At 46.3% G+C, this 144,179-nt stretch overlaps 2 protein-coding genes across 5 annotated transcripts; both read left to right on the top strand.

The window, feature by feature from the left end:
• Positions 1-23,291: 23,291 nt before the first annotated feature.
• Positions 23,292-134,160, top strand: LOC135913954 (uncharacterized). 4 transcript variants are annotated; one of them, XM_065446661.2, is made up of 6 exons: positions 23,345-23,432; positions 45,062-45,110; positions 123,829-123,920; positions 128,649-129,027; positions 132,685-132,729; positions 134,021-134,160. In XM_065446661.2, the coding sequence occupies exons 3-4, from the start codon at positions 123,842-123,844 to the stop codon at positions 129,020-129,022; spliced, it is 453 nt and encodes a 150-aa protein (XP_065302733.1). In that variant the 5' UTR covers positions 23,345-23,432; positions 45,062-45,110; positions 123,829-123,841; the 3' UTR covers positions 129,023-129,027; positions 132,685-132,729; positions 134,021-134,160. The 4 variants fall into 4 exon arrangements, with proteins under 4 accessions (XP_065302731.1, XP_065302733.1, XP_065302732.1 ...); XM_065446659.2 differs by lacking the exon at positions 45,062-45,110 and having other exon boundaries at positions 23,292-23,432; XM_065446660.1 differs by lacking the exons at positions 23,345-23,432; positions 45,062-45,110 and adding an exon at positions 51,860-52,017.
• On the top strand, positions 130,204-136,223 carry LOC135913971 (helicostatins-like). The gene is made up of 2 exons (XM_065446678.1): positions 130,204-130,207; positions 134,021-136,223. Exons 1-2 carry the CDS (start codon positions 130,204-130,206, stop codon positions 134,422-134,424), a joined length of 408 nt encoding a protein of 135 aa, XP_065302750.1. The 3' UTR covers positions 134,425-136,223.
• Positions 136,224-144,179: the final 7,956 nt, after the last annotated feature.

The following is a 144,179-nucleotide window of genomic DNA, read 5'->3' as shown; positions in this document are numbered from 1 at the left end:
TTTCTATATGCAATATTCAATGAACTGAGGCCCATTGCGGGCATAATAATTGCATTTCTTTGTATTCTTGCCGTAACTTGTTGTCTTGGTGCGACATAATTTGAAAGTGACCTTTAACGCAATACGTGTGTCTTCGTGTAACTTGTGCGTGTCCTTGCGTTCCTACTGCTTCAGAAGTAAGTAATGGCGCTGTCTTTCAAATTCCTGCGCTTCGCTTCTTTGTTTGCTTGTTTGTTTTTAGCCATGCAGCTTCGTTTTCGCGGATAACCATTGTCAGGGAAGGCATACAAGCGTGCGTTCTCTGCTATAACTGAAGAACACGACGTTGAAGCTAACCTGGACAGCTTCTGTCGAGCCGTACCACAGCGGCCATGTATGTCTTTTTTTTGCATATGATGAGAACAGACAATGGCGCCATCGAGAATTTGGCTGTCTTGACGCCATGAGGTGGCATGCGAGGGTTTATTGGCGAGTAGTCCGCTGCAAAGTTCACGTGTGCGTATGTGATACCTGCGGTTAAAATGAGGTTCCACATCCGCCGCCACGGCCGCCAGTGGCGCTGGTTAACACTCCCAGTGTTAACCTTGCACGCATACACAAATGCCCCAGAAAACTGGATGGGCGGTAGACCGCAGCAGCATCTCGTAAAGCATCGCGCACGAGTATTGCGCAAAGTATGGGTTCGGCTTCCCCAGGCAGCAGGCCGTCGTTTCGTCCACTTTCATTAACGTTATCCCTGCTACATTCTGCGTTTCAGCTAAACACGACAAATAATTTCCCCTATGCTTTCACCGGCTTCGTTGCTCGTTTTCTTCATTTGATTGTAACTAACGAAAAATGAGCCCGTCGGATCTCCTCAGTGTTCTCAATCTTTGTTGGCAGTATGCTATACGTCCAGTGAATGCGCTCTGCACGACTCAGGGCGTGAGTTGACAAAACACCCAGCCCGACACGGTGAACAACTCTCGCAAAGTTATAGGTTTACTACGGTCGCACTGGGCGAGCGAAATTACGTGCGCGACACTACCCTGTGATCGCACAGTCTGTGCATCGTCATGTGGGTGGGCGTGTTTCCCGCTGCCGTCCCCCACGTACTTTCGGCGCTCGTGTTTCATTAGCGTCGATGCTGGCGGCGGAGCCCGCCTCTCACACGGTATATACACTCGAGTGGCGGCCCAATCGGACAACAAACCGAATAAGTAAAGCAGCACCACCGGACCGGAGACGAGCTTACTATACGCTTCATGGCGCATCGTGGAGAATACAACCGCATCGCCGGGAGTGTACCCCCGTTCCCTAATACCGCGCCCTCTCACAACCTCTTCCGCTATCCGCGCAACGGCCAAGGTTCGGGCATGGCTCTAACGGGGGTCGCAGCGATATACCCGGGCCGGGCGGACATCCGCCGAGGACGCGTGGTGAGCCCCACCGACACGGAGAGGGCGTATCGAGGACGAAGCCGTTATGGAGCCGCCACGGACTTCGTGGTGAGCGTCGTAAGAGAAGTGCGCTTTGCCGGCGAGCGTCTCGCCCACGTAACGTAGCCGTCGTTACTTGATGAACGTGCGCGGTGCCCGTGAAGGGCGAATGAGAATAACCAACGAAAACACATTCGCGACATTAATTACGCCGTGTTGCGAATTCATAACGTTGTTCTTACGTTGTTCATTACATAGCGATCCCCTCCATCTGTGGTATCAAACCTTTAAAGGCCAAACCTCACGTTACGCTTACCGGCGCACCTACGCATGCGCAAGTGGTTCGAGACAGATCGTACGCATCCAAGCGCGACGCGAGTACGGATATAAGTTCCATACAGATATGGACGTTCTGGTTGCCTCGCGTTTCCACGCGCCTGTCTACGCAGCTAAGGCGTGGTGAAATCAACACCCAGTGAGGCAGACCAATGCCACGCGAGAATGTAAACTTGTTTTTTGCTTTTTACGCTGATCTAACGACTCTAGAAATGAAGCGATTGCGTTTATCAATATTTCAGCATTTTGAAGCACTATAAACAACACAGTGCGAAACGGTGTCTGTAACAATGTCCGAGTTCGAAGTGGGCGCGCGCTGGTGCGCGTCTAGCCACCGTAGCGCGTGTTACCCTGATATAAGTTCGTTATCTGTCTTACGGGAAGACTGTACAGTGACCGCAAGTTGGATGACTCCCATTCGTATAACTTTCGCGCTTTGACGTTCCCTATACTTCCATACTTGCATGGGATGCCTTACACTTGCAACAAATGATTGAGGACTTTAACAAATAAAGTGCAAGAGTACGGTTGAACATTAGTGTGCAGAAGACAAAAGTAGCGTTCAATAACCTGTGTTGTGCCGCACTGCGTGCGTATCATCGAGGGGCGTTGCCCCTCCCCCCTCGTTCTTCTGAAGTCGTTGCCCTTGTGCTGGGCTTCAAACATCTACACCTTCAAAGTTCCAAGAAACTGACGACCCTTTTCCGTGGGTCGAACTGAGGAGCCCGGGGGCACAGAGCACTACTACGAATCCACTGACAGCCTTCAAAATTCCACAGAACTGCTGTCCCCTTGTCGTGGAGACCGGTGGTATGCAGCTTGTACTTCTCCCGCGACAGAAGATGAGGGCGACGCGGTTGACGTCAGCATCCACCTCGCCCGGTGCCTGCCAAAGGGATTTAAGGCAGAACCGGCCCGTTGTGAGAGAGAGAGAGAGAGAGAAAGAGAGAGAGAGAGTCAACACTAGCCGCTCCGTCGGTCTAATGCGCTCTTCTTCACCGCTAGCTGTATGCTATTACCTGCTATACGTACATATTGTATAAAGCTTTTCGTCTCCTCTTAGTCTTCTCCAAGAGTCCGTCTCTCGTCTTCGACCTCGAACCACAATACCTGGCAAGGAAACAAGAATTCATTATCGCCAGTCAGCCTCTAGAGTCTGCACAGGAGTACGTTAATCTAGGTCAATTATTCACAGGGGACCCTGACCATGAGAAAAAAGTTCACAGAAGAATAAGAAATTGGTGAGAGTGCGTACGGCAGGCATTACCAAATCTTGACCACTGTCGTTGAAAAAAAAAAGGTGTACAGTCATTACATTCTACCGGTGTTAACGTACAGGGCAGAAACTTGGATGTTAACAAAGAAGCTCGAGAACAAGTTAAGGACCGTGTAAAGAGCGGTGGAACGAAAAATTTTAGGCGTGATTTTAAGGGATAGGAAAAGAGCGATGTGGACCAGAGAACAAACAGGCATAACTGATATTCCAGTTGACAATAAGAGAAAAAAATATATTTCTCCATATTTTTTTTTAACATATTACATGCATCTAGAGGTATTGCGAGGAACATGGCGCGCCACTCTGAGGCCCCCAAGACCCTCGGGTGCCGGCGCGTGCAAATGGCGGACGCCGTGGTTGGTCTTAGTGAAACGCTGGAAAATCGGTTTCTTTGAGCTTTTGCGTAACAGAGTTATGTTTTCTCGTGTAGTCAAATTACAATCCGACGCTATCATATCCGTAAGTTGTGTGTAAGTCATACTTTAAGATTTTTCTGCGTATTGTAGTTTGAGAAATTCAATTAGTTCAGTAGCTTCCTTGCGCCACATGGAGAGTCTCGGTATGGCTGGTTCGAAAATCTTTTTTCCGAATCGACGTTCGACGCCGGATTTTCTGGGACACGGGGCCCTTAACGCTGTCGCGTTAATATTTTGGGCGACATGGAATGCAGGCGCTCGCTTCTATTTCTGTTTATTTGAATGGCGTGTAACGCAAACAACGGAGCGCCAATTAATAATGAGCGAGCATTGCCTGATCAGATAACATATTGGGTACGCAGGTGTATGCTATATGTTGCAAGAAATAGAGTGCATAAATTGTGTGCTTGGACTGCCGTGCGTAGCCAATTAGTTTCGTATACTGTCATGCAGTGGATAAATCTGCATGATTCGAGAAAAAATGGAAGGAAGAAACGCCACTTGCTGCAGCACGTGCACTTTCGTTCGCATCCGTGATGTCGACACTCCCCGCCATCCAGCTTAACTTTGGGGAGAATTTGGTACTGATTGGAGCCATTCATTCGTGGATGCAGTACCGAACCCAAACCCCAGCCACCAACCTGCTCGATCATAAAGGACGTTAGTGGGTCGTGGATTCAATTGCGCGTTTAATTTTTAAGGCTTCGTAGTATCGCTCTCCGCTGGGCAGTATAAACGCCCACTGAAGGGGACAGCGCGGCTTCGGTCCTTAGGCAATAAAACGAGAGATGAATCGATGCTATAAGCTGCACGATGAGCGATCTGCGAGCAGGATCGTAGGCTCAGAGATACAGGGAGACGGCGACGACGGGATTCACCTGCGATGGGAGTGTTTGAACGCGTCCTTTGATGTAATGGAATACGCCGTTCACTGAGAGCGTCGTGATTTCAGACAAACAATTCATTTATCGAGTACAGTACACTTCGTAGCGCATCACTGTGTGATCAGAGGTAAGCGCTCGGGCAGAGGCTACGCGCTGTGCCAAATTAATTGCCCGCTTCCGTTTTTAAGCGCGCACATTTCGTTGTTGTTCGAAATGCTTTTATTCGTGAGTAGAAGCGAGATCTAGGCACGTTAGGCAACGTGCAGAAAATTCGAGTGAGGCTTCGTTGCCACTTGGTGGTGCTTCAAAGAGACTAACGTCGAGCTACTGTATGCGCTTTCGAAAATGGTATGTAGTATGAAGGCTTTATGTACAGTGAGCTCATGCTTTCAAAGCGGGGAAAACGGCAGCATCTATATGTCTTTTGGTGTTCCAGGAAGGGTGGCTTACACATTTCTTTTAGGAGCATAATAGGAACTTGCATGTTGTACCTAATTAGGCATCGCGCTTTATCCTGTTTGTTAATGCCACTTAACATAAGCATCAATAATTTCTTTTATACGTACGTGAGCTACAAGGCTGCGCACATCAGTTGAAAAAGAAAACGGTTTAATGTCGACCATCTTTTTGGAGCACCTTTTATAAATATTGCTTTTGTCTGGTTAACACTTGTACGTTTTGCTGCATAAGGCACTTCGAAACAAATATTTCCCTTTATAACCGATACCTTTCGAAGTTTTCCTAATATGCAGAAAAGTCATTACATGATACAAAGCCATGTGAGACGTGTATATCGATCAGAATGCGTTCTCGAAGCGGCTCTTCCTCTTGAGGGGGGGGGGGGGGATATACGAGGAAGCATTTATGTTTCTCGCTGGGAGAGCATGTGCTGGGAAACTTGAAACTCGCATTCCCTGTTCAAACGTGGGTGCTGGCACCTAGGCCTCGGCAGTGTCGAACATACATACGTCTTAGATACTATCTAAGGATACTCCTTGGGTATCTTATTATCTGTATCGTTATACATTTTGCAAGACTTGTATCAGTATCTGTTCTTCCGATACGTCAGGCCAAGTATCGTGCATCTCAAGATACAAAATGTAGGTAGGGTAAGATTCACGAAAACACCCAGGAATAATAAGGCAGGCACTTAACGTCAGTTACGGTTTAAAGAGACGTCACTTTTCGAAGAGACATCAGTCCTGAAAGACGTCAGTTGTAAAAATCGCTGATTGCGTAGTCTACCTCCTCCGTTAATGTAAGAAATGCTAATGTATCAATTTTCCATGTTGCGTGCATATTCCTTTCATTATACTGATGTTTCTTTTTTCCCGATTCCATACTTATATGTTACCGTATTTTCCCCCTTACACAATGCCTTCTCGAAGGCCTGTAAGGTACGTGTAAATAAATAAATAAATAAATAAATAAATAAATAAATAAATAAATAAATATTCCGATGCAACCACGGTAAACCATATAGACTGTTGCGGAATGGCAATATACTGATTGACTAGAATGTAAAAAAAATTCACTGACAATTACGATGCTCCTTAATGCTAAATTTGAGCGCAATTCTATACATGGCTTCACCTCGCGATACATTGGTTGATGGGGAGAATCTGTCTCGTGCGGCACGTTGCAAAGGGTACGAAGTGTGGCGCGGCTGCCTGGCTCATCGGGAGATCGTGAGAGAGCGCGTGGGTGACGTGGTGGGCGCGACTCACAGCAACCGCCGCGAACAGACCTCCGCTAATGCAGCGCTTTGCTTTCATATATGGTATCGTTGGACGCACTCGCCGCATGCCATCGGTGAACAGACGACGCACGCTACTCTTGCGCCATCTCGCAGCCATATTCGTCGTAGAGCGGCACTACGCCTTTCTGCTCGCGCTTTCGCCATACCTTCCTCCCCCACTTTCCGCCTCAGGCTTTCACTGTAGCCTCCTCCTCCGTTTTCCTTCTCGCGCTCTCTTCGCTTTTCATCCCCCGCTGCGCTCCGCGTTCGCTCTTTCATCCTTCGCTGTGCTCGTTCGCTCGGTTACGCCGACAACGCCGGCACCGAGGCACGCCGACGCTCAATGCAGAAATGAGCGCTCAAGAGCTGCGCTCTAAAGAAAGGAAATGTTACGCTTAGTACACAAAATTTGACATGAACGAGGCCTACTGGCGGGAGAGAAAATACTTACGGGCAAACAACTGTACATTTGCAGCGGAATTATTGCGAAGCTATGATAAGGAATTAGCTGATGTGTCGAAGTATCTTAAGGTACAAGTGACAAGTATCGTATCTGATACAACTGATCAGCCGCCTGTATCTGCATCTGTATCTGTAACCCCTATCTGTATCTGAAACATTTAGATACAAAAGTTACGGGCATATACCTTTATCATATATCTTGGCAGATGCCTTGTATCTATACCATGATACATGTAAGAAGTATTTTTGCCCAGCCCTGCTGCCACTGCAACAACAGCACACCGATCGTCCCTAAATAAACATGATTGATTGATTGATTGATTGATTGATTGATTGATTGATTGATTGATTCTGGGAGATGTTGTATAGGGATGCTCTGTAATGATTTCTATCACATTGGGTTCTTTAATGTGCTCTTCTATCTGAGTAAAGAAACGTCATTGGATTCTGCCTTGTCGGGATTTGGTCACTGCAAAGGGGAGTCGAACCGGCAACCTCGTGCCTATCAGCAGAACGTTATAGCCGCTGGTCTGCCGTGGTGGTTGAAGAGTGACCGTGGCAGTACGCCCACTCCAGGCACGTTGTCACTCTCAAAGCGGGTCCCGATCGGATCATAAGCGAGGCAAGTGGTGTAAATGCAACCGCCTCGAAAAGGAGAGGAACAGAGGGAATTACTGGAGAGACAGAGAGAGAGAGAGGGGTGACGACGATGATGTCCGGAGTAACCCTCGGCACTATCCTTGCGGGCGACACCAGAGGGCAGACAAGGCGCGTGTGCGGGCGTCTTCTGGGACCTCTGGGGACAGACGTGCTCCGCTCAGATCCCGAACCCCTCGGAATGCCAAGTGAGCGCGCACCGGAAATGAGTCGCGAGAGCACCCCGCAGCGGGGCGGCGCCGTCGCATCCTGCGCTGCGCATTCTCCAGCCGCGCTTCTGGGTGTTGCGGGAAAGCCGCATAGCGGTTGACGGCGGGCTCACTCGACGTGTCCTCTTTCTGTTCGCGAAGACGGATGCACGCCGTTAGAGCAAAACTGTGCAGCATTGCGGAATTAACGCACAAATTCGTACTAGTTTCATAAATCGAAAGGGTGTAAGTTTGGTCTTGTTATTATTTCATATTAACCTGCTAGCTGACAAAAAAGAAAGGACAGCAATGTACAAATGACACGGACAAAGAGTTCTCAATGTGTGAGTCACCACTCACTCGTAACTGAATTGAGTGATGTGCAAAAGCGTAGTCCTTTAATCTTGCCACTTTCCAAACCAGGTTTTAATGCACAATCATGTCTCGACGATCGACGTTTGAAAGCAAATGGACGCATCTGCTCCTTGTCGACACGAAACAGTCGGCCATCAACAGCTGATTTGTCAACAGTTTGCTTCCATTAGCTCACTAGTATTTTCTCTTGTAGTGCGACCATTTCTAACTCTCCATTTGCTTTTTTTTCTCTCTTTCTCTCGATATTTTAGCCAATTTGCATGCACCACCCTGAAAAGAGAAACTAAACAGGAGTTTCACGTCTGGTACTACTAAGTTGTTGCGATTGAGGCGGAGCTACATAATATTGCACGAAGCAGCGCACAACGCTGCACGACTGCTTAGTAACGGTTCACTGAGTGATATTATTCGACACGTGCACCTATTTCTTGTGATATAACGGGCATTAAATGAATCTGTGATGCAAACACAGAATAAACAGGGAAATACTTCCCGCTACGCCGAAGAAAAGACATCCACCTTTGCACGTCCACGACGCACATCTTCAGCCGCAGTGCATTGTATTAAAGGACGCAGTGTATATAGAACGGCCTATCCGGGAGAAGGCCGTGTGGGTGGCCGCTCGATCGTATACTGATTCTTAACGACCGAGTGGCTTGAAGGAGCTTAGCAGCGGGAGTTTTAGGGGGCTTGCGTCACGTGTCTGCTATAGCAACACAAACTGTAAATATCTATACGTACGCAAGCGATTAGATTTTTAGAGCAAGGATGACCAAATGAGAAGCTACTGAAATTGTTGAGAAGAGGCGGCCCGTGCGTAGCTTTAACCTTGAGCCATTTCGTTTTTCGCGCCCTGGATGCACGCTTGAGCTTTGTCACATGACCTTCAGCAGCAGACTAAAGGGTGCAAGAAATTTAATAGTGCAACGCCTCCAAAAGAAAACAAAAACATTGGCGTGAGGGGAATAGAAATGAAAACAGATATCCCTAAGAAACCAGATAAGTTCTGGTAAGGTCTCGGTCAACCGTTACATTAAGTTGCCTAACTTGGACGCGGTTGTGCACTGCTGATTTAAGTAGTGGTGCAAGCGGTCAAGCAAGGCAACAAAGAGTGAAGTGTTGTTGTAAGAGGAAATGAGCTCGTCGAAAGAGAAGGTGACACGACAGCCTCGAGGAAGATCTTAAGGGGATAGTACGTGGCAGTGCTAAACGTGGCAGTGCTAGTCTTCAGTAAATTGTAAATAGACTTCACGGGCTTTAATTAAAGGGCATGTTTCTCTATCTCTCTGTAAACTATAACCTTGACTGGTAGACTCTCAGCCTTTGTTTGGGTCAATAAGATGGCTTGTTTTGGGACGAGGTGAAGATAAAGCTTTCCTTTCTAGTTTTCCCAGCTGCGCCAATGGCACCATTCTTTCATCATGGAGTTCGGGCAAGTTTCGAAATTTCTAGTATTCTTTTGCCAAATATATTCACCAGAAAGAAAGAAAATAATGTGGCGAAAGTTGCCGCATGAAGTTTGCCGTATGCTTTTGTCTTGTGTGTGTTACCTTGATTAGTCGAAAAAAAAAACAACACCTAGCTTGGCTAGAGCTTGCAGAAATTTGTGATGTCACGCGCAGTCGCTGCAAGAGTTTCAGAGTTGCGTTGGCACTTGTAAGCCCCTGTTACACGTGTTACACGTACGCACACAACATCCGTCTTCGAAAGAAGTTAGCTGATTGATATACCTCGGGTGTAATAAGTCAATATAACTTAATCTAGTAGGTCTCTCTATGTACCGTCGCTGATTATTACATGAGGATTGAGAGAGTACACAACTTGCCGACTTGTTCTGTAATGAAGGTGCAGGTTTGTGTTACAACGCCGGAGCAGAAATCGTTTTATCGTGTACATTAAATACCGGACAGGTGATCACTGTCTCGTTCGAGAGCGAGAAGAAGAAAGCAAGGATATCGAAAAGACAGAGAAGCTTACCATACGGAAGTCCGGTTGGCTACTCTACCGGTTTAAAGAAGAATGGTGCAAGGTACAAAAGTGGAAACGAAGTGGGAGTGCGAACACAGCGCACACACAAGAAGACGCGCAACCTAATGTTGCTTCCAACCGCTCGAGTTGCACCCCATGCTGAAACACTTGTTTGAAGGCAGTGTCGTCTACTGTATTCGATGCCAAGAAGCAAAGAGGAGGAGCATCTTGGAGGAGTTGAGCATGCGCGTGACGACTAGGTGGATAATGGAACTACCGATAGGTTGGTTGACGTGCTTGTTCTTCACTCGGTGGACGTCTTTTTCACCCATACGGCGTCACCTGCTCCGTTCAAAAAAGGCTCGTACCATTTCACCACAGTTAATTATACCTATCTGCTACAGACGGTTACTCAGTGTCGTTACACTTTAATACAGCAGCAAGTTGCTTTCTTTTTTTCTGCCAGCGACGAACAATCGTCAGAATATCAGAATCTTTGCATCTGAATAAGTTCTGGAATTCTGTCTGGGAGTATAGAGAGAGAGAGGTGCTGGGCGCCATATTGTGTACGGATGCACAACCGGTGCTCGATGGTCACCTGGCACCCACAGCGGTCGCATGTTGGCCTATCGGTCATTTCGATACGTAAATAAAAGCCGCTCGTAAACGCTACTCCCCAACCGTTGGTAGGCCACTGATACATTACAGTGGAAGAGTGACACTTGAAAACGTGATATAGAGCACGGTTACCGGTTAGCTAGACACCAACTATAAGCCATCGAAGAACTCTATATATTTTGATGCGCTAGCAGACAAAAGTGTCCTTGCACCCTTAATAATAATAATAAACAAACAGCGGTAAACATGGTACGCAAAGAAAACAAGACTACGGTTCAAAGCTGGAACTCGCAACTACGAATTCTAACGAAAAAGAAAGATGCTACCTTCCGGCAGAGCTCGTAGCACATGCGCAAGGAAAGTATCGTAACAAGAAAAAGAAAAATATGTCAGTTGCATAACTATCTACTTTGACCTTTTGCACCTCCCGTTCTCTACAATAGGATTGAAATTATATGGTGCCGTTATGGCCACGAGCTATGTGTTACGCGCTATGCCATGTCGAAAGGCTTGCAGTAGGCAATCGCTTCTTGAACGCTAAGCTTTCTTTGGACGCGGTTATTGTAGTTTTGGGTGCCAATGACGGCGTGCCAGTTACAGCTTGCGCTTCCCTCTCCTCTTTAGTTGTTTTTGTCGCAATGTTGACGGTTCTCTAGTTTTTTCTCAAAGGCCAAAAACCACGTATTTTGTAAGACTTACTCGATGAGTGATTCGTGCGGTTTTTCGTCCCAAAGCAATCGGGGAACTACGAGACACGCCGTGGTCGAACGTCAACGTACACAATGGCGTCGTGCTCAGGCAAGGCAGGGCGCAGCGGTTCCTGCCCAAAACAAGTCACACACAGTTAGGACTCTCGAAGAGCAGCACGGATACGATGAGCGATGAAATGAACAGCAAGGTCACTATGCACGACGGCCTCGTGTTCAGGCTCGGCAGGACCCAGTTCAAGGTTATACGTCACACCGGACTGTCGGATCAGCAGGTCATACCGTAGCTTCGCTGGCAGTGGCGTAGCAACGGGGGTGCCGTGGGGCTGTGGGCCCCGGGTGCAAAGGGCCAGGGGGGGGGGGGGTCATATATGTCTGAAGACACCCGGAAATTGTCGATATTCTCGCCTTCCTCGACTACACCCGGGGGGGGGGGGGAGGGAGGTGGTGGTGACAGAAGACCTATGGGCCCCGGGTGCCAGACGACCTATAGCTACGCCACTGTTCGCTGGGCAACCACCCCCACAGCGTGGATTAGAGACAATCGTTTTTTCTTGCATTCTAACTCAATTGTTGTGCGACTGCAGGGGCCGGGTATCGAACGCCCGACCTCGTGCTCAGCAACAAAACGCCGTAGCCTCCGAGCTACCGCGGTGGGTAACGCGGCTTGCAAGAATGCGGCATGGACCGCGGCTCCTGGAGGCTGTCCGCAGTCGCACCAGAAACGGCGTTCTTATTATTTTTTTGCCGACATTCACGATTATTGTCTGAAAGTGCTGCTCTCTGTTCGAATGCATCTTTTTTGTTTTATTCTTCTTCTTTCTTTAGCCTGTTCTCAATACCTCGGTTCTTACCGCGACGCATTCATCATTTGCTACGAGAACTGCTCGCTGTTTGTGCGAACAGCTCCTTGGGGGCGCGCGGAGCGCGTTCTGTGCATGCGATCACGCTGTTAATTATCCCTGCTCCGGACGCACGTATGGTCGAACGCATATGCACGGCGTCATGCTGCGGCGACCGCTCGTCACTACGTACGTAGCAGCAAAATGAAGAAGAGAAAAAAAAAACGAATTAAGAAAGCGTTGTATGCCTGCAGGCCCCGGAGGGACTGCGGCATCGTTTGCGCAGGCAACAAACAATTCTTGGCCGGTCATCAAGAGTGCCACTGTTTGCCGTGCACCCCGTTTCCCGCTCCAGACCGCGAAAAAAAAAATGTGACGAACGCGAAAAAAAAAAATGTCGCGGCACTTGGTGAAACGACAGCGAATGCCCGCGTCAAACGCGTATGAAGGTAATATGCGCATTTGGCAGTCAAGACTTGTTTCCTTTCATTCGTTTTTCTTTGTTTGTTTGTTTGCTTCATGGTTTTTAATTTTGTTCGTTCGGGAACCGAGTCAAGTCCAGACGACCTTGTGCTGCACTGGGTTTCTTTGTGGCTCTTATGCTCCGGAGAATTAATTTCTTGCGCACCATTTCCACGTCGTGATTAAGAAGTACGTCAAGGAAAGCGCCGAAGTCCCACAAGGGCAACTTGCCGGGCTGTTCGCTGCCCCAAAAGCTAAAGAGGCTTCCCAAACGAGCTTTATAAGGCACAAGTTTTGCTTGCTTGATGGGAACGATAGCTTTCTAGCAGCCAAGGTAATTACAATTCAAGGATATTAGAGCAGAAAGCAGTCGAGGTCAAAATATAAAGACGCAATTATATTTCGATTTCATTTGAATAAAAAGAAAAACGCTGTTTTCGTATTTCGTGACTTGGAGGGTCGGCGCCGTGGACGGAGAAAGCAATATGAATATAACTGAACAAAAATTAATTTTGTGTTGCGCCCGCCGGCATGAAGCCATTTCTCGAGAAAAAAACACTTTGTATCTTAAGCTTCGCATTTGAGATATCTTTTTACACAAAATTCTAGCGTCAAGTTAGGCACCCGTGATCAAAAAAAGAAAGGTCGTATGAGGAAACTGACTTTCTGAATAAGCAAATTACTATACAAAGTCCCTTGTAAGGGCACATAGATAACTTTCAAGCGACGCACTATAGATATCGTCAGTTTTGTTGTTCAGAATACGAAACGGTAGAAAGCTGGTTACATGTTCACGCGCCGAGGTGGGTCAGAGGCTACGGCGTTGCACTGTGCTGAACACGAGGTCACGGATTCGATTGCCGACCGCGGGTCCGATGGAGATAAAAATGCCAAAAAACGCTCGTGTATCGTGGTTTGTATGCACGTTAAATTTACACAGCCCCAGGTGGTAAGATATTAGTGCGGAGTGCTCCCCCCACGACGTCCCCGATTTAATTTGAATTTGGGAACCTGTTTCACAAAACTAAAAACCAGTTAGCCCATCTAAGATTGTTGCTGACGTTGACTGGGCATAACCAGAGTAAAACACACACATACACGCACGCACTCACCGTGGTAAACACTCCCCACGCAAGTTTCCACGGTGAAATTTTATCTCAGTGCGCAATACGATCCAGAAAGGTGCGAGCTTGCCGTAAGCGGGTGAGTATGCGAGGCGTTACGCGTTTTATCGATACTACGTGCCTTTCAGTAAGCCTTTTCGATGTTTCGTATGTGCTGCTTTTGTGGAGGTGCATGAAAAGAAACGGTACACTGACCCTTGGCATCAACTGTTGGGCGGTTCAACTTGTCCAATGTGTTACGCTGCTGCGAGCACGAGGTCGCGGGCTCGATTCCGTCGGCGCCGGCCTCATTCCGATGGGGGTGGACTGCAAGAACACTCGTGTACCGTTCATAGGGTGCACGTGAATGAACTCGAAGCGGTCAAATGGATCGCGATTCCTCCTCTACAGAGTGCCTCCTAAATACGTTGCAGTTGTGGCGCCTAAAAATCTGAAGTTGTTTTTCCCACCACGCATAACACAAACAAAAGGCGCAGCCTTGGACATAATAAAACCGCGAATATTTTATAAAACGATCCGCATCTTTCTGTCAGTGTAAGTAAGGAAAATCATCGGCGTTTCATATGCTATGTTTTTGTTTCTGATCGGTAAGCAGGCCGTAAGATGGCCGCATGCTGAATACTCAATGACCTTTCTCGCGGCGACTGTGGACCGCGGGTAATTAGTAGCGTGCGTTAATTGAGGCAGAATTTGCTGATACAGGCACGGGAGCCATTTGTTACTCTTTCCTGCTATTATTCAATCGTTGTTGGATGACCGTCTATTACTCTTCGTTCGTCTGTTAACTCTATCTCCGCAGCTGCACCGTCATCATCTCTGGCGAAAGAAATAAAAAAGTTTACGATTCGCATTGGTCGGCATTTCTCCTCTCCGCCTAGTTCACGAGGTTTGCATTGATTGTCGTTGATCGTGCTCCCGGTCTCGGGTCCGTGTTTCACGAATCAACAAATCCTCCCGCCCACATTGTTGTTGCCTCAAAACATGGCTCGTACCCACAGAGGGGATTGGCCACACTGGTTGATTGATTGAAGAATGCCCTATGTGATGTGCTGCACGGGGCAGAGCTCGTTTACTTCTTTTCTCTTTGCTTTTTCTGTGGTTGTAACAATGTGGGGCCGTTCGTAGAACGCTTTCTTGTTTATGAAATCTGCGGAAGTACGTGAGATGGAAAACTCCGGAACATGTTGACAGCCTGCGTGTATTGTATGCAGATTTTAATGCGAAGCGTTCTTTGTCTCGTACCAGACACTTCGAGGCGGGTTCGTTCCCGCATCGTGTCGTTGGGACCTTTTCCAGGGTCTGCGATGTAAATTCTCGATGCTCCGCCCACTATAGGTGACAGACGCATGCGCACTTATCTCGTACCAATGTCAACGAGTGTTTTGAGACGCTTGGCTCGTGGGTCACGCCGCATGGCATCAGTTTCCTTACAAAAAAAAAGGGGGGGGGGCGAAGAAAAAAGAAAAAGAAAAGAAATAGTGATCACGCGCTCTCCGTCACAGACGCGGAAACGGTATGCGCGAATAAATGCCAACCAGTGCCGCCAGCCTTGTCAGTGCCATTCGCGTGCGTCGTAGAGTTCCCTACAAAAACGTTACTGGAGGTAACTATGGCGCTATAGTGCCTAGGGGAGCTGCAAGGCAATTAATTAACCAGCATGGCAATTAATGGTTAGGGTACGTGGATTTGCCTTAACTTTGTGCTCCCTGCTTGAAGAGACGGCTCTACGGCTTTGCAAACTGATCGTTTCCAACGAAATAGCGCGTTATGAATGACACGATTTGCAGCGATTCTGCATGTTCACATAGTACTAGTTTCTGGTTGCCTTGCGCGTGTAAAAAAAAACAAAAACAAAAAGATTCCTTCAAAAAATGTAAAGCAATTAACTCAGGTAAACCGTAACAGATACAGCCTCGAGGACGTCTGAATCCAGAAGCGCGAATATCAGACCTCTCCATGTCATCATCTTCATTCCCATGGTGGCTGCAGGAGCGCAGCGCCACAGTTTCCCCTGGTGAGTTTAGTGGGAAACTCTGTGGCGTACGTCAGGCAGCACAGCAGCACGTTGCTTTTGACAATGAGAGCGCGCCAGTTTCCACCGTATATTGTAACGCCTTTGGTATCGACCCAGGTTGTAACGGTGCAGGTTTTAGCGTTTCTATGGCAGACTACAATAAATCAGTGGTCATACAATAACCGTCGTCATCACACTGTCGTCGTCGAGATACTCTCGTCACACATGCGCAATTTCGCGTTTTACACAAACGCGCTTATCAATTTCGTAAAGCTTCGCAAGACCCCAAACGCTGCTGAATACCCAGTCACCTGCGAAATGTTTCGCCCGACGTCGATACCCACAATGCGTGGAACCTGCATAATTTTTTAAAGACAATGTCCTACTTGGCGAGTTAGCGACACTTTTTCGTATCGTGTATGTCTGTTTCTAACCTCTGTTTCTAACTTCCTTCGGGTGTCGATCCCGGAGATAGCGCACTATAAAGATGTGACAATACTGACGATGATAACCACTTAATTTATTGTTAGAGCCACGCTGATGAGGACGACAACGATGATGAAAGTGATGGTGTTTGTAGTGGGGATTATTATGATGATGAGAATGATAACTGCTTAGCCCAAACTCGCCCAGGAAGACATCTTATTTCATCGACTTCAACTATAGGTTGAACCTTTTGGTTTATGGAGCTATTTAATTTCTCATAGTCATTTACTTTTCAGTCTATAAAGCCTACAATCTCTGCGACAGGTGTTGCTAGTAAGTTTGTTTCTTTTGTTCTATAAAAGTGCACTCACTTGAAGAAGATGACCTGCTCAATGTATACGGACATCAGTTAACAAAAAGTGTGAGGTCATAAGCCCACGAACCGCCAATCCACAACCCATATGTTCTAGAGAAAGAAAACAAACTAACAACAACAACATCAACAAAAACACAGGTCTATGCAGGTTGCACAGACTGTCCAAAATAAATTCTAGTGAGGCACTGTGTGCATAAAGCTCTGTTGGACGCTTTTCATTTATCAGCTGAATCCAAGCGCAACAAGAAACATGGCGTACGATTATTTGCATTGATGCACGGTTTTAGGTGACACGAAAATGCAGCATGGGCAGTGCAGTTCTGGTCTGACGTGTAAGTGTCTCCTGGGTTCAGCCAGCGCTTGACGAAATCGAGTTGAACCGCTAATGTTCTCCTGGCTTCTCGCGCCTTGTAAAGTGGTGCACAATGTGATTAATGGACACCGCCTCACACTTCCCACACGTAAGCGGCATGGGTACGCGCCAGCGTTGTCGGTGGCCGTCGACGAACGCCGTTTATCTTTATTCCCCTTGCGAGCGCGTGCGGGGCAACGAAAATACTTGAGAAAGTTTTAAAACGCACTTATAATTTTCTTTTCCTCACCTCGCGGAGCATGCAGAGCCAGATATACTCTTCGTAATAAAGACGGAAACGTTTCCATTCCTTGGGGCATGGCACAAGCAAGTTTCTTTAGACCCCTCCTTATTGCACCCAAGCGAGGAAAAGCAGAAAACAAACAAACAAACAAACAAACAAACAAACAAACAAACAAACAAACAAACAAACAAGCAAAAAGTGTTGACGTCACCCACGCGGCGTGCGCTGCTTCACCGCTGCAGCATTTCGTTGTTTGGTATAACTGCGAGGACGTAATTAAATTGTACTGAACATTATGTCTTAGATAAGTTATAATGTGTGGATATAACAGTCGAAGTTACAAGTGAAGTGTTAATCTAGAATAGATGAGAATTATCCACGATTTGCATAGATCAAACGCGCTGCAATTTTCGCTTTTTCTACTTACGTCATTGCTAGGTGTCACGTTGCTTTGCATTTTAACGTTATTTGGGTATATCTGCCGAGGCAATTTTGACACTGCTCTGCGTAATTAACTGTTTGTTTCTCAACAAAGGCACAGTCGTAACCGCCACGGTATTGGAGTTGTGACTTTATTACAGGACTGCTAGGCCAGGTCGCAAATTAATATTTACGCGGCAGCACCCATGACTCATTTTACGTCATTAAAACACGTCACCTTTTAATATTTTATTATATAAAGGAATCAAGCGAAAAAAAAAACAACTGTATTTTCATACTTCTGCTTGGGAAATAAATTATGGTAGAACATGATATACTATAAGCATGACATATCAGGTTGTAAGAAAGATCCGTGCTACGCAACTGTCCGAAATTATAACTAAAAATTGCATTCGGGGTGCCATCTGCTAGGTCGGAAAGTGAACGTTGTACCTGGGCCTCACGCTAATTGCAACAACTATAACAATAACAACAACGATAGCCAATGACATAACAATTCTCCTTCCTCGAATGTTAATTTTACAGCGCAGCTCTCAGGCGCCCGTTCCTGCTGTGAGTGTCGGCGGTTCGTAACCGAGCGAACGAGCACAACGAAGGATGAAAGAGCAAACGCGGAGCCTATCCGCTTATCTATATATTCACCTATCTAGTATAGATAGGTGGATGAAAGACGGTGATAGCGAAGAGAGCGCGAGGAGGGAAACGGGGAAGGAGGGTGCAGCGGCACCATGGGGCGGAAAGCGGAGGAGGAGGGTATGGCGAAAGCGTGACAAGAAAAGCGTGTTGCCGCGCAAGACGGGCTTCGCGGCGACCACGGCTACCAGATGGCGCCAGAGTAGCGCGCGCCGTCTCTATTAAAACAAAGCGCTGCATGAGCGGATGTCTGTCTGCGGCGGCTGCTGCGAATCGCACCCACGCGTCACCCACGCGCTGCCTCTCGCGATCTCCCAATTAGCGAGGCAGTCGCGCTACACTTCGCTCCGTTTGCAGCGTGCCGCACGAGACAGATTGTCCGCGCCAGCCATTATATAGCAAAATGGAAACACGTATAAGCTCCGCTCTAATTTCGCTTTAGAGAGTATCGTAATCATCAGTGACCTTTTTAATCCACATTTGCTAAACAGACGGAGAACTGCGAAAACGTTTTTTTTTTAATTTTCATTAAAAAATGATTGCAGTATCAAGCACACAGCTGCGTTCATTCCTTGTGCCAGGGGAGTTGTCTACAAGTTGCCATTCTCCTGTGACGCATTGTACATCGGTCAAATCAGACGATGCGTTAATGAAAGATTAGGAGAACATGGAAGATTATTTGGAGGAGATTCCCTTGATAACTTCCCTAAACATTACGGCACGTGTGGCAAGAACGGTTAGAAAAAAATCCAAATGCAAACCGCTCTTCCACAAAACAACAATCCTATTAAGGCATAGGGATGAACTTGTGTGAGAGCTCATGGACGCCTTCCATATGCGTATCAGCGGAGATAAGTGCGTCAGCCAGCCTTCCGTCCGCTTCTCTGATAGGGAGTTTCGGTTCTTGGCCATCTCGATCAGGTACACGGTGTAACACGCCGTGTTCAAAATGGTAGCTTTGTTTTGTTCTGTTTCGATTTTCCTATTTATTCGTGTATGCGTTTGGAATAAACTTCAGTTGTGAGTTAGTGCTCGTCCTTGTCTTTTCACGGCTGTCCCCATGTCTCCGCGCAAAGTTTCTCAGTTTTTTTTTAAATTTTCAACCATAATCACGACGAGGTGTTCTGGGACATTACTATGTATTGGTGATTGCCGTGACTGGCCCAGAATGTTGTGCAACATAAGCACGTCTAGCGAAAAAGCTGTTTCTTACTGATATTGGCCATCACCTCCGACAAGGACGATGCTACATGAGCGCTGCTCTCTTCGGTCCCTAAGCCTTTTCTGTCACCACTTTGTACTGTGGGAGGTGACAAGATCGTCCGCTGCAGATGTGCCTCTTCATCCATAGTATCTTGAAGTCATTCTCGTTGTCTCATTGTATAACTAAAGGTCAGTGCCTGTTGGGTGCGCGGTTCTAGTAGCCTATTTTATAGGGAGCCGATCGTATCATCGCGTTACTGTTATGGCTGCCGATGCTACGGATTGCTCGCTAAAAATACGAGATTAAGATGCTTGCTAACACAACGCTTGTCTTTCAGGATATTATTTCATAAATCCTCACCGTGGAACAGCCGTTACGTACCTCAAAAGGGAATGAAAGGAACGTCGGAAACAGCGTTCCGTGGAAGTCAAAACTGTGTCGCGTGGACAGTTACTGCCGGCACGTCGATCGTAGGCCAGCGTGATAAGATGGCGTAATGCGATAACGAGGCTCGCAGAGTAATTCGAGAAGGGAAACAGTGTTTCCGATATCCTTACGTCGCCTTGAGCGGATATCTCCTGTGATCAAGTACGTACGCTTATATCTCGGAATTAATAGGCAGCGAACGCGCATGGTGCTCTTCTACGTGATAAAGAACATGTTCTCGCGGTGAGCACTAAATGAAGATAGTATCTTGCGAATAATGGTGCAATGCAATACAACGCAACAATATTTTGCTCCTACCAGGGAGAGAGGTGCTGTGTGCTTTTAAGAGCTCCACTTGAGAGAATACCTTCCCCTCCCCACTTTACTTTCTGCCTGTTCCTCTGCATGAAGCAAACGACGACGATGCACGAAGGTTCCACAATTTAAAAAATACGGACTGGCAGTACAATATATTTGCAACTGTCCACGGCTCAAATGAAGAAAACAAATTAGAGAGGTATGCAGTTGAAAAATATAACGATAACAGCAGGAGTTCAATAAAAAAAAAACGAGGTTTTCTCGACAAAATTTCGTCGAATGTTTCACAGTATACATGTATTGCATCTTGTCTCCTTCATAGTTAAAACGTTATTTCGTCATTGCATGCTGGCATAAGCAGTGACTGTGCACCGCGTCCTCGTATTATGTGTGTTTGTTTTATGGGTTGCAGATGTCCTCAAGCTACTTTTTCTTAGATATTTGTCTAGAGTCTATTCCCTAACTGACTAGGAGGTTATACAAGCGTCCATTCGTAACTTAAGTTGCACTTCGGTTGCGTTTGTTCGAAAGATGTCATTACGCTTTACAGCGTAAGCTGTTATGGGCTCATTGCAATAGCCGTTTCGGTTGGCGATGTTATCCGCTGCCACCGCCGGTGTACGTCGCAGTTATAGCCTGGAATGAGAAGAAAAAGGAGCGTATTCTTGGGCATGTTGGTAGTCCATAGTAACAACTTATTTAGCGCACAAAAAAGTACACCTGACTGGAAGCAACGACGCAGAAACAGCGCTAACTTCCAACGTTTGTTTTATTTTTCGAAGCAGTACGTGTATACATAGAAAACAGAGAGCAGCACATGCAGACGCATTTGTTCAAGTTTCGTACTTAAAAAAAAAAGCAAAGATGCATGTTTGTCGGGAGTCAAGATGAAACGAGGATAGTGATGTATTGTCTGCAAGATTAAGAGACCAGTCTGTCTTGCCATTCCCGTCGAACCACTATCGGCGTCTTGTTTTGAAAGTCACACTCTTTCTTTTTTTTTCGAGTTCGATTGAAGGTACGCTAACAAACGTGTCCCCTAAACTAGCAATCTTCGCTGCTTCAATTATTTCACGAGTTCATTGCGTCGGACTTGTTCCCATCACGCTGCATTTGCGTGAATATGGGATGACACCCACAGTGCCTTAAGTGAAAGGCCAGATGCCCCGTGCCTCCAATTCGCACGAGATTTGCGAGCTCACGTAGCCTATCATTTGCGTCAAGTCCCGTCTGGCCAATCTATTCCTTTGACACAGGATAACGGTGAACGCAGTCACGTGGTATTTTTCATATTTCGCGGTGTTTATGTATTAGTCAGAAAAATTAGTACTCAATTAGTATATCGCTGTAAATACCGTAGTTAGATGTCCTTTGGCTGTGCCTACAAATGCTTCGCTGACACTTTGATAATTAGGAGAGTACGTCTCGAGTTAGGTAATTAATTACAATTACCTAATTAAATCTCCGTAACGAAAAAATTATTGGCGGCAACTCCACTCTACTGGAAAGAATATACACTAGGCTTTCCTGGAGTAACGCAATTGCTCTTTTTTAAATCTTAGTGCATGATAGTTGGGACACCCTGTGTATATTTATGATCTGAATAAAGGGAAAATCAAACGCGCTCAAATGAGCTCAATCAAATGAGCTCTGTGTGCAAGTAGCGATTTTCCCATCCTTAATAAATGTTAGCATTCCTTACTGGAAAGAGAAGCAATCTGAGACACCTGTCATTCACGTGCATTTCACACGCCGTTGATAAAAGACCCTGCCGAAGGGGTCACTGACGTTTGCAGGTTTTTTTCAGGGTCGAAAAAGCACGCCAAGCAATTTGGAGCGAGATGAGCATACAGCGACATATTCATTCTCTAGGCATAAGCTATCCATACATTTAGAAGTAATTGTTAATTGGCTACCTCCATCTCTTTCAAAAACATAATAAACATTGTCCCGTATATATATCTCAATATATATGTTGTGTGTACATGGTGTTTACAGTGGAAATTTTAAACAATGTTGAAATAAGAAGCATTAGGCAGGCCAAGTAACGTGTAGGATGTATAATCGATGGATCATTGGAGTTACAGAATGGGTGCCAAGAAAAGGGAAGCGCAATCGAGGACGGCAGAACACTACGTTGGGGGATGAAATTAGGAAATTTGCAAGCGCAAGCTAGAATCAGTTGACGCAGGACAGGGATAATTGGAGATCGCAGGTAGAGGCCATCGTCCTGCAGCGGACATCAAAATAGGCTGAGGATGATGATGGACGATGATGATGATGATGGATGATGATGTTGAGGATGATGAAGTAATGCAATGCGGATGAAGCAGCCGCCGCTGGTGCTTCTAATGTGCTTGTCCTCCTATTGTCACGACTTGCAGAAATAAAGCGAAAATGTGAAGTAAAAGCCGCGCATGTCCGCGCCGACAATGATGCAGCAAGCAATTGACACAATAATATTTTAAGTGAAAAGGTAGAGGCACCTCAAAAGAAACCTCAAATGATGTGGAGGACTTCCAAGAGGCTATTGATGTCTACGATGGACTGAAGCTGTAAATTTCGTCAGCATATCTGCACAAGGGTTTCTTGAACTGTTCTCTATTTATCTGCGTGCCACAATTTCCAAGTGGGATGATATATTCTTCTTCCAAATAAAGGAATATGCATTGTTTCCTGCATCGCGCCAATTTTAGGTGACCTTTATTTAGCTCGTGTAAACAAGAAACTTAAAGCCGAGAGAAGATAATATACATGTAAAGAATGGATTCAGGTATGTTGAGGAGTGCCTAGTGTTTTTTTTAATCAACTTCAGCCAGGCTTCGTCATTACGCTTCAAACATGCTAGATATTTTCACTATATAAGGGCTTACAACCACTCACAGTCATACGTGTACTGCCAAATGACAGGACTTCGCGATTCCTTGACTTAAGAATATTTTTCGAGACCATGCATGCTAGTTGTATGCTGGTTGCAAGGGCAAGAAGCCACTACTGCAATTTAAGTCGGGCCACTCCAAGTTGATAAAGAGGTGCTTCACATGCAAGTTAGCCTTAATGAACGCGCTTCGCCTTCGTGTTTTCACAATTGTTGCAACAGTTTCTTGGCACAAGCAGGTTGCTTGAAAAGCGTCGGAGTTCCCCAGGATGTTGTCACACCTGCGACCGAAAGTTTGCTTAATACCGCAAACTACGCTCGAAAGGGTGCCCAATATACTACGCCGGAAATGGATCGAGTGAAGCAGAAGTGCGCAGTAGTACCATAAAAAAAAAAAAAACAAACCATACCTACGTAAAGAGCGGACAGTCGGGCCATTTCGAGGCCGAGGAAATGAGGGTCTGACCACAGGCCAGGTGGCGCAGCGATGTGCACTTCCACATTACCTCAAAGGTAGACAGCTTATCATACGTCTACGGGGTCACGTTCACGCATCCCGTTTCCATAGAGACGTTGATGCTGCGCCGGTCATGAGGCGCTGGCTACGCCCACCTCACCACACTTTTCCACTCGTCGCCTCGCTCCTGCGGTAAGGTGTTTGCTTTTCTCTGCACAGATGATTTTGCATATTCTCGCGTTAAGAACATTGTTAGCAATACGTTTGCTATGCAGGGTGAGCGTATTTTGGGCGTGTAGCATAGAATCTGAGCCGTGGCACTCGTTAACCGTGCAGCCACCCGTTTGTTATTGCGCCCATCTTTTCCGGATGAGCATTTGCATTACTTCCAACGCGTAATTTTCCAAAAGTCACTCGCAAGACCTTCGGTTTAGAGCACAGAACTTGTTATATGTGGCTCACCCGTACCATCACACAAACGTTTCATTAAGCGCGGCTTGAGCAGTGTAATGCGCGTCTGGGATCGCGTTGTGAAGGGTGTTTACCTCACTGCAAATACACGCTGCATGCGCCTGGCCCGGTTCACACGGCCACTTTTACTTGACGCGTTGCTTGTCACGGCCAAAACGTTCTTCTTGTAGTCTGTGGCTTTATCAAGTGTGTGATCCAGTATTTTTTCTCTCCAATTCTCCTTGTAAACATAAAAAAAAAGAACTTTTTGCTATGAAACCACTGCTTCCTATTCTGTGCAACTGAGAAAAGCGGCTAAGAAACGGCAAAGGAATTGCAGAAAAAGAGAGCTCTGATCGCAATATTTTTCCAATCTGCATGAGCTGATTCAGCCTTGCTGGTTCTTCGAGAATCTCGGCGGCTTTTTCAGTAAAAAGCTTGCGATCCAAGGGTTTATTACGTCCATTTGTACGGTATGCTTAAAAATGATATATTAAAGCTCTTGCGCTCCACTAAAGACGACGTACTGGACATTTTTGCGGGCAAAGGTAAACCACAATCGAAAGCATTGTTATCGAAGCCGAAACCAAAACATAGCTGACCCACGCGTCCAAATTATCGGATGACAAAATTAGCGGTGTAACCATCCGCCCGGGCCACTGGCGACACTGCAGCATAGTCCGACCGCAGGGCCCTACGGGAGTGTCCGCTCTTTACCAATATGTTTGTCTATGGTAGTACCGTACATACACGACGTCTCACACAGGTCGAAGATCGCAAATAACGCGAATGTAAGAGTCGTCTTTTCAGCTCCAAGCAAGCTTTCTAGTCTGTGGAAGGCCAGTTACTACACTTCCAAGAAGTCCGATTGCCAGAAAAAGCACAAAGAAAGCTTTGTTAAATGTGAAACTTTGCATGAATTATCGTTGTCCTGTGGCAAAAACACGTCGGCCAGACGGGACCTTGCGCAATTGATAGGCTACGTGAGCTCGCAAATCTCGTGCGAATTGCAGGCACGGGCCGTCTGGCCTTTCACTTCGGGAACTGCGGGTGTGGTCTCATATTCACGCAATGCAGCATGATAGGAAGAAGTCCGACGCAAACAACTAGTGAAATAATTGAAGCGGCGAAGGCTGCTAGTTTGTCGGACATCGTGTGTTAATGCACCTTCAATCGTGTGCTCTAAAAAATTGATTTTCTAAACAAGACGCAGAGAGTGGTTCGACGCGGATGACAAAACAGACTGGTCTCTTTATCTTGCGGCCAATAGATCACTTCTTCATTTTGTCTTAACTCTCAGCACACATGCATCTTTGCTCTTTTTAAAATACCAAACTAGTACTAATGCGCCTGCGTGTGGTGCTATCTATTTTTCTATATATACATGTACTGCTCCGAAAAATACATCAAAGGTTGGAAGTTCGCGCCGTGTTTGCGTCGTTACTTTCAGTCATGTGTTCTTTTTTTGTGCGCTAGAAAATGTACTATGAGTAAAAAGAAAAACCAGTTGTTGCCGGGATTGAACCCGGGCTTGCTGCTCCTGTGTCAGCTACTCTACGACTGAGCCACCTTTTTCTTATTGCATGGAATTATGGGTAGTTTCACGCCAGCACTTGCTAGCTTGCAGCGGAAAAAAGCCACATAAACGCGGCCTAGCGCGTGAGGAGAGACACGCGATGTGACATGCGCGTTGCGTCGATACGTGCACACTTTGCATTGCAGTTGCATAATATTACACCAGGTGGCACGCCACGTAGCTTTTGCATAGGTAGCAGTACAAGGTGGATAGAGAAGGTTTCAGGAAGAAAAAATAGATTAAGGAGATGCATGCAGAAATACTAGAATGAAAAAATATAGATATGTATTGTATACATGATTAAATCAAGCAGGGTAGGGGACCATTTTTCACCTGTCGTTTCAGAAGCAATGCCAATAAATCATCAGCATTAGCATCGTATCGCGCCATTTGTGACGCATCTGACATGCGTGCGGCGTAACGTCGATACGTGCACACTTTGTATTGTAGTTGCGTTGTATTTCACCAGGTGTCTCGACATGTAGCAGTTGCATGTATTAGCTACACGCTGTATGTAGATGGGCCTGGTCAACTCAAGCAGGCTAGGTGACTGTATACCACCACCCTCTTTTAAAGGGGATGCCAATAAGTCATGATCATCGTCATCAACAACAGCATCGTATCGTTTCGCGGGTCAAGGGATGTGACATATCCGCCCCGTAGTCTAGGTACCTGTGTTTACTCTTCCGTGCACGTTATGGCGCCTCTTCACAAGGTACGAACCGCTGCTGAAGAAGCGAATCGTGCGCTGAAACGCACGCGGTTGCAGCTAGGCAACGTCGGGCTCAGCAGAACGCTGTGCTGAGAGCAGGATAAGCCGCAGCACCAGCCACAGTCTCGCAGTCACGAGGTCGCGGGATCGTATCCCGGCCACCGCGGCCGCATTTCGATGGAGGCGAAATGCGAAAACACCCGTGTACTTAGATTTAGGTGCATGTTAAAGAACCCCAGGTGGTCGAAATTTCCGGAGTCCTCCACTACGGCGTGCCTCATAATCAGAAAGTGATTTTGGCACGTAAAAACCCATATTTTTTAAATGTCTCGCAGCCGACGCCGGGCGGACAGTTCAGATCGTTATCGTGAAAACGACGCGAAGAGACTTCGTCGCGAAAAGACTTCGCCGCGAAGACCCCCTCTACTGCCGAAAATAAAGCTCCTTTGGAGCCGCTGCTCGAGCTTACGCTGTGACTGTGACACGTATGTTGCGCAGGCTTGTGACGTTTTTCTTAGAATGAAATGTTCTGGGGTAGCGAATGACTCTGTTGATATGCAGTTGCAGTAAAAAAAAAAACAACAACAAAGTTGTTCACACACGTGATCAAGCAGAGTTGCTACACGATCACGGTGTTTAGCTTGGGGGGGGGGGGCGTTCCATTGCTCCTGAGCGGTAGAGTGTGAAGGCGGGAGCTCTCCTCACCTTGCACTGATTTTGGTTGCTAGGAGTGCTGCACAAATAACAGGAATTGGTATGGTAGGTTAATGACGAGTCAGGGGAATAAACGCCCGGAGGGTAAGATTTATCATAAAATGAAAACTGAGAAATCGGCTTGAATTACAGTTTTCTAGCCTGCTACACAGCGTTAGGGCAAGGAGGAAGGGTAACAATGGAAGAATGTTATGATGGTGTATACGCGAAATGAAGATGTACGAAGAAAGAAAAAAAGAACAGGAAACATTTGATACAGTCGCATATCCAGTGCACTGTCTCTAAAAAATCCACAATGGCCTGGCACGCAGAATATTTTGGCCATAGGCTTAAAAGAACATACCTTTTTCTTGCGGTATGTAGTACGAAAAGACAGACAGAAAAAAAAAACGGACACACGAATTATGGCGTGCAACACCAACCAGCTCCTGTCTTCGCCATTTTGAACCTAAATGAAGGCTTGAAGCTACACGCTGGCTTTGAGAGATGTCGCGTAAGATTGCTTCGAATTATTTTTAACCGCACGAGGTTCCTTAGACGCGCGTCAAAAAAAGTTTCATATCGGCGCCGCCATGACAGCTGAGTGTCGAACCTTCGAGCCAGTCTTCAGTGGTGGCGTGCTAGAAGTGCTGAATCACTTTAGCGAGTGCCCTCTACGAAGTAGGAGCTCCATAAAACTGTCTGGAGTTAGTTGATATCGCCCGCCCACACTGGCCTAGCAAGACTGAAAAAAATGGAGGCCTCACTCCTACGCATATTTATTTCAGGCGCGCTTCTTGTAGTGTTGCCCGCGGGGAATGTGACCCCATGCACCATTGCGGGGTCAGAAGTAAGCTTTTCTCATCACTCATTAATTTTCATGAGCAAAGTGAAAGTGGCGGTGATCTAACAAAAGCAACGAAGAAGAAAAAGAAAAAGAAAGAGCCCGAGGACACAAAGGCAGACCCACACAGGGCAAAGATGGCGCGAACCTCATTTGCTTAGACTTCCGCCTGAACTACGTATTCACTGTATAACGCGCGCGATATGCGGGAAGCACACGAGAACAGCTGTTTAAATACGAGAGCTGTGCAAAAGACTAAAAAAAAATGAGGTTGAGAAGGCCGGTGGGCGATGAGGGGGGCATGTTGGAGGGAGACGAGGTTTTGCTTTGAATGATCTTTAATTCACCGAGGTGACGAGAACGCTCAAGCGTCAAGTTCGTTGACGAAGGAAGAAAGCGTAATGCATGGCTAAGAAATCAAGATACAAAGAAGGAATGCACTGCGATGGAAAGGTTCAGAAAACACAAGGAACATGAAAGGCAGGGAAAAAGAAAGAACAGAGAAGAAACAAATGAGGCTCTAATCTCGCGCCTTACCTAGCCCCCCCCCCCCCCCCCCCCCCCCATCCTTTACACCACAGGTCTGCTCACTCAGGGTGCGCGGTCAAAATTCTGGGCCGTCAGCCTCGACAATAAGGAAAGAGGAACGAGATAAAGCGTCGTCTTCCTAATTTCCCCAAGTCTTTCCCAAAGCACCCCTTTTCTATATAAACGTATTGTCGCCTCGGGTTAGTCTGCACATTTCCATAGATGCCTTGCGGCTGCCGGGAGGGCGTCTTCTTGCGCCCAATTATACTTATTAACCCCCATCTTGCAGTCATTTGGCTCTTTGTTCGTGTTTCTTGTGGCTTTTTAGTCGCTCTCGTGATCTTTACGCATTGTTTGTTTGTTTTCTTCACCCTGGTTTTTCTTGTCACACATTGCAGCGCGTATAAGCGGAATGAATATCATCTTGGACTTGTGCTCCTATTTCGTCAAGGAACGTTGATAAATACCTTGTGCTTTATATATATATCGCGGTGAACTTGCGTCTCGTCAACGCATTTGGCCAAAGGCCCACGCTTTCAGCGACGTATTGAAAACAGTTTGAGTGACTTTTCTGCGTGCGTTCATAGGCAATGAAACAAGTGGAAAAACACTTATAACAACACTAGTCTTTTAGCTATGATCAACAAATACTGGCTATGATATAAAAAAAAATTGAAGATTAAGTGCCGGTAACCCGTTTTTGTCTTTTCTTTTTTTGTGTGTGGCGTGGGAGGCCAGAGTACCATGGTGCATCCATACAATTTTACAATTTCTTCGACGCTTGGCACGTTGCTACGTTATGTAAGCCTTGAAAGGACGGCAGAAATCAACGGGAGATGCAGTGCTCACTGGGCTCAAAAAAAGAAAATAAATATGGGCAGTACTTATTAAGAACAAACGGTATTGCGGGTCTAAAGCCGTGATTGCATTATGAAGCACATCGTAGGCACATCGCAGTGACCTCCTCCTCTCCCCCACTCCGTGTCCTCTCCCCAATTCGCTATCGAAGCTTCTGTCGTTCACATCCGAGGTTACCTTTAAGTTGTCTTAATACTTTTTTAACTTTTCACTTGTTAAAAAGTTCAGTTGGCTAAGGCTTGTTATATATAGGGTGTTTTAGTTTTAGCTTCACCAAAATTTTTTTAATGCGTGTTGGAGATAGCACAATTCTAGACCTGGTCTAAATTACTCGATGAGGCGGCTATTACTTTTGCGATAAATCAGAATGCTTCATTGAATAATTATCACCATTGCGCTAATCAAAATTTTAATTAATTACCTTACAGCACATATCTAAATTTACGAATTGTAGCTAATGTGTTCGCAAGGCTTATCCGCTTGGAAAGGATTCTTAGGACGGCACCAGTTTCAGTTATTTTTGTTAAAGAATCGCTGTTTTGTGCATCGAGCACCCCCCCCCCCCTCCCTCTTCCCCTCTCGGGGTGGCACGTGGGAATGAAAAATCTCCGCCTACGGTGCAATGTGTGACAAATTTAACTTGTTGATACATTGCCGCAGAGAAGTGTTAACAAAGGTTGCAGCGTAATGCGAGACAAAGTTTGCGGTAAAGTAATACGATAAAGCTTTGTCACGAGCATTTTTCTTTGATTGCTCATCGCGTAGCAGCGAACGTGCGCTATCACATTGTATTGTGTACCAGTGTTATTGGAACAGTACCCTCCCCGTATTTACCCAGAGAATGCGGTTGCCAGTACCAAGATAAAAATAAATTAATAAAAGATTTGTGTGGTGTCTAGGCAACTCGCGTATACACGTGGTCAACAACTCCCAGCGCTTGTATCACTGTGAGACAAGCGTTCCAAGGACAAATTTTAGGACGTCACACAAATTGAGCAGAGCGATGGCTCAGCCGATGGCACTCAAGGTGCTTCAGTTTCCCACAACACACGTCAGTAACGCTCGCCTACATAAGAGCGATTTCTTTCGAAGCCACTCCCACACCACGGCTTGAAAGAAAGACGTTCGGCGTTTTCACTACACTCGCTGAAGGATACTGTTTACACTACGCGCGTATATTTAGTTACCTCCTTTTTATGTCGCGCGTGGGTCGCCCAGGAAGTGTCTTTCATTGTAGTCCGGGTTGGAATGTTTTGCGAGCTCTCTAACGAGCTTGTACACGAGTAAGTGATTCTCGTTTCCTTTAGCTTTATTTCTCTTTTCTTTTTTCGCCAAGATCATTCAGTACGGAGTGCGGAGAGTTTTCTTCTTGGGCTCTTGTTGAAACGGCTCGTTTAACGAGTACCAGATGCGGAGTGTTTGTCTTTCCCCTCTCCGAGGAACTGTCGAAAGCGCCCGGCGGCGCTTCCGACTCTGTTGTCGCGCCTAGTGCCCATGAGTTTGTCTGCTCCGGCGCGAGAGGGCTTTCTTGTATCAAGAGCGTTTATCGGGAGCACTCCTCCGAGGCGACATCTCAACAACGAACTCTTTTTCGATGTACTTCGTTCCGGCATATACTGTTGTTGTATAAGAAACTAGAAATCCGTATAAGAAAGCGGAGTGCAATAACGTTGCTATCCATTGCCCTTCGTAAACTTCCTGTCGATTTGTGCCCCGTGAGCAGGGGCTTGAGCAGACGTAGCTTCGGAACTCAACTCGGCGTACTTGTAGCCTAGGTTTACGAGAGCTGAAGATATCTATACTCCACTTTTTTTTTTGGGGGGGGGGGGGGGAGAGGGGGTTGCTCCAGTTTTTGAAGAACAAAAGAAAACGATGTACTTGGTCAGGCTGTATGAAGTTGATGCTTTGAGCATTGTTAATTTCGCTGCCTGACGTTGGTTGTTATCTGTCGAGCAACGCCTCTTAAAATAGATCTGCCTGTGTGATAATTTTTGAACACGTGGCGCTCTCCTCAAGCGCACTCGGGTCCAAGTAACCTTCCTTTTATCCCTTCCATATTTCTGTGCTACATTTCCCATTTTTCCTGCGTAGGGTAGCCAGTCGGATACTTTCATGGATATCTTCCATGCCCTCCCCCTTTTTCTTTCATGCCCTCTCTCCTGTTTTTCTAACGCCAACAATTTTTTTTCTCATCTCTTAGTTTAATACGGTTGTAATTGTTTTTAAACGATCACGTGTTAAAACAGCTTGGCGAGACCAAGATTCATTCAGGCGCAACCTACCTTAATCTTCGGGCATTAGGAATAGATCCTGAGCATTTTGGTTGTAATAAATATGTGGCACTCATTTCCAATCAATTACATTGTGACGTAACAGAAAGAGGGCGTCAGCAATCGAGTGTATCTTCCGTAACATAGCCAAGAAAACACCTGACGCTCACAATGAAGACAATGAGGAGGTACAATGATGGTTGATGGTACATAGATTAGAAAGTGTAAGAATAAGTACTTTTGATTACTAGCAACACTTCGAACCTTTTAAGCTTAATCCAAATATAATGAGATTTTCTGCCTTCTTTTTCTTTCTTGTCGAGCCAGCGAACTGCTTCTTACCACCAATCGACGTACTTATAAGAAAAAGAAGCTACGTGATACTTCAGCCTGCCCCTATTTCGAGGGTGTTGTGCTGATATGCATTTATTTCGGATTTCGCCAATGCCAGCTTTCTAGCCATTTCGTATCTCTCTAGGATGGTTACACCACACGCACGCAAGTGCGCGAACACAGACACACACACGCACACGCACACACACATTAACATTAACAAATAATAACGATATCAGCTTGCCTACTTACAGACCTTCAAACCCTTCGATCTCAACGTGAAGGTGGGTTTGCCTCAATAAGAGTGCTAACGCGGCAAAGCACCCTTTAAATAAGTAAACTTGCAACATTGATAAGAAATGCGATTCGGCTGGCGTGACTGGCTATCCGACAACAAAAGTTAAAGAAACTACTAATGCTGTAACAAGGCTAATAATAACAGGAGTTCTCCCAGGCTTCATTCTTTTATGTAATTGTTAGGGGGTTTTATGTGTTGCATAGGAAGCAATAACTGTAATATACATGCGGTATATTTTAAGACCTCTTTGTCTTCCACTGTGAAAAGAAGGCAAATGCTTTTGTCGTTAGTCATTATTTTTGTTTCAATAAAAGCCGGGGAGCTTTAGCTTTGTCATGACGGATCAAATTATTATATTATCGCAGATCCAATTGAACATATTATGCCCTAGGATAAGGGAAGCAGAGAGAAAAGGGTAATTACAAAATGTCACGATCAGAACACAAGGAAGGAGGTTCAACGTAAAACGAAGGAATGGGCGGATTCTTGTGCCTTGATGTTTGCGATGGACAAGTCGTGAATGATCACATACTAGCCGCGTTGATAGCCTTGCCAGCACAGACTAGCACTCAAGCCAACAGCCAGTGACAGGAGAAATGGTAGTGCTGGAAGTATAAGAGAAATAAATAGTGTGGACATCTTGTCCCACCGCCGAAGTTTCACAAGCTCCTCGTGATGAGCTCGCAAATATTAGCTACCCGACGTAAGACCCGGTTCAAAAGCACGGTATCACGTGTTCAAAACTCAAGTACAGAGATAAACGCGAAATCTCAGCGGCGCAGAATACTTCCTCGTGTGCTGCACCTCCGCGCCGCGTCTCACACACAAGAGCAGACTTGCCGGGTCTCACACAGACAAAGAAAAAAGCACTTCAGGCAGACGCTGAGTCGCCTTTATAAGCATTACCTTGATGCACAAAAGGTGACTGGACCGGCAAATTGCTCATCAACCCGGAAGAACCGCTTCGCCAGCCTTAATTTTCTCGTCAAAAGATGTCGATACTGTATCTTTTACCATCTAATCACAGTTGCAGAGGTTATTAGCCCTGAGAACGACCTACAGGGATGCTGCGGGCTCTGGTCGTGTGACGTCAGGGCATGGACTAGCGACTGTCGTCTGCTACAGTTCGAGTGGTGTCCGGGTGCCCCCTGCAGCGTTTCCGTTTGTACGCCCTTTTGGGTTGTTCGCCCCATTCCCGATGATAGCACGCTTATGGCGGTCCTCTCAGATATGTTTCTCGATCTTTTCGTTCGTCAAAACTTATTCTAAGAGCTTATTATACAGTAATGCACTTCTCAAAGGCAATGCTACAGTACCAGCCAACGGAGCTCACTCCTGCGCAGTACGGGCTTTTCATGCGCGGTTCTGCACTTGCAGCGGTAGCTCACGGGAATAACAAAGCCACAAATGCAACAACTCAGCATAGAACAATTTCGTTAAGCGACGATACTTGCCGTGGTTCAACGTACATGTAACAAACGCTGACCATACGTGTCTTCTACAACATTTACCTTGATTTTAACTCGGTAGAGCTCGTTTGCTGATGACGAGTGGCCCACGTTAAAACGTCAAATTTTCACTTCACAGAAACGTTCGGCGGTAGCACGAGGACTGAACTAACACCGCAGTCTACATTTTTAAACTGCGTCTCAAAATTAAGCCGTTCTTTGCCGGTTAATTTTAAGCGGTGGTACCATACAGTAGAGCTGCTTGAGGCTTTCAGCTTCTTGCAGCCCACGATAACGCATAGAGCAATATTTATTTCCTTCTCAGTGCTACGCACTCGTCTCAGTTCAGCGATTTTCGGGTGATTGTTGCTTAAGGGACAGTCAAGTATGACAGATCTGTTTGTGCAAACTGACACAGCTGTTCGGTCCAGATGTTGGGACGAAATTTACCTGCTAGACCGTGTGGCGGCGGGCGGAAAAGGCCAAATCATTCATTAGTAGTATGGGACGCATTGAAGATATCATCGTTAGCCAGAGGAGGTAAATAATAGAGTGAGCTCATACGAGACTTGTTGGTGTCTTCTTTATGTGGCACGTATACGGCAACAACCAAGCCTCAAATTTTCGCGATTCACGTGGTTTCGACTTAAAACTGCAGTTAAGCCGTGACAGCAGAAAGCAGCCGAAATATCATCCAGGAAGCTGGAGGATACGGCTGGTGCGTCCGAAATTCGAAGATGCACGAAACGAATGAGCACGCGCGTCGGCTGAGCGAGCCGGAGCGAGCGGCGTCCTAGCCGTGACGTCACTTGAGGGCGGGCACCACTCCAGCTTCTCGCCACTAACAGCTTGGAGTGTCGGGTTCACCGAAAGGACATTAAAAAGGAAAAAAAGAAAACTTACGAGCTCCGTTAGTAAATTACACTTCCAAAATACAAAAAAAACAATGCCGCTCTTACCGCGAGGAGGCGTTCGGTACGCCACAGAGAAGACGCAAAATGGAAAGACGGGTGGCGGTGACGCCTTGAAGCTCCTGCACCAACTTCGCCGTGACGACGTGGATTTTGACGCCGCCTGCTCGGGCCTAGGTATACTTTTATCGGTACAAATGAACTCCACCGAATTCAAAAAAGAACTAAAAACTGAAGCTTTATGAAACGAGACCGGCCGAAATGAGAGAAGAAATAAAAATGAAGAAAATGCTTTGCAATTCGTGACGTCACACTGACGTACTACGAAGGGGGTTTCGATGCAAGATTCGAAAATGGTACTTGGGCCGTCACTTCCTTTTATAGTAATCAACCTATTACCGCAAAATCAATGAAAGTAAAATCAATGAAAGTAAATTTCTTCAAGAATACTTAATCAATCTAAACTGATTCACATTTTCTTTTAAGTGTCCCTCTAAGTAATTGGGTCTGTTTGTAATAAGTTGATAGCTTACTGTTTACTTGCCTATTGAGTCAGCTCGTCGATTGAGGCCCGTTATTGTCGGTTTTCAAGTTTACTCTTCCTGAATTAAATAATCGCCCACTTGTCTTTAGTAATCACGCATATTATTAATTTATTCAATCGCGCGTTTAATTTGCTGGTGTGTTGCGTTCGTTGAACGGTGCAACCTTTATATGCTTCCAAAAAAGCGTTTCTAATGTCACTGACATTTCTTGCATTGTCTACCGATCGGCCAATTCACTGCGCAATAAACGTGAGAGCACGACATTTTGCAAAGAGCAAAATCGGCAAGCTGTCGCTTACCAAGCACCATGTTCAACTGTAATCTCAAAACTGCAAGGAAGCGGACGGGTGCAGCTCTTCCGCAAATTTGCCACCCATGCTACTCACAACAATTATGACGTATAACCATGATACCACCTTGCCTCCCTCGAGTCTACTCCCGCCACGGCTCCAAATTATTATTTAAGTTCAGCGTGTGAGTGGTAACAGCAGTGATACTGGAATATCAATTCAAATTTGTAGACATATACGTTATACCCATAAATAAACAGCACCTCTAACGGCCGCAATCTGGTGACAGGCGCTTAGACCCTGCTTTGAAGCATTAACATCATATGAGAATAGTTATTGCGTGCATACTACAGAGAGACCGCTGATTTGATAGTAACGACGTGAGCTAGGACGCCATGCAGGAAGCTATTTCTTGAAATTTTCTACCCAGAAAATTGATTCGAAGAGCCATTGTCATTGACAAAGAGCACTACTGCGCGTCGTACGCCTACAAAATATCGCTACATTTATTGGCACTATAAGCTCATTTTACTCACCGTGATAGAGTGCTTTTGGAAACTTAGAGTTAATGAAGTATGCTTTTGCAAGGGTGGACGGGATATTCATTGAGCAATCGCCCGAGTTTGAGGGGCTTTGCTTAGTGCATGACGTGAGGCGTGCGGGAGATTAACTAATAAGTACTGCCCGCATCGCTAAGGCGCAAGCATTTAATTCGCGTGAGCTGGTAGTCGACGTTAGAAACGGATTTTCGGCCACAAATTGAAAGCGCCTGATGAGGAAACGGTATTGTAGAGAGACATTCCATTCTCTGCAGAATGCGAAAAAATTAAAGGAGAACCGTGTCTTGACAAAAAATACAGTTGGGCAATTATTCTTCAGTCATTTCTTCGCTGGTTATCTACTATCTAGTTATATTTCCACCGTGTCATTTCTGAAACGAAATTGACTCTATTGACCACTGTATTTCAGTTTGTTGCGGATATATACTTCAATGAGAAGGGTTCCCAAAAGGTCTGCTTCGTCATCCTGCACTGGATCTAAGCGTTTCACTTGTACTCTCACACTGACCATCGGTTCTAGGTTATAGCTTAATGGTTATGTATGACAGGGTACTGTAAGCTACAAAATTTTTCATGCTATTTCCAGTTTCTCATGTCGTAGTTATATGTCGTCTAAACTTGTTGGCCAAAATGTTCACTGGAGCATGGCGCTCTTCTTTAGCCTCTTTTATATGTGTATTCATGCGGTCGGGTCACTCAGTTTCGCAATATTCCTTGTCCGCAAATTTCCATGTCCAAATTTTGTTTTCATTTTATTGTACCGGTTTATTATTTATTAATTTTCCCCACCACCTGGTTTTTGGCAGGTTGCTTATAGCGGGTAGGTACCATGTCTGACGCTCATCAGCAAATGTAGCCTGTCTTCAACGTCTATCTGGTATACAAGTGTACCTAAATAACTACCCTGGGTAAACTAAACGTGGACAGGAGATTGTAATGCAGATCACCCCTTACGAACAATAACGCGAGAGCTACGTTTTGTACCGCTACGATCCTATCTCCAATAGTGGTCCACGCTTCAAATTATCCGTACGAGCCGAAATCATGCTGTCATCACGCGAAGTCGTTAAAGGCGAAACAAAGTAATGCTAGAGTCTAGCTAGCCCTACCTTGTCCCCATTTATCCCCGATAGTACACTGATGTTGGAGAAGAAATAACCGGCTTGGAGCAAATGAGGAAGGGAGCTGCGTAGCTCGTCAGTGAAGCTTTATAATATCGCAGTGTAACGCGGAAGGCCCCTGCTGATGCTTTACTTCTCAGGCACGGTACTGTAAATTGAGAGAGAAAGAGAGATGGGAGAGAACAGCAGGCAGAAACCACACGGACGTCCGGTTGTCTACCCTGCACAGGAGAAAAGGGATGAGGCATTGAAAGAAAGAAAAAAAATTGCAAAAGCAGCGAGAGAGAGAGAGAGAGAGAGAGAGAGAGAGAGAGAGAGCCCACCAGCACAGTAGTACAGAAAGGGCGTCTGAAAACGTCTTCGTAGGTCCGTTGATTTCAATAACGACATCGTAGCGTGTAGCTTTCTGGGTTGGTCAGGAGTGAAGCCATGTACTCAAGACCTTTGAATCTGCATAAGGATCGACCATCCTGTTGGCCGAGCGCGCCTGGGAGACAGACAGTATAGTGCATATGATTTCTGAATGGTCTTCGCGAACATCTGTCCAAGGGAAAAAATTACTAGAATGAATAGTCAAGGTGATTGATCCGAGACGCCTAACCTCGCATCCCGCGTCGAGTGGTGTTGTTGAATGGGGCCGAAGCTTTCTTCTTCTTGCCTCAAGGCATGCAAAATTTTAACTTCAAGCTGTGCATTGAAATCTCAAACTTTTGAGTAGAATATAATGACTTGCGAAAAATGTAATGCATAAAGTGGAACGTGGAAGTGTCTGTGTAGTTTATGACCCCGGCATTACTTTACTTCGTTTCGATGTATATGAGAAATTTTCCTCCGATGGGGGCGAAATGCAAAAACGCCCGTGTCCCGTGCATTGGGGGCACGTTAACGGCCCCCTGGTGGTCGAAATTAATCCGGAGTCCCCCACTACGGCGTGCCTCATAATGAAATCGTAGTTTTGGCACGTAAAACCCAAGAAAAAAAATTCTAGCGTCGTATTTTTGAGAAAATAGCGACAACATTTGTCGGAAATGCAGATGTAGACCTGATACGTTTGAAGAATAACAAATGTCCAGTCACGAGGTTGCGGAGCGATTTTACATTCGTATATATATTCTTTAGCCAAAACATTCGTGAGTTTTCTGATTTTATAGAGGTCTCGATCTGCGGCCAAGTTTACAAGGCAGTTTGTTCGTAAGTACTCATTACTATTGGGCGGCCGCCTTCGCCTATGGCATGTCCAACATCGCGATTGGCTTGTAACTGCTCTTGCGAGCGGCTTTAGCATAACAACTTTTTCTTAATACGGGTCCATAGAGTCTCTCCGAGCGTACTTATTCGTAGTGAGCGAAACGAGCTAGTCCTAGCGCGTTCACAGTGACACAGTGGCAGTGAATATCATGTCGAAGTGCACGCTTTCGGGCTAGTTGGTTGGATACGTGTTCTGGAACCACAGCGCTTAAGAGAACGCGTATAAGAATGTGAGAAGCGCGCTGTCCTTGTCATTCTTTCTCGTTCGCGACGCTAAGGCGCTGCGGTCCCAGTATACGTGCATAGAAAAGTTCGCCAATATACAGAGTAGAGCGCTAACCGCACACCGTGTGACTCCACCCGTGGAGACTTCATCTTCAAACCTCGCAGACGGGTGAAAATGTCCACGTGACAATGATTCACGCGCACGCACACCAACTTCGATTAATCTTCCATAGGAGAGCAGCAAGGTGTTACCCGACTCGAACTTATATACTAACGTATCGCCGTCGCGGTGCGTGGTTTCTTCGTGAGCCGAGAATGATATATGCGTACTTATTCGACGGAGAAAAGAAAATTGTCCTTGATAAACCGAAGGTTGTGGATGAAGATGAAGCGGCTGAGAATGATTCCTACATGGTCTTCGTAGCTCCCACGGCTGAATATTGCGTAGACGTTGAAATGGCTCTCCCAGTTGTGCCTGTCAGAGACGACACTGCTCTAGCTACGAAATTATCGGCGAATTTGATAAATTTTCTTCGAGGCTCTCGAAATTGCGGAAACGAGACACAGCTGCACGCCCGATCACGTAATCGTCGAATCAGCTGTAGGTACTAGGACGGGGTATTACCCAATGCGAACTTTACTGCAAAGGGCGCCAGCATTGCTGCGCTCGGCTAACTACGAAGTTATTGGAAAAGTTGATAAAACGCTTATAATTCTTTTAAGCAAACTAGGTTTCTTTTGTGGAATTCGTGGGCTTTAAATCGCCTAACGTGCAATAAAAAATACACGATTATGGTTTGTCGGGATGAAACATTCGGACTTTGCGCTGTGTGCGTTTCGATTTCGTCGTCGTAAGAAAAGTGAGATTCCTGAAAAAAAAGAAACAAAAGCGCTTTCTGCTGAAATTAAACCGAAGTAGTGCGTTATCGGTTTTATTGCGCTATGCTGTTATGACCTATAAGCATCGGGATATCCCTGTTACGTCATGGTTCCTTGTAGCACGAAATCACATTATGGGGTTTTACGTGGCAAAACCACGAGCTGATTATGAGGCATCCCGTAGAAGGGGGACTCCGGAATAATTTAGACCACCTGGGGCTCTTTAACGTGCACTAAACTCAAAGGACACGGGTGATTTCGAATTTCGCCACAATCTAAATGCGGCTGCCGTGGCCATCATTCGATCTCGAAACCCCGTGTTTAGCAGCCTAACAGCCACTAAGCTACCACGGTGGGTCCTTGTAGTAACACGGCCACTTGTAACATCACGGCTCCTTCTAACACCGTTGTTCGCTGTAAGTTTGCAACGTCATGGGTGCTTGCAGCATCAGGGCTCCGTGTGAGAAGAAGACGAAGTGCCTTTCAGGCAGAACGCCGAGTCTTCCAGCTCTACTTATTTTGTGGATTTTTTTAGACTTTGCCAGTGAACTGCTATTTCCTCCTTACCTGCGATGGAGACGGAGTCTCACGCGCGTCCGCCGGAGTCGGCAGTGCCCGCGGCGGCTGCCTCCAGGAAGCGCAACGGCACCGAGAGCGACACTGACAGCGACGACACCATGCAATACTATGTCAGCGGTGAAGATTCTAGTGACGAAGCCTTCGAGCTGGTGCGGAGCCGTAAAGCAAAACGAAGGTTTCTCAGCGCATCCTCGAATTCGAGTGAGTCCACCGTGAGATCTTCGCGGAATACCGAGGAGCTCACCATCCTGTTCACGCCAGTTCTCGCTACAGACAACCTGAGACGCCTCAACAGGCAAGCCGTGTCTTCACATCTAGAGGCACTGGTTCCGAATGAAATCAAAGATATCAGAGTGAATACCCGTAAGAACGTCCTAGCGATTGACGTAGAGCACGCGGCTGGGTTGGATTCTTTGCGCAATGTCACGGAACTTGACGGGATGAAAGTCCGCCCTCATATTCCGCTGGGCAAACAAACCAGCAGTGGCGTAATTTACGATGTTGATGAGACCATTCGTCGACTCCGATCTGTCAATCTTAATCAAGCCAGCTACGGAAAACACCATCATCACAAACGCGTTTCGTCTCGGCACGTCGCGGTGTGTCAAAATCATATTTAAAGGCGAATCCCTACCTTCGCATGTAAAAGTGGGTCATTTCCGACACGCAGTTCGCCCCTTCGTACCAAAACCACTGCAGTGCTGGAAGTGCATGAAGTTTGGGCATGTGAGTAGTGTGTGCAAGAACACTACCGTCTGTTCTCGCTGCACTGGGCCCCACACCACCAACACGTGCGAAGCCAGTGTGCTGAAGTGCACAAACTGCAGCGGCCCTCACGATGCCTCCTCGAAGGAATGCCCTTTTATTCGCAAGGAAATGGCAATATTGAAGAAAATGGTTAGAGACCACTCGTCTCACCGAGAAGCAGCTATATCTATTAGGCGGCGACGATCGCGTCGCCGACGTCGATCACGAACCTCCAAAGCCTCTGCAGAGCGCCAGCCACGTGCACTGCCACCCACTCTTCCGCCCAGGCCCAACGCAGTCGAATCAAAGGACAAAGATGCAACCACCAGCCCTGCTACTGACGCGTGGCCTGCACTCCCGAGGCTACATGCTGCTACTGAGCGAAATCAAACTTCTACGGCAAGGGACACTTCGACTGTTCCTGATAAACTGACGGACCAAGATCAACAAATTGTTGGCATGATCAGCTCTCTGGTGAGTGCCATTCGTGTTCTTCTGGACAAGATACAGACACCAACAGCTCGAAGTGCGTTGCAAGTGCTGGATGCCATCAATCCGGTGCTAGCGAGCCTTCAGAAGTCCAGTGCTTGAGAACTTCTACAGCAGAACCATGGCTCATCGACAGCAACAGCGATCGTTCCGGGATGATGTCAGAAGTGCCTCCATATTCCAATGGAATGCGAGAGGCCTAAGGTCACGTATTTCGGATTTTCGACAGTTCGTGTTTGACTACCACTTTCCTATACTGGTGATCTGTGAACCGAACTTATCAGCTTCCATAAGACTATCAGGGTATGAACCTTTTGTTTCAACAACGTGTGTCCGTAGTAGTAAGGTTCTGGTTTACATTCGCAAGGACCTAACGTATTTTTCGCAACCTGTAGCGCCACACGACGGTAACCAATACGTCTGTGTTAGTGTGAAAAAGAAGAGACTGTCTTTTACTATTATTGGCGTCTACCTATCCCCAACAAGTCAGTTTGACAGCAAAAGACTAGAAGATATTATGGCTACTACTCCCGGTCCTTGGATAATAACTGGGGACTTCAACGCTCACCACCATATATGGGGAAGCTCCAGGATAAATTCGAGGGGCAGGTCACTAATATCCTTTGCATCAGGCCACAACCTGTGTCTTCTAAATGACGGAAGTCCGACATTTCTGCGAGGAACAACGTACAGTAGCTGCCTTGACTTGACTTTGGTGTCACGTTGCCTGACTTCGAGCGTGCAGTGGTTCACTGATATTGAAACCCATGGAAGTGATCACAATCCGACCTATGTGAGAATCAATGGTCTAGACGCCGCATTACCGGATGTATCTCGCCAAATCGATTGGTCAATCTTTCAAGATCGAGTAGAAGACATCTGCAAGAAACATATCGCACGCAGATTAGAAGATATAATTGCAGACGCAATGCAAGATTGCACGCGTTGCTTCACACATTCGAAAAAGCGTACAGAGAATGACATTGAATTGGAAAGGCTTCGTACAATACGTCGCCGTGCTGAAAGGAGGTACAGGCGCACAAAGTCAATTCTTGACCTCAGAGAAGCTCGGCGAATGCAAAAGAAGATAAGACGCCGAATGGATACGCTAGCAGATCAAAGATGGAAATGCTTTTGCGAGTCACTAGACCCCCGCAAGCCATTGTCCCGTGTGTGGCGTACCTTACGGGGTCTTTGCTCAAGACCCCAGCAACGACACCCTTTTAACGCCCTTGCTCTCTATCAAAACCGCCGTGAGATAGACGTCGCAGAGGAATTTTGCGCGCAAATCACCGGCGGCACAGTTTTAGTCCCTGCGATGGCTTTAAGCGACATCCCCGGTCCACGAGATACCAGTATGGAGGCTCCCTTCTCTATGGAAGAGTTAGAAGCTGCTATGGCGCTCTGTAGGTGTTCGTCTTCACCAGGGCCCGATGGCATAACATATACTGCTTTGCGCCACCTAGGCCGAGAAGCACGAAGAGAACTCCTCAGCCTTTTTAATAGTTCATGGCAAGATGGTGTCGTCCCACAGGAGTGGAAACGCAGCCGCCTGGTACCGCTACTAAAAGCAGGAAAGTCGCCGCTCGAACTGGCATCGTATCGGCCTATAGCACTTGCTAGCTGCGTCGGGAAACTCATGGAACGCATGATCCTCATGCGTCTCGAATGGTACCTAGAACACCACAAGATTTACCCTGATTCTATGGCGGGATTTCGACGAGGCCGTTCATCGATTGACAGTGTCATCGATTTAGTGTCATCTGTAGAACAGCAAAAATCATGGAAACGATTATCAGTAGCGCTCTTTCTGGACGTGAAAGGCGCTTACGACAACGTTTCCCATCAACCCATTCTAGACGCACTTTTGACAATTGAACTAGGAGGGCGAGTATATCGATGGATCAGAAACTACTTGACACAAAGGTCCTTGTTCGTACGTACGGAAGATGGTCCAACTACCGACCACTACATATGCCGAGGAGTTCCCCAAGGTGGGGTTCTAAGCCCTATTCTTTTCAACCTTGCGCTTCTTGGGCTGGCCGAATCCCTACCGGAAACAGTCAGTGTCTCAATCTACGCCGACGACATCTGCATCTGGTCATCAGCGGTCACTCGTCTGCAGGTTCGCGCAAGGCTGCAGAAAGCAGCAACACAGGCATCTCACTATCTTCACACACAAGGCCTTACCATCTCAACAGAAAAATGTGCGTTAGTCGCTTTTACACGAAAACCAATGTCTCGTTATCCAGTATGCATTAATGGCCAGCCTATCTCCTACAAGAGAAATCATCGGTTTTTGGGTGTCATTGTGGACCGGGACCTCTCTTGGAGCCCTCACGTTGCACATTTGAAGAAGAAGCTCACATCTATTGTTCATGTCTTCAAGTTTATCGCCGGGAAAACATGGGGATCGTCAATGGGCTCCATGCTACAGTTATATCGAGCACTTTTTATCGGATTGCTACGTTACAGTTCTCCCGTGCTTGCTAAAACATGCAAGTCAAATCTTCGGGAACTACAGAGCGTGCAAGCCCAGGCACTACGTGTTTGCCTTGGACTTCCGCGGAGCGCCTCAACAGCAGGAACCATTATATTGGCTCGAGACCATCCGATCACGACTTACATTAGCATCGACACGCTTAGGGCCCATGTTCGTCATGTTTCACGCATACAATCAAGCTCTCTTGCCTGCCTGCCAGAACGACGACCGCAGGCGTCCTTCTCCAACGAGGTCAGCATCCATCGTGCCTGTCTACCATCGGGCTTCACACCGTCAGCACGTTCAACCTCAGCTTTGTGGTGTTTAGAACAACCTCAAGTGCGTCTCATGGTACCAGGAATAAGAAAGAAGACCGACCTGCCTACCTTGGCCCTGAAGCAAGCAGCTCTGGATTGTTTGAACACTTTCTATTTTGACCGAGTCCACATATATACGGATGGCTCTTCCACTCAGACCAGCTCCACCGGCGCAGTGGTTATACCATCACGATCAATTAGCATCCAATACAAGATTTCTCACATGACAACATCGACCGGATCGGAGCTTGTTGCCCTCCGAGGTGCCGTTGATTACATTAACAACCAACCCGCTGATCGGTGGGCAATATTCTGCGATTCGAAGGCGGCCTTACAATGTCTTCTGTCATCTCTTCGTCGCGGGTCGTGTGAACAACTAGTGTCGGAGATACGAGAAATGCACCATTGTATGATAGCGCAAGGACACGACGTCGTGTTTCAGTGGCTGCCCGGCCATTGCGGTATCTCCGGCAACGACCTCGCTGACGAAGCTGCTAGGAAAGCCCACGAAAGAGCAACCCTTGTTTCTGTACCTTTATCGCGGACCGACGCAGCCCAACACCTAAGCAAGGTAGCACACCGTATGACATTAGAGAAGTGGCATACACCTGAATTCACCCAAGAACGATTGCGTTCCCTCGACCCCTCTATGCAACTGCGGCTGTTACCAGGACTTCAGCGCAATGAGGCAACAATGCTGTGCCGCTTACGCTTGGGCGTCGCATTCACCAATGCGTATACGTTTTTGATTGGAATGACTGATAGCGCCGACTGTAATGCCTGCGGTGCCGAGGAAACTATAGAACATCTACTGTGCTACTGCCCATCTTTTCAAAACGAAAGACATGACCACTGCACAGCTCTCAATCAGCTAGACAGCACACCGTTCACCTTGAAGAAGATCTTGGGACCATGGCCTCGCATATCGCAGCTACGAAAGGCCACAAAAGCTCTGCTGCGATATTTGAAGGCTACTGGACTGAGTCAGCGTCTGTGACCCGGACTGAGTGACCGAACGATATCCCCAGTGGACTTTCTCTTCTTCTTTTAATCTTTCAGTCCCCTTTTCCCTTTCCCCAGTGTAGGGTAGCCAACCGGGCTCAGTCCTGGTTAACCTCCCTACCTTTCCTTTATCATTTGCTCTCAGGGCTCCGTGTGACGTCATGCTCAAAGCCTCGGAAACCAAGACTTTTGTATTTGAATTAATTCAATTTTTTTGTTGCATCTTGTACTACTGTTCTTTCAGGTTTTCTGTTTTGTTTTCTCTTTTCTGTTCTTTGCCTAACACAAGTGCACCAATACTAAAGCGTAAAGCTGTTCTTGGGCAATTTCATGAATAAATAAAATAAATAAATAAATAAAAATAAAAAATGAAATGAAATGAAGATAAAGGTTAGCATGAATTTGGCCCCTTACAGGAACAGAAACTGACAACAGTAAACAGCGGCAATCAAGTGACGACCAATCGTGAGTATTGCTTGTGTAAGCGTTCGTTTTGTTGTGTGATCAAATGCGAATGGGTACATTGCTATGGAGTTGCTTAGCGCTGGCACATGCTTGGGGACACTGAGTCTGTGACACTTAGTAAATGTAGTAACTATAGTTACTAAGTTAAGTTGCTAACTGTAGGAGGTTTCGTTATTGTTGACGGCGATGACTACATATCCTTGCTTAAATATAAAACAAAGTATATACGTATAAATTTTTTAAAATGAACACCTATTTTCTCGGCATAAGAAGTAACAGTAGAATGTACGATGGATTGTCCGACAGGTGCGAAGTACTGCTCCCCGCAAAATATGTTGAAGCTTGGAAACCGGAAAAAGAAAAGAAACAAAAAATTTCTGCTTCAGTGCTTGCACCTTAAATATAATAATAAAAATCTGCAGTTTATGGTTCTCTTTTGCGAACACAGCACTGTAAGCTTAAATTTTAGACTGAGTGGCAGATACCGAAAAGATGGATTTCTTTCTTTCTTTCTTTCTTTCTTTCTTTCTTTCTTTCTTTCTTTCTTTCTTTCTTTCTTTCTTTCTTTCTTTCTTTCTTTCTTCTTTCTTTCTTTCTTTCTTTGTTTGTTTCTTTCTTTCTTTCTTTCTTTCTTTCTTTCTTTCTTTCTTTCTTTCTTTCTTTCTTTCTTTCTTTCTTTCTTTCTTTCTTTCTTTCTTTCTTTCTTTCTTTCTTTCTTTCTTCTCCGTCCTCCGATAATTTTAGCAGTCTGCTGTACGTCCCGCAATAGTACAATGTATAACAGCCTGCGTAGTACAGCACGGGTAAATGCAGGTTGTAATTACCGACGAAAAAACATAATTCAGGGTTGTTTCGATGTAGCCAAGGCCAGGAATGCAACATCCGCTCACGATTCATTCCCGATTTACCATGATAACTGGCGTTCGAGCCCTGGAACAGCGGAGGCATGTTTGTTCCAGCGAGGTGAATAGACTCAAGCACAATCAGGAGGAGGATATGCGGTGACCGCTGGATGAACCCGGGACGAAAGAATTCGTCCCGTGTCACCTTGCTAGAACCGTCGCACCTTCACTATGCACCGATTCGCCCAGCGAACCCCCATACTTACTACTTAGAGCATATTCTCTGCTGCTCACATAAACATGAAAGATCACGTGGAAAACCGCATGACATTTATCTTTAGTTCTTTATTATTTTTTTTTCGATGCCGCTGCCCACATTTATCTATCGCCTTTCTTCCTCTCCGTTCCATTCCCTGCAGAGTAGCATATCCGTGAAAGTACGACAGCTAAACGCTGCTTTACAATAAAGAGCAGTTTCTTCTTTGTTTCGCGAATAAATAAATGGCATTACTTACATCAGAACGCCTCCTTATTCTTTCTTTTTTTCATAATCTGAAAAGCAGGAAGGAAAATAAAGCGTTTCACAGGTAGAACACAAAGCGAAAGTGTTACGTGGAAAACACAAGAAAAGAAAAGGCACCGAAAAAGGAAACTTCTGTGTCGTCTGCTACAACTTGCTGGCTTTTCGCCGTGTAAAGCAATACCGAATATACGTGTTTAATAGGCACAGTAGTGGGCTTGAAGCACTCTAAATTTAAATATATATATAAGGAAGGCAATAAGCATCCTTAGAAAAAAAAACGAAGTAAAGGTTTTACCCATCCTTAACGTAACCTCGAATGGCTGTAAATTTTTCTTTACAACGATTTTTCTTCGAAGGGAGCAACAAACGGAACCAAGCCTAGCCGAGCTACAGGCTACGGTGGCTACGCAGGCTATGGTATGCAGCCTGTGTGGCCTTTCGTTCTGCTTTAGCTGCACTTATGAATATCGTCTGCCTATGTGCCCCCTTCTATTCTTGTTCAAGTAGGGGAGAACGAATGCTGAAGCCATAATCCAACAACTTTGTCTTCTGTCTTCTTTACATTGCACTGTATACTATTGGAATGAAACTCGACAGGGTGATTTTATAGCTGAACACCGTATAAGCGCAAATACTCCGCAGTACGACGTCTCTGATGAGGAGAACTTGCAAAAAAAATAGAAGAGGTATGTGTGAGTTGTCTTTTTGTTCCCCTCATTTTTCTCATCAGCAGTGCAAGACACATTAGCCCGACCGTCAATTCATCTAGTTCGACGTCACGTCGCTACGCTGGTGGCTAAAAGACAGGAACTCAGATCTAAGCGTAAAAACCAAAATCATGCTGGTGTAATTTACACTGGAGACGGCAGAAGCAAAGGTGCACATATTAGGTAGCCTTAACCTGATGCGTTTCATTCCGTGAGTATGGTATCCTAATGAGAAAATAATATACATGGATGAACATAATCTTGGCCGTAAAAGCCCGGGTACTATACCAGGGTCTATGCGGTATGCACTTCTTTCTTGTTCTCCTTCTAAACACCCAACTTTAACTGCGTTTCACGCCTTGCGGCAACGCCTGTTTGTGTGCTCCACGGCTCGACGTTAGTGGCGGGGGAGCCCGGAAATGTTCTCGGAATTAGGAAGCGGTCCGAATTATACCGCATTTCGATCAAATTATCGAAATCCTATTGCGCTTTTATAATGGGGTTTCTTGCAGGGAGGCTTTTGTAAGCGAGCTACGGCAGTACGCCCACTTATTGTGCGGCCGCGAAACTAAATAAATCAGCGAGAGATCGTGAAGAAAGGAAGAAGAAAGTAAAATCTGCGCAATAAAGTTCGAATTATGGCATCACGATCGAATTATCGCGCGTTCGTTGGCGTTCTATGCCTAATATGGGCACCGTGGCCAGTCCTTCGTGGCTATAGTCGCCGAAAGTGCGCAGCGGAGCAGGTCTGGCCATAACGATTGTTACGGTTTCTTTATCTCTTTGTAGTAGTAATCGACGTCGGTGTATTTTCGTAGTTCCCTTCTTTTATTTATTTTTATTTTTTGTTGAATACACGGAAAGCTCGATGAATACTTGCGGAGAAGTAAAACCGAAGGGATGGAGATACATTTATCAATTAGACGAAAGACGGCTGCTGACTGCTATGGATTCGGCTGTGCGCCTACTGTTTGAAGAGGCATATAATGACCACTCGTTTCACTTAACTGTCTTGCCCTGTGCGCTAACGCACACGTAGAATGTATTTTCAGTGTGGAAAGAAGGGTAGGATGAATTCGTTCCTGTAATGCTCAAGCACAGTTCCACATCAAGAAAATTGAAACTAATTGTAGGCATTTCTTTCTGGTCGTGGAGAGCACACTAGTAGAAAAAAAGAACAATGTTTTTTAGGAATACCTTAACTACTGTCCTAATTATTTAATTAGTAATTGATTTCTTAAGCCATCGACAACTGAACCTTCAATCTATCGTCTCAAAAACGCAGCTATGGTCTTTTTGTTATCTTTCCTGCGCTTCAATCAGCCATTTGAGGCAATATGCTCAGCGTAGCCTAGATGATATATTGGGTATTACAGGGTTATGCCATTCCCTATGTTAGCAAGTTTTATCGCGAAAAATAAAACGACAGACAAAAGCAGATAACCGTAGAAAGGCACGGTAAGCGCTGTCATACCACTTTCTATTCTGCACGAATGCACTGTGCCAACATTACGTGGTGCGTGATTATTCGACAATTCGGGTACGCATGAAATAGCCCTTGCTGTTCGTTTTGAATTCTGTCCGCGAATTCCCTCGTTGAAAGTGCCGTATATTCGTATGTGTGTTAAAATATACAGATTTGCTTACAGGGCAAAGACAACGTTTTTAGAGTCTTCAGGACCCGCCCTGGTTGCTCAGTTGCTATGGGGTTCGGCTGCTGAGCACGAAGTCGCGGGATCGAATCCCGGCCACGGCGACCGTATTTCGATGGGGGCGAAATGCGAAAACACCCGTATACTTAGATTTAGGTGCACGTTAAAAAACCTCAGGTGGTCGAAATTTCCGCAGTCCTCCACTACGGCGTGCCTCATAATCAGAACGTAGTTTTGGTACGTAAAACCCCATAATTTAATTAATTAGAGTCTTCAGACAGAAAGACCAAACATGTGTTAACTCTTCCGCGTGGTTCTGCTGCAAGAGAGCCGAAGTTGTTACGCAGAGAGACCAGGGCCCGTATTCACACGCACAAAAAAAAGGCCTTTACGCTGGAATTGTTCGTAAGAGAAAATTTCAGCCGATCCTTATGCTGGACTTGCCAATAGCGAAGACTACCGGCCAACGGGCAAAGAGTACTTACGAGCGAGCTTATTTGAGAATTCGGCACCAGTTCCTGAGCAGACACATGTAGCAGATAACTTTAACTCATTAATTTACAGTTGTTCAACGAGGATGCCTCGCCTTTAGGCTACCTAGAATTTTTCTCAATTAGGGCGAATCAATCTTTAAAATATGGTCAATCTTACCGTGTCTGCATCCATTCAAGCCATGTGCGTTGGTACAGTATTACACTTAGCTTCTTCAGCGAGGACGAAACTCGAGAGGTTTATTGCAACAATCATGTTGGAGTTACATGGTAACAGTACTACAGCAGGAGGTCCCAGAGTTTTGAAAAAGAAAAACTACCAGTTGGACCTCCTACAAATAGGGTTACTATACAAAAGCAGCAAAGTACGGTCATGTGGTCCATGACTTCATGTAGATCTGGTAACTAGCTCGTCTTTTGTTTCAAAATGGCCAGTATAATACAAGCTGCTCTGTTGATCGGACGTCCAGACGTGAACGGCATTACAGGAGGAGCAGGAAAGAAAGAACTGAAAAAAAAACTAGAGGAAAGAAAAACTAGAAATCCTTCTTGTTGGCTACCCTACTCTGGGGGATGAGAAAGACCACTACAAGTTTCTAGCATAAATAAGCATATCTAGTACACGGACTCCCCGCAAGCTTTTTTGTCGTTTTGTTTAGAAATTAGAAATTATTCAGCATTCGATTCGACGTTCAACTTTCACTTTTCTCCGCTATTCGTGTTCTATTAGATTCTGAAATTTTGATATTCGAATATCTCTAGCCAACGCGAATGCGTAACAACTTGCCAAACTTTCTATCTGAATATGTCAGCATGCCATCTGAGGTAGAAAAAGAAATATCAGTGATGAGTTAGCAGTAAATTCGAGAGAAGTGCCTAGGCATCACGTGGCACCTCTTTGAGGTTCGCATACATGCTTTAAACCGTGTTCGTCGTATTGCAAAGTGTTCAGGAGCTCACTCGACACACGTGCTACTTCTTTGAGAAGCGAATAGAATGTCTGGCTCGGCTGCGGGATATGCACGGTTCGATTCCTACCGCTGGACACCCGTCGGTTTATAAGACGGTTACATTCAGACACCTCCCCCCCCTCCCCCCCCCCTCCCCAGCGAGGCTTCCACCTTTCACTGTTTAGGAGCGGTTCATTCAGACCGCAATGCTTTCTGGGCAAGAACTAAGACCAACAAAACACCAAGACAGACCGCTATACTTGTGCGTCACAAGATCACGTGGTCCCTCTAGTCGATCTTTCTTTTTTTCTAATTTTCCTGCAGTGGTAACGGGCAAGACCACGATTATCGAATACATGCGTCTTACGGTGAGGTTTCTTTTTTATTTGGCTGATTGATTGGTCCACTTAGAAAGGTTCCTAGCACTAATATATATGTTCCGAGGTAAAAGTAAGCACTCAAGAAAAAGGCCATCATGTAAATCAGGTCATAGTGCGCAAAATTTTAGGTCCACGTAACCATAATGATTGAAAAACATACAAAAAGGAAAGAAAGCGTACTTGCAGAACAGGACTTTACCTGTGGGTAATTATAGAAAGAAATTTCACTTGTAGGAGACGAAGCAAGCTTATGCTATGGTCCCGCTCACCTTATTTCCCGAGAGGTCAGTCAGTCAAGAACTTTATTGATTTCCCGAGAGGTTAGATAAAAAAAAAGCAAGAAGATAAAGATGAATACTTAGAGCAATGCGGAAAGTAGTATCCGGACAAGTCTGATCAAGAATATAAACAAGGCAGTCTGAAACGGAATGCGACGCTACTGAACCTGAAAAGAAAAATTCGAAGCCAGAATAAACTATTTTAACGCTCAGTGAACAGATCTCACGGGTTTAGCGGCACGCTTGGAATGCATTAGGAAGAGAAAGTCATTGTCACGGCCACCATTCTAATTATTTCTCTACCATAGGTATTTCATGAACGATTAGGTAAGAATGAAGGTTAACGAAGTTGTAGTCTTCCTCACGAACTTCGAGCATACTTCGTGCAGTAGTGTATTTCTTTATCACGAAACCTCTTAAGGCATTCTCCTCCCTGCCTTTCCCCTTTCATCTCTCTCTCTCTTAAGGCATTCAGGGTGTCTCTCACTTTTGAGGGCAAGTTTCATTTTAGAAACAATTTCGGCTCGGCCCGAGATGGTTGTCATTCTTTCTTCTCATGTGTATGTGTCACTTTTACATAAACGTCCGCCCTGACCTCCAAGGCATGTGTGTATACGCTCGCGTACCGAACACAGCAATGAACCGCGCTCTGTTTCACCTCCCCCCCGTCCCCTTCTTCCTACGCGTGACGTTTCTTTTCTCTTGTTTCGGCCGCAAGCCCCCGCACCTCTCTCATTGGTCCGCGGTAGTCACGTGGCAAGTCGACGTCAGTGGCAGCGATTGGTTTGCGTCGATCCGCGGCAGAGGAGGCCGAGTGCGCTGCCCACCTCTCTCCTCCTTTCTCCTCCTCCTCTTCCTCCCATCTGCGCCCGGGACGAGTTGCAGCTGCGCTGCGCGGCCGCTTGTGGCGCCCGCTCACGTTATAAATACTCACCACGCGGGAAAGTTTGCCGCGTGTTGAGCAGCGACTTCGACCGAAGAGAGGAGGGAACCGCGCAATTGGCCCGGGAGTCCGCCGCGCAAGGAAGAGCCCGCGACACAGCGTGCCCCAAGGCCTCCGTCAACGCATCCGTGTGGACCCAACGTGAGTTGGAGCTACGGACGAGTGACCCTTTTGACATTGCACGTTTGAGAAACCGAGTTCCTTAAACCTTCCTTCCTTAATAAAAAAAGTTGGTAAAAGAAAGGATGACGCTTGAGAAACCGAGTTCCTTAAACCTTCCTTCCTTAAAAAAAAAGTTGGTAAAAGAAAGGATGACGCGACGCCGAAGTAAAAGCTTAATCGCGACTCTCATTGCAATGCGTAGAGGTGTAGAAGTAAATCAGCACCTTTTATTCAATGCTTCCTTTCGCATTAACGCTTATGTTTAGGGTGCCGATGAGGCGGAAATATATTGCCATAGACACCGTAACTGTCCTGGTCAAGGGAACTTGCAGCGATGACCTCCTGGTTGAGCATCCGCTTCGGCCGTGAGAGGTCGTGGGTTCAAAACCTGGCTGCTGCTGGCTACCTATTGGTTAAAACTGGATGCAGGTGTCCCTCGGCCTCGCACTCCGTTTCCTCCAGGAGCGACAGGTCCTGGGAAAAGATCCTGTCGCACGCACATCACGTCAAATCCCTCTGGCCGCAAAACAGTGTAAAAGGGGGATACTGGCCCCTTTCATAGCAGCAATTTCTCTGACGGTACCTCGAGGCACCTAAGGGGCGGCGACGCCCTCGGGTTACGAGGATGCAGCTTCAGCAGCATACGAGCCGCCGCCACTCCACCCTCTCCTGTAGTCCCCATGTCATGGACTGCCGGAACCAAATCCTGGTTATCTGCTGTGACCTGAACAGCGTATTCTTCTTGACACGGCCGAGTCTGAGTCAACTGTTTCGACCAGCTTAATCAAACTCAAATGTTCCCGGGGTTTTCAATATGGATATGCTCGAATGACAATTTCAGTTTCGCTGATTGGAATAAATTATTTTGCTCGACGAGTGAATCAATAGACTCCATATTAAACGCCCTAAAAATTCAGTCGTTATAATAGTATAATTAAAAAGGCATTGATGCGCGTTCCGACTACTGTAGAAGTTTATTCAAAAGATGAACCAGTGTGATAAAGAAAAAACACAATTTCTTGTTTGTTATCTGCAAATTATGAATGAAAGTGGAGCATAAATACGTGGAGAAACGTAGGGCAAACGACTGAAACATATCTATACTCCTATTACTCGTTCCCGCCGCAAATCCAGCAAGAACCCCGTGCGAACTCCTCATAAAAACTCACACGGAAAGCAATCTGCGTGCTACTCGCGCTCTGGTAGAGCTTTGCTGAAACCACACCGTTTGCTTTTTGGTTTTATGCTCGCATATAGTAATTAAGCTGCTGGTAATCGCCTTTCGAATGTGTTGGAAATCCATGTTTTCTTGCTACAAAAAAGGGAACTGTCAGCAACTAAAACGGCTCGCAATAATGGCTGTATTCTATAGTTCGATAAAATGCGTCTCGTTTTCAAGATGGCGACATATCCGAGTTCTGGCCAATACGGAACAGCGACTACCAAGCTCGTGTATAAGTAGTCTAAGTGTATAAGTATGTAAGTGTTAAGTATATAAGTACGTGTATAAGTATAAGTAGTCTAGTATACGTGTATAAATAGCAAGTACTGACTACTATAATTGCAATAACGTGGACTACGTTTCTCACATTTTCCTGGTGTCTTTGCAAGATATGACCAACTGCCTCGACATTTACCGTCCGTGCTTGTTTAACTGCTGCGTTAAGCACCCGTGGCCTTAGCACGAAGGCTGTAGCAATATTTTGAGCGAGTGCAAACTCAGACGTTGTCGTACGTTAGGCTGAGCAGGCATACGTACTTGAATACAAAGCAAAACTTGACAGCAGCCGACAAAAATTCCTAATTTGAAACATGTGACTGCGGAAGCCCCCTCCCCTGCCTTTTTCTGCTCTTCCCTTAAACGTTATCGACAAATGAGTTCAAAGCGGTTTGATTATTATTCCTAGCTGTGAATTATGCGCGTCTATAGTGTTATCATCAAAATCACAATATTGCATGTCGAGATCATTGCGTTTCGTGCCATTCAATGAGCGTTACTGTCACGGACATTATCATCTGTATTCTTGAATATAGCCTTGTAGTATACGAAGCAAACACATGTTATTGCTTTGCGAAGATGCGAGTTGCTTCGAAAACTATCGGTTTGGAAAGCCGGTAGTCAAGGCAAGTCCTTGCTCTTCCGTGGAATCAAGCCCAGAACCACTGCCTTAGTGTGGCAGCCTCCCTCTAGTATCAACTTCACTAACCAGAAAACTAGAAGCTGGCACCACAAAAGCAGAATATTCGTCAGCTAAAGGAGCTCGAAGATAGAATCGATGATCGAATGGATGGAATTTCGTGCCCCCAAAACTGCCCTGAGTGTGTCAGGGGCACCGTAGCGGAGGATTCCGTCTCGTTAGTTTGCTCAAACAGAATTATTTAATGCATGCCTAAGTATAAGCAGACGTATTTTTCTTTTCTTTTTTTATTTGTTTTTATTTCTCAACATCGTAACCTGGTAGCCCCTACCTGGAGCTAGACGTAGGATTTGGTGCTCAGCAGCTGGTCGTCATAAACATTAACCCACCATCTATGGTTAAAAGGTGTGGCAAGTGATTGACCACTTTTTCTTACGTTCAGTATGCCTCCAACTTGGTAATTCCCACGGGGCGTACTTCAATACCACGGTACAGAAAGAACAACGTAACGTGATTCACTTCGCATGGGCTACACTTATACTCATTGCCTTCCCCCTTCCCTTGCCCCCTTCCCCAGTTCAGGGTAGCAAACCAGACGTACGTCTGGTTAACATCCCTGCTTTTCCTGTCTTCTATTTCTCTCTCTATCGTTCTCTCTCTCTCACTCAGCGAAGTGACGCACGCTTCCACTTTCAATTCGCGCACCTCCTTGTCATACCAATCGAATGCAGGTCGTGAGGATCATGTGGCAAAGGCACGGTGGGACAGCTACTTCTTTACTGAACGCGTGCAGCTTCAAAATGTGTCGTTCACTGTGGTAAACACTTAGTCATTTGCATGTGACTCGTGCAGTCACACTACCCGGGAAATGAAAGTGCAAGAAATCTCTGGAATATATGTTTGGGACATTGTCTCGATCGTGTAAACAGCGCTAATAGTTAGCATTTGCCTATACAAGGAAAAGAACACCTTAGGAACAGAGAAGAACAAATTATACGCGTTGTTTTGTTTTTGTTTAAACAATAACATACATATCATTTCCGCAAGACGCAGAATGGTTCGTACACTTGTTTAAACTGCAATCATGTAGTAACTTTATTAGTCGTAACCTGTCTTCTTTAATTACGTATATATTGACATAACTGTTCAGCTACTTCCACCATCAATGAAGTTTTCATTCCTAAAATCTCATTAAAAGCATGAAGTTGTTGATACAGAATAACGTTATTACCGGCAGCACTTAGTGTTTATCTTATGAACTCTTCAAGCAAAACTTTGATGAGCATACGTTATGAAAATCAGTTATACGAACAGCAATGCTATAAAAATAACACCTACTATATGTTTCTCTCGATTTCCATATTGAAAGAGGCACCCCTTCGCACGTGAAAACGGATGCGTCAATTATCCTGCCCTTACGAAATGCAACTAGAACGCCACCTACTTGCCATTTCGCCAGAACTATGAAAAATATCGTTTGTATCGCTCATTACTTCGATGTCCGATGCTGTAGGCCCATTCCTCTCGCTGCTGCCGCGATTGTTACGAATGGGTCCCGCGCGACCACCTCGAAAAGACGTGCTCCGCGTGCGGGAAAGAAATGCTTCCTTCTCCGCTGTTCCCCCGCGTTCACTTTAGCCTGCTATGTTGTCATCGTATAGCAGCGTTCTGTTTTTACTTTTCCTCGCCATCCTTTACCGGCACCGGGCAGACTCGCAATCGTAGCACGCTTCGATCGCCGACTCAGCCCCGGGTCTTGAGTGAGACATCTTCGTATTTACCCAATGCTTGGCCCCATACACTTTGCCCGGCTGCCCTCGCTTCTCCATTACCCCCTTGGATAAACACTTGCGCGCGCGCAACCGCATATCTTCGCCCCTCTGGGCATTCCGGCGTAGCCCTGGTGCCCTATTAAACTGTAATTAAACTGCGAGCGGTACGTTCATCCCAAGCGCGGACGTGTACGCGAGAGAACGATTGCCTAACTCTGCGCGACGTTAGGCGGTAAGCTAGTTGGCGTGTCTTCGTCTTGGATCTTTCACGCGCGCAAGTTTGTTTCAAGTTTCTGCTCTGTTCACAAACGATGGCACCTTCACGCAGAATTACTGCACGGAAACGAAATACTATCGACAAATGTGGCAAGAGAGACCAAGCAGGCACTGTAGAACTTGAAGAAAAGCATATATTGTGACCGCAACACATGCCTGACTTTTATCTTCATCATCTCTACATATCATCATCCATTGTACATCTTCCTCGTCTGTATAAATCGTCAGCTGCACAGCTTGATCTTCGTTGTAGCAGCGGATATATGATAGGAAGAGGATATCCGAGGTTCTCGACATATGTAACCGCCATGGTTGCATGGTCCCCTGAAATTTCCGTGAAACTCTGCGAAACGTGTTTCTTTATTTTCATAAACAGAGAGAAACATAGTTAATTTTGCACGCCCGTGCTGCCCTCTTTATAATTTATTTTATTCGGCGTTTTCAGGACCATCTTCACAATTACAGGCAGGACAGGCTCCCCTGGCTGTTGTACAGCTACCAAAAAAAACTTTTTTATTTTTGCCCTAAGCGTCGAAACAAAAAAAGCTATAGAACTTCCGCTGCCTGGAATTAGAAGAGTAAGACGAAATAAAGAAGCGCAAGCTCACGGAAAGGAGTGAACCATATATATCGTGTGGTAGAGAGGGAAAGTTAGGAAATGGTGTTTATCTGTGTTCACCACGATGCTTCCAAGACTTATTCAGTGAAACTGAGAAAACAGCAAAAGAGCTGGAGTGTTGAGTTGACTCGGAACCCGAGTGAACGTATTGTGTTATGTTTCTCGTGAACACATCTGACTACCACGAATTGGAGAGTGAACGCTGCGTCTCTAACGCTCTCCATAAGGTTAAGAGCAAGATCAAACCCTTAGGTAGAGAGAAAGGAACGCAAAGAAAGAAAACCGTGTTGACTCCGACGATCTGCTACATTGTAGTGAGGAAAAGTAAGGCGAAAGGAAAGAAAGAAATGAGAGAGATAAGTGGTGACGCACGCGCGCGCTCACCAGCGTTCACTGTGCATTCAAACGTGGTCGTACAGTACAGTCATCTTTCGAACGCGCAGCAGTGTTTCTACTTGCTTTCCCTCACTATGGCGCTCGAGTCGGGAATACCGTATGGTGTTCCCTTAAAAAAAATGGGAAGTGGCAGAGAACATATTGCCTGGTCTGGCCGCAGCGGCGAAAGTTACGCGAGGCACTGTCCATCCTCTTGATAAGGAAACGCTAATCTTTTGAGCATATCGCGCCCCAGCCATGAGCGACATTGTAATGTTGCCTCGCAATGAGACAGACCATGTGGTACCGGACGACACAACGAAGGCTCTATGGAGCGTCGACGGCAGTTGAAAAATTCCGTTCCATTCCAGTGTTCCAATGCTGTATGTCGAGCAAGTAACCGAAGTGGTGACGTTGCATTAGCCCTCGACAACAGCACGCTGCTGTGTCGGCACTGACTGCCTTGACAGCCCTGACAGCGTACACTGCCAAGTGCCTGACGCGTAGTTAACACATGTAATGTGGTTGTCCGGCATGTGCGCCTTGTAAGAGAAGGACACTGGGTGATTTCCCAGTCAGCAGCGGTAAGTGACCGCTAAGAGTTGACGCTCTTCTTTGGCGATAGCCCGACATTGCAACTGCAAGGCTAACAACCAAGTGTTATTGGAATTTTCGCATGCCGCATTACGGGGCGTTGTGTAACAGGCCGCTGTTAAATGCACAATGTTGGCTCTGGTTATCTAACTCTTACTTGTTTTGAACCGAAGCTCTTTCTTCGTTCCGCATGAAAATGTCCTTTTCTTTTTCTAAAAAAAATATTCATTATGCTTTTTAAGGAACACTTCCGCTCTAGACTTTTCGTCCTCCAAGGTAAGGGGATGGGAAACGTGCTTTCAGGTTGTGGCATATATACGTGCATGGACCCTCATTGATGGTGGTGGAGTGAGACTGCTCTTCAGTTGCCCTGATGGGGATGTGGTTATAGGTTCGTTGCTCGAAATCATAGGACAGCCACCCTAGATCCATGTGAGGAAGGGTGGCCATGTTGTAATGGGTTTTAGGGTTTTCTCCCTATATATACGCAATCTACTGATCTGGGTGATGCTTGGCACCATATGTTTGCTCCCACGTATACAGTTGCGTCCACTATAAGCAGCCACACGTTGCCCGTGGTCGAAGGAGCTCCCAAGAACGCACAGGGGCGCTGACATACGAGAAAGTGGTTCAATAAATAACTCTGGTTGGGATGTTTTTAAGTTCCCCAATTTTTCGCATGCTGTGCGACGCCGGCGTCTTTGACGACGGGCACCGTGTTGCACCTCGTATTTAACGCGACTGTAGGTATGTCACTAATGAAGGTGATTATTTAGAAACTTGCACAGAAGAGTCACGAATAGCGTGAAAGGCTGTGAAAATAATGACATGTGAAAGGTTGAAATAATGAAGGGTTATGAAATATCCGTTAAAGGCCTGTTTATCGCATTCTCGCGTGTCTCTGCGTGTTTCGTTCGGAAAACAGGCGCTGAAGTTGACTAATTGCAGGCACGGACGTGTCAAGCCTGTAAATTAATGTCTACTTTAGACGTTGCATCTCCCTCTTGAAAACCGCCCGAGGAAGCACCGGAACTACCACCGCTACACGTCTTCGTCTTTATTCACTCACCACAGTAAACGACGCATATTAGACACGCAAGATACGCCTTGATAACGGCACTCTTCTTAAATGACAGTAAAAGAGCGCAACTTCTATCTAACCATTCCCCCCCCCCCCCCACCCGTCTCCTTTTTTCGAATTGGCAACGACCGCACGCTCCAGACAGTGGTGACGGAGGCTGTACCTTGCGGCGTTTATCAGTGCTGCACTGAAGAATGCCGCAAGCGAGGCTCTGGATCTGAGGGCCTTTCCACCACACCACCCAAAATGAAAATAACGTTTTTTTTCTCTCTCTCTGAAAAGACAAGAAGAATGCAAGTGCGTAGCCGCGGTTGCCAATGTTTTCAGATCACGTAGTCCCGAAAAAGGAGAAGAAGAGAAATGAGTAAGGAAAGAAAGCCAGATGCAGTAGCAGCTTAAAAACGCAGCCACGCGTACGAGGATCGAATAGGGCACGTGTTCGCATGCATTGCGTACAGTTGTGGTTTAAATTCCAGACAACGGGGACGCCTACGTGGCGAGGGAACTGAGTCTGTCTTCGCGACTTCCGAATTACACATGTACTTGCAGTGAGCCACCTGTCACGGGTTCGAACCTAAGTGGCAGCGGCGGCTACATTTCGAAGCAGGCAGAAGGAAAAAAAAAGCAAAAGAAAAAAATGGCTGTGGCTTAGCTAAGGTTAAGCCCAGGATGCGAAGCATACTAGCCTTTATTTTAGTTGTTGAACCACTGTTTAGCCTGGTGAACTGCTGTTGCTGGGCTATATTTGGTTCGGCTAGACGAAGAAACAACTCATGCAGGCGAGCGCACGAGCTGAGACCCGGCTATGTAGCTACGCGGCCGCAAGCGAGCGCACGAGTTGAGCCTCCGCTTTTGCAGCTGTTATGACGTCATATGGTAGCTACGCGGCCGCGCGCGGCGCAGCAAGGAAGAGCGTGGTTGTGCGGCTAGTATGCTTCGCATAAAAGAAGGCATTTCGAAGCAGGGCAGGAGGCCAAAAGAAAAAGACAAAGAAAAACGCTCGCGTAGTTAGATTGAAATGTACGTTGAAGAACGTAAAGAACCTGAGATGCAGCCCCAATGCTGAGACCTGAGATGGTGAAAATTACACCGGAGTCAACCACCACGGCGTCGCTCATAAGGCACTGTGCAGTTTCGGGACATTACACCCCACAACAGTCTATATATAAAAAAAGAAAGTGAGCGCTTTTAAGGCATAATGTTGCAGCAAGTGAAACTATTCGCCTTCTTGTGCACGCAATGCAAAAGTGCCGGTGCAATACTTAAAAATTAAGGAATGCCTGTTTTGGCAGGGTTATTTCTTGAAGTTAACGTAAAGGTGAACGCACACGTGAACTTAACGTGAGCAGACTTGGCGTGTTGATACACCTCGAAAAGTTGTTTGTTTGAAAACGTCTTTATTCCGTTATTTTTTCTTGTTTTTCTTTTTTTTTTGAAATTACCAGCGCGAAACCAAGACGGGGACAATGAAGACGAGATACACAAGGCTTAACTTTCAACGTATGTTTATTGGAAACAATATAGGGGCAGGGAAATGTCATGATTATACTATATTGCCTATATTGATTCCAATAAACGTTTTTGTAAAAATTTTGCGATGGTGTCTGGTATTCTCTGCTCTCGTCTTGATTTTGCACTGCTAAACTTTCATCTTGAGCAGGTGAAAATGTAGCCGCTCCCTCCTGCACCGTACACCGTCGACGCTTCAACTGTGACTTGCAGTTTCTGCGCTGAAACGATTCGTGAAGAAAGCGTTTCACCGATTGATGTTGCTCTCCGTGTTGTTTCTGCGCAAACTTTACTCTGTAAGCACGCGATTCGATGTTACGCGTGGAACGGTAAGGACACTATACGCCGATAAGCCTACGTAATCCGCCGTTCAAATTAGAAACTAACTTTCTTCCCCCCCCCCCCCCCCCCCCATGTTCTTTCTTTCTTTAGCTGACTTATTGTACACTGGAGCTTAATCCATTTGCAGTGCATTTGGATGGGTCGTCGCCGCCAAGCTTCGCTCATTGGCAGCGTCTCATTTACAAGGGAATGAATGGATTACGTGTCAGCCTTTTGTTCCGACGACCCCCTTTTCTTTCAAGCGTCGAATTAAAAAAGAAAAAGAAAGCGATCTTCCATTATCTTCTTTTTTTTAATGCGCTTCTGACGGTGACTTTTAGAAGTCGGCTGTCGCATTACCTTCACCTCGATATCTCGCCGCTATGCGAGTTCCGTACTTCCGGATTTTGTTCTTTTGTTTACGGAATAAAAAGGACAATAGGCAGGGAAAACTTGGACCCGTATTTGCAAAAAATTTCGTACGCTAGCTAAATCAGTTCGGAAGAGCGGCCGCCAGCCGACAGCGGAAGCTACCACATCATCGTGAAAGCCCTCTGGTCAATGAGAAACGGCTTTTTTTAAAAAATAATTCAGCGTCTGAGTTTTATGCTACCTCACAGGGCGGTGATCTTATGGCCTCAAAGTTATCTCGTTTGACGGTTTTATCATGAACTTTGTGATGTCTTACGTACATGTCACACTGCGAGATGGACCATGGTCGCCGATGGTGCAGAATGCAACGAGGGCTGCTGCAGTACTTCAAGTCGACAGGCCTCTGCGACCGTTTATTGACCTGGCGTGTGCATTAAAGTGCGCGCGCGACTAAAGCTCTCGCTCTGCCCTTCCTCCTCTCTTTTCTTCCCTATGTCTCCTCTCCCACAGTGCAGGGCAGCGAACCGGACGTGTGCCTGATTAACCTCTCTGCTTCTTACTTCTCTCTCTCTCTCTCTTTGAGGAACTTTTAGGAAGTCTTATTTACTGAACGTTTTGGGCTGGTGGACCAGCCTTCGTCAGACTACAGTGCTCTGACGAAGGCTGGTCCACCAGCCGAGAACGTTCAGTAAATAAGTCTTCCTAAAAGTTCGTCGTCTCTTTCCTGCGTATGTTACGTCGGGCCCTGCGTGCTGAACTTTGACGAAACCTTTCAAAGAAACCTTCAAAGCAGTTTTTTATACTAATGCTTTTAGCCCGCGCGGGTACGTGAAGCCAAATCGACACCGACACTGACGACCTCTCTACTGATTCCCCTTTATTAAGTTTTCGCGACTGTCAACGGTTTAGCCGAAATGCAGGACCCGTGGTTACCAGACTACCGATCGTTAAATTTAATTCAAACACCATACACCATGTGTCTTCAGATTAACTGCTGCGTTATTTTTTTCTTCTTTCTGCTTGAATTTTTGTGCGATAAACTGGCACCACGGGTTCTTTCCAGAGGCTTCGAAGAACCAGAGGACGTCGTTGCGCTTTGACCTCGCAATCGTTCCGTGATTATCTCGATCTTCACTTAAGCCCAAAGGGTTAATAACGAATTATTTAGTCCTGTTCAAGCCATCGTGTCAACAACGCCCATCGAATCACTGCACGCATTTTGTGCCTCGAACACGGGCGCGCGGAGGTCACGAATAATCACGTGCTTTTGCGGCGAAGTCGGATTCACGTGTCAGCCGGGCGAACGTTCGATTAATATCCCGACCCGAGATTCGCGAGCGATTGCGCGCCAGCGTGCGACGCTGCTCGGAAATTACGTTTTCGCCAAAGGGGAAATGAACTGCGCGCAGCCACAATGGCCGCACGGCGTCGCGAAATGACAAACACGTCCAGGTATAGGTCAGAAGCCTGCCGTGCACGTGTGATTGAAGCGGGGCGACGCCCCCCCTTACAAAGGCGGCCGGTGACAGTATCGTCAGGTAATCCAGACAGTGTAAGACTAGTTGGGAACCTGACTCTATTGACTATTCTTTCGCGCGTTTCAGAAAGAAGCTCGTCGCATTTAGAAAAATAAGAGGAAGCTGACAGCTGTGTGGCACCCCGTCTAACGCACTGTCAAGTAATCTTCCTTTCTTTTTACTCTTTCTAAACACCTCTTCCGCCACCACAGTGCAGGGTAGCAAACCGGAAACTGTAATGTCGTTAACCTCCCCGCTTTTCCTTTCTGTCCCGAAAGACGTCGAATATTATTGTCATCAGCAATACGTGCTACGCGCTCGCGATCAGTACACCTGATAGACATATTTTCGGGCAGCATACATTTTTTTCCAATCTGTCAGATAATGAAATATAATTTTTTAACTACAGTCTGTTACAAAGACTAGCGTAGTTGTTGTTAGCGAGGAAACCTATGGCTCATACACATTGTGTGGACGGAGATTGACCAAGAATCGGATGTACCAATCAAAACGACAGCAGCAAATAAAATTCTACAACTGACAAAAAGTAGGCTGTGCGAAACGAGCCAAAGTACATGTCAACATGTGAACGAGAGTAACAACAAGAAAGGAAAACAGTTGGGGCGCAGTTTATTGTAAAGTAGAAGCGAAAGATGTGCATAAATTTATGAGCTCGGTAAGTTATAATTCATGAGGAAATCCTGGACAGCGTACAGCAAACATCTGTATGGAATAATCGTGCTCCCCCTTTCTGCTTCCGTCTTTCTTAAAGCCGCAGGAAATTACGACAGCAGTCGGTATGCTGCTTTGAGGAACTAATAAAACGCAGAATAAAACACGGCCCGGTTTGTGTTTGACGACATCAGGGAACATATTGTTCCGACATATAAACATAACGCGTTACAGGCATTTATCAATACGGTATATAGAGCTCCTGCTAAAGATTTCAGCACACATAGCTTATGGATATAAACCTACTTACAGCTGCACTTGGGTGAATTTTGTTGAAATATAGTCTCTATACTTATGACTGCACGTTCTTAAGGAAGTGTTGCTTAGGAAGTCTTATTATGTGTAACCAAAAATAAAAGTTTGGGGTAATCTGCGCAATCCACTGGGGATCATCAGCCACGAGGTGGGTGGTTTAAGTATTAAGGATCTATTTTCTACCACTGATGCTTCATAGACTGTGCACATACATTTGGTGAACTACATTAAATTACGGGGTTTTACGTGCCAGCACCACCATCTGATTATGAGGAACGCCGTAGTGGGGGACTCCGGAATGTTGGACCACCTGGGGTTCTTTAACGTGCACTTAAATCTACAGAACACGGGTGTTTTCCCATTACGCCCCCATCGAAATGCGGCTGCCATGGCCGAGATTCGATCCCGCGACCTCGTCCTTAGCAGTTTGCAACACCAAAGTGGTGGACTACTTTGACTCCTTGTGAATTTTGAATTGAGAAGCAGTTTTTTGCAACACTAGGCGTCGATGCTATCCTTCTTGTATCTATATATCAAAAATACTCTCCAATCAGGCCTTTTGAAGCTTCGCCGAAGGTAGAAAAAACGGATAGTAGTTACCCGATACAGATATACATTCAGTAGTATGAATAAATACATATTTATGCAAAAAAACAGATTAAAAGAAAGAGCATAAACCCAGCATGCGGTTCTTCTTTCCTAGCTCACAAAATCGAAAATTTCATCATAAAATTTCCTGTGGTGCAAACCTACAGCTGTAGCTCCAGATGAAAAGGAACACCGGGGAAGTCCAGTGCATGCTGAGCTTGGTAAGAGATCCTACAAAATCGGTTTCCTTTGAACTAAAGAAACTGCGCCCATGTTAACAAGGGATATGTTTTAGAGACTCACTCTTATTAAAGGCAAGACAAGTAGAGATACGACGCCGAACCAAACTTGTATGGGTAAAAGATAACTGGGGGGGGGGGGGGGGGGGCATGCCAACGATGTAACATAAGCGATTCGTAGACATCGTAGCGAGAAGCTCTACCTGTAGTGCTGAACGTATTACAAATCATTGCTGGTTTCCAATTGCCTCGTGTGCCCTCCTTGATGCGGCGAGTAGTGAAGGCATGTATGGCCTTTGGCATGTATGGCTCCCTCAATCCGATTCGTTAGTTTTTATACCACCTTCGGCGAAGCTTTGCAATGACTGACTGACGGAAGAGTGCTCTCGATTCGCAGATGCAAAGTGGATAAGCATCGACGTCAAGTGCTGCAAAAGACAGCTTCCCAATTGAAAAATTCACGAGCACTCAACGTATAGTCAACGAAATGTACGCACACACTCTACAAAGAATCGCAGGTATACAAAACGGGGACTCAAGGCAGCGGACGGATGTCTACGGCTTGAAGTCAAGCACTGTGCGTTGTGCTGTTCAGTTCTGTCTGGAAATTTTCCCTTTATGTATAGAGAGTCTAGCCTGCGGGCACGTTCGGCGCCGCGTCGCGAGGTCGGGAAGCGTATTGACAGAGCCGTGTTTGTACGTCAGCGCGCGGCCTGTCAGATTTATTTCTAACGTCCGCGCGTACGCTCGCTCTCACTTCGCGATCTGATTGCGCGACCAGCGATGGGCCGCTGAAAACGGCATGTTAGGCCTTTCCCGTGTTGTAGACAGGTTGGCTTGCACAGACGTATGCGATTCGGAAAGAGAAAAGAAAAAAGAAAGCCGTGGCAACTTCCGCGTATCCTGCCTATACTAGAGCGCGGTGACATCACCCTCTTCGTATGCGGCGCTGGGTGTCTGCGGTTCGGCAGGGCAGTGAAGTTGCGGGTGGGTGTTGCCATGAGTGCGGGTTCGAAAAACGGGCCCACCGAGATGGCGGGACCAAGCGCGCCCTCGAAAAAAAAAAAAAAAAAAACGAAACGCGTCTCACTTGCACCTGATTGTCTTGCCACTATATAATAGACCGTCGTTTTCCTTCTAGTAAGGTTATGTTTTTAAAGTGATAGCTGTCATACGAGTTCTTGCAATGCATGTATTGTGAGGGAGCGGAGGGCGAGGTTGAGAGAGTGAAGGTTTAGACCTAAGTGTGCGCATGCGGTACAAACTCAACAAACGCACTGCTCTACTGTCTAGACGTGTAGTTCTGTGAACGAATGTTTTCTGTATTGTGTACTGGAATCCGTTACAGTACTTTCTTTGCCTAGTAAGCTGTTCTGCAGTAGCCGGAAACTCTTATCATAACCTGGGATATGTGTTTCATTGCCTTCACAGCAATCTTAACTTTCAAGCTGATGGAATCCAGACGTATTTTGCTGACGCAGGCAGGAATATATATGCTTATAGCCCAACAAAATTGTAGCTCCATTGCCTTAGGTCGGGAGCACATGCCAAGTATTTTTTTTTTTTCACAGAACTGCGGCAATAGTCAGCGCCAGCGCCGATGGAAGGCGCTAAGCGTAAAACTATATGGTAGCTGAAGGTGCACGTAAAGTACGTTTATAAAAGTCGTAGACGCAGCTGTCTGCTCCTTCGATTCGTGCGGTTTGAAAGAGAGTGCATAAACATTTCTCGATTTCCTTGTATGTTTAATTCTATGCCTTTCGCATGTATGGCTCCCTCAATCCGATTCGTTAGTTTGCGTGATCCCCTTCAAAATAATTTCAGCCTGATAGGTCTACTCGACGAATATTCTATCGGACCCTCAATGGTGCCCGGCTACTATGTATCGCATTTCTTAAATGCCCCTAAAGAGACGATACATTAACCCACGCTTGCTATAATATGATTTCTAGGTCTGTATAAGTAGTGTGGGACAGATGTTGTGCTCGACAGGCGTATCCATTTCAATCGATTCTCTACCAGGCTCATCATCCGCCGCCGCAGGCTATCTGCTTCCAGTGATAACATAAGCTTCGCACCTCTCTATTCAATGATAAATGGCACAGAGAACATTTTCGACGCGCTGAAACCGAATAGAATCGCCGTATTATTCTGGTCCTCCTGTCTTTTTACAATAAACAGCTCGCGGGTAAAACTGGTGTTGCGGTCTCTTTTTCAACTTTCTCAACTTTTTTTTTTTCAGCCCAGGAGTGGTTGGTCTTGTACAAAACGCGAAGGGGGAAATAACGCTTGAGCGCTTTTTAGATGATGACTCTGTTCCTTGTCTGAAATAAGGTTGGTTAAGAAGGTTCCCATAGCTGCGGAGGTGCTTACCGTTTGAAGCTCTGTTGACAAAAAAATTCTGCACACGTGCGTATGCGTTCGATCGCAGACGGTAAAAAAAAGAAAGAAAACATCTATCGCGTAAATATATCAGGGTCATTTTTTTCTTTTTGGCATGCCTTGCTTTGTCTGGGAGGCTAAACAGGCGACTGCGATCATTCAACGGTTGACGTCGAAGAAATACAATGTATTCCAGGGCGCATTAGTGTGCCACGTGGTCTACTCTCACATAGAATCCTTTACTTACCCCTTACTTACTTTCTTTTCAACTCACCGTGGTTGGTTAGTGGCTATGGTGTTGGAATGCTAAGCAAACACAAGGTCGTGGGATCGAATTCCAGCCAAGGCGGCCTCATTTCGACAGGGGTGAAAACACATGTGTACTTACATTTAGGTGCGCGTTAAAGAACTCCAGGTGGTCAAAATTATTTCGGATCGTTATCCCCTACTACGAGGTGCCTCATAATGAGATAGTGGTTTTGGCACGTAAGACCCCATAACTTAATTCCTCTTTCTTTCTTTTTAGACTTCACTACCTTCGGGAACGGTCAACACTTGTAGACTGCACAATATCTGTGATCGGGCCATATTCTATGTAGCGTAGATCCATACTAACGGTTCTGGCTTCCAGCGCGCGCAGTTTAACGAGTGCCTCTGAGTTTCATTTCGGCCTTTTTTGCGCTAATTGCGCATCATTACTGCTCCTTACATAGCTCTACGCTAACTTGGCTCGTCTTTCTCGTTCAGAACCCCATTTTGACGCCTATTTCGTTGTCTTACATGTACCAGAAGGCCTAAAATTGTTTAATTTGAAGAGACGAAAGTGGCCAGATAACCAGATTCCTTGAACCCCACATCGACAGGTGGTCGCCCAAGAAGACCTTGTCTTCAACATCTAAAAGAGCGAGGGATTGTTTGCCAGCATGACGTCAGTCATGCCCCTATTGTTACCGATACGGATGTTCACATTTCCTCTTTTTTTCTCTCTCTCTACGTTCATTACGCGGCGCATTTCCGCAAATGCTTAACTCTACTTCAAAAAGGGTGCGACAGCATTGACGCGGGGAATCGATTGATAAAGCGGCAAGCGTAACAGCGTCAGGCATTTGAAGGCTTTCGCAAGGACAGAACAGTGTCAAGAATGTACAGGCGCGCACTGAATGCCTTGTGGGCAGATGAGCAGTGAAGTCCACGCTCGAATATTTCCTAAGTGAGCAGTGGTTTGTCATCCACTCGCGTCCCGCTGCCCTTGAGGAAGATTGGCTTTACAGGTGGCATCAGAAGCGACAACTGACGCCGCGGTCAATGCTCTCTTTCTAGCCGCAGATACCAATTACAGTTCGGCAAGAAATGTAAAACTTAAAAAAAGAAAGAAGGAGAGAGAGAAAAAGGAAGAAAGCAGACGGGGACGAAGTGAGACACAAACGACACATACGGGCGCCGTTTGTGTCTCACTTCCTGCTCGTCTGCTTAGCGCCGCACCCTTTGTCCTTAAGTCGTGAACCAACTAGCTAAGCAAAAAGTGTTGTTAAAAGAAAACGAGATCGATTGCCAATCAGATTGTCTCGCCTTCATCAACAGCCCGCTGGATGCTTGCTCAGCATGTTTATTTCTCGCTTTCTCTACTGTCATTCTTTGGTATTGGAGAGATGTATGAAAAAGCAAGGGGCCAGCAAGGATGAGGGATTTTTGAGACCGTGAGCTAAATTGCTGATGCATGCTATTCGCTAGCATGGTATGGTTTGCAAACGCACCTATCTGCGACAGTAAGTATAACACGTTGCGACGAGGCTGCCGGTGCAATGTAAGAAAACGAACAGACGCGGGGGACTTCGGTGCCTATTCGCGGACGTGAGAGCCGCTCCCAACGGCCTGCATTTAACCACAGTGCGACTGCATACAACTTGATTTTTGTGTTTCTTTAGTGTACACTTCGTCTCTTTAGCTTTTTTTCTCCGTATACAAGATGTTTCAGATAGCTGAAATCGAACGCCAATGCACTTGAGGGAGATCAGTTATAGAGTAACAAATACGCAGCTAGTCGATTAGTAACGCAACCCGCCGTGATTGCTCAGTGGCTATGGTGTTGGGCTGCTGAGCACGAGGTCGCGGGATCGAATCCCGGCCACGGCGGCCGCATTTCGATGGGGGCTAAAGGCGAAAACACCCGTGCACTTAGATTTAGGTGCACGTTAAGGAACCCCAGGTGGTCAAAACTACGGCGGGCCTCATAATCAGGAAGTGGTATTGGCACGTAAAACCCCATAATTAAATTTTACAAATAATCTTTCGGTGCGCAGTGCCTCCTCCCAGCGTCATCCCGATTACAAAGGCTAGGCGACACAAAGAAAAAAAATAGAAACGAAAGGTAAGCATCATAAGACGTGCGTTCGCAATGCTGCGGGCGGGCTATTCTCAGGAATGCCACTAAACCGCGACGCTGCGATTGCTTGTCCCGTCTTATTTGCGCCTTTTCACTGTCGAACGCACCGCTCACGTGTGTACGCGACAGAACCCGCGTGTATCTGTAACACATCCCGTAACATCCGTCGTAAGCGGGAAAGTAATTAGCGACTAGGGCGGCAGAACGGACGCGAGAAATTCCGCTGGTGTGACCTGCAAATGCACTGCAAGTGCACACAGGAGCAGCACGGCTAAGTAAATGCGGTTTCCTTCCGTTTGCGGGACAACCCGCATGCGTGCTCGAGGAGGTTTCAATGTTGACGCGTACGAGCGCGCGCATGCAGCCTCGACTGTAGATAATAATCCACGTGCCCGAGTGCCTTATACGTGAAAAGTGGCAGGCGGAAACACTGCCGCCGCCTCCGCGTTTGAGATTAAGACGCACATCCCTCCAAATCGCCGCATCGCCTCCGTGCTGCCAGCGTTGTTATACGTGGAACCCACATGGCACTACTTCTGGTTCGCAATTAGTTGATTGGTCGACGAGGCTCAAAGCCTCAAATCAACACTGTGACAAGGACAGACTCCGTTGAATAGGTTGCCGGATTGATTTGGCTACCTGTAAGGTTCATTAATATGCATTTTTTTATTAAATCAGCGCACTTGAAAGTGTTGGCATTGCTATCTCAGCGGATTGAGACCGCCGTGGCGAGAAATCGAGCCCTCGGCTTCGGGCTCAACCGTATAGTGGGGTTGGGGCAACAGCTGGCGTTTAATGGAGGGAAGACCCGACGAATTCCCAGTCAAGATGGAAAGAGAAACGGTGGGGTGAAAAAGAGAGAAGTTATCTAATATGGTTTAATGAGTTTCAGAGTAAGGCGCGGGAACAGTGCATGATACTGGTAGTACGAACACAAGCACACCCGCGAGAACTCATTACGAGGTAAAAACGACGAATCAAAGAGCCCAACCTCGAAGCCTTTTAATAATGAGATCAGTAAGTTTAACATCGTTAGTTTATTGTAATTTTTGAGAATTAAATCACCGGATCGTTGCAGATTCGATCTAAGTGGTCAAGAACTGCGGATCATCAAAAAATGGGGAACCAGTAAATGAGGAGTTCGAGGTTAGCTAGAACAAATCTCCAGTTAGCCACCCTGAACATGGAATAGGTAGAAAACGGCTAGGAGAGAGGAAACAAAAGTTATGAAAAGGAACTGTTTGTGCAAGCAAGGCCTCACTGCGATTATCGCCAGTTAAGCACTACCAATTGATTCGAATGGGTCTGCGATATAATGTAGGACACCGGAAAGCTCTTCTTCTCGTGAAAGCTTGCTTACGTGCGAGTTTTAATGTTTGGAGGCGATGCAGGCTTTAAGCACTCTGCCAACTCGCAAAAATAAGTTTAATATCTTAAGTCCACATAGAGAGAGGGAAGGGAAGGAGGAAGGGCAGGGAGGTTAAGCAGACTGAGTCCAGTTTGCTACCCTACACGTGGGGAGGGGAAAGGGAAGTGAAAGAGGGAGAGAGAAAAACATGAGTCTATACCGCACTTTCACGTGCACTAAGTTAGGTGCAGGATGTCTATAGTCGGGCACTCAAGTCTATTGCCTTCAGGTAGTGAAGAAGCGCCCGAACTGCTTTCTGGGCTAATGAACTGTTAGGCCGGGCTCCCAAGACCTTTGCTTCTGTAAATGGCCTGTCGTCCAGTCTATTCAAGGCACACTGAAGAGTCTGAGGTTGGTTATCAAAGCTAGAACAGTGACACAGAAGATGATTGATGGTCTCTTCACACTTGCACTTAGCACACATTCGTGAGTCCCCCATTCCGATACGATAGCTGTAGGAGTTAGTGAATGCTACTCCTACCCACAGCCGACACAACAGTGTAGCGTGACGTCGTGAAAGGTTTGCTGATAATTTAAGTTTCAGTGATGGGTCGAGGCTGTATAAACGAGACTTAGAGTTCTGTGGTGTATGCCAATGACTTAACGTGATGGTACGGACGAGACTGCGAAGCTCTCTTGCAGATTCAACTCTCGATAAAAGTATAAGGAGTGTCGGTGCGCCAGCCTGGGCACGTCGGGCAGCGTCATCGGCGAGGTGATTACCAACGATGCCACAATGTCCCGGCAGCCACTGAAAGATGATATCATGTCCTCTTTCAGAAGCGCGATGGCAAGTTTCGCTAATTTTAGACACCAGCTGTTCATAATTGCCACGTCGTAAACCTCGCAAGCTCTGGATGGCTGCTTTCAAATGCAACCCGTATCAGATATTAAGCTGATAAGAACAAATACTACACTTCGACCTGCATCGGCCATATCTACATTCCCACCACCCTCTCTTCGTCGGCGTTCCAAGTGCTTGCGTGTCTCCTTTTTCTTCCTTCCGTTCTCCCGTGATGGCGGTCCCGTAAGCGTGCTACCAGCCAGTACCGCGAGGCAGAAAGAATTGCGCACCGTCCATGTGGCCCCAATACCGCAAAATTGGAACGTTTCACCGGAGCAATGACCAGGTACCAGAGGGAGTTTGCGGGGAAACCAATTTTGTGTGGCCTGTGTTGTGCGTGACCGCTTGTGGCTTTCGAGTGACCTCACAACCATTACTTCACTGCGGGCCGTCGACCAACGCACGATCGTCTGGGCTATGGTGAAGAAATGTAGGAGTGCGGTGAGGTGCGTGTCTGTTTTACATGCCGGGATTCGTTAGTAAAAGGTGTCATGCCGCGTTCTGCAACAATACATGGGTTTGTATGCCCCCCGGTGCCTCACCATCTTCCGAGGCTCAGCATCGTGGAGGAGTGGCTAGTCGCGCCTCGCCTTACATTTATGTACTTCATTAAAACTTCTTTCTGGGCGAGTTGGTGCATACTTGACATAAAAAGTGTTACAGCGCAAACACATGCAACCACAAAGTATGAAGGACAGGACACAAGCGCTGTGTCCTGTCCTTCATATTTTGTGGTTGCATGTGTTTGCGCTGTAACAGTTTTTACATTTATGTGCATGCGACGTTTGACACACGGCAATGGACAGTTCGCTATTAAGGGGCCCACATACACAACTTCGCTAGTGATCCACGTTCACAGGGTGGAAATGACTGAATTTTTTTAACTGTTTTGCTTTCTCCCTCGTACTGCTACAGAATAATAAGTAAATATTACGGTAGGGTGAAAAGACGGATAATTTGAGAAGTGCGCGTGCAATCACTCAATACATCGTTACTTTTATTTTTGCCGTCATCGTCAAAATCAGCCTCAAGGTATTTCTAATATTTGTTTCCAGTTTTAGCGCTGGTATTTCCTTCTCACGTTTTTGTTTCGCATTCACAATCTTAATCATGCCTGGCATGATTAAGATTATTACGTTAATACGTTACGTTACGTTAATATCACCAAGTGAAGTGCAGTTTGTTGGACGCCTCGAACCATCGCTCTGCGTAAGAAATATTATGAAATAAAAGCGCTCATGTCTCCTTAATGCTTTTCAAATAGAAAAATAAAGTCATCGACTGCAATAAGCGGATGTTCCCGATCCGGATGATGTTAATTTATCTTGCTGTATGCGACCTGCTTAGAGAAGCAATCAAGGAAATCTATGCAGAGCCCACACTCGTCTCTCCTTCCGTTCCCCCTAAATATACGTCCGCTACTAATGCCGGCTAATCATGCATCGGTAGTATTGACCGGGTCGTCATTTGTGAATAAATGCCGCGTCAAGCGATTTTATTTTTTTTAATTTTTGTTTAAGATCGAAAGTTTCGTATACAATCACAGAACGTGCAAATACGGCTTCTTCGTTTAAAGGGCACGATTTCCCTTTTTGGTCTTTTGTTGATAACGCAGTTCCCATTGTCAACTCTTTGTTTAAGCACAAAACAGCAATCACATTTTGTCAAGTGCTAGTTTTAAACGACCTCCGACTGAGCCCTTTCGCTTCGCGCGCCCATATAGGACTCGAAAAATTCGATATCAAAGCTGTACACAGCGAAGGCGCATCTTTTTGTCCCAGAGTTTCGGAGAGCGGGCGCGAAAATTGACAGTTTTCTTCTCTCAAAGTATTGATTCGTGGATGCGGACTCATTGTTGACAGAAGATGAAGATAGCTGCTGACACTTTGACGTTTCGCTTTTTCAAAGAAAACTGGCATGTTGGGTGAGTTGCTTGATCATTATACTCCAGAAAATTGAACGCGCAAAAAATAATGAAAGAAAGGACGTCAGCTCTGAAAGCTGGAGACGATCGCTCACCGGCAGCAGTTTGTATTTAGAACGGTTTTAATTCTTACAATAGGCATCTGTAGGTGACCGCTCATCTTCGTGTGCTTTCTTCTGCATGAAGGACATTTTCATCTCTTCTAGGATCTTTTTTTTACTCTTTTTGAGGGGGGTATAAATGAGTGGGTGGGTGTGGCTAGAAATGGTGGGTGTGGTGGGTGTGGAAAGGCTGTGGCTTTTTTGGCACTAACCAATGAAGCACGCTTAACTTGTGAAATTCGTCGAATTATTTTACAGTAACTTGTGCAAGTGTCAGCTAGCGAGAGAACCGAACAATCATTTCGGTGTCAAAATCGAGATTTTATTTTTATTATTGTTATGTTTACGTTGTTGGAAAGTATCAAAATAAGATTTACGACGAAGCCTTAAAAAGTTATAGCGACCACTGCTAGTTCGGTTAGTTAAGGTAGACACTTGCCTCGGCTGGATACATTTAGAAAGAAGAATAAGAAAATTAACGAAGAAAGGAAGTTGAGTGTGTGCGCATTATACTTTGAGTTAAATTAGAGGTGGTTACTCATTAGCTTGTAATGCGCCTACGAGCAATCGAACAACCCGCGCGCGGTCTTTTATTTATGATGCAAAGGCATGAAGTATGAGAAGAGACATATATTAGAGACAACATAAAAATGATGAGTAATTGCCAAGACCAAAAATAGATAATCCAGGTTGCTGGTGTACAGGAAAGGTAAAAATGTAAGGAGGATAGAGAGAGAGAGAGACAGAGAGAGAGAGAGAGAGAAGTCATAAGGGAAAGGCGGGGAGATTAACCAGGCTGAGCCCGGTGGGTTACCCTGCACGGGGGGAGGGGGAAAGTGGGATTGAAAGAGGAGAAGGAAGAGAGAAGTTCGCAATTTGTAATGTTACACAACACAAGCCGTTCATCGCTGAGTCACGCACAGGTGGAAATGGACACTAAACTTAGGAAAACGACCGCAGCCGTGTTCAAGCATTGCGTGACTTTTGTTGTGGACAGGGACCAATAATAATAATTACGAATTATGCTGTTTGGGTGACGTACTTTTTGTCTCACGGGAACGTTGTGACGACTTTGTTCGTATCAATGACATTTTGGCGTTGTTTGGTGTGTTGTTGCCTTTTCATCTCATTTTATAACCATTATAACGTTGTTTCACGTTAGTGACATCTTATGCGCTATGCTTTGAACTGATGTACTCCGCCATGAGCAGAGACTATCGGTGCTTCTCACAAGTCATACGCTGACTCCGTATTACGCATGACTTGTATAGCCTTAAAGTTTATATCAAGTTGCTTTTATATTTGTAAAGTGTGTGTAGATAACTTTTTTTCACTGGAATAAATTATGATAGCTTGTGAGTACTTACATCTTTTTCAATTCATACTGTTTTCTCGTTTACTGTTTTAATGTGTATGGCTGTTTAGCTACGATTTTGGTATAACGGGCTCTTTACCAGCCAAACTTATCATATTGTTGCAGTTAATAAACAACGACAACACTAATACCAACAGCACAGCATACTACTACATCGCAGGATTACAATCAACGCCAATTACGCTTTTTGTGCGTGCGTTATTATTGCCCTTAAAAAATGGCTTTTTAATGAAAACTAGAGAGTTTTAGAATAGGGGCCCCAATAGTTTGGGGCCCCAAAGAGCTTTGCGGGTGTTAGCGTTGGGGCACGCAGGAGTGAAGAGTTTTAGAATAGGGCCTTGCGTTTGCGGATAGCGTCTTGCGCTGACAGCGGCACTACGGCGTCAAAGAAAAGCTATTAGAAATAAGTAAATAAAATATAGCATTTTATGATAGGAATAGTAATTTTGGCTTGCGTGTATTCGCGTTTAATTACAATTTAGAGGTTATTCTATAAGCAGCAAACAATTAGTTGCGCTTAGTTTTGAGCAAACCAACTTTACGGGCCTTCACAAGCCAAGCTTAGCCATGGTAGGCCTACGAGCCATCAAATCCGCAATCGAATTCGGAATCAGTGGCGTCTAACGGATCAATCTTCATAACACACGCTAGTTGAGAGAAAGCGATAACCGCAGTCACTTCTCCTAGCTTGCGAACTTCACCCGTTACCACGAATCGAACCCAGTTTGGTGCTAGGTTAGAGCCGTCGCTTCGATGGGTGCCGCCATGTTTGCTGACGCAAAGCTTTCGGGGCCGCTATTTGGGCTGCCGCTAAATCGGTGTAACAGCGTTCCCAATGCAACACCCAAGCGCAGTTTGCGTCTCGCGCATGCGCATTGGCTTCGACGCTATTTCTTTGGGGCCCCAAAAAGTTTGGGGCCCCTATCCTAAAAATCTCTACTATCTCGCAAACTAAGAAGGGTTTGGCGAAAGGAAGAAGAATAAAGAAAGAAAGGAACAAAAAAAATATGAGCACGCCAAAATCGGCAAGTGACCGGAGTATGCGCGTGACGTCACGGAGCAACATCCCGACCGTACTTGCAAAGGTCATGACCGCGGTGCAGGCACAACGTGCACTGCTCTGCCCTCCTCCTCTTCGTCTATATACCCGGCGCCCCTATCAATGTCGCGCCGTAAGGTAATAGTGTCCGGCCGGAGGTCTCGAAAGGGGAGGATGGGCGCGTATAGGCACTTCTCCTGACTCCACTTTCAGAGCTGTTCCAGATGTCCCGTCTCTTACGCTGAGAACAAACAGCCTGCCTTGTTACACTGCGTTTACCGAGCGAGTACTGTATTATTCTTCTCGCTTTTATTTCTGTGTGAATTTTTCTTCTCTTCGTTGTTTTCTTCCACATACTCTTATTTTCGTTCTTCGCCTTCTCTCTCCTTTATTCGTTCTTCCTCTTGTTTCCTTTATTTATCTTAGGGAGAAGCACTACCCTGATCTATTATTGTGTGTTCTCTCATCCTTCTTATGCGCGTCAGCTGTGGCGTTCATAAGATTACGCTATGATTCATGTAAACATATCTATGGATAAAATTGTTGTGGCTCTTACAAGTTACTAAGGGTCATATAATAAAGGAAAATGAGATAGAAGCGCAAGTTACTGCTTTGGTTCTCTCTGCACATTCATTCAACAGAACACGATGACAACCACGGAAGAAAATGCTGATTGGAGGTTGAAGTCGCCTTTTCCAAGGTGTCCCTAGACCAAACGGCGGCACCGTTAAACCTATTGATGTAACATCGCAGGGACGGTACATAATGTAACAATTCCTCTTGCCCGGTTTTAATCGTTTCTAATCGTCCATACATCACGGTAACCCGGTTTTGGTCATAACGCTGGCAGCGGAGCACCGCTCGGACCACTTACTATGCGCTGAAAAAAAAAAGGAAATAAAGAAGAAAAATTCGTGGGGCCGCAACATTCACATGGGGATGGGTTACAAGCGAAGGTGTTTAGGCTGCATACATGAGCTGCATTCATAATGAAATAAAAAATTCTGTTTTTTCATACAGTAGCGCGCAACGCCGACACAAGCGCCGCCGCAGTCACCGCACCTCTCGCGCATCTGCCGCAACCGCTGCTGCAGCCGCACCAGCGCCACCGACGCGCGTGACGTCATAACAGAAGCGCAGGCCACGTGTACAGGTGCCGTCGCTCCGCTTCTTCCCCCTCTGTCCCAAATGGTCGGCTGCGTGCGCATCCCTGTCCAGTACACGGAACCAAGCCACCCAGGCCACTTCCACTGGGAACGCATATGTGGGAGATGCATACGGGGGCTAGAGGTAAACAATGTCGCAGTAAACTTGAGTCGGGATAAAGCTTTTTCGTTGTCTCTGTCCATAATTTGTAATCTTCTTTTTTTATTATTTTGACCTTTTTTACGCCAGATAATGCGTACAGGAGCTTCCTGAAGAAGTTCCCACACATTTTGATCTGCAACCGACCTTTCTCTTTATATTTAACGAACGGCAATTAAAAGCCTCGGTTAGTGGTTTCTGATATCTGCGACGCCACAGTAAGCTGCTTTGGAAATCGAAGAGTGGCCAATCGCACACAAAAAAAAATAAAAAATAAAGAGAAAACACGTGAACGACAAGTTTTGCCAATTTGGTTCCTTGTCGTTTCTCACTAATATTGTCATCTGATACAAAAAAACTACTACGTCAGCACTGGCAGCACGCGAGAAAAACGTCTTCCATTAAGGCGCCTGTTACTTGGGAGCAAGAAACACGTGCGAAATGGATGCATGACACACGAGCATCTGGCGGAAACTTCGAAAGTGTACGCGCATAAGTGTAAAAGTTGCTGAGTGAACGTTTTCAAGGAGCACTTGTTTCGTCTGAATTTAAATCTTGCGCAGCGACTCGTGCGAGAGCCAGCGATCGGCATAGTGCGTGGCAAAACCGAAGTCGGAATGTTCGTCCGCGGCGTGAGAGTCGCGTTTTCCATTTGCTTTGCATATCTACGTTTCGCTTCCGGAAAAGAAACCAAAAGTTCTTGTGCAGATCCGCCTGACTTCAGCGCATTACTTAGGATCACTGGCGCACTCACTCACGCACGCACGCGCGCCAGCGAACTAGCAAAAGTAGACACCGTGCATCACATTTGGCAGTCTGCACTTGTTTACTTGGAGGAAGTTAATGTCCTTAGGGGTAGACGTGGGCACAGCCGTACTGTCGACTGCACGCGAATCTCACTCTTTGCCGGTAGATTAAACTTGAGTCGTTCCCAGTCTCCGATGTAAATATGCAATCCTCACGTCGTATCGACCTGAGAAACTTACGTTCTCTTCTGCAAAACAGGAAGCAAAATGTTCTTTCGTGTCGAAGAGTAGAATTCACAGTTAACTTTCTGCTGCAGAGGCTTGACGAAGAAGCTCACGTCTCTATTAAGCTTCCTTCACTACTACGTAAAAAGCAGCGTAAAGGAAGACTCTGCCGTTGGAATGTAGTGCCTGTTACGGTTGTCGACGTTAGCGGCGGCATTACGGAGCATTTGGCTACAGAAGAGTCTGCCGTCCGAAAACCCTGGCTAAGAAAACCAACCTATCAAATTAAAGATCTAATCAACCGGCTAGACAGCAGGCGAATGAAGGTGCGAACGACAGAACCTGATTATTATATAACAGGCCATACGTCACCGGTTTCCTACTTCTTTTTAAGTTCATGTATATCTCTTCAACGAGATGTCGGCGCAAAATAGGAGCTTCTGATTGTTTCAGGCTGTGTCACAGCCGTAAGTCACATGCGCTTTGGCTACTTCCCCGGCAGAGACAGTTGAATTTGTCATCGTTTACCTGAAAGTTTAACCAGAGCTCTTCCGTTCTTTCCCCTTCTTTTTCGAGGAAATTGTGGCACCACGGAGGTTTATTGAGCAACAATCTTGCTGCCCATTTGTAGGAGGCCACAGTAAAAAGACGTTTAGCCCAGAGCAGTAAAAAAGAGTATGGATGCGTTCGTAACATTCATCTCCACGTAACTTTATATTTTTGTGATTCAGCTGTATCATATGGAATCTGACGCAAAGAAACTTTCTTTTCGGATAATGCGAAACATTCGATCGCATTTCAGTGATGGTTCGGGCAAAGCAGGCGTGGGGTTTTCTAATGGATTTTTACAACTCGTTAAGGCCGATGGGGAAGAAAATTCAGCGTCATTACATCAGTTACTGCAAAATACTGCGTTTACTGCGGTGTTTTCCCGTACCTTGCTATGTCAGAATTTAGTATTAGAATATTAATTTAGAATAATTTACCAAATTTTAGTGGTGTAAGTGTTTCTCTTTTAATCTTTCGGCATTTTCACTACAATAAAATATGAATTCTTTAGCCATAACACTTTTTTTCTATTTCTATGCCCAAAACTTTCCATTCTCATCACTGTAGAGTCTGCGTTAAACGCGCGATTCCACGGTATACCTGCTTATTTAAGCCATTTGTCCAATAATTTAATTTAATTCCGGAGCTTTACGTGTCATAACCACGATATGATTATGAGGAAAGCTGTACTGGTGGCCACTCCGGGTTGATTGTGACCACCTGGGGCTCTATTAACGTGCTTTAAAGTATACACGAGCGTTTTTGCATTTCACCCCAATCAATACGTGGCCGCCACGGACGGGATTCGTACCCGCCACCTCGAGAATGCCATAGGCCACTGGGCTGCCGTAGGCGTGCTTAGCTTCTTTGTGAATGTGAGTCAGAACACGTGCCTTTCAATGCGGCAACCGAAAAAGAAACAATAAGAAACAGTATTAATAATATTCTTTGCACATTGATAGCGATGCTTTCATACTTTTTTTTTCTTGAAGGTAAACAACCTTTTTTTAATTGCAGCGTGCTCCCGCGTTGTGTTCATGATTCTAGAATAACAAATTACGTTTTGTGAACGGCAAAACGTTCTCGCTGCCTTATCAGTGGTTATATAATGTGAATAAATTCAATATGTAAAAAGACCTAAGCGAAAAAAATAGAGCGTGATATGAAGCTTACATTTAATACGGTAATACGGGTTCATATTGCTGAAAGACAGGCTGTTGCTCAACTATGAAAAAAAAACAATCGGTACATCTTGATTCACCTTTTATTTTAGTTGTTCGGGCAACAACTTACAACGGCATTTAGAAACGCAATTTATTTCTTTAATTTATTTATACAGTACTGCCGACCATCAGGCCCAGGCAGGAGGGGCAATACACAATGAAAGAACCTCTCGAAAATACTACACGGCTTGGATAGACGACCACTATCCTTAGGAAAATTTTTAGGTCCATGGCCAAGAGAAAAACTTCAAACCATCTCTGCGCGCGCCTTAGTACAATTTTCGGAGGAATATAAGATATCGCAAAAATACCAAGTCATACAATAGTTATAGCTCGCATTTTTATTATTAACAGGCACCCTTAATTACATGTTCATTGTGTCTTCGTGTGCGTGTACGTAGTATTTGTATTTGTTGCATTTTGAGTGCGGCACTCAAGTGCCCAACACTTTCTGTGTGAACATCTTGGTTTTGCGAACATTTATGCTGTGTGAACTCTTCTGTTGCGCGAATGTTTATTTATATTGCAGTGCTGAGATTTAGTACGTGAATGTTTGTTCGTGTGTTTATCAGTCCAGTTTGGTGACCCTTGACAACTTTTCGACGATAACTATCATGTAAGAGAAGAGGAGTAGCCGGCGCCACACATAGGCACCAACCTCTCCTTAAATACATCTAGTAATAGATAAAGAAATCAAGAAACATATTTAACACGCAACAATAGCACACAAATTGCCGCAAGTTATCAGTGATCTGTCAAAAATAAAAAGAAAGGAAAAGGTAACACAATACAATGAAATAAACCAAGAAAAAATAGTTAAGTGCACAAAAAATACAACATCATGACAGCAAATTATCAGAGCTCTAAGTATTCGTTTAGTAAGTTTCGAGGCAGCTGGTTCCAGTCGGCTACTGTTCTGCGGTAGAAGGAACACTTAAACACGTTCCTTCTGTAGCGCGGAAAGGGGTTAACGAATGTGCATGACGATACTTTGTTAGTCGCGTTGTTAGGGTCTTTAGATATGGATCGAGAGTAATTGATAGCTGTTACTTTTCAGCAGATAAAGAAACTTTAACCGCAGATATCTGCAGAGATTTGCATGACGTTATTGTCAAAAAAAGATCACAAGATGTTCTCCAGGAACGATACGTTAACAAAGTACACAATATACGTATATCGGGGATAATTATTTGATGCGGAACAGGTTAAATAATGAGTTGCAAACGGAGCTTTCCCTATTTCGAACACTTTGAAACGCCTTGCTTACAATCAGCGACGAAAAAGAGTGATCCCTGGTTTTGAACTTGTTTTTGTAGCTCATCGTTTGCGTCAACCAGCGAACAGTGTGCAGCGATATTGGAGAACGTTGCGCAGGTGTATTCCTTGTCTCAAACAATTTTTTTTGCGTGGATTCTAACGTCTTTGTTTCGAATACACTTACTGTCCTTATTCACCCGCGCTGTCATTAAAAAAACCCTGTTTTTTTTAAATAGATTTACATTAACCGGGCAAATAGAGGTTGGCTAAAAACAAATGAGAACAAAATAAGCCTTTGCGAAATCTTGTGGGATCGAAGGTGCTTCGGCTGAACTAGTACTATTTAGTAAGAACAAGGTTAGTTACGAAAATTATGAAGATATATATATATATATATATATATATATATATATATATATATATATATATATATATATATATATATATATATATAATGTTCTAATAGCTACGGCATCAAATAGGAATCAGGGTAAAGTGATCTAGAGGCTATCGCAGAAGTTTCTGCTGTACAGCGACGTGCTCCGTTGAATTCATTCAAAAGGACACCGTCAACATTCGAGCATCTGTTAGAAGCAGGGCACGTGCGGCAGTGAAAGCAGATCTGTTCCGAACAACCCTTGTTCGTCGAGTAAAATGTTTTTTTTTTGCTTTTTGTTGTTCATTGTGTAGTTTGCTTACCTGGATAAGACCTCGTGCAACAGTGGGCAGGTGACGGCATTTTCGGTTCAATTGAAGATGTTGCTTGTTTGAGAAGGGCGCGAGTCTATAGTTGTTGTCATGTTTACATTCTTCCTCCCTTTCCCTCCCCGTCCCTTTTCCCCAGTGTAGAGTATCATGCCAGAGCAAGTTATAGCTCAGGCCGACCTCTCTGCCTTTCTGTGAACAAATGTCTCTCTCTCTCTGTTCTTCCATTCGGCTTCCGAGAAAACTGCAGAGAATCCCCATTCTTGAATATTCATGTGGTGTGACAGAGGCGACGTTTGCTGCATTAAAAAGAAGAGGGAGGGGGGGGGGGGAACGCTTGCGATGTCAGTGCTGCCTCGTGGCGTCAGAAAAACTTCATGTTCGTGCAATACCGACTGTTGATTCCCGGTGCACAGGGAACAAATTTTTCGGTAGCACCACATTCGTAAAAAAGCAAGGCAGGCGCCGTTCTGGTTCTGGAAGTCGTTTTTATTTTATCGCTGCTGTTATAGTGGTGGTCGTAGTTGGTGCAGGATGACTTGTTGTGTAATCTTGAGGACATTGCAAATGGGATCCCTCTCTTAACTGTCCTTTGCGCAATGTTTTGTCGTCCTGGTGATGCATGATAACTATAAAAAGAACAAGACTGACACTGTGCCCACCAAAGTGCTGTCTAGTTCGCTGTAGTGTATGTAAAAAAATGCTTTGCGCTCATTGTATACGGTAGGTTACAACGTTTTCACCAATTAAAGTTGCAAATGAAGTTTGCTAGATACGCGCGGATCATCGATCATTCCATTACCTGAGGGAGCATGGGCCTAAATTATACCAATTTACTTATCTTTTTTTTTAAATCAATGAATGTTCCGTTAAGCACACAATAAAGCAACTTTTGAAGCGTACCACGAGTGCTCCTTGCAACTTATCTCTTTCCAGCGCATCTGCGTATGTTTAAGGTTGCCATCGCAAATTGAAACACTTGACCTGGAGTGATAGACAGGACGCCCGCTAAGCCCCATTGAGAGCGGATAATAATGTGTATGAAACGAGACGTGGGTAATATGACATACGCAACTGTATATGACAATTATAGGTACGGAACACTGTGTATGGATTAGTCCCATAGGGCGCAATATAAGTGCCTTGCATCGGCGAGATAGCGCGGCGATATTTTAGAGGGCAGCTCTTCCGGCGAGCATCGGCGTAACCGAATGAACGAGCACAGCGAAAGATGAAGAGCGAACGCGGAGTGGCAGCGGCGAATGAAAGATGCAAGGTGGAAAGCGGTGGACGAGGGTGTGGTGAATGGGTGAGAAGGAAAAGTATAGTGCGGCGACGATGGCTACGAGATGGCGCCACAGTAGCGCGCGTCGTCTGGGATGTCTGTCGGCGGACCACGCGTCAACCACGTGCTGGCTTTCGCGATATCCAGATTAGCGAGGCAGTCGCGCGACACTTCGTTCCGTTTGCAACGTGCAGCGCGAGACAGATTGTCCGCGCCAGCCAATATATCGCGAAATGAAAACACGTGCATAGCAGAGCACGGTGAATCTTGTATTTATCACACAAGTATCGCCGACAGTGGCCGCTAGGGTCGCGAACAACGTGAAACGTTTTAAACGCAAAGGGACGCGCCGAGGCTTGTTCACTCGCCTGAGTGTTAGGAGCCGAGCTTTCCCCAGCCCAAAGCCCACGCTTAGGGCTGACTGTGTTGCCATGTTCAAACTCTAACGTGCCCTATCTTCGCATCACGGTCAGCGAGAGTCCTACGGGTCGCCTTACATTAAGTGGCTCTGTGAGACATTAGGCGGCCAGTCGGGGAGTACAGCGTCTCTTGTGAAGCCGTTCGCTCCCTTCCCTTTCAGTTTGCGTGAACAAACGTAGAAGAATCCGGCAACTGCGAAATAAGTTATCGATATATCAAAACCGTATCCTATCAAAGGGCATGTCCGGGCGCAAACGTGCGTCCGGGTTGAGAGAGAGAGAGAGAAAAAAAAACAAGGGTAGGAAAGGCAGGGAGGTCAACCAGAACAGCATCCGGTTTGCTACCCTACACTGGAGTGTGGGGGGAAAGGGGAATAGAAAGAGGAAGAAAGGGAGAACGGAGGAAAACGATGCGCGTGAAACGAGGGTCGTCTATACCAGCTGCCCATGGCCCAAACCAGGGGGCACGATGTAATTAGCTTCCAATTGCGTATCTAGGCGGCGAAACCAAAGACTTTCGTTACTTTCGTGGAAATTTTTCAATTCAACGTCGCCTATGCGGGGAACATGACGCAACGCGCTGGAACCAGAAGCAACTACCGTCAGTGGCGGACGAAGAATAGCGTGAAAAACAAAAGACAATAAAGAGACAAGATACGAGCGCCGACGTTTATTTCCTTCTCGTCCCTCGTTTACTGCGCCGTTCTTCGTCAGTATGGAATGCCAACTTGCCCAGCATTCCGTACTTCTCTAAGTCAGTGTCCAAGCGGAATAACTGACCCCACTAAAGCAGCGGAATGCGCGAAAAGCATAAATGAATGACTTTTTGTACTCTACGAACGCTTTTTTTTTTCACGATAGATTCGAAGCCATTCTGCAACTGACCAGAGCGGTCTTTGGGCCTTTCTTCAGAACTCAGGAGTAGGCCTTATGCTTCGGAGCTGAACAGGTGGGGAGAGGGGGGGAGGGGGTCGCTGGCGGACTAAGCGCTCTTCAAGATGCACTAGTAGGCGGCCCGGTAAAGGGTCCTGTCACACGCGGAGTGCCTTCAATAGTGTTTTTTTTTTTTCACAAACACTGCGCATAGATGAGCGGCCGTTTAAAAATAAACTGATGCGAGGAAATTTTCTCGAATTCTAACCAACTTGTTCATGGTGGAAGCAGGTTTCAGGGTATTTTGAGCCCGAACTCTCAACAGCGTCATTAGCGCTATAGTTCGGTAATGAGTTGGCGGCTCGTGCAAATGGACTCCTGCGTGCTCACGGCCCACAACGACTTCGAATGAGTTCTTAAAAACCAAGCCGAGGAGTCCCCTGTCGGAGCGCCTAAAAGAGCGTTGAAGGCACCGGGACGGATTAATCACAGGATCGCCATGGTCCGGATGAGGCCGTAGTGCACGGAGATGGTGGCGTGTAAGCAGAGCCGACTCATTATCTCAGTATATGCAATCACCGCCATGCCGTCGGTCAGCGAATGCGAGTCATCAGCCTCCGACGATAACGCGGCACCGTGTAGTTAATCGCACGTGCTGTAAGGTTCATTTCAGTGCGACTGCGACCATCGTGACGCCCTTGATGACCTGTGACGCAATCACTAACATTTTCATTTAATCTTCTCATTGTGCTCTCAATAGTTGTGGGCGTCGTTGAGATTACGGACCTGCGTTGGAGATTTGAGAGACACGCAGGGGAAAGATGGTAAGTGATGAAAAGAAAGAAAGAAAGAAAGAAAGAAAGAAAGAAAGAAAGAAAGAAAGAAAGAAAGAAAGAAAGAAAGAAAGAAAGAAAGAAAGAAAGAAAGAAAGAAAGAAAGAAAGAAAGAAAGAAAGAAAGAAAGAAAGAAAGAAAGAAAGAAAGAAAGAAAGAAAGAAAGAAAGAAAGAAAGAAAGAAAGAAAGAAAGAAAGAAAGAAAGAAAGAAAGAAGAGGAAAGCGTATAGTGAGGGGCACGTTAGTTCGGAGGCGCACTTTGGTCACTGGTGTCTGCCGACTTCAAGAACTTCCCATAGCACGTGGCGCTTTCTGTGCTTGCGACTCTATTGGTCATAGTCCAAGGACCTTCGTCACCAGGATGCTGAACAGTAGAAGGAGCTGATCGTCGTATCGGGCACAGCTGCTGAGGAGATGTGTGATAGAGTCCTCATGCCCGTAACTGCCGCATATAAGTGTACCGCCCATCCCAGTGAGGAACGAATGGCCACTTCTGAGCGTCGTAACCAGGCACAAGTGACAAATAGGGGGGCGGGGGGGGGGGGGGAGGGAGTGCGAGGGAGGCCATTGAGTCACTGCAACGTTAAAGAAGGATCAAGAACTCGCAGTTATGATGCGTATGGGAAAAATAATGTTGTGGCCCAGTTTCCAATGGGCTGTTTGTTGGCAGCGTAGTGGAGAGGCCACTTAACGTGTGATGCCACCGCACGGTGCGTCGTTAGACGAGTAGATGGATGGCGAAGCGGGCAAGTTGGAAGCCATTTATTGTAAGCAGCCCACAAACGGACAACGGCGACTTATACCTCATTCACACTGTAAACGCTACAGTGCCACTTGCGAGTAGGAGTTTCTTTCACAAACGCCTACTCATTCCTAATTGGTATGACGGACAGTCCCGATTGCAGCAGATGCGTTGAAGAAACGACCAAACATCGCCTGTGTGGCTGCACTACGTAGGAAGACGAGAAGAATGCCCTTCGTACAGCTTTGGAGCATTTAGACGACCGTCCTTTCACAGAGGAGACGATGTTAGCCCGCGGTTTCGTGCGTCGGCTATGTGGAAGGCCACAAAGGCGCTGGTGCGTTTCTTGAAATGCACCAGCCTGTATGACCGCCTGTGACTGACTCAGTGCTCCTAGCTTGTGTGCGTAGTTGTTGTTGTTGGTGCCTATCACGTGCGTGGCTCCTACCCATGATCGGGGATTGGCCAAGAAATGGGTGGATTATTCCAAATATGGAGCATAAATTTCAGAATATCTATGTAATTAGCATTGAATAGCGCAGAAGTACCTGTTGAAATAAAATCAGGAAATACATATCGAATGAGCAATAGTTAACAGTGCAAACTGTAAACTTGTTTCTTCCTTCTTTTCTTTCAATCCTTTTCACCCGGCCCTAGTGCAGGGCAGCCTACCGGGTTCAGCCTGGTCAACCTCCCTGCCTTTCCATTATAACCTCTCTCTCTCTCTCTCTCTCTCTCTCTCTCTCTCTCTCTCTCTCTCCGTTTAAAGGAGAACACGCAGGACGAGCATTCACAGTAGCCCTCGTCTTTAGTCGTCAGCTTTCACTGCTGCTTACAATGAGTCACTAGGCGGACTCGCAGATCGCAGCTTAGAGCGTGATTTCACTCTACACAAGCAAGCAAATTTGATTTAGGCTATACACCGATCGCACCTCGATTCACGAACAACGTTCACATGAGAATCGTGTGCTCGCTGCAACGTTGACGTTCTTCAAATAACTGTCTGAGAGAAAGCTCTTATAATAAAGACTTAAGCATTGTATTGCCAAGTGCGTTGTTGGTCAGCAAGTGGGGGTGGTGCTGCGGTACTACGTCCCAGCACATACGCACGCAGTATAGTGTTACAGTCATTGCAAAAGTGTTTGTGCAGGTAGCAATCATAGGGTTGCTTGTGCTGATGTTTCACTTTTAAAGCTCCAAAAACCGAATAAAGGGGGAAACCTGCCCAAGCAACTTTTGGGCTGTGATCGAGAGATGGAGTAATGGGGGGATCTGAATTCATTTCGACCACCGGAAGTTATTTAGCTAACGTGCACCTAAATCTAAACACGCGGACACTTTCCTTTTTTTTTAACTTTGCTTCCGTCAGAATGCGGCCGCCGCGAGTGGGAATCGAACCTGCCACCTCGTGTTCAGCCACAGAACACCGTGACAGCCCAGCAACTGCGGCGAGTATATTCGAGTTTTACGCGTTAAAAAGTATAATTTTGGTCAAAGCGGATTGTTGGGTTGGTTGGCTTTTTTTTTTCTTGGTGTCTTGCATGCGGCGCCAGAGAACACGAAGGACAATCAAGGGTACATTGTCCTTCGTGTTATCTAGTGCCATTTGCAACGCATAATTTTGGCGTTGGTCACTGTCATGATTAACACTGACTGCGTGATTAAGACGGTGGTGAACGAAAGCGTTGCGCGAATATGAAACTCCCCATGTCTGACTTAGGCCTGCAGCATCTCTGCGAAAGCAATCTGTGGGAGCGCTACTCTGGTAGTATACCACTCTTCCTGCCAAACAAGCAGAATAAAAGCGTTGCAGGGATGTAATTGACCGTGATAGAGACACAGACAGTAACACCCATTGTCAAGCTAGAGCAGAAATTAAAGTAAAGACAAAAGTAAAGACAACCAAAACAAAAAACAGTGGTGCTCGTTCTTTCGATGTTGTCCACTTTTGCGCTCTCGTAAAACAGACCGAAAGCTTTCTGTTCGATTACGTTCCCCAACTGCGTGGCCATAATACCTTTGATTTTGATGATAGGGTAGCTTGCCTTCATACCTGTAGTCGCGGGGCCGGGGACGAGACCTGCGGTTTGTTACCGGACGGGCAGCACGGGTTTTGCTGCTTAGCGTTAGGTGACTCGCTCGGCTACGATGAAGCATATATACCGCAAATGTGAAAGTCAAAGAAGTGCACGCGTCATGGATGAGAAGGTGCCTCGAGTTATAGCAATCTTTAAAGCGGAGCTTTCTTTGCGGACCCTCCCAAACTTTCCTTACCGTAACTGCTGTCCCGCCTAATATATTTGTCGATGTATACAGAAAGGTTACATGGCGTTCCCGATGAAGTGGCTCATGTTAACACTGTGCGCTGACTACCTGTCTTAAGGCGCGTTTATAGTCCGACGTTATCGGCGCGCGGGCGAGCGTCGTTCGCGGTCAGTCACGCTACGTCGGTTGCGCTGCGCCAGCCGAGATGCCATCCCCTCTATTGGCCTCGAGCTCCACCACTGGAAAAGCTGGCGCCACCGTCGTCGTGACGTGCTAGGAGGGATCACGTGGACATAGCGGCCGCGTCGGCTGCTTCGGGAGCGCCGAAGCGAGCTGAAAACGAGTTCAAATTCCCTCGTACGCTGCGGTTTTCATTTAGTGGCGAAATTTTCCCGCTTCGAGTGTCTCCTTTACAACGCTTGAAAGCACTACAATAGGTAGTGGCTGCCTTTGAAGGCGCGCAACATGGTAGGCTACTGCTCGGTGCCGCAGGGCCGGACGCACGTGACGGAGGCCGGTGTCGGCCTTATTCACACGTAGCCGCAGGACAAGAAGCTGTGTGAAGCTTGGCTCGCGATACATAAAACCAGCAGTCATCGGCTACAACTCGGGTATGCAGCAAGCACAGACGCGAGGAAGATTTCTGCTACGGCGCCCGGTCTGCGATGTTCTCAAAACGCGCACTGAGACGCTCGCCTGAGTCCGCTGCCCGACTAATCATGACGGTTTGGTCTATGAACTTGTCGATACTATAGATACTGCCAAGTTCAGTGGAGTGGAAAGGCAGCGGTGAGAAGCACATTTAAAGAAAGCATGGCATATAGTCATGTTTGTGTTATGAATTAATGCACTGGATTACAAAAAAGGAGCAGCGGGAAATTGCACGCTGAGAACGCCGATAAACATACAGTGCGACGCAACTCGAGAAATAGTATTGAAAGGTCAAAGAACTTAGAAGAAAAAAAAGATTGCATCGTCGCGACGGCACATCACAGTCCCCGTAGGCGTCGAAGTCTCTACAATGAAATTATTTTTGAACAGCTCTGATAGCGCCCACGCAACAATGGTTGCCTGTATACTGTCAAATGCTCATGTTCTGCGGCCTAAAGCTCATGGCACGGTGCTAAAACGCGCGCGCGGAGAAAGCGAAACAGTGCGCGGACAAGCATGCAGACGCGCAGTCGGTCGCTGCGAATCTGCGCGATCGCTGCATTGAGGCTTCATTCTATTACGCTCCATTTAGTTATACAAACACTATAAGAACATATTTCACATAGTTTGCTCTCGGCGTTTACCTACCTTTCACGCAAGAAGCCGGTTCGGGAGACTCCATCGCGTCGACCGCGCGCAGTGGCGTTCACTGTACGTATTCGGTAAAGAGATAGCGGTTGTAAACGATTGTGTGCTTTCAGCTTGCCCAAGATTATTATTTAGACAGTAAGAAACTTCTCTCGTTTCGAAAGTACTTACAGAAATGTCCGGGAGAGCTCGCGCGTGGTGTTTTCAGTGAGCGCTGACAGTAAAACCTATGAGGAGCGCGTCACGTGATCCCTCATACTACGGCATCGAGGCGCTTCCGATAGAGGGCGACTCCGTAACTCCTCGCCGCCAATACTTCAACGCGCGCGCCGTAGGCTGCTATCTTCGGAGCATGCGCAGAAGGTTCGCCAAGTCGCGCGCCGTCCGCAAAAGCCGTCTGCGGAGTTGTGTTGGCGCCTTTTTCTTCGCGCGCAATGCATTGTGGTGCGAGAGTTCCGCCGACTTCGACGCGCGAATGGCTCCGGAGCCAAATCGGCGCCGGGCCCGTCGGGGCGCGTTGGAAGCCGCCGGTTACGTTAGCTGCGCCGGTGCGCCCGACTATAGAGGTGTCGTTTTCGCCGACGTGACGTAGCGTGCGCGCGCGCGTGCGTTACGTCGGACTCTAAACGGCCCTTTAATCTCTGTTCTGCGTAACATAAACATAAGCAAAAAAATTAACTTCCTAGGTAAAAACTTGAACACACAGTGCCTGCTTACAAGCAGCTCTAAAGCACGCTGTTTGTTAATTGAATGGTGAGTTGCATTCGACGGATGCATTGATTTTCTTTATTTTCTTTTGATTTAGCCACTCAGTATGTGCCATTGTGGGTTCTTCGCCAATCCTCCGAAATGGGCGCGTCCCAATATGTACGATTCACACATAAAAACGTGATGATATAATGTCGACTCGCACGTACACCTAAAGCACACCGAAGTTATATTTAAGGAGTTCTTTGATTTACTTTACTTTCTTTAATTTCGCACATTCGGTGAGTGCCACTGCAGGGTCGCGCCACTTCTCGGCCAGTCCTCCAGGATGGGTACGTCCCACTGTGACACAAGAGGTGCCTAAACCCTAATGGTTGCTTGAAGCGTGTCGTTTTTTTTTACGTGTACACACAGCTGTCATCACCAAATTTTATGCATCGTCGTTTCTGTAAGGCATTTAATTAACCGCAAACCGCTTTACTTAAGCTTTGCTCCACATAACTTCCAACGTGTTCACCGAATCGGCGCGAGCATTTTCTTTTTCATTCTTATCTTCAATCGCACCAGTCGCGTAGCTCCCGTTACAAGCCCCGGCTGTCTGCCGCAGTTTCGATTTTTATTAGAGAAACATCGGACACATTCGACCCTTTTTATGAGCATGAAAGAACCAAATAGTTTGCAGAAGTAGTCCGCGCGGCATTCATTTCTGCAAAGTTAGCCTCCACAAGTTCGCGCTGGAGCGATGACGAGCGGCGGATATATAGATCGGATGTGCATCTCATCACCACGGCTCGTCCGGGTCATTCATTTCCCGTAATGCTGCTCTCCGTAGAATTCATCTCGATGTCGGTACTCATCTGTGCAGCCGAGTTCGTACTACAATGACAGAAGTGCAAAAAAAAGAAAGCAAGAAAGATAAAAGAAAAGCATCGTGGCTGTGTTTAAAACAGGGGGTTACGCATGGGCTCATTACTTCGTTCGTTGGAGATGTCGATGTATACAAAAAAAAAACAAGACAGATAAAAGCTTCTTTTTTTTTTCGATATCAAGCGGGAACCGAAATTTCGCGAGCTAGCCCGCGCGCTCGTCTCGGCGAAGTTCTCGGAAAATTGATTCCCAACCCGAACGGGCCGTACACTTGTGGTGCTGCGGTCTAAGTTAAAAGCTTCAATCCGTGCCCGACTGGCAATATCTAACCTCAGCTGTGGCGCAATTCGCAGCATCTAAAAGCGGCAGGCATGAATTTAATTAACACGGGACACGAGCGGTCCTCTAATTTCCGTTAGAGGGATGCTAAAAACAGACGCTAATTGTGCTTTGATTCAAGACTACTCGCCCCAAAAAATACGATGTGCATTTTCTTGGACGTCAAAAAGAAATGGTTCATTTGTGAGCAGCGCGCAAAGTGATGAAGAGGAATAACACAGGTGCGCTGCTTACAGTGGATCACTTCCAATAAGCCTCGCTTCAGCATGCGTATATTTATAAGCAGTGAAAACGAAGGCGAATGTTGCCATGTAGAATTAGAAGCTCATGTAGTGCGATTTACTTCATATTATGGGGACGTCGGGAACTTTGCGGTTATCGTATGTTTTTCTCTCTTTGTTCTGGAAAGGCTCAGTGATCTCAGGTTAAATTTACATTCGTTCTAGAATGCGAAAATTTTTAATATTTTTTTTTTACATTCAGCAGTTCAGTCTGCTGACGCAATACAGCGGTAACTATACAGAGATCGCCGGGAGGGTCCGTCGAGCTGTGATATACTTGATAGACGACGACAGCAAAGATGACTTGGACGATGATGACGGTGAAGATCATGACGAGGATTGTGATGATGAAGAGTTGACTACATGACATCGAGGTAGTGGGAACTTTAGCTATACTTAGAGGTACTAAATTGGTGAAGCGACTTTGTGCCAGGTGCCAATTCTGTACATCTTTATCTCCCGCGGTAGCGGATGATTTATTGGTATGTACAGACGTTTTGCTTCGTCTGCCTACTCACGTTAAAATATAGGGCACCCTCTGCATACGTAGATACTCGGCTGTCTTATTCACCTAGCAATATTATTTTAATATACGTATCTCTATAAATGCTTTTATCTTATATGAAATGGCACATACAACAGCTCTCATCCACAGGCAACGCACGCACGTTACACCGGTGATAAACACCAACTGCGCGTACGGATGTCCTCGTAAAAGACGAAGAGTATGTTGTCCATTGTCAATCGTGGATCGATAACAGAATACGATCACGAAAGAGAATGAGGCGTACGGGATGCCGGCCTAACGAATAATGACATAGCTGAAGCGCACCCGCAAATGCTGTCTGTTTTAGAAAAAAAAATCATCAGCCGGCTGCGACCGCAATAGGCGTTCTTGTGAGGGTTCTTGGCGGAGCTGCTGTATAGCCTATATTGAGCCTTAAGAACAGTACAGTCCCATGTGCAACTTTTAGCCGCGTCACTATAGACCTGAGAAACACTCGTTGGGCATTCGCCGTGGCTTAACCCTAATGCGTTTTCGGGAGCGACTATTAAAAGGAAACTATATTTAAAAAAAGAAATATAAAATCCAAAGTGAAAGAAGTAATGTTCGTTGCTCCAAGTGAGTTTGCTTAAACAACTCTCTAAGAATTAGGAGATCTGGTTCACTCCGATCGCCGAGAAAACTCGGTAACTGACCCGTGCGTGCACTGTATACATTTTGCGTGCCTGCGTGCTCCCTACGTGTTTACTTCCAATGTGGTCGCATAAAAGGACCAACGAACCGCGTCTGTATACGTCGCCCTCCTCATACTCCTCTTCGAAACCTTACTTCACGCAATGCCGCGCGCAGCGGTGCTTCGAATGCCACTGCGAGCGACGTTCACGGTTTGCGTCGTACGTGCTCCCCTAAAGCCGCGCCTATTAAATCCGTTACGCCGAACTCCGCCACTGCTGCCGGACGCAAAACGCATAAACGCGAACGCAGGCGCAGGCAGGACGGGAAAGCGGGCACTGTACGATGTACTTATTTTTTGTCATTTTTTTAATGCTCCAGCAGGCGTATACGTGATGCCTTGTACACCGCCGTCTGTCTGGCGGTTTATCACTGCGGTCGAGACGAGATGCTCGTCTTGTGCGCGGGATACCAACTCCCACACTTTCTTTCTTTCTTTTTTCCCATCGTGTGCGCGCCTTTTAGAAGGGCCATAACTTCCCTTCCAGCGCGACGCCAAAGTGGCGGGCTATTGGACAGATCGAGTCTTGCGATATACGGTCGGCGTCTCTCTTTCGGTCGAGACGAAGAGCGCGCCAATGGCCGAAGTGCGGGAGGTGACCCAGCGAAAGGAAACACGCTCTTTCGCGGAAAGTGGCGCCATTTGAATTCCGTCTCGGTTCCGCCGAAAACGGCTGCCAGCAGCTCCATACGTTCTCTGCAAAGACTTCGACGATGCGACCTCCTCCCCTCCCACTCTTCTTCCTTCTTTTTTCTTTTTTTTCTCCTTTTTTCTTATTAGTAAGCAACGCAAGTTGCATGGACCTGTTGGTTGGCGTGTGTGTGGACTGTTCGTTGGTGGGACGTTTGCCTAAGAGCGCATAGCATGCGGTTAAAGCGAAGCAGGGATAGAGATGAAGTAATCGCGCAAGGAATGGCGAGACACCGACGCCGTTTACTAAGCTTTCGCCGGCTGAAACGAGACGGGTAACGCCTCGCCTAACCGACGCGTGCATGCCGAAGAAGAAAACGAGTTCATACTTTGAAAGAGAAATGCTGCGCTGCGCATTGTACTCTTGGAGCATTTTTTTTCCTTTTTTGCACCGGTCCCATAAAGCCAGTTGAACGTGACGTCCTTGACTAGGGTTATCTATTAGAAACGCTCACCGTCCGAGAGCAGAGAGGTAGCTGCAGAATGAAGTAATCGAAACAAAAGCGTGCGACTTTGTTCACTCAGATAACAATAGTAACGTTTACCTAAACGAGGAATTAAACGAAAAAAAAAAGAATGAGAAACGGAAGATCATGTTTTGTGCCGCGTTAATAACTCTGTAGAGGCGAAACAACTATACACTGTTATACTTACTTGCTTTGATCGTTCGCTTCCTACACGTCGGTGCTCATACAAGCTATACAAACGTGCGCGGCCATCGTGAGAAGGAATACTCCGCGCTGCAATACGCTGAATTATAACTTTGCCTTTTATTTGTGGGATGGGTGTCTTGTGGTGAGATGCGGCTCTGTGCGCTAGAAACATAAGGAAAGGCGAGGCGGCCCCTGAGAGGTCTTCTTACACTTAAAGGCTGGCCTCAGAGTTGCACTTCTGGCGTAATGAACTCGGTGCAGCGGGGGACGTGCCCAACGCCTCGTCTTCGTCGTGAAGCCCAGCGCACACAGTTGAGTCACGCAGACCTTAGCGATGGCGAGTTGTGCTCGTCGAGCAGGAAGAGCAAAAACCACTCGCCGCCCCGTACAACCGATGAGCTTACATATGCAGGAGCATCCGCCTTGTATACCCGTTCAACTGCTGGAGTTGTAACGTGGACGGGGGACTCCTTCTTCTTGATTGCTTGAAAACAAACAGCGGAAGAATAACGTGGAGCAAACAAAGAAAAAGAAAAGCGAGAGTAAAGAGAACTCCATTTCACGTACGGCCACGGAGAACTACTGTCTGCTTGGGGCTGGACGAGTGATCCAGACATACAAACATGCAAAAAAACGTAAAGGCGAGAGAAAGGAAGGCTGCTTTCGCTTTATTATTTTTACAGCAGCTGTCAACTGGGCCTGTACATATACCGGAGGCGTTTTCCATGCCGACGTGATCTGGATTACGGATATGGAAAAAAATAAAGAAAGAAAGAAATTATTTGATCCGACACCGCGCTCATCAGCACCGTGCACGCTGGGATTTCCTGGAGGCTGCGCAAAGCAAATCAATACATATAACATAGGCAACGCGCCGTGAAGGTTGAGAAGAGAACGAAATAAGACAGAAGTGCGAGATTTTTTTCGCTGCCGACCAAGCAGCATCCCCGCAAGCGCACACATCGGGCTCCGCCCGCGCTCGTAGGCAGCAGACCATCGTGTCGCAGCATACGGACTGGGCGTAATCGTCCAGAGCAAAACTAAACAGCGTTATGTGCCTGCTCTTCGCGCACGGCTGCTCACACGGAATCGGGTCTTTTCTTTATTTTTCTTTTTTCCCCGGTACCATGAATAATTGAAGTTCGACTTCTTTCGCGGCGGTAGCGATGCTTGCCACGAGGGTTCTGTTCTACAGCTTCCCAAGCTCGCGAATGTTTGTTCTGCTTCCTTGACAGGCAACAGAACCGGCAGTATACACGTGTTGCAGATGGGGTATAGCAAATGAGAAGCAAGAAAGAACGGGTTTAAGGGAAACTGAATATTAACAACGGCCGTGCAATGTTACGTTGTCCAGCTTTCCGACTGTGTGTACCTTATCGCGGCTGGTGTACTCGAAACCTCCAGGTTGCATCGAGCTGCTTTGCGCCAGTAGCGGGGCTCCACTGGCACCCACTGTTTGTATACTTTCCTTCGCGCCTTCTCTTGTTGCTCGCGTGTTTCAGTCTCCTCGACGACCGCAGGTATAGTGCTTCTCGCTGGTTAAATTTCTACGCCACTTCTTGTTTCTTCAATTTACTCGCAGATTAGCCAGATTTGCGCGTTAACTTACGTCTGGATTCCTGAAAATTTGCATCTGGCAGTACCGCCAACTTGTCCTGTGCAGGTGTTTTCTTTAACGGCTGGTAGTCGCCCAACAGCACATCAGTCCCTGAATATTGTGCGCAACGTAGACGCCCACTACTCGAGCCACGGTAGATTATTCCCGCGTGTAGAAACACTGCAGGCCTGTGCGATTCCTGCAACAAATGCTCATCTGACCTTGTTCCTCGAGTGTGCGTACGTGTTTTCAGCCGTAGAGTGTATGTATGTATGTATGTATGTATGTATGTATGTATGTATGTATGTATGTATGTATGTATGTATGTATGTATGTATGTATGTATGTATGTATGTATGTATGTATGTATGTATGTATGTATGTATGTATGTATGTATGTATGTATGTATGTATGTATGTATGTATGTATGTATGTATGTATGTATGTATGTATGTATGTATGTATGTATGTATGTATGTATGTATACGTACGTACGTACGTACGTACGTACGTATGTATGTATGTATGTATGTATGTATGTATGTATGTATGTATGTATGTACGTACGTACGATGTATGTATGTATGTATGTATGTATGTATGTATGTATGTATGTATGTATGTATGTATGTACAGTCTACCAAAAAAATTTATGGACCAAGAGATCTGACACAAAGCTGAACATCTCCTCAGTCTCAAAACACAGCCTGTTATTCCCACTTTTTGCCTTTTGTGGCATATGCGAACAACATTGGGATGCACAATTTTACTGGCTGCTTTTAAAGGCTGCTCGTATATCTTGAATTTTCTGAGATCCCGTGGTCCGTAAACTTTTTTGGTCGACTGTACGTAACGTACATTGACATCGGCGACTCCAGTTCCCATACGCTCTTGAGTTGCTTTCCTTCTCTTAAACTTTTCCTTCTCTTTTCCCTTCTCCCGGTACAAATAGCCAACTAAGCTCAGCCCTGGTTAACCACCCAGCCTTTCATTTATCCTATTTCCTCTCTCATCCTGTACATGTGAGTGCGCGTGCTTTAGCAGTCGTTCAATCAATTCAAGGTTCCGCCTGTCCTGGGCCCGTTCTTTGCTTTTTCCTTTTTTTTTGCGTCTGGGCACTGTTGCATTGCGCAACCACCACGAACTGCGCGATGGACAACCCTGTAAAGTGTTTCTCATCATAAAGTAGAAAGGGGAGGCGTGGGGAAAAAAAATATCGGACAGCACACAGCATTACAAAGCGTTACATCTGGAGGGCCGGTGTAGGCGTAATCCGTTCTCTTCTTGCTAAGCGCTGCCAAAATCAGCTCACCAAGTGGGCCGCGAATAACGCCGAGCACATTCTTCGCGACTGCCGCCCTGTCACGTCTGCCTTTCGGTCTACCACGAAAGGGAAGAGGTCTGCCCGGACCCCTAATCATCCGATCACCGCTTGCACACGTGCACTGAGCTCTCTAATGGAGTTTCCGTGCTCGCCGGCGCGAAGAAGCACCGGCTCAGCGAGGGCCACAGCAGCTTACTGCCAAACCAGCCAGGCGATGGAATCGCGTTTGTGAGGCTGTTAAGGAGTTGTTAGTAATGTGTGTGTGCCAAGTAGCTGCCGCAAAAAGGACAACGTCGTATCGATACATTGTCGTTGTGATGGTGAAGTAATCTACAGTGCTTGTGCTGCACGTGAATCGGAAATGAGAATGTCTATAGCTCCCATTTGTTTTCTTCTAAGCGTATGAGATATTCGTTATCGCAGAATTGGGTGGTGAAAGGGCAGGGGGGTGGGGATCCATTATAGCATTAAGCGAAGATGGAGGGGCAAAGGGGTGGTATTCATCTTTGCTGTAGACGTATGGAACAAGTTGGTATAAGCGGGAAGGAGGTAGAGGGGTGTACTAATGTCTGAAGGGGGAGGCGGTGCCATGGCCCCCATAGTCTCCCCCACTGGGGTGTCCAGAGGGGCCGTGGAAGAACCAAGGCGTTTGGCCAGCATCGGTTTGGTGCAAGATAATGCAGAAATTTAAAAAAAAACGTTCACTTAAGAGAGCATCGTTGCAGGCACCTTATATTGTTGTATAGTCTAACGACTCCAATTTCACAAATTTTAGAAGCAGACAGCACGTTGAATTTGTGTGGAATCTTCCAGGTAGTCTTTGGCGCGTGAAATTATTGGCACTAGTTACTACTTAGTTGCTAGACGGGACAATGACTCTGTTCCTGTAGGGTGAGGTTACCATCTCGATTACTTCTTGCTCTCTTATTAACTATCCCCGCCAACAGACTTTCGCGTGCGCACTTCATCAACAATATCGGGCCCAGTTCTTCGGCATTTTGCTCCTCAATGTGGCCGATTATCGGCCGTTATTACTGGTCCAATGCTGTTCGGTGCGAAGATAGAGCGAATGAGTTGCGTGTCCGCCGTGTTCGAGGTTGTAAGCGTGCCGAAGGAGCACCATTACCCGAGACATGTAGCAAGGGAAATTCGTTCGTCTCTGGACAATCACTACGAATGGCTGCTTCAGACGTGACGGTGGGCCAACGTATTACGAAAGACACACTTCCCAGTTGTAACATTTGTCTGTCCGGCTGGAATGAGCGAGCAGTAAGGATAACAGCCACAGTTATTTTTTACTTCTCTTTATTATTTTTTTTCTATTAATACGGGTCTGTTTTCGTTGCAGTTACGAACTCATTAGACGATTTTGCGAGCGTCGGGGGAGAAAACAGCTGAAGTCGAGTTTTTTACGGCTCTTAAGATGATACTTATGTTCAGTTTTTCTTGGACAACTAGGATTACTAAGTTTTCTTCTGCAAAAGTTATTCATTCTTCGTCAGGGGGTCATTTAGTTAATCTGGAACGCAGTTTCAAGTTCCAAAGCTGGACTGTCGCTGCTGTTCCATTGTCAGGCTATTGTTAAACGGAGTGCAGAAAGCGCCATCCCCACGTTTTGTGTGAAAATTTGGATTCAGGATTCATGTCTTCCAAGACAGTTGACTTTGGAGGTGTTACCATGTCTCCTAAAGCAGTTTTGTAAAATATTCTTAAATAATGAAATTAAATATTCCTGCGTCGTTAGCTTATAACATCGGATTGTCTACAATATTTCTCGGCACAGTGTATTCGTAATTCTTGAATGCAATGCGTGTTAATGACATATAAGCTATAACTGGTTTATGTTAAGGAAAATGACTACTACGTAACTTATTTGAGTCTGTGAAGCTACGATTTACCTTTGAGCTAGTCATAGCTGGGAACTTGTAGTTGCCATATTGTTCTGATTCGTGATTCGGCACGTAAATTAACTGACAGTCATGTTTGTCAAACGCTGAAGGCCAGACTTCGTTTAGGAAATCGTGAATTTCTGTAAATGTCAATACAGTTCCTTTACACATGTTATGCGAAAAGATGTGGGAACACAATGGCAATCACAAAACCTGTCTGCCTCTTGTTTCGCTTATTAGCAGTCAGGATGAATTTCAACTAACTAGACCGCCCGCATCACTAAGCTTGGCAGCTGAGTTTTCAGATTGCTGCTGTTCGCCTCTTGATAATAGTTGTAAAATTGGGTTGTGGGCTGCAAACCGTTGCTGCGACATTTTAAAACTCTTTCCTTATATTCCATGGCCATGCAACAATCGGGGTTATCCTGTATTGTAACGCGTGTAATCGGAGGTGCCCCCTTACTGTTGCCATAAAACATCAAATGAAACATTGAGTAGAGATAGAGAGAGAGGGAGAAATGAAAAAAAGGCGGAGGGACGCACCATGCCACCAGAAAAAACAGATGGCCGTCCGGTTTGCTACCCTATGCATGGGAAAGGTGGTTCAGTGATGCAGATAATGAAAGAAAGAGAGAGAGAGAGAGAAAACACTGAGGTCTGTCGACTTGAGGAACTGCAATAACGCACGCGTCTCTTTCGGGGTTTGTGATGCATGTGAACACAGACCAGCCACTTTTGTCAGCGTGAATGATCTTGAATCCAGGTGGATACATTGCGGTGCGGAGCAGAAGGCTCCGGATATGCAAAACTAGACATGGAGATCGCATCAAGAGACAAGAATTGGTCAACAGGGAAGGGGAGGTAGGGGATCCAGTGAGTCTACTGATTGAAGCTATCGTTTTGACGAGGGTACCCGCCCTGACAGTGACTTGCCCTAATTAAGACAAGTGACCTTTTCAAAACGTTAATTTAGGCATGGGCTTCCCTCGTTCTCGTGCTGTTTATGAAAACGAGTGAATACGAAGTTTCGTGATTCGTAGGATAAATCGTCCACTAACGATGACGGAGCATTTCTCTAAATTACTTACAGTGACAAGTTCCTTAGCCGACAGCTGGGCATTTACAAACTACAATATTTATGTTGCAAAAGAACGCATATGCCCGCCATAATAGCACTGCAATTCGCATGTGAGGACAACATTGCGAAAGCAACGTTCGTGATGTGCTGCCGTGATGCCGTCGAATAGTGGGACAGAGAGAGAGATAGAGAGAGAGCGAGAGAGCTGTGGAACGTATTAACCATGATACCACTTTTCCTATTGTTAACGCGCAAGTTGTTAAATGACATCTTTCTGGCAACCCGTCTCTTGCCGATAGAAACACATGGTCCGCCAAGGCACTGTTAGCGACGGAGTTGCTCCTCAAGCTCAAGGTGTGTTAGGATTGACCATTTGCTATAATTCTTGGTCTTGGCTCTTACCGAGCGCTTTCTCTTTTTAATGAAGAAAATAGCTGTGAAACAATGTTTATATGCCGCCGAGAACGTCAAGGTAGCTGTGAAGGGAAATGTCAGTTTTGTCCAAATGAACGGCTCGAGAGTCTCTTAGTTTATTGCTATAGAGTGACGAAGACTGCACACGGAGAACTGCTGCTACAAGACTACCACGAATAACTACGACTAAAGATGACAGCACATTCTGCTTTCCACGTGCCAACAGCACAAGTGAATGTTTACTGTCGCACGGCGTAAACACACAAAATTATGTATCCAGGTACCATTGCTATCATAAATATAACACCCAGTCGATGCGGGATATATGCAATATCAGTTTTTAAAAACAAGCCGCTATCATTGATCGCTAAATGTCTATTGCATATGAGCAGCATGCATATCAAAATAAAAATAAAATAAAACTACAATATCTGCGATGTACTACGTAATTACAGCTTCCCTGTGCTGACGTCATGGAATGCTAAGAACAACTTTGATCTCCTCTGCTATAGCGAAGGAGCGGGCGCTAGAAGCCTAATTGGCAACGCGCCTAGTACGTAACAAATCATCGTTAGCCCTGGCATCCCTCCTTTTCATGTTGTCTGCACTTTGTGACGCTTCTATACAAACTGATTCATTAAATGAGCTGTTTCCCAACTACGTACAGTCCGTGCGTGGCATCGTTCTCGGCCAAGAACATGAAAGCTTAAACACGGCTGTTACGATGCCGTATGTGAGGGGCCTAAGCGATTACCTGTACGCGGTGCAAGTCGTCGTTATTAGCGGCACGAGATTTATTATTCCATATCGCCGTCGGAATCTCGTCGCTCTTGTTTATCGCCTGTCGCGTAGAAGAACGTCACCTTCGGGCACATCCGCCCTCCTATACACAGCGCGCCGGCTATAAAAGGTCCGCGGCGTGTTGCTTATTTAGAGGAACCGGCACTTTGCCCTGAATTCGGTATCAGCGCTCGTAGGTTCTAGATCGCTTTCTGTTCTACGTGCTACGTATACCCGCCGAGTGTACGTGTATATACCTGCTCCCGCAAACCGGCAATAATATCGCGTTCGAGCCGCTTCGACGCGACAGCAACAGGGGCTTCGCGTTAGCTGCCAGTAAATGCCGCCCAGGAAACACCCCCGGCAGGACGTATACGTATACGCTACCACGAGGTGGCGCCAGATGCGGCTGAAGGCCGTTCTGCTATTGACGTTAATAATGCTTCTCCGAAAAGCACTCCGGTCCAATCGGTGTACATGGGCGCTCGTTTTTATTCTTTTTTCTTGTTTGCTTTTGTTTTTGCGCTAACCACGTAACGTGTACAACATTTACGAGACTTCGACTCGTAAAAATCTGCCTATAGATGCCGTGGCATTGGCGCCAGTCAAGACGAGATTGATCAAAATGTGATTATCGCCGAATCAGTAATCGCACGTCCATAACGGCGACTGCCTTGCAGAAAGTTCGCTGTCTTGTGATAGTTACAGTTCGCCGCCTATGGAAGAAAGTTAAGGCGGCAGGTGAGAGAGAGCAGGGGGGGGGGGGGCGGCGAAGATAGAGACGGGCTTGAATCTTGTTTGCACAAGACTCACTTACAATTACTAAATTGATTCTTTTATAGCACAAGTCGCTGTACTTATCCTGGCAAGATAGAGAGGTCGCGGGAAGACGAAGACTTGAAAGAACCAAAAGTAGCCGAGCAGAGAAAACTTCAGCCTTGAGCGAACGTTTCGAACGTTCCTATTAGCAGGGACTGTACTTCGTCAGGGCCCTTACGAGTAATTGTCGCCTTGTCGAAACGTTCGCTCCGGGCTGATGGTTGAGGAGCATACTTACAATGACAGTTTCGTGGCGTCTCCTATATTCGCATTTGCGCATATGACTCTCGCACAGAAGTGTTCTTAATATTGTATATATGAATGAGAACGCCCGCCGCGGTGCCCAGTGGCCATGGCGTTGAGCTCGTGCTCTCGAGGTCGTGTGTGCGATCCCTGTACGGCGGCCGCATTTCGATGGGGGCGACGCGCAAGAACGCTCGTGTACTTAGATTTAGGTGCACGTTAACGGAAACCCAAGTGTTCGAAACTAATTCGAAGTATCACCACTACGGCGTGCCTGATAATCGGATCGTGATTCTGGCACGTAAGACCCCAGAATTCTCATTTTTTTTAGATGTGACTAAAAGGATGATGTAAAGCCAACTATATTCATCCAGTTAACTAACTTTATATGTCGTATGACAACCCACATATGCACCGCAATCTGCTGTGTATATAGTTTCTGGGCAGAACAGCGAGGAGGGAAAGAAAGCGGCAGCGTTGGACGGACAGCGCGTGCTTGCACAGAATTTGCAGGGCTGCACTGAGACGAAAACAGCATGTGGTCAAAATTTATCCGGAGCCCCCCGCTATAGCGTCCGTCATTTAAGCGTCAAAGCAAACACGTCATTCAATGTCAAGTTCACACGTAGCCAACGAGAGCATGATCAATCTCCAATGTGGCAAATCTCGCATTTGTCTTTGATTGAAGTTGAAGCGGTGATGACGTTGTACTTGATAAAAACAAAAGGAACAGCGTGGATGACATAACACTGAGAAAGAGGAACAGACAGGACGAGCGCTGTCTGTTTTTTAATTCAGTGTTGTATTGTTCACCCTGTATTTTTCGCCATGTAATACACAGTCCGACTCAACCAACTTTCAAGTAAACAAGTGATTCCACTCTTCGCTCTTAAGAGGAAATAATCATGCCTGAAAGAGTTTTCGTGGCAGGCGGAGTACGATTACGTTACTGTGGAAGGGAAAATATGCGATTACCTGTGTGGAGCATGAGAATTAGACAAACATGTTTGTTTGTGGAACACCAAGTGAGAATACTTGAGCCTGGCGATTTCACGACTCATCTGGAGCGGATCGAGTCCCAGTTTGCCTAACATACCAGAAACAGATGATGGCGTTCTGTAACCTCAGAAGATAAACCGTGCAGCTAGGGGCTGGATTCGCTGCACTTTGGCAATTTCCTTATTTAAGTGTGGTTCCCATACTATGGAAGCTTACTCTAAGACTGGGCGCACTAGGGAGCGACAAGGTTGCAGTTGAAGTTAATTATTTGATGTTGATCAGCTGTTACGTAGAAACAGTTGATGTTTCTTCGTAAGAATCAAAGTTTTTTCTTAATTCTTTCTCGCATACCTTATCGATATGAGTGCCTCATCCGAGGCTCTTGGTAATTGTTAAGCCTAAGTATTTGACACAGGCAACAGATTTGAGGTTTCCATCTCCGATGTGATAAGTATAAAGAAATTGCTTTTGTTTTGTTGTTATTATCATTGAAATTGGTTATGAAAAGTTTATTTGCATTCCTCCTTTGTCGCACTAGCCCGCCAGTCTACAAAGAGTGTTGTTGAGTGTGTCCCGGCTTGAAGAACTCTTGATAACAGAATAAATGATAAAATCATCTGCAAACAATTTCACCTTGACATTTGGATCCGTATATTTACCAATATTATTAACATAAATGAGAAACAACAGGGGTCCCAACACTGACCCCTGTGGCACACGATAGAAAACACGCAAGTTTTCAGACTTCACACTACAAATTTTCCACAATCTGCTTATGATTTTCTAAGCAGGCCAGAATCAAACGCACTAGATTTTCCGGTAGTCGAAGCATTTTAAGCGTTTCACTTAAGGTAGCATGCGGTACATGGTCCAATTCATTTTATAGGTAAAGAAATATTGCATCAATTTGCAGGCGATTGTCTAAAAGTCGTGTATGACGGACAGCAATTCAGGTGTTGGAAATTTTGCATGAAAATTACGCTGATAATCAACAAAAAAATATTTACTTCCAGGTGGTTAGATATGCGAGCAGCGATAACACGCCCCAAAAGCCCACAACAAGTGCTTATTAGGGAAATAGGTCCACATATGCCGGGATCAAGTTTATCGCCTGCTTTAAACATTGGTATTACCATGGTCGTTGGCTAATCTTTAGGTATTGAGCACTGTTTAAGCGTTGTATAAAAAGAAAAGGTCTCTCCGGAGTAATTCTGACCACCTGGGGTTTCTTTAACGTGCACAAAAAGGTACACGGGCCTTCTTGAATTTCGCCCCTATCGAAATGCGGCCCCCGCGGCCGGGATTCAATCCCGCGATCTCGTGCTTAGTAGCGCGTCGCTATAGCCGATAAGCCACCACGTAGGGCGAAGGGCGAAAACTTGTTGGCGAGTTTTTTTAAGAATGTAATCATAGCCTGCTTGTAGAACTTGTCGCGAGGGTTGTGTAGTTTGAGAACTTAAATTTAGGTGCACGCTAAAGAACCCCAAAGAACTCCTGCACTATACGGCGTGACTCATAATCAGATTGTGGGGATTGTACGTAAAACTCTGGAATTTCCAATCTGGTCTGTGATGGTGAGCTTCAATCCTCTCAAGCAGAGACATCGCCTCCTGGATGCAGCTTTAATTAGTTCAGCTTTGGTTAGCCGCTATTCTGTAGTGTTTTTCTTCCGTGAGCCTATGAGAGAAGATGGGAACCCGTCTATATCCAATGAGCGCAGGTATCGTGACATAATCAGCTTTCTTTTTGTTTGGTGTGTGCGTGTGTGAGTGAGTGTGTGTGTGAGAGTGCGTGTGATTGTGCAGGCACTAATAGCGCTTGCGCGGAGCCCTTTTTAAGAGAGTCAAGTTCAAGACTGTCAACTACAGGAGCAGCGTAACCAAGTTTGTTTCCAACGGTGCAAAGAACTAACAAACTTAAACGGAATAAAAGTTCCACCGCGTTAAAAACATGACAAATTGAACTCTCTGAATGTTCTTCATAACTTTACCGTTGTGGAAGAACGATCAACAAGAACACAGGAGAGAATTGATTTCTAACGCACGGCAAGAGTATATATATTGAGTATATATTTTTGCGAGGCTATAGGAAGGAGAGGAATGCCGCGGACGCGAACTTCGAGCTCTTGCTCGTGGCTCTTAGTGTACGTAATCAGGTTTTTCTTTCTTTCTTTTTGTTTGCATGCCAAGGAAAAGTTGCCTCGAAAGACTCGAGCCACCTACGTTTTCTTTGTGAGTACACTAGGCCGCGCTACACTACAAAGTGATAATGTAAGAACGGAATTAAATAGCAAATGAGGAGCGTATACGACATTACAGAGCAGGATATATATACTCCCGCCTGTCACATGCGAGAACAAAGAACATTTTTTTCAGCACTAAGACAAAAGAAAAACAATTCCACTCTATAAGCGAAAGAGTTTGCAGTATTCGAAGTACCTGGTCATTTGAGAAAAAAAAGGAAAAATTACAAGAGCCGTTCGTTGTGAAATCTGAACGCGGATATGCATGCTGACGGCGGCCATAACATTCCTGGCTGCTCTTTCTTTATTTTGTATTATTATTATGCTTGCGGTATAACGACGTTTTTCATGTCGTCGGAGAAGCAATTAAAATTCACGAAATATTGGCGCATTTTTAGAAAGAAACAGCGGGGAGGTAGTTATTGAAAATCTTTCTCCTGTACGTTCCCGGGATAACTAACAACAACCAAGCAACGACCATTAACGTTCCCCTCCTACCGTTGTTATTTTCTCTCATCTTGTGCGTAGTGCTCCAGATTTCTCTTTAAACCGCAGGCGCTTCATTTTGTCCTGTTCTACGAGTTCCCACCTTTATGGCGGGTCCGGTTTTTGCTTGTAGCGGCATGAACGCTTCCGACGCATTTTATTGCGATCGCAATTATAGGGACACTCCAGGCAAATTGCCGCCGTTGCCGTCGCCGGAATATAGTTGCTTGGATCATTCACGGATGTTTAAATTTGCGGACCTCGCAGTGGGAAGCGGAGGGCGTCGTATTATAATTGACCATACTGGACAAATAAAGTTTAATCCTATCCTATCCTGTACAGAGCTCTTTAGCATGCACCCGTACCTCTTTACACCATTTCACCTGTATCGGAACGGGGCCTCTGTAGGCAACCATTGAATTCGCGACTTCAGAATCAGCAGCTGAGCGTCAGCTACGGAACCATGGTTGTTCAACAATTGCTTGACTATAAAACGGTTTCCTTTATTTCCTCAACAGTTCTTCGGTCCCTACAGTTCTGTGAACATTTCCCTTTCGCTGCAGTTAGACTAGAACTCTCTGTTATGTGGTAAATTTTCTGCTTGGGAAAATTACCAATGGGCGTTTTGACATCTTGAGTGTGTCATGTTAGTCGGTCTTTAGCGCAAGTGATAGTCGCCCTCCAATCACTCAATCGTGCCATGAGCATTTCGATATATCGAGTGCGTCGTGCTAATTGGTTTCTAACGCAGCTGATCGTCACCCGCCAATCATTCGACCTAATCAAGAGCATTTCGATATGTCGAGCGGGTCGGGTTATTCTGTTTCTAATGCAAGCGATAATCATCTGCCAATCACTCGATTGTACCATGAGCATTTTTTTATATTTCGAGTGTGTCAAGTTATTTGGTCTCTAACGCAACTGTTAATGTCTCACCAATTACTGGGCCGTACCAAGGGCGTTTTGATAGTTTTCTGCCAACTGCATTTGTTATTCGGTTTCTAACGCATCTGGTAGTCGCCCGCCAATCACTCGACCGTAACAAGAGCATTTCTATATGTAGAGTGTGTCGGGCTCAACAGCTGAGCCCCTAGCAGCATCCAGAAACTACGAGCGTATAGAAGCAGAAAAGGGATGAACATTTTGATAATTGGTGCACTTCGATAACTTGTTTCGGATAGCACGGGGAGAAAGCCGCAAAAAAAAAAAAAACCAGGGCAATGCGCTAGCTCTGTCTGCTCGGTATGTTACTTGGAATGCACCTGCTACATATCGCCGAAGCATGGGCATCCGTTTTCGCTATGGCTTTATTCATCGCGTTAACTTCGTTTTGTTCGGAAATCACCTTCTACCTTTCGTGATTTTGTTCGCCGAAACAAGAACACCCGTTCTCGCCCGACTTTAATCGTCGCATTATCTTCTTTTTCGCACCTCAGGGTAAACAGGTAGCAGGTGCTCGCGATGGGCGCAGAAACCTCTTTTCACGCATTTAGTAAAATCAGAATAAGGATAATAGTTGAGAGCAAGACCGACCAGATGTATCGTTAACCATGCAAACTAAGCAGCCAAAGTATGCCTCGTAATGCCTTAGGAACGGCGTCACGCTGAGAAATATGGCTTCTTGCGCCATAAGAGAAGTTGATATCCAGAACAATTCACACTAACAACGGGTTATTCCTTTCTGTTCGTTCCTTTCCATTTTACTTTCCATCTCTCCTTACTAACATGTGTCTGCTCTCCTCAAAGGATTCATTTCAAAAACCTTCACTACAGAATGGCTCAGCATGTCGTCGTTTGTCTTCTCTCTCTCTCTCTCTCTCTCTCTCTCCTTTGCCTTTTTTTCTTCTTAAGACGTCCCTCGATGATCGAACGCACTAGTTATGCGGCGTAGTTTGAATCGTACATCAATTCACTTCCCCCGGAGACCAACTTCACAGCTTCGCTGTTATGGCGATGACAAGACTTTGCGCGTCAAATGGAGTGTGAACCCCTCCGCTTGGTCCGGAATATCCTACACGTAAGAAGTAACTGCTGTTCTTGTGAGAAGCTGGGCATTAGAGAAAAGCAAATGTTTTTTTTTTTCGCCTTCATGAAGCCGTTTAGTCGGCGTCTTTTCCTTCGTTTGAGCTGGAATGTTTAAATAGTCCGTGACTTCCCATAGCAAAAGGAAAAGTGATGAAACGTTCAGTGGCTGTGTATAGCCGTTCCCCGTTGAGAACCGTTAAAAAAAAAGATAAATTTGAAAGTCTCCGTTTCTCTCTCTCTCTTTTCAAACAAAGTTCACACAGATCCACTGAAAACGATCTATCTTTGTTCTTTTTTTTTCTGAAGTGATTTATGCGCTTAGTTCCAAGCTTGCTTGCGGGTGCGTCGAATCCTAGAGGACACCGACACATGTGAACTTACGTTCTAGCTCCATTTATCCGCCTAAATAGGAGGTGCCGTACGGACGGTTTAGTTTTCACCGGAATTTGTGCACGATGAATAGTGAATTAGACGCACGGCTGTTTGATCTCGCTGGCGAAACCGTTCTTACGGAGCGTTCGAAGGACGTGATGTGGCGACAAGGGTCACAAAGCTGCACATAAAGAAGGCTCGCACCCAGTGTACACTAGCGCGTGCTCGAAATAATGAGTGCTTTGCCTTTGTTAATTTTTTTTTTACATACACGGTTGTTTCATCATTATCATCGGCCTGGCTACGCCCACTGCAGGGCAGAGGCCTCTCCCATACTTCTCCGACTATCCGGTCATGTGCTAATTGTGGCCATGTTGTCCCTGCAACTTAGAACGACAGAAAGCTGAGCTGGTAGACTAGACTACATCACTACATGCCTCAGCTATACACAACACCACATTGCGAAAATTGCCTTAGCATACTAGACGTACATCACTTGCTCTGGCCGTGTGGTCGGACCAACGCAAACGAGAATCAAGGCTCCGCCAGGCTACAAGAAGCATTACGCAGCACGGACCTGGCGGAGCAGCTTTGGGCCGTCCAGCGAGCCCACGATCCGGCCACGGAGTTAAAATTCCCGGTCCCAACGTAGGAGTAGCTCGCCCTATGGGGCCTTGCGCCCCGTAGCTCGCAGGACCTTTCAGTAAAGTTATTCCATCCATCCATCAATCATAAGAAGCCAACAATGACACCATGGACAACATAGGGGAAATTACTCGTAGTTATTAATTGAATTAAAGAAATGAAAATGATGATAATAGTGATTTATTTAATTCAGTTGGTAAGTACAGTTAATTGCCCCTACGTTGTTCTTGGCGTCATTGTTTTTTGGCTTCTTATGATATGCACGCATCAGCGGGACATGGCGTAGCTTTAGTGGTGGCGTTGCGGTAAAATCAGTGGGACATGGCATTTCTAAAAGGAAACTGGCTACCGCAGAGTGTTAAATAAAGTGAGTGTACGCGAGATAGAGGACGATTATTGCCCGGCAACAAAATAAGCCCCAAGGTGCGTAAAAAATTCTTACAGTGTAAGTTAACACGTAAAGGTTATAAGTTAAACACGTAACGTTCACACAATGGTAAGGGCCAACGTGTTGTTTTGTCATCATCCTGGTTTCTTAGTGTAAAAGGAAGTCACTAGGAAAGGAACCCTCTGTTTATGTCTAAGCCAACATTCAATTCCCCATTTCGTGACGCATGAATTGTCGTTATGTCGTCGACGTCGCCCTTTCGTTATTGTAGTTGTCGTCGCCGTTATCGTCGTTGCTGGTGTCCTGGTTGTCATGGGGCCACTTACCGCTGCTTTGTCGTCGTCGACGTTCTCGTTGTAAGTGGACCGGTTATCATTGCTGTGGGCGGCACGCAAGTCTTTCTTTTAAGCGACCTTTGCCACACGTATATTTTTCTTCATCCGCCTCGCGGCAAAACTTCGTATAGCCATGTTCCACCGTCACGGTAGGCCACTGCAAGTAGCAAATAGGAAGCTTTGAAGACGTCGTCGCAGGAGTATCGAACGGTGGCTCTCCGAGACCAGAGAATTGGTGCCTCGAGGCGTACGTCAGAGGACAAAATGCTCCGTTGTAAATTGATGCAGTTCATCTAAGTGGGTGAAGGAACATCAGGGCCAGTTTTCTCCCCCTTTATCTTCTTGCTGTGTAGCAGCCCGTACAGACAGTCTCGAAAAAGTAGCAAAATGGGAGAGCCTGGGGCTAGAGCGGTTCTGTTGGCGAAAACCTCGTTTGGGAGTTTGTGCAAAAAAAGGAAGAAATAAATGGAGGGCTACGTTTAGTGGCGTGAGTACAACGTATTTCATTTTTTTTTACCCTGTTTCCGTTGATAACGGATGGTAAAGAAGGAAACTGTGCGTAAAATATTGATCTCAATAAGACGTCACAGATTTGACAAGCAGCTCGGTACTCGATTTACTCGGCAATCTTAAACGCCTGCTTTCGCGGACATATGCGCTAACTCTGGATGAACGATGAGCGAAAGAGACTGAATAGCTAGCGATGGCCTCTCTTTCTCACTCAATGCTGAGCAGAATAGAGAACAGCAATAATTATTCAGGAATTAGACTGACACGCACTCTGTAGCGTAAGCACGTCTTTTTCGGCCTCAGCTGTAGGTATTGAGGGTGTTGTTTTGCGTGTGCCGTCCGTCAGAAGTGTAGGTATTGAGGGTATTGTTTTGCATGTGCCGTCCGTCAGCGGTGGCATAGGCACGGAGTAAAGTGAGGCGAAAGAGGTGACTGCACACGTGACTTCATTGTAAAAGGATTCCAAGTTTGTCGCGTTGCGTCTGGATCGAGGTGATGCTCCTTAGTCTCGCTGAACCGACGCAAAGAGGAACCTCTTCTACGCGCACGTTCCTGCAGGTTACGTGCAGCTTATTCGGCAGCTTACGGGCCTTCCGCCGAGGCTGTGCTATATGCTTTAGCATAATTATAAACTTTTTCGACGGATACCTTTCTACAGCTCATTTCGAGCTCCATCTTCGTTGGCGTGTCCACGTCAGCGTATAGCTGATTGTCAAACATCATGGTGTGTATTTCAAGAAATATAAAACATCCGTTCCGCGATGCTACCGTCGAATAAGACAGTTGCGCTGTTTGCTCGAGTGACCCATTCAGGATCGTCAAGCTGTATGGCGCAGAGGGAACGGCCACAAAAAGAAGGATAAGATGACACGCGGAGCGCAAGAAACTTGCGCTCTGTGTGTTGCCTTGTCCTTCTTTTTGTGGTCGTTCCCTCTGCATCGCACAGCCCGATGATCACCAAACACGAAGCCCAAATTACCACTACCCACTAACGAATCTTCCATAGGCATCATTGGATCTTGTCACCGTCATACACAGTCCCTAATGTAAAATCAATACTGTCGGCAAGTGAAGCGTGCCTTTCGTACTTAACCAATAATAATCCAGTATTGTATGTTCAGGGCTTATATTTACTACACGTGTGTCCTTTAATTAGTGCAGGTGACGTACGGTGCTTGGGCATGGTATCAGCTAAACGTCGATGTATCAAGTTCACCCGTACACACAACCAGTTCGCGTCGCACAACCTATACTGGATGAGTCAACCCGGGGTCATTATTTCACCTGTTCTAATTACGTTCGGGTTGCCAGATGTTTGGGGCATAAGCATGAGACAGTGGAGGGGTGAATAGAAGTTACCATACCGCGAACTAGCTGTCTTTATATTACTGCTCTTTGAGGCCGCCCCTTGTATAGGCCACGAAAGGTTGCCGTAGCTCTACGTTGCAGCAGCCTTGTGGAGGCAGCCCCTTTACGGGTTGTGTGATTGTAGGTTTAGTTAACTGCTGTTTTGGCCTGGCTTTCCGTCTAGCTATTTCTTGTGCACGATAAGCACAAATGCGTGGACATATGCGAATAATATTTCTTTCTTTTTTAGAGGAGAAAGCTCAGCACTGCTAAAGCGTCGAGCTTTTCCAAGCGCCGTAAAACCACGGCGCGTTAGGGGCACGCAAAACATGCCGCACACCGCAGGCGGAGAGGAACGACTGGAGTCCAAACGAGGACGTTAGACTCACTGCGACCTCAAGGAGCGAGAGAAGAAAGAAAAATATGCTGATATTTTGCAAGCGTCCTGACAAGATGCGCACAGTCCAAGCACCGATGCCAGAAGACCGCATCATTCTTTTCCTTCTTTCATCACACGCCTTGCTTGACAAAAAAAGGACAGCGTTTGCTTCAAGTTCCTTTGAGGAATCGATGGTGAAGACACCGACTTGCACAGCGCGGTGTACTGTCGCTTAGTGCGCATAGCTCTCTTGAAGTTTCTGTGGTGGCTGGCTGGTCTATGGCGCCTTCTGGATCGGTGCTGGGAAACACCGGTCCCACCGATCCTGACCTTAGTACGTCGTAACCGAGCGTGTTTTCCTTCCACCATCGTGAATGCTGCAGCATTAGTTTCGTTATTTCGGTTTTTATTTTTGTTCCTTGTTTCTTTTGTTTTTCTTTCTAGTGCCACAAACGCGCTACGCTCTTTATTGTGTGATAGTCTGGTGCGAGACTACCGGGCGTTTGCTCGGAGGCACAATCTGGCGAAAACGACAGAGGAGGAACGAATAGGAATAAAAGTACGTGTGTGCATGTGAGCAAGGGGGGGGGGGGGGACGCTCATGTGTATGGGGAGACGGGTGGGAGGAGTGTCGTATTAGAGCTGTCTAGTTGCGCGGGCACGTTCTTACGGTTGACTGGTCAAAGAGCATAGAAACGATCTCGCCGAATGAAAACTAGTGGCAGCTTGTAGCAGAGGAGAAACTGAGGTGGAGTGAGTACAAGCCGCAACACTATGAGCGTGGAGAGACGCTTTTCTTTTTATCTTTTCGTTGACCATCGTTTCTTAACGGCTTCTTCGAAAAGGGCAGATGGTTTACACGGTCCCTCTTCTTTGTGTTGCCTTTCCAGACCAATTATTAAAAACGTGCCCTCCTTGTGCTACAGTCTTGTTTGCACAATTCGCTTGCTAGTCCGCAGCCAGGGTGAATTGGCTTCCGTTTCGTTATTCCGAGTCGTTCTTTTTTTCTTTCTTCCTTTTTATCATCTTTACGGAAGCGAATCTTCTGTAGGAACTGTCTGACCGTTGTTATCACTCCGCCAAAAATAAGCGCGAACAACTTTCTTCTTCTTTCGCTGTTCGTTATTTCCTTTTGTTTTCTCCAATTTCCTTGTTTTTTCTTTCTTTCTTTCTTTCTTTCTTTCTTTCTTTCTTTCTTTCTTTCTTTCTTTCTTTCTTTCTTTCTTTCTTTCACTCTTTCTTTCTTTCTTTTTAGTTCCTTTCCGTCGTGTCTGGTTATCGCTGACGCACCACTTCCTGCGGCCTCGCGTGGTACGGCAAGCCGGGAGGCATGCGATTGATATGCGCCAACGCCGCCGCGCGATCTGTCACGCCTCGAAGGGCGTCATACAAATGCAGGCACCCAAACGCAAGACGCATGAAAGATGTGGGAGGGCGGCGTGCGGCTATTCTGTGCCGGCGTGAGGAGGCGAGACGAATACAGCGACTGCGGGCGGAACTTCAATTTCTGCCCGGCTTCTTCCTTGCAAAACAGGACGAGAAACGCCCGGCGCGTGGCGTCCGTTTTCATCCGCAGCGTCAGTTCCTTGACCTCCAGCGCGGCCAAAACGCGGCGATCCATTCAATTATGTGTTCCTTTCTTCTTCTTGCCCCCCCCCCCCTCTTTATTCTTTGTCCTCTTCGTGCTATGACCGTTTGTTCCAGCGAAAACCCAGGGAAGCAGCGTCGAACCGAGTGCCTAGTTTAGCCTTAGATTCCAGGAAACTGTGTAGTTAAATTGGCAGAGTATATTTGTATTAATTATAGTTATATGCACTTGCCCTGTCGTTGGTAAAACAAAAAACTTGCAGAGTCTTTAACTTTCATATCCTATAATCTCACACAATCACAGGGGGGAGGCATGTATTTTTGCGAGTATATTGGAACCCATATACATGAGCATCAGTGGCGGCTCAGTGGCTGTGGCATTCGACTGAAACCTGACCACGAAATGAGCTCATTAGTGGATCACGAGCGCGAATTTGGACAGTCGCACTTTGCAGGGGCAGCGTCTGATTCGTTTACTATTCTTGGTGTAATAAGAGAGGCACCCGCGTCTGAAACTCGGTCTATTCTCTTTTGTGTCGTGAAAAGATATTTTCGTTCGCAATACATTCGTAGCGGATATGTTCGTGTTATGACTAAATATATGTTTTGTGTGTTGCAATAACGAAGCGCTGGGTTAGAGGCCTCTATGGTTTTGTGACTACGCGTGTTCATATGAAGACGAGCCTAAAGGATAGGCTGCATTTGCTCCTCTTTCCTAAGCACAGGCAATTCAACATCTTATATTCATGCAGTTTCATATAATCCTGCCCACGAGAATGTTCATTTGGGTCATTCCATTTCCCAAGGCGTTGAAATACGTCCTCCATACTTGCAATTCATCAGAAGTGTCATCGCGTGGCGATTAGGGGCTGTGCAAGTTCGAGCCACGTTGTACCTGTAATGCTCGCTTTCTTTTTCATGCGAGTAAATTTGGGCAACACAGTGACAAAACAAAATACATCAAAACTCGAAAGAGGGTTCTTCACATCTCTTATCAGTAAGTCCTAAACTACTACCCACATGTCCCTAGCTCTACAGCATTCGGTATTTTCTCGTGGGTTGTAGTTATGCTACGCAACGGACTAACCACATGTATACAAAGGTCACAACGGGCTCTTTCCGTCGCCCTCAAACCAACAACGCCGTTGGAGACTTTAAACCGCACTTCGCTTTGACATTACGAGGGCAGACGTACATAAAGCGTTGCGTTAAGTCGGCGAGAGTTGGTTGCAAGAAAGAGTGAATAAGATAGAGAACGGAAAAAAAGGAAAGAAATGGGGAGAACTGCGCATTTATTTGCCACGTGCCCTACGTCGTGGCGTGTCTCCACCGCAGGAAGATGAGCCACGCGCGCGCCTATATCCCAGCGCGCCTATGTAACGCCGTGCCACCAACGCAGAGTGCCGCTGTCTTGCGGATTATAAGCCGGCAGCTTCCTCCCCTCCTCCCTAGTTACCCTCGTGAGAGGGCCCTGCATGCGCACCGTTTCGTGTGTACTGCCAAGCTATCGCGCCTCTAACCCGAATGTCTCGTGGCCTCATTATCCAGGGGTCTCGGAAGCAGCCGCCCTCTTGTAAATGGCCTTCAGGATTTCAGACCTACGTTCGGCTTGCCCTCCCAGCCCCCCCCCCCCCTCCCTCACCCCCCCATCCAGCCCGCCAACAAACCGCGCGCGCCTGGACTGTAAGTGTGTTTCTGCGGTCGCCCGAAGCGGTCGCCGCGGAAACCCGCAAAGTGTTCGCCGGAGAGAAGATCCGCTTAATTACATCTGAATGCCGGTCGGCGGCCCCCGTGCAAGTGGGGGGCAATCTTCTAGGCTTCGCGCGAATCGTTTGCCGTGGAGGATGCCACGGGTCGGAAAAGCCGCGATATGCGCATCTCGCACGTGTAGCGTTGCCAATGAAGTGGCTTGAGCGCCGCGTGTCCAGCGGATGGCGGGCTTGCCGGAGGAAAGTCGCAGGAACTAACGGCCGCGTCGAGTCCAGACGGCTTTGTGGGCTCTGCTCGGCCCGCGAAGGGATAACAGCGCGAGACCGTGCATAGTCCGAGACATATGGGTGGTGGGCAAGGTGGTGCTGCGCACAGAAAGAGGGCGAGAGAGCGAGAGAGAGAAGAGTACGGCTGTCACTAGTTTCAACAACCATCATAATGAACCAACAACAACATCATAATGAACCAACAACTACGTCATAGCACTAAAACACACTACAGCTCTAGCAGCTGGAAGTACCTGTTAGTATCATAATATGAAAGGAAAACACGACAGTACTCAGTCCGAGTTAAAAGAAGCGAAGAAATTGTGATGGTATTCGAGATGAAACAGCTATAGCCCAAGAAAGAGTGGTGGTAATATGAAGAAACTCTAACGTTTACTGAAATAATATAAGTGATTTTTAATGTATTTATCGTTATTACTTTATGTATTTGCGAGCTCGGCTTTTTTTCTCTTTTCATTCTATGCTTTAAGTTTGGTTACCAAATCTAGCGATAAATGATCATACCGCAAGAGAGGCTTGCTAATGAAAAAAAATTGGTACTGTTCGCGCTGCCTGCGGCTTTTCAATAATTCGATAAAGAAGTTATGTTTATGCAGCATGTCACGTCCGTACGCCCAACCTTACAAGCTTACCAGCGGTGACGTCTGAAGTAGCGAAGCTTGCATCTCTTGAACGGGCTGTGTGTTGTTTTTAAGCTTTCTTTGCTGAAGGAGAAGAGAACAAAACAATGAATAATGAAAAGAATTGTTAAATGATACGCGTACACGTAGCTCTTGCAGCAGGTTTATCTCCTGTCACTTATTTTTAAGTTCATGCTTGCAGTTTAATGTCACCAGTAAGCGGAAAGCGATAACAGTCATAAAGAGAAATGAATAGAAGAGTGGAAAGGCAGGGAAGGTTAACCAGACGCACGTCCGGCTTGCTACCTCGATGGACCAGCTCAACCTGGTCAACCGAGCGAGAAGGGCAGCTATAAGGCCGCTGGACTCCTGGACGGAGGGGACTGCAGAGCGGAGAGAGCTACCTACGCCCGTATGCTCTTTTGTATAAGGTTACTCTCTCTCTCTGGTTTGCTACCCTGTACTGGGCAAAGGGCCCTTAATTTGAGAACAAGTTAAGGACCGCGCAAAGAGCGATGGAACGAAGAATGCTAGGCATAACGTTAAGAGACAGAAAGAGAGTGGTTTGGATCAGAGAGCAAACGGGTATAGCCGATATTCTAATTAACATTAAGAGCAAAAAATGGAGCTGGACAGGTCATATGTAGCGCAGGCTATATAACCGGTGGACGATTAGGGTTACAGAATGGGTGCCCAGAGAAGGGAAGCGCAGTCGAGGACGGCAGAAGACTAGGTTAGGCGAGGAAATTAGGAAATTCACGGGCGCTAGTTGGCATCGGTCGGCGCAGGACAGGGGTAATTGGAGATCGCAGGGAGAGGCCTTCGTCCTGCAGTGGACTTAAAATAGGCAGATGATAATGATGATGATGATGGTGATTGTGATGATGATGATGATGATGATGATGATGATGATGATGATGATGATGATGATGATGATGATGATGATGATGATGATGATGACTTGGTAACGGGTATATGGGAACGCAAACAGAGGGAGAGGCGCAGTTGCTGGCACACTTGAATGTGCGCACCAACTCTATAAATTGGTCTCAGAGACTTGTAGACTTGAAGAACTGCAGTATCGCTCCCGTTGCTTTCTGCGCCAGCGACACGCAGGTTCATGGTCCGAGTGTTTTTGCTTCCGAAAATGGTCCCATGACAGTCAAGTTGGGAAAGCATGAGTACTTATCGATTGCGCAGTACATGAACACGCCATTTCAAAGTACTTTAGTGACTAGGCAGTGAATCACCCTCGCGGGTACTGCGAGTAACGACACAGTTTGTCTTTTTAGGGCGTTTTGAGCCGCGAGGTGGACGCTTCTGCGTTGTGCTTATCTCAAGAGCTCAAGCCTTACACAGCGTTCTCGAGAAAAATCCGGCAGCTTCAGTTTCCTTTTTAAAAAAATAAGAATAAATTGACAAATTTAGAGCTCGGCTGTGCATTTACGGCAGAGCAACGCGCTCGATGGAACTGCGCGGAAGCGTTTGCAGTCGAACGCTGCCAGCAATCAGCAGAACGCACGCGATATTCCGTGCTCATGCGGCTTTTGTTCATTTCCCCACCGACGATTTTCTATGTACAGACTCCTCTACAATTTATCGCTTTTTTCTGGTGCTACGTATCGCTGTATTCTAGACTCTCAGCGAAGACGTGGGACAGTCCGCTAACTTAAGTCTGCCTAGAGTTTCAGCTATACAACAGCTGAGCGTTTCGTGGTCATGGTTCTCGGGCAACCAGTAAAATGAGGGCGTAGTGCAGCTTTCATTTCCCGTATCTACATCTATAAATTTGCTATTGGTCGAAGCATATGACGCGGTGGCTCTTCTTGCGGCATATGCGGCAATGGCAACTTCTTGCTTAGCATGAGTTTTCCTGGTTCGTGTCGGAGCCTAAAAGGCCGAATCCCAACGGAGCGGACTAAAATAAAATAAGAACGCCTGTGCTTTCGCGCCTTGTATTCATGTTAAAGGACATCAGGCGGTAAAAACTTGTCGTAAGTCCTCCGCTTCTGCGTCTTTCATAGCCTGTGTATTGCACATGTATAGTCTGTCTAACGCTAAAGCGGCTGAAGACCTGAGCTTAACGCGCTGTTGCATTTAAGGGCTCCCGAAAGTTCATGTACGAGTTGCCACATCACTCTATCTGTTGTAAAGGCAGAGAGGAGAGCTTTTTGATGAGATGCAAAACAACTTTGCCGAGTGCGAAGAAGTTGTGTCAGCTGTGTGCGGTTCTGCTTCGGTGCCTGAAAAAAATTTATTCCGACGACCACGCGGTCACCTTCTGTTTATGTGCTTCGCCGAGTAGGTCACGAGTGGTCGCATCCAATCGACATCGCACCGTGACTCAATTTGCGGCACCGCCAAACCGTGCAGGCCGGCGCTTCTGCACCGGACAGCGAGGTTGTGTTGCGTGTAATCTCGCGTGGTACTACAAGGGTGCACGCCTAAACGGTCTACTGCCAACCTATGGCACTGGCCTGGAGACGCGATTAGCGTAGCAATTGGCGAAAGAAAAGAGAAGAAAGAAAGAAAGAAAGAAAGAAAGAAAGAAAGAAAGAAAGAAAGAAAGAAAGAAAGAAAGAAAGAAAGAAAGAAAGAAAGAAAGAAAGAAAGAAAGAAAGAAAGAAAGAAAGAAACGTGCTAAAGCCTGAACCCCAACAAAGATGCACATGCGTAGCACTTCTCGAAATAAATAGATTCCACCGTGTAGTATTTTGTTTGGCCACCAGGCTTTCGTTCGCACATTGACAGAAACAAGGACTCGGCAGTCCGGTAGCCAGGGAAAGCGAACGCCACCATCGAGTTGAAAAATACGAGAGAAAATAAAGAGCAACTTTGTTACGCGTCTCCCCGCCCAAACGCTTCTCGCGGGCCCGCCTGCCGCCCAAGCATTCTGGACAACGTAACAGGCCTTGCAGTCAAGCAGTGAAAGGGGAAGAAGAAAGTCAGAAGAAAACAAAAGATAACGAATAAATATGACAGAGCAAGGCAGCAGGGTTGCCTCCTTCTGTGCGCAGTGCAAGCGTTAGCAGGGGTGCTTCGGACGTTATGTCGCGTGTCTTCGTGGCCAGCGACGTGCCGAACAACACTTTCTGTATAGCGTATCGGCGTGCACCGTTCAGAGAAGCACATCGTTTATCCGTTACCGCCTCTCTTCTTGTCTGTTTACTTTTGCTATACTACCATAGGACGCGTTCATTTCGAGGAGTGGCGATAAATCCACGCTCGGCCGAGCTTATGAGGTGAGAACAGTAGCCTGGTGGCGCCTGCTTCCGTTCATTTTCTCGCTCAAGCCGGATATACTCGGCCCAGTTAGACAGCGTAACGCCTGGCGAATGTTTTTATCGGAAGCATCGGACATTGTCGACAACTCCGCTGAGGCGTCCCTGCCTCTTTAATCTCCTTGTAGAGATATGCCGTGTCATTATTGCCTTGGCTGCTCTATGTTGCTGTTGCTTCAGCTGAAGCTGGCCGGCCAATGCGATGCATGACCTGTGTTCATCGCGGTCAGTTTCTGTGCACTCTTGTCCTTTATGCTTCCCTTTGATTGTCTGCGCTCCCTTGACTTGTCCTCGAAAAGTTTTAATGAGCTTTTTAAGAAATTAATTTGCAGTGACGGACTTTTTCGCATTGATAGCAAGGAACGGAGTTCACTAAGGTTTTCATTCGTACAAGTGCTGCTAGTGCTGTTAATAATATGCTAAAAATCACTGTTGGCTGACATCTATACTATTACTAACAGTTTCAGGCAAGAACTATGTAAATACGTTCCAAAATGTTTGCGTGAGGACTAAGCCCGACACACTTTGACAGGGAAGTCGGGCAAAATACACAAGGAAAATTACAAAGAGCGAGGAAAGAAGTAGCTACCAGCATGATCATAAGCATTGAAGCCCCCTATCGACGATCAGAGCCTCTTTCGCGGTCCGCACTATCTGATCAAATCCATCGTTTGGCGTTTAGGTTTAACTTCAGTTTAAAACGTTCGGGCATGGAAAGAGTTATATTCATTGTGTGCTATCTCTGAAGCGACCTTGCTTCAGTGCTTTTGTGCTGCATTGTAATGTTACCGAGCTCAAGTAAAGCGCATTCATCTATTAACTCTTAATTTATCTTGTGGTTGCGTTCCGAACTCGTAGATTATAAGATAAGACTTCCAACCCTGCAGTGGAAAATAAAGCTCTCTCTCTCTCTCTCTCACGGATAAAACCTCGGATGGTAATTTTTTCGAGTTACTGCCTTCTCCACCTAGCCACAGAGGATTCTTGTATGCTACACTTAAAAATAACCTTTCAAAAGAAATAAAGAGAAAAGGCGGGGGGAGGGGAAGGGGTGTAGTTGCAAAACCGAGGTGACATTGTTTGGCCTAATGACAGTTCCGCTCAGACGCGGGGGAGGACCAAAGGGGCTTTGCCAAAAACGAAGCTTCTCTTTCTTTCACCTTCCCACGATCTGTACTCAGTTGATGATGAATGGCTTCTGGCTGGCTGGTCTATACTTCGGTGCACCATTCTTTCTCGCGTCTTGCAGACGCGCCCTTGGAAAAAAGAGAAACACTCAGAGTTCGAAACCCACGTGCTGATGATAACGACAGGGCTGTTTACTGCTTCTTTTTAAAATGAACCGGAGCCTTTCAAAGATACAAATAAGTGAGAAAGCATCCGACACCGAGTTTTCAGGGATGCAGATTTGCTGATGGGGCTTCGGTTTCTCCCGCACATATAACACCAACCATAGTTTTGCTTACCGAACCAGACATAAGAAGATATTCGAGAGTTCGATGCAGACGGTGAGAAAATTACTCCTGGAGGTGTTCTTTGTGTATGTATAGCCGCATCTGGAGCACACAATGCCGTGACAGCAACAGAGGCCGCTGGTTCCATGACGCCGGTGAGGGAATTCCCGGAGCATCGGTGGGGGTGGCATATGGTGCTGAGAATGAATGTCGGGGGCTCCCGCAGTGGGTCGTTACGAAATTCGCGCTGGCAACAGAGAGCGACCCATTAGCAATGCGAGAAAGCACGGGAATAGAAGCTGGGCTTCACCGGAACGACAAGATCGAAGAAAAATGAACCACTCGAAGGTTCAGTGTAATGCACTTCTTGGAAGTATTGTTTTATTATATACATATTTTTAGGCTCAGATTCGTTCGAACGGGGTTTCTTTGATGTCCCCCTCAACATAATTTAGTCTGAATATTCATACACTCCGCACTTCTGCTTTTATGCCCTCAATCTAAATATCGATTTTGATGTATTCGGAAGGCGAATTGCAGCTGGTGGTGAAGCGAAGATAATAAAAATCCCAGAAAACTGAGAAATAGTTTCGGTAACCTCTCATTATATTTTCTAGTGTAAAGCTGGCATTCAAAAAAATCCATATTGAGTTAGTGGGAATTAGGACTGGAAGGTTGCACGGTTAACAGCTCACCTTACCATCCCGCTGTGGTTGAGCCAGCCGCTTTTGGAACACATCGCAAACAGGGTTCTTCCCGTGGTTTCAAGTTTGAAATGATTGTGTAGCAGACAGGCGAGACTACGGGAAATCAATTGAACACAAGTGAAATACTGCAGCCTAGCGTAACAGAATTGGGGGTCGAGAACTATCGCTTTTGTACAGATTGTGCAGCGCTTTCATATAGTTCAAGTATATGCTTTGCGGCGAACGTTGCTTGAAATGTGCGCGTATAAAGATGAACTTATGTTTCTCATGACGACTTGTGTGTTGACAGTCGGCGGTATTGAAATGGCTGCAAATTAAATTAAATTTTGAGGTTTTACGTGCCAAAATCATGATTCAATTATGACGAACGCGGTAGCGGGGAACTCCCGATTAGCTTTGACCACCTGGGATTCTTTAACGTGCAACCAATCACGGTACATGAACGTTTTTGCATTTCGCCGCCATCGTAATGCTGCCACCGCAGCCAGGATTCGGTCCTTCGCCCTCGGCCTCAACAGCGCAACACCAAAGTCGCTACGCTACTACAGCGGTTCTGGAATGGCTTTTATCACTAGTTGTAGTGCTCGTATACTATGTATTTGTGTGATGTGGCGTGTTCCGCAAGGCCTTCCTCTTTCTCTTTCCGTTCTTTCTATCCTCCGTTCGAAGCGGCTGGACGTGGTGTCCTTTTCAGGAGGCAATTGCTACCCTGCCTTCTGACTAGGATTCTGACTAGAATCACACGTACGTCGAAAGGATAAACGAGTGTACGTACAATCTATATACAAGACTGCCAAAAATGTATGGCCGATTAGCTGCTCGTGCCGCGTTTGCTTCTCAACCTCGTCTTCGTGCTGCAGAGTGCTGCTGCACCGGTGGCACTCAAAAGCTTCGTGCGCAATAGCCACGAAACTACATGCCTCTACGAAATAATATTAATGATAATCAAGAGCATGGCGTGCTGGATTGCCCCTAGCGGGATGGCCAACACTCTAAAAACAGTTTGCACCCTTTGGGGTGTATATTTGTCCCACAACAACAATCGTCATCTCCCTTGCTTGCGTTTCCTTTCTTGAAAACTCGGCGCTCGCTACTTTCCTGTCGAGAATGCTGCGTCACACTGATAACGCGCATGCCGTTCGTGACTGGGAAGTACCGGGCTCGCAGCGTTAAAGAAAGGAAATGCGGGCAAGACAGATGACGATTATTGTTGTGGGACAAATATACACCCCAAAGGGTGCAACTGTTTTTAGAGTGAAACCAATGCCTAATCGCCGGGCGACGTTATGCATGATACACGTCACATATAGGCACTGTGTGAAAAGGGATGTCGGTGTTCATCTGATTTAAGCATGAATCTAGAAACGAAATCCTTATTTGATTTGTCAGTGTTCCTGCGATTCTAGTGATCGAACTATTCGCGCCCGTTCTGCCACGTGAACCTTCTACGTTAGCTCAATTGGACGAGCAACCGCCGCAGTCAGGCAATGGTACTGGATTCGATCCCCGGACCAAGACTAACTTTTCTACAACTCCCAAAGACTGCGCAGATTTCCGTTGCGGATTAGCGCTGTATTGAACTATGCGCCATCTTTGTCTTAGATGAATCTGCTTCAAACCGACGGTTTCTCATTGGTCAGTCCGTACACTATTATCGAGTATATTCGATGTACTTAGGAAAACTTGCTTTGTAAGTGCATTGATGATTTGTCTTCACTTTGTGTTTTGCCAGGGCCCTTGTTGTTTTGATCCTTCTTGTTTTGTAAGATGTGCATCATTGCCTAAGTACCGTTAGTTTTCCTGGAGCAACCAAATTCCTGCGATGAAGTCAAACCTTCCATTTAGAAATGAAGGTAGTCTAATTCCCTCAAACGATTTCTTTTGAAGTGACACGTAATTGTCGCTATGTTTGTTTTCCTCCCAGGCACCTGGTCACCATGAGCTGCCTTCACCTCTTCGCTCTTGTGGTCCTGGCGACGTGCGGATTATTTTGTGCCGTGCACGCCAACATGGAAGGTAATACGGGAGCTCCGGTTTATACGCTCGCTCCGCTTTATTCGCTCGCTCCGCTTTATACGCTCGCTCCGCTTTATCCGCTCGCTCCGCTTTATACGCTCGCTCCGCTTTATCCGCTCGCTCCTCACTGCCACCTTTAGCGCTATTCAAAGCGAAAATTTCGCTGTGCGCAAACCCGTCGATGTGCGGCCGAACCGTTGCCTAAAATGGAATCCCGTAAGCCAGCCTAAACCGCTCTCTCCAGCTGTTCGCTAAAGTCGCACTAAACGAAACCTCGCTAATCCCAACTTGCACGAAGACTGCTCATTGTGAAACGCGTGTCGTCTTACACCGTAGCTTGCGATTACGTAAGCAGCTGCACATACGACGTCACGCGTCAGTAATTTGAGCCTTGTATGGCTTTGTTGGCTTAGAGAGTATGACCGTTGTCGTTTACATTTCATAAATATATCAATGACACCAAACTTAGGCATGGAGCTGTGTTAGTGCAATGGGACCAGCGATACCCTAAAACACTCTAACTCCCTTTTCCTCCCTCTGCTAAAGCTCAAATAAACTATATCTAAACCCTGCATAACAACAGCCACTTTAGGGCCAAACTTCTGAAGAAGTTTTGGCATTTCCGCAATAAAAAGGAACAAGGGCGTTGAGCAACACCCGACTATTCGCCAACCAGATAACAACATTTGTTATTCTGATGAGGAGTTTTGCTGTCAAACCTGAATGCGCCTTTTGGTAGTTGTAGCCATCGTTAGTTAATATAAGTTGGTATAGTAAAAGCAACCATAGATAGTATTTCCTCTCAATCCCACAAAGTATAGCGGTATATCGCTCTGAATTCACGTTAGCTGGCAGCAGTGCACTCATCTATCCTCAGTGCTATGTATTGCCGCGGGTTGCAAATGATTACTTAGCAATGAGAGTACCTATAGTAGCTGCGTGACAGGAACAGCTCGATCGCACATTACAATTACCGTCGTAAAGCGGGTACCGCATGATGTGCTCGGTAATTCTGTCTCGCAAAAGGATAGACAGTTGGGCGAGTTGGTACGGTAACATGATCTTGGCTTCTAGCGCGAAGTGTACACGGACACAGAAAGGAGCAGACAGGACTAGCGCTCGTCCTGTCTGCTCCTTTCTGTGTCCGTGTTCACTTCGCGCTAGAAGCCAAGATCATGTTAAAATGCTGTCTCCGTGGAGTTGACGCTGGCTGGCCAGGACACATCTCCACAGGAATCTGCGTCCAATATATTATAACATACGGACCGTGTACACTTCGGTTGTAGTTTCTGCGGTATATTCCAACAGAAGCCTCCGTTTCCCTTCCTTCCTCCCCAGAAAAAAAAAGGAGGCATTTGCGTGCGCTGGACATGTTGGAACGAGCCGCAGCATCTATAAACGAAACTCCTAACCCTAAACTTTAAGACATCGTTGCAAAGTAGCTATGCCGAGGACAAGTGAGAAATTTGCCGACCTTGATTAAACAGACGCCAAGGCAGCAGTTAAGACACGTGCCTATGCAACACCTTTCGCTTACGCTCCAGCACGCACACTCTAAAGGCGTCCGTTTGCGCAAGAGACCAATCTCCGCAACTCTCACGCGGCAGTCGTCGGAATGTTCGCCCTCATCGCGGTCTATAGAGCCGTGATTGCGTTTTGGACGGGAAGGTCAAGTACGATGGCTGATGGGGGGACCCCTAGCGGTATATATATGTCACACACTTTCGCACTGTCGCCGGGAATTCGTCCGGGACGCGCAGATAGACAGAGAGGGAACGAAAGAGCGCGTGGACCGCGCACAATGGGATTTGCGATAACTTTCACCCGACCTCCGTGTAGTAGTGGGCGTCCTCGCACTCAACTGCACACGCTAATGGTGCGGCAGCCTCGGCCGCTTCCAACGCGGAGAGCTCCCCCAAACACAGTGGCGTATCTTTCCTCATCAGCGCAATAATGAAGCAATCAGCGCGAGCTCGCACGAAAATTCGCATTAATATCGGCCTCGCGCCATCGCGCACTCCGACGCTGTGCCAAGCAGTGTGGCACCAGCTTCTGATCACCAAAAAGTCACTGCCCACGGGAAAGCTATCTGCGCATTTTCTCCACACCTATTGGTGGCCCGACGCAGGGGTTTGTTGGCTGTGGGATTTTTTTTTTTATGTATGATACTGGGCTCCAGCGAACTTCAGCAGTGGGCTTTCTTTCGTTGTCCTAGTCGCACACGATTTGATTGAACTGCGAGTCCTCACTATCTCACCAAATTTCGACGCCGTATGATCCCTGTTTCCTTGCAACAGTGGTTGAACAAGGAATGCAGCTGGATCCTACATTTCGACAAGGGAACATGTCTTCGTCAGGCAGCAACTGCTTGCCTTTGGCAGCGTGTTTATGTACGCATAGCTCAATCTCCCCCACTCTAAATGGCGAATGAGGAGGAAAACAAGCTCGTTCGTTGAGTAGGGGGAGGGAAGTGTAAGTGTTAAAGAAAGTTGCGTGTGTAGCTTAGTTCTTATAGAGATGGAACAGGTAGGAATACTGTTGATCGTTCATCCAAGAAGCAAGGCTAACAAAATAAGGATCTACACGTGTAAGCAAGCTTGTCTCTGCCCTATGCCATCTGAACTCCTGTCCTGTTTGTCTCCTCAGTCACAAATATGCGTCGCTACAGAATACTGAGTGCAGTTGGCATTGCCATGTGACGAAAATATTACCGCGCGACCTTGTAGTGCCCTAGCCAGCCAGCAACAACGTCCATAGGTATACGCCCGTGACATAATTACCAAAGGAGACTCGAGCCCTGACCGCAGCCTGCCCTGTGCGTTTAGAATGACAGAAAGCTGAGCTAGTTGGTAAGGATTCATTATGCAAAATAGAAGTGAGGCGTGCAGACAGGACACAAGAATAGAGAAGTGGACACAGGATAGTCGGCGTTCGTGGTGTCCACTTCTCTACTCTTGTGTCCTGTCTGCACTCCTCACTTCTATTTTGCATAATAACCTGTGCGGACTAGTTTCAAGGCCGTGGAAATTAGGACGCTAGTTGTAGTCACGGCACGTAGTAAACGCCGGGTTGCATACAAGCAAGATACGACATGATGCATGATAGAATGAGCGATAACGTCAAGCTGATTATACAGTGTAGAAAGTGTTCGAATGCAGGTGGAGTTAACAGGAGCATCAGGCGTAAATGTGGGAACCGTTTCCGGAAAGGTGTCAACAATATAGACATAGCTTTCTTGCCGTCACCTTCTGGCGTGCGGCGAAAACAAAAGGGATAAATTCTGCTTGCAAAACAGTACGGATGAAAGAAACAAGAACAGAAACTCAACATGCATTGCGTAGTTTATTCGGTCGCGTAAAATATTTCGTTATCATGGGATACAGCGTTCGTAAGCACATCGGCATTCAATTTTGCAGGGCTTTTCGCGCCCTAGAGCACTTACTGTTTGGCCTGCGAACGCGCTCTGTCCCGCCAAAGTAACCAGTGATACAATATTCAGCACAGCTTTTTTTTTCTCATTTCGGCCTCTCAATTTTGCCGATGTCTCACATAAAGCTTCCTCCGCGTTTCACTTATTTTTAACCGATAATATTAAAAAACAAGCGCACTGCACCCTCTACTGCCTCACGTTAGGCTCCAGCGATGCATATCTCTCGCTCGTAACTCACTCCGACCAACATATTTACGTGCAGATAAGTGCACGTCGTCGTTTTCCTTGTGCCAGTGTATCATACTGTTGCGTAGAAAAATTGCCGTCGAAGGTCCCGGTGCCGCACCTCAATTTCAACCGCCCGCGCCAAAACGGACAGGATGACGTAATTTCCACCTGACTTACCTCTATACCGTTCTCTGTGAGTCAGCGAGTGCTGACGTAACACGAGAGACATCGTAGTCCACAATAGATGGCGCCGCTACGGTTTTTCATTCTCGTCTTTTTCTAGCTCACAAAAGTTCTGTTCTTGATACGAATGTCCAATTTGTTACTACAGAAGCATAATCTTCAGATCTAGCTCGACTCAATATTTTTCCTTGAGGGTCTCATTATGGAGAACGCACAGCCAGCGCTTGTTGCACGATTCCGTTCACGTATTTCCCCTGCGCATCCTCTCTGGCGCTGCGCATAACCTCAAGCCCGGGCAGCCAGGCATAGGAAACCAACGGCCACACGTAGGTGACTCCCGCCGACAAAAATGTGAGGACCTCGGAGCGCGCGCATATATAGTGTCACGTGGTAGTGACGGTGAAGAAAGAACACAGTAGCAGTACTGTGAAAGACAAAACTAGCTTTTATTGGGCGAACCTGTGCCCACAAAACAGGCTACACTTAAAGCACAACGATAGCGGCGAACACAGTCGGCGATCGTCGAAAATCTGATCAGCGGGTCAAGTGCGTCGGCTTTTATAGAGCAGTCGTCGAATGTTCCAGACTAATCGTTCGGACCCGCGTGCCTTCCACAAAGTTCTACACCATTCGCGTTACGCGATGAAATCAGATAACACAAGGTTCGGCGACAACAGACAGCCGGGTAGAAGCATCGATAACTTTCCAGAAACGTCGGATACATGCAGGCGCGTCCCTCGCTGTGCGATTACAGTTGTTAAGCGGCGAAACGTGGTCGCGCGATAAACATAAGTACACGTGTCAATAGTATAAGCGTAAAGTCCCGTTGCTTGGCAACGCGAGCTGTACGCGGCGTGGCCGCGCCTTCTGCCCGCGCTTCGACGCAGCGAAGCGCATGGGATCCGAGTTTCTGGGCAAGCGGTCGCCGTCCTCCCGTCTGGACGTCGCCGACGTGCTGCCAGGGGGCTTCTGGGAGGAAGAGCTGGCCGCGAGGTCGCCCGCCGCCGCACTGCGAGTGGCCAGGCTGCTGCGCGCCGCGGCCGGCGTCAACCGCTTCGGCGGCGGCGCTTACGACAACGACGATGACGACGACCTCGACCTGGCCATGGCTGCGGCCGCGGCCGCGGCCAAGCAGAAGCGAATCGGCTCCGAGTTCTTGGGCAAGCGTTCCTCGACCTCCGACCTGCTGCCCAAGCGCATGGGCTCCGAGTTCCTCGGACGGAGGAAACGCGACGCGTTCCACTCTTCGCCGGACGCGTAAACGAGGTACAACCGTCTAAACCGTGGCCTCCGAGAAGGCCGGCGAGAGGCGCAGTTACGTGGCGCGAGCCGGCTGTCTCGGAGGTCACAACTAAAACTATGTCTAAACCTAGGCCTCCGAGCGTGACGTCGAGCAGCGGGTTTCCCCATACATAGCGTTCCGAAGCGTCCAATACAATCGAGCCTAATCGCACTCGCTGCGACGTGGATGTTGGGGATGGTGATGGTGATGTGAGCGTCGCATTTGATACGGAGCGGCGGCACGCAGCACCAACATCCTTCATTTTACCTTTCTGCTGCATCCTAATCTCAAAATACTTTTATAAACTAAATTTTTAGCTGCTTCGGCGCACGATGTAACAAGCGATAGAATGGGGCAGCGTTGCACGTTGCAGGGAACGGACTCTGCCGCGTGTGCTATATAGTCACCGCGAACATTTGTTCTCCTCAATGTTGCATGCAGGAGCTGTGGGATTATCGATGCTTCGATAGCGCGAGCTCTACGGTTTCGAAGGAGCGAAATGTTGCGACTACGTATGGGACCGCGTGCGAAACCCTGCCTTTTGTCACTCTCGGAGGCCATTTCTAAACCATAAAGTTTCTTGAGAAAATTCCTGGAGGGGAAATCTGGCGCCGGTGACTCAGGTATCCGCCCGCGATATGGTTCAAGCTGAATACAAATTATCGGAGGCGTTGCATTTCTTATTTCTTTGGAATCTTTTTTTTTGCAGTATCCATTTCAGAGTAAACGTAAATTATTTCCCATTACTAGTTCTTTATGCAACAATAACTATGTAACCTGACACCATACCGTTTTTGGTTCTCTTAAGAAAGTCACTGGGTTTAGCATGTCAGCAAGGAATTTTCTGAGGTGAATGTTATACTCTCTAAATAGAGCTGCTCTTTCCTAGCACAGTCTGTAAGTAACTAAAAGAATTAGAGTCTCAGACAGTTGATCGCAAATTGAATAATTACTCAAACTTAAGAAGGATGCTTTAGGTCGGGCTCAACTCCGATGCTGCCTATTCTAGTATCATGTAGAGTGCAAAGAAGCTTTTCTTAGATAACCGCTGGGCCGATTTTAATGAAATTTGTTGCATTTGAGAGAATGTTAAATTCTAGTGACTTTTGGAAGCGTATTTTTCATTTTGGGCCCGAATTTTTTAAGTGGAGCATTCAATAATGGGTAAGTTTGAAGAAAATGAAAGTACGAAGGTTACAAAGTCATAGCTGTGCACTAACAACAGATATCGCAGTTCTGTAAACTGTAGCTGTTAGAGCATCAAAAGCAAAAAAAAAATTGTTTTGTCATTTTTCATCTTACGTGAATTTGTTACATTGTTTGCAACGGTTTTGCAAACGTCCTACTCACACATTAGTAGTCCATTTTAGAGCCATATATAATACATCAATTTTTTCCGCTGAGTTGTACTATTAGGTACAATTTACAGAATTGTGATATCGTTTTTCATTGCTGAGTTACAGAGTTCTAAACTTTATAGTTTCGTTTTCTAAAAGTTTGTGATTTTTAACGATATTTATAAACATATTGACGGCCTAAATAAAAAACATGGCTAGGACAGTCACTAGATTTTAACACATTCTTTTAAATGCAACAAACCTCATCAAATTTGGTACGGTGGTTGCCGAGAAACACGGTTTCTTCTTTCATGTGTATTTAGGCAAGAACTCCCGAGCTAAAGCTTCCTCTTAAACGTATAGTTGTCCGAAGAAACGGCATGAAGCTCACGACAAAACTAGACCAAGAAATAATGGTAGAAGACGCCGCACCTACGCATTCAAAGTGGGTCGAATAACATTCGCTTGCTTCTCACGCATCGTACGGCGGCCCTGCGACCGTAGCGTCAGTTTCCCCTCCAGTAATACTTGCATGAAACTCCTTCTCTAAACTGTACGACGACTAAAACGAGTCGGGAGGCAACGCTTTTGCTTCTGGACGATGGTTAAAAGCATGTGTCTTTCTAACCATACCACTGCTGAGTTCCACTTCCATGCACGGTCGTTTTTTTGTTTTTGACGTCCTCGCGTCTGAAGGCAAGTAACTACAGCGTCGGAGCAATGATCGCATCAGCTATGTCCAAGAGAAGCCCCCTGCGTAAAGTTAAGCTGCAGGCGCTAGTAGAACATGATGATGATGATGATTACGATGATGATGACCTGTATGGGCGTGCCCTTCTAAACGGGGTGACGACAAATGGCCACCTAGCCTGCGCGAGCTAATCAGGTTTTATATACATCTACAGCAGTGTAGCGTTTCGTCCATATCACCTTGTTCTTTCTTCTGAACCCCTTCGCCCTTTATTAAAGCCTCTCTTTATATTTTACATTTACCTGTGCCTATAACGACTCCGTCTATGTCGAGCTCCTCCCTGCTTTTTTGTCCCTCACCGATACTCTAAGCGTACCTTACTTGAACTCGCCTGCAACGAGGCCTTAGTCGATAGGGGCAACCCAGTTAGATGCACACGTGCTGTGTTCAGCATCTAGCAGGCGCGGAGGCACAAGCGGCATGCGATTTGCGGAACGCATGTTCGTGCGCGTTTGTTACACGCTGCTTTACCTCCAGCTCAAACAATGAGGCACACAACAAAATCAAAAGAACACTCGCACGCTACGCTGCTGTACTGCGGTAGCGTTATCAAGATCAGCCAACCAACGCCTTTGATTACTCGGCCTCCGTGATCGGTCCGCGTTAGTTTATGTCTGCACAAATAGCGAAGGTTGGCGAATGACTTGTACACATATACAGATCATGAAGATCTTTTTTTCATCATCCTAGACCTAGCCTCTCATTAGCGCTACTGTTTATATGCAAATGCATGGAGACATCGAACTTCCTACATATTTCTCTTTTTATTATTGTTGCTGTGTAAGCAACATAAGTAAGAAGTGAGTAATAACGTTTTTGACCGATAAAAGCTTGTCCGCTTAAACTTACTTCGAACTAGCGGCTTGCCGGATTAAACTTCCTATCTTTCTTATTACCGCCCTCTACAATTTAATGCGCTTGACTTTCGCCGAATGACAGCCATAAATTAACGATCTCTTCGCATGAACTACCAACGACGAAGCCATTGACCCATTCCTCTAAAAACCATCCGCAAGGAATAAAGTAAATGCGTTAGCAGTAATGTCGAGCGCAATCAATCGAAGAAGTGAGACCGTTTTTATGCTTTGCCGCAGATGGGCTGGATCCATATTCGATCGTTGCCGAATTCCGGTTGCGCGTGGGTCTCACTGTTCCCTTGTCTAATTGTTTTGTACTTTCTTGTGGACGAACAATCGGTGATTTAGGCGGTGCTGAGTGTTCATCTCGACCATTGAAATGAATCAATTGTGACTAAAACGCTGACGCCTGCGCTGAAGTCTCTTCTAAACACGTGCTCATTACACTGACATTCGCCCCGCCCCCCCCCCCCCCCCCCCTGTTTTATGCTTGCACATGTAGTCTCCCGACTCACCTCGAAAAGCCTACATCCTTCTTTCCTTCTGCTTATAGCTCTCTAAAAGTCACGTCTAAACTTGCCACAAGTTTTGTTTTCACCATCTAAACCTTGCCTAAACAATGCCTGTGATCGCTCTCTGCACCAACTTTCTATGCATGACGTTTAAATGCATCCGTGTTCTTTTTCTTCCTTCAAGGGGCATAAGACAATTTTGTATGGCTCGGTCAGCACCACCCAACACGTGAGTCTGTGTTCTAAATGTTCCACTTAACCATGTCGCCTAAATATTTAAGACTAAACCGTCACCATCGTTAAATCACCAGCGTGGTTCAAACTATATTCGTGGCTTCATATGTATACTTACGTCTGCAGAAAATGAAAAGTGAAAAAAAAAAACGTAGCTACTGCACACAAAATGTTGCTTATTTATTTATGTACCCACTAGCTTTCATGGCTGGCGCGCTAGTGAAGTGATCCTGACGCTCTCTTGTCTAAACAATACTTTAAACGCATTAGTCGATCCTAGTTGGTGTTCACCCATCAGATATGCGAAAATTGATACGGATCGCAAGAAATACAAGTAACGAAACAAAACAAAGGCCACGTGGAATCAAGGGAAGAGGTACATAAGAACGGGTAAGGACAGATTAACGTAAATGACGGATAAATGTCTGGTCACATTTGCTAGTGTACGCGAGTTAAGCTAGCACGTACGTCAAGAGCAGGATGCCTTCGAGGAGAAAGTGAACTTCGGCGTCAGTTTTGATTCCTGACGGATGGGAAGCAGCGGCATAAATGTATTCGTGCCCGCTACGTCTACGCTCCACACAGGCGTATCTTTCCGGCGCACCGCCTCTCCGGTGCCTGACCTAACAAACACTACTTTACACGTACAGAGCCTCGACTCTTTGTGCGCCGCCTGTATGACGAGCAGGGAGCATTATTCATTCGTTGATCTATACTCTTGGGCTCCACTCGTAACACCTGCAATAGCCTGAATCAAAAGGGGGGCGAACTGATAATAGCGCTTTCACCGGGATCTGGGGCAATGTTGGATGACCTCGAACAAAGGAGGGACGCTCTCAGTAGGAACAAAGTTCAAGTGGTAAACGGCTGGTTGCAACTCGTTGCGATAGCAGCATTTTTTTATCTACAAAATTTAGTATCGCGGTGCAGGAAGCTTTAGAAAAGGCGGTGCGTCCTTTTGGCGGTCCTTCCCACATTCACATTTTGGGAAAGCGATGTTGAAAGACTTGCGCTTTCGCAGCTTCAAGTTTACGCTCGTCAAAGCCGAATATACAATGCTGATTACACAGACAAAGGGCACTCAGCGCTCTCCAGCCATGAAACACCGATAACGGGGCGACTAGCGCCCGCCGTCTTTTTTTTTTTCTTTAATCGATAGTGACACATTGGTCGCAGAACGCCAGTTGTTGCAGCGTTCTTTTTTTTTCGTTCTTTTTTCTTTATCAGAACGTTAAAAGCGTTGCTCTCTAATTGACGTTCCTTTCACTCTTTCCCGACTCGGGCAGATCCGGACGGAGCACTTAGCAGAAGCCTGCAGCAGCTGTACGCCGGCGACAGCCCGTTCGCTAGGAGCCGTGGCTACGGCCACGACTTGGATTGGATCCTGGGCCACCCGAGGGCGAGACCCAGCAAGCGGCTCTCGGAGTTCCTGGGCGGTCCCGGAAAACGATACTCCGAGTTCCTGGGCGGCCCGGGAAAGCGCTACTCAGAGTTTCTGGGAGGCCCGGGAAAGCGCTACTCAGAGTTTCTGGGAGGCCCGGGAAAACGCTACTCGGAGTTCCTCGGCGGTCCCGGAAAGCGATCCGTTGCCGATGACGTCATGGCGGCTGCGGCCGAACGCAGTCTGCTCCACTCGTCGTCGGCGGAGCAGCAGGAGTCCGGCTCCGCCGCCGGCTCCCTCCGAAAGTGACGTGTGACAGACGCGCGCTTGCCTCGCGCCAGAAAGAATTCATGACCGAGCGACCTCTCATTTCCCGTCATTATAGTTGCACATTTCGTTGTCCTCTCAGGATGAACGCCCTATGCGCCATGGACGAAAAAAAAAACAATAAATGTCGCAGAGCAACGACCGAGCCTGATTACGTTGTGAAAACTGCTCTATATATAGAGTCAGAAACCTAGCCCCCGAGCTTCGTCTCGGCGTGCATTTGGCAAGTGTAGACAAGCTGGGTTCAAGTGTGTTTGTTCCGACTGCAACATTTAGGCCTGGTTGTTCAGCCGCCGGTAGCTTTCATTCGCTTTGCTTTAATTTATTGCACGTGAAAGTCTGTACAACTTGTGTGGCAGCAGACGCAAACCAAGCGTATCTGTAGCCGTGGATATCGAGTACAGAAAGTCTGTCTGGTTCTCTTATCGTTTTCTCGTTTGGCAGCTAATCTGTTACAGCATGCCACACATGCACCCAAATCGCGGGATGTCTCGAGCCAGGCGAGAGCAGTCTACCTGCGGGATCGTCGTGTGTCGCGAGCTACACGAAATAAATGTTTTGCTTCTTTTTTGTTCCTCCAACATATCAGCAACTATGTGCAATTGCATGCACTGCGTATATGTCCTGTTATACATTTTCAAGAAATCAGACTATGTTCGCTTCTCTTTTCTGCGAAGTTACTTTAGGGCAGCGTTATTGTTAATGCCCTGTAATCAGCAGAAAAATATATTTAATCAAAATTGAAAGGTAAACAAAGCGTAACGCACATTGGATTCTGTGGTTTCATTTATAAACCCCTGGCTGAAAGCAATAGCACAAAAATTACTTTCTCGTCCCAAGGTTGAGCGCTGCTGTACATCGAGGTACTGTCACCGCTGCTTCGAAACACTCGTGAAAAGCTTTCATCTCGTCGCAAATTACGTAACAAACACATTCACTGGCAATACTCAACGGAGCGCGACGTCAGAGGCACCCTCGTTCAGCAGACCGGAGCCCGCCAGGTGTTTCTTTGTTTAAAACGCAGGAGATCTGGGTTACACGTTACCAAGCGGAGAAAAAAAAACGCCACTGTAAACGACGAGATAAACATTTGCCCGCCACCTGCTATGTCGCAGGTTTCTGCTGTATGCACGCCGGAGATGTGTTGGACGATGCTTTTCAGGGAAACCGCCGAGCGACATTGAAAATAATGAGAGGGAGATATTTAAAAAAAAATCCAAATGCAATCAGTAACACGGACAAGAAGTTAACGCCGAGATAGATCGCGAGCTATGACGCAACAACCAAAAACAGAAGGTATGACGGCCTTTTCTCTCTTTCTTTCATTATTATTATTTTTTTCACATGCGTCTGCGGCGTCAGAAAACTGCCTCTGTACAGAATACGCGGTATTTTGGTCAAACAATCAACCATAAAGTGTCAGAAGAGCGGTCTTTGGGGAGAAAAAGATCTACGTTATCTTGTCCGATGCATGGAACTAATCGGTGCTTCCCCGTTTGCTTTTGTGACCTCCCCTTTTGAGTCGTTCGAGACCTGCCTTTCTCTCTCTCTCAGTTGAGATACAAGTAAACGTGACTCGCGGGTTTGCAGTGTATTTATCTCTCTCGGCAACATCAATCAACCTTTGTAATAGCCGGCTGCATTGCAGCTCTTGCGAACGCTGTCATTGAAGATGCCGAAGAAAACAGTGTGCCGGGCATCACGACACGCGTCTATCTTTCCAATTCTTCTCGTTCCTCGCGTGGCTTAGAAAAGAAGAAATAAAGGATGTTGTTCACTGATTTCTGATGTCTGTCTGATATTCACTTTGTTTTTTTGTTTTTCTTTACTTTTCTGTAACTGGCAGCATCGGCTTCCCGAAAGAAGATAGTCCAAGCATTTGGTGAAGTATCAGCTTTTGGCCACCATGCTTGTGCTCCTTGTTAGCCCCCGGATGGAAGTGGTTAACGCTGAATGTAGAGAATTGTGGGATATGGTTACAGTCACTTAAAAAATAATGCTCTTCTTAGTTGTTTCCAACTTAATTGGTTGCGTTTGCGGTCGTGAGTCTCTAACACGATCTAAATTAGCGCTATAACAGCGACCTCAAACTTTTCTGTCTCTCTCTCTCTGTATCATTTGTGACGGAGAAGATCGGCAGGCTGAAAAGCCCCGTTGCCCATCACGTGGCCCGTACCCAGTTCGCTCTCTGGCTGCGCCCTACCTGCTGGTGCTGAGTTTGTCGCTGCTGCTCTACGAGCCGAATAAACCCCCCTTACAATTGGTGGAAGTGCCGGGGTAGACCGCGGTAGTCACCGGGGCAGCGGGTTGTGGTGGTCCTTCTTCCGGCATAATGAAGACGGGCTGCAGTGTCCGATGACGAAGTTCCAGAATTCCGGTTACCCAGCAGCTCCACCAATTGTCTTTTCTCTTTATTCTTGTACAGTACATTCAATGGCTTTGCTGAGTCATTTAAAGAATCCGAGAACACTTAAATACTTCTTACGAGTTGTCAATGCGAAAGCATTAACGTCCAATTGAACTGCTCTGAGCAGGTCCTTCGCGTTTTGCGCTGCCAGTATTGTTTTAGAGTTTTGCTCCGTGGTATGTTACCGAGTTTTTCGATTAAATTGGTACTCGTACGGTGTCTATGTTAGCATGTTGGCTTTATACAGGAATCATTTGGACGACATTTCTGCGAAATTAAGGGCGCCGCATGCCGCCAGCGTCCTGCGCGACGAGAGACCGAGGCATCAGTGCGACGCCCCGCTTCGCCGCGTCGCCGTATCTGCTCCGTTGAGGCCTGCTAGTGACGTGGCGTCGCGCTAGTGACGTGGCGTCGCGCTAGTTTCTACCGCTCTGTTCCGTCGAATTCGGAGCCTGCAAGCGCGAGCCAGCGTCACGTGATGTGGTGTTGCAGCCAGTGAAAATTTAGCTGCCGTCTCTCTGCTACAGATGACGCCGGCTTTTTCGCTCAATAAGCCATTTGACGCTTTCGCATCAAAGCTGAAATTCTCCATATCACGTCGTTGTATCATTTAAAATGAAACCAGGTGCGAATTCGTTAGAGTGTTTGTTGCACAAACAGGTATTGTACTTAGTTTTAATTCGTACGAGAAAACGTTTTCTTATAATTTTCGGCAACATAACTATTCTTTTTACATGACTCGCCTTCCGAGACCCTGTTTGGCTTTCTTTTCCTTCTTTCTTTTTACAAGTCGGAGTATAGCAAATCGGTTCTGCAGAAGTCCGCAAGTTGGAGGAAAGTACATGAAAGAAAAAAATTGGGGCATCCACCCGTATTGCAGTGCGAAGCTACAAAGGAAGCATACGGATTTCTCAGAAACAAAGCCGCGCAGTTGAAGAAAAATTTGTCCTGGTCCGGGACTCCAGCCCGGGACCAATGCCTTTCCGGTGCGGTGACTCTACCATCTGAGCTAACCAGGAGGCTAGCCGATTGTAGAGCGAGGGCAAATTAATCGACAACTCGAGGCACTGGGACACTGAACGTGGAAAATCAGTTCCGTGGAAGCCTTCAAGGTGAAGGAAAGTACACGAAAAGAGAAAAAAAAATTGACATTGAAAAATTGAAGGGCGCAGGCTGGCAACTGCCCCCGAGAGAGGCAAAGCGCATGCCTACTTTTTAGGAAAGAGAGGATAGAGGCAGAAGTCGAAGGATAAAGAGAATGCACGTAATGAGGGAAGATATAACAAGATGACACGTAAGTAAAAGCAACGACAAAGAATACAGTGCGCCAGTAGACAAGTAAACACCAAGATGAACGACAAGTAATCTAATAGACTGTGCTCGGGACATTGAAAATAAGCTGCTCTTGTCGTGAGGGGAGACTTCGTAATCCAGAAAGGAAGTATAAAATGGTTATTGAACTGGAACCGGCAACGACCATATTTGTGTGACGTCATAGATTTTGGCAACTGTTTTTCGGCACAAAAAGAGGTGACCTTCCATTTCGAAGTAAAACAGAAAAATCACCTCCCGGTTACCTTCGCGCACTTTTTTCGGCACAACAATAACTATAGGGGTGCGCAATATTCGAAACTTTCGAATACCAAATCTAATGTTGTCCCATTCGATTGGTTCTTCCGATCGAATAGCCAGTATTCGTAAATACGAATATTGATCGAATAGATTTCGAATAGTTCGAAACGTCAATTCATTTCATCCCCGCTGGCATAGTATAGGCTTAAAGCACGGGAACTTGCGCAATGGAGCAGCCTAGGTCGCTCAGGAAGCCATACCTTACGGGCTATACAGGGATCATTTGCACTCTCCGAAAAGTTCTGTACATGCAAAGAAAATGCTCCGGACGCTCCATCTGTGCTTTAATTTCCAACGTTATGAATACTATGGTGCGAACATACATTTATGGCAATTGTGAAAACGGCTGTTCGATATTCGAAAACTATTAGATTCGATTCGCTTCACTTCTGGCACTTTTCGATTAGTATTCTATTCGGTCTCAGGAATTGCCATTCGCACTCGCCTAATATTAATCCAATGCGTGAAAGTGTCGTGAAGTCAGCGGCTACAATCTTACGTCAGCAGCGCCGCAGTTAGGCGCACATTTGAATATTTAAACTCCATCTTCCCAAGTTCCTTACTTTTTTCTTTTTCTTGTATTGTTCCTCTACTTCGGGCAACAAGAACGCAGACGGTTCTAAGAATAATCTAGCAATAGAAACTGATTTATTCTTCTCTCTAGTTGCCCTTAATGCATAGAATGATGGGCTGGGAAACGCGTTCCTACACGCAAAATACAGAAAGGATGCCCACATTCTTTCTCCTCTTTTCCTTTCTTTTTGAGCACGAAAACAGAAATAGAAAAATCGCACCCACTTATAAAACATTCCCTTCGACACAAATTGATTTCCGGCTCAGACAAGCCCTCCGCCCTCGGCTGGCATCGACAATTTTTTTTCTTTTTTACTTCGTTCTTTTTTGAATGCCTACTTCCCAAGAGTGACCACGAAAACCACGAAACCTAATCCCACAAGTCTTCCATTGACAGAGAAGGAGAAATATTTACTTGGATGAGAGCCTATTTTTCCTCTCTTCCTGGCATTCAATTTAAAGGCCTCCAGTGTTCCGTGAGAACAGACGCCTCAAGGGCTCCGTGCCGCTTTAAAACCGTCCCGTGTCTACCGTGGCTGTCACCCGATTTCTAAGGCTCGAATCTCGTTCTTTTCCGACACTCTAAGTGGAAAAGACACACGCGGAATTGACAATAGGCGGCCGGATGTCAGCCATCAGGGAGAAACGGAAAGTGAAAAAAGAAGAAAATAAAAAAGAAGTCAAACTTCAGAAAGACTTCAGAAAGATCTGTACGACTTCATTGGCTTGTTGAACGAATAGGTCAGCTTAATTCAATAAAGTGAAAGAAAGGAAAGTGATATAAAGTTAGAATTGAGGAAGTGGAGGAAGGCTGATTTTATTTCTGTTTTTGGGTGCGTGCGTGCGTGCGTGCGTGCGTGCGTGCGTGTGTGCGTGTGTGCGTGTGTGTGTGTGTGTGTGTGTGTGTGTGCGTGCGTGTGTGTGTGTGTGTGTGTGTGTGTGTGTGTGTGTGTGTGTGTGTGTGTGTGTGTGTGTGTGTGTGTGTGTGTGTTCGTGCGTGTGTGTGTTTGTGTGGATCAGCCCCACTTTGGAACAAATTATGGACCTCTGTGTAGTACATCAGAAAGAAAATATCGAATAGAGTGCCATAATTCCTTAGACGAAAAGACATCGATGTATATATGTACCCTTTAAATCAAAACTACAAACATAGTAAATTGCAGGCTAACAAAGAAACTTGAAAGCCAACCACGAGGAACAGAGCTGTTTCTTTCTTTTTGGCTATCAAGAAAACGTGAGCTGACTTTCTTGATGAAAGTAAAAAGAAGACATGTACTTGGCAGGACGCGTAATGTGTTGAAGAGGTGATCGTTCGCAATGTTTTACAGGATCGCGATATCTGTCAAAAGTGCAGTCGAATGCATAATGGCGTTGTTTGGTCTTTACTTGAACTGATTCATTGATTCATGATGGCGTAACGTCTCGAGCCAACACTGGGACTACGAGTGACGCTGTAGTGGAGAGCTACGGCAGAATTCTTAACCCGTGCACCTAACGTGCGCCCAAATCTACGTACACGGGCATTTTTGCATGGCGCCCCCTTCGAAACGCGGCCGCCGCGGTAGGGAATCACACCCGTGATCTGGTACCCAGCAGAAGAACGCCGTAGTCCCTGAACTGTCGCGGCTGATCGGGAGGCGTCAGTGACGCAGAAGGAGGTAATGGATGAATGGTGTGTGGGGCAAATGTTGGCCCTAGTACATGATTTCCTTGTGAATTTGGCGCGTGTGTTGTCGCGGCTGCCTAGCATATTTTGCAACGTTTGTACCTAAGCCTAACTTTGTTTCTTCAGAACGCTTTCCTTTTTCTTGCGAAACAATAGAAAACACACTCACGTTTTTGCCTGAAAGTGGGCTTCCTCTTTATGTGGGTGTTATTGTAAAGGAGCACCCTTTGCAAAAGGCTGGTTCGGTGGCGGGCGCGTTGAAGCGAGGTGGCGGCGGCGAAACGGTTAATCTGAGAACACGTTAGCCCTGCTCTTCCCACTGAGGACCAATTAGGCTGAATGAGCTCGAGCAACAAAATGCGTTGCAATGGTCACTCCCGCATCCTTCAACGCATTCACCAAATTTGACTCCTGTAAAGCGTGCCCTGTTACATTAACGCCACATAAAGAAAAAGCCTTTTTGCAGACAAAAGCAAAACTAAATAGTGTGGGCGGGGAGGGGTGCGTGGGGGGTGCGTGCGTACCTTGCGCTGCTGTGTTGCCGGTAAAAATAAATAGCAGTAACACAGTTATTTCTTTATATTTTAACTCGCGAGACGGATGTTTGTCTAGAACTCTAGAATGACAGTGTGGACGAGTTGGTGACCCATGTTTATTATTAAACATTAACACTAGTTGCTGCCACCTACAACGAAGGAAACAAGTACAACGCACAAAGGTTGCTCTGTGTGTATGTACACCACCTCTGTATTTACGTGTTTCCTTCTTTGTGCATGTAAAGTTCGGGCTAATGCCTGCAGCATTATGCAACTCCGGGAAATATTTCGACGCCAAGCGCAGTAAAACATAGAGCTACAACTTGCTGCAAAATTCAGCACAGTGTCAACTGAAAGCAACACAATAGGAAAGCGAACCGTTTCTTGAACGACCACATACTTGCTTTAAAAAATGGGGAAGTAAAATATATAAGTAAAACGTGGCTGAGAAGTTCAGGGCTACCAGCTCCTGCTTCGAGTTCCCCGCATCCGTCCCTTCCATTTCATTTGCATTGAAATCTCACAGCGGTCACTCTTGCTCTCAGCGTATCCTTGGCGTGCGCCATTCAGAGATTTCGGAACAGGCACCCAGAATGAATGAGAGGAGTTGCAAACACGAAAAGGAAAGAGTCAAAGTACAAGACGATACAGTAAAAAGGCGACGTGACTCTCCACACAGCGAAGACTTTGTAGGAATTTTCTCTCTCGAGGCAAAGGTCGACGCGTTGGTTTTGTCCTCGCGCCGTGGGTGGCGTGCAGATGGGAAAGACACTCCCCAACCAATTTGTTCAGCGTGCTCTCGGAAATGGGTCGGCACGTATCACTCAGGAAGGTCTATCCGAAACCCCGTCTAGCAACACTCGACCAAGAACGCTCCTGCCGTTTGCCTTAAAGGTTCTTTTTTTTTTCCTCGTTCAATCTTGTCTATACTTTAGTTCGTCTCCGCAGGGTAGCCAGCCAGGATTGGCTAGCCTCCCTGTCTTTCTATCTATTCCTGCTTCCTTCCTTCCTATCGGAAATGGCACTCTTATAGGCGGCGCTATCTCACTGCCTGACTGTTCTTAAGCGAGGTAGATTCCACTTGACACTTGGTGGATTCCGGCCGCTATCACGTGGACATCATGTTCGAGTGTAGCTTGCGCTCTTACGCAGGCTACGTGGTAACGCTTTCTATGTCATTATCATCCATCATCACACCTTTATGTCCCCGTTCCCCCTCCTCCTGTGCAGAGTAGCAGGTTAGAGCGCGTTAGCTCAGGCCGATCTCTCTGCCTTCTTTCAATTAAATTATCTCCCGGTCATATCTAGTTGCTGCATCATTCGGAACACCTACGTGGACTTGCGCAGCCTGTATGTGCCGAAGTGGACACCTTACTCAATTCCTAAAAGAATAAGGAATCATAATAATTGCTCCTTTTTCCTTCATATGCCACAAGTTTGAACGCCTGAGTAGGAAGTTTCTTCCTGATGCCGAGTATCCCAGTCTAGGCAATTGCTAAAACATACGAGAGGGGGCGGGAGGGGGGGAAGAAGCTGGTTGACAAGGAGAATCTACGAATTGAATACTAATCTGATGTAATTATCCTTCGAACATCGAATCGAATACCAAATATTTTTTCACCCCTAAAAAAATTGTCTGTAGGCTAAAGAAAGCTTACTTATACACTTCAGCACATGTGTAACCATTCACAGCTGAAAGCTCGGAAAAATGGGGCGATCTTAAATTAGCGTAAATGGGGAAGTTACACCATATGGTCATTATTAGAGCAATGATAATAATCTCAACGCGTGACAAGATGCGACTAATTGCCGATATAAGTTCAGAGAAGATAGGTGCAGTGATAGAAGAAGGCTCATCACTTAGTCATGCATGCATGGTGGTACCTGCAGAGGAAGAGAAACACAATTTCGCGAGTGAAACGAGAAGTTCGGAGGCTGGCTAAAGAAACGAGGACCCGTAATTAGATCAATGACTACAAGTTATTGGCTGTTCCGCATGCTCGTTCGGTTGTCGAAGCTCTCGACCGCAACAACGCCGCCCCCCCCCCTCCCTTTAAATTTAGTCATAACGGTCATAATAGATGAGGTAGCGGTGAGAATTTCCCGCTGTGTTGACTTTAACAAACGTAATCTAAGGAACCACTATAACAAATGTTTCACGCAACTTGAACCTTGCTGCAAATTGTGAAAAAGTGGTACCCTTCAGGCAGCCTATGCCAACAGCATATTGTTCGTAGTCGCGTTGAGTCAGAATGTGTTTTATTGCTATAGCAAAGTGTACCCACAAACATATCGCGGCATCTGCCCTTGGTGCGGCGACACACGCCCTACACTCTTTCACATATCGTGGGGGTGCGGGGGCAAACCTCAACACTTGAAGACGCCTAGCACGTCATTTGAGCGGTGGAAGGTACAGCTGGCCGGCGATACCCTGGCGGGACAAGAAGCTCTCGTCCAGCAGGTACGTCGAGCAGCCATGGCCAGTGGAGTCCTGGAATGAGGACACCACCCACTCGACTTCAAGAGCGACGGCCTCGATGGTCCAAATAAATGTTTTATTTATCTCTCTTATTGCGATAGCAGTTATATGGACATTCGAGGTGCATTCGCCCCGTCGGCGCAGCTGTCGCGCTGTGACACTGTCGACAGCACATGCGTGGTCATCGCGTATAGGGTTAGGTTGTTGTTGTTGTTATTGTTGCCTCAAAACATGGCTCGTACACACGAAAGGGATTGGCCACACTGGATGGATTGAAACTTACACCCAAGAACATGATCTTCAATGTTGTTGTTGTTGTTGTTGATGATGATGATGATGATGATGATGATGATGATGATCATCTGTCATGGCTCGCACCCATTAAGGGGGATAGGCCAAGAATCGGGCGAGAGACACGAGAGACGGGCAATACGTTCTTTTCTT

This window comes from Dermacentor albipictus, chromosome 5 (genome assembly GCF_038994185.2).
Source record: "Dermacentor albipictus isolate Rhodes 1998 colony chromosome 5, USDA_Dalb.pri_finalv2, whole genome shotgun sequence".
NCBI classification, from domain to species: Eukaryota; Metazoa; Arthropoda; class Arachnida; order Ixodida; family Ixodidae; genus Dermacentor; species Dermacentor albipictus.
This window is presented reverse-complemented; position numbering and strand designations above follow the sequence as displayed.

What these genes read in the sequence shown, in the direction of transcription:
- LOC135913954 (XM_065446659.2), top strand. Translation starts at nt 23,374, where the DNA reads ATGAGGCGCTGGCTACGCCCACCTCACCACACTTTTCCACTCGTCGCC. An exon ending in CTCGTCGCCTCGCTCCTGCG is followed by an intron (nt 23,433 to 123,828) that starts GTAAGGTGTTTG and finishes TTTTCCTCCCAG; the next exon opens with GCACCTGGTCACCATGAGCT. An exon ending in CGTGCACGCCAACATGGAAG is followed by an intron (nt 123,921 to 128,648) that starts GTAATACGGGAG and finishes GCTTCGACGCAG; the next exon opens with CGAAGCGCATGGGATCCGAG.